This window comes from Aplidium turbinatum, chromosome 2 (assembly GCF_918807975.1).
Source record: "Aplidium turbinatum chromosome 2, kaAplTurb1.1, whole genome shotgun sequence".
In the NCBI taxonomy this organism is placed as follows: Eukaryota; Metazoa; Chordata; class Ascidiacea; order Aplousobranchia; family Polyclinidae; genus Aplidium; species Aplidium turbinatum.
Genome location: NC_137473.1, coordinates 40,798,518 through 40,913,849, shown reverse-complemented (window position 1 = coordinate 40,913,849; position 115,332 = coordinate 40,798,518). Strand labels below are relative to the sequence as shown.

At 38.4% G+C, this 115,332-nt stretch overlaps 4 protein-coding genes and 1 non-coding gene across 10 annotated transcripts in view; 4 read left to right on the top strand and 1 right to left on the bottom strand.

The window, feature by feature from the left end:
* The first annotated feature begins 1,276 nt into the window (after positions 1–1,276).
* On the top strand, positions 1,277–13,020 carry LOC145764741 (thiamine transporter 1-like). Of its 3 annotated transcripts, XM_082576398.1 has the most exons (9): positions 1,277–1,392; positions 4,080–4,224; positions 4,580–4,725; positions 6,433–6,552; positions 7,161–7,467; positions 9,516–9,720; positions 10,286–10,478; positions 11,074–11,229; positions 12,144–13,020. In XM_082576398.1, exons 2-9 carry the CDS (start codon positions 4,087–4,089, stop codon positions 12,262–12,264), a joined length of 1,386 nt encoding a protein of 461 aa, XP_082432524.1. In that variant the 5' UTR covers positions 1,277–1,392; positions 4,080–4,086; the 3' UTR covers positions 12,265–13,020. The 3 variants fall into 3 exon arrangements, 2 of the variants coding, with proteins under 2 accessions (XP_082432524.1, XP_082432525.1); XR_014288518.1 differs by lacking the exon at positions 12,144–13,020 and having other exon boundaries at positions 10,286–10,742; positions 11,074–11,210; XM_082576399.1 differs by lacking the exon at positions 1,277–1,392 and having other exon boundaries at positions 3,704–4,224.
* A 6,551-nt stretch (positions 13,021–19,571) lies between these two features.
* LOC145788112 (uncharacterized) lies at positions 19,572–59,632 on the bottom strand. Its single transcript, XM_082599859.1, has 25 exons — positions 59,579–59,632; positions 59,133–59,308; positions 55,130–55,154; positions 53,290–53,370; positions 49,193–49,312; positions 47,094–47,213; positions 46,617–46,736; positions 46,279–46,392; positions 46,079–46,192; positions 45,460–45,827; positions 45,207–45,327; positions 44,620–44,723; positions 43,389–43,518; positions 42,998–43,169; positions 42,436–42,545; positions 27,491–27,626; positions 26,989–27,082; positions 26,641–26,757; positions 25,998–26,191; positions 25,725–25,923; positions 25,084–25,239; positions 23,969–24,134; positions 23,659–23,774; positions 20,111–20,321; positions 19,572–19,924 (listed from the first exon to the last, which is right to left on the bottom strand). Exons 1-25 carry the CDS (start codon positions 59,622–59,624, stop codon positions 19,806–19,808), a joined length of 3,429 nt encoding a protein of 1,142 aa, XP_082455985.1. The 5' UTR covers positions 59,625–59,632; the 3' UTR covers positions 19,572–19,805.
* Positions 40,638–40,710, top strand: Trnav-uac (transfer RNA valine (anticodon UAC)). The gene has a single exon. It is a non-coding gene; the product is annotated as a tRNA-Val (tRNA).
* A 3,785-nt stretch (positions 59,633–63,417) lies between the features above and the next one.
* On the top strand, positions 63,418–79,867 carry LOC145788128 (endothelin-converting enzyme-like 1). Of its 4 annotated transcripts, XM_082599863.1 has the most exons (16): positions 63,418–63,787; positions 63,866–64,699; positions 65,290–65,459; positions 65,870–66,106; positions 66,898–67,077; positions 67,152–67,226; positions 68,442–68,572; positions 69,017–69,239; positions 71,246–71,344; positions 72,212–72,289; positions 72,491–72,594; positions 72,670–72,780; positions 75,666–75,733; positions 75,900–76,000; positions 76,311–76,537; positions 79,551–79,867. In XM_082599863.1, the coding sequence occupies exons 1-16, from the start codon at positions 63,502–63,504 to the stop codon at positions 79,648–79,650; spliced, it is 3,024 nt and encodes a 1,007-aa protein (XP_082455989.1). In that variant the 5' UTR covers positions 63,418–63,501; the 3' UTR covers positions 79,651–79,867. The 4 variants fall into 4 exon arrangements, with proteins under 4 accessions (XP_082455989.1, XP_082455988.1, XP_082455987.1 ...); XM_082599862.1 differs by having other exon boundaries at positions 63,418–64,699; positions 66,898–67,074; XM_082599861.1 differs by having other exon boundaries at positions 63,418–64,699.
* A 28,919-nt stretch (positions 79,868–108,786) lies between these two features.
* The window catches only part of LOC145788173 (uncharacterized), a 14,047-nt gene continuing 7,501 nt past the window's right edge, over positions 108,787–115,332 (top strand). The window contains exons 1-8 of the mRNA XM_082599867.1: positions 108,787–109,113; positions 109,392–109,491; positions 110,325–110,495; positions 110,929–111,038; positions 111,507–111,649; positions 112,010–112,087; positions 112,641–112,719; positions 112,969–113,042. Of these exons, the coding sequence (XP_082455993.1) occupies positions 108,848–109,113; positions 109,392–109,491; positions 110,325–110,495; positions 110,929–111,038; positions 111,507–111,649; positions 112,010–112,087; positions 112,641–112,719; positions 112,969–113,042 (1,021 nt within the window). The 5' untranslated portion in view covers positions 108,787–108,847. The remainder of the gene's footprint in view (positions 109,114–109,391; positions 109,492–110,324; positions 110,496–110,928; positions 111,039–111,506; positions 111,650–112,009; positions 112,088–112,640; positions 112,720–112,968; positions 113,043–115,332) is intronic.

Sequence of the window (115,332 nt, the reverse complement as noted above, 5' to 3'; positions counted from 1 at the left end):
GTGGTACCGAAATAGAGCAAAATCTCGAAAGCGGATTAAGCTGTTTCATGCCACATAACACCTCACCAGTGTCTGATCTAAGTGCTGGGTTTGCCCGAGACACGCAAAGGCAGAGTGCCTTGCATTGTTCTGAACGTCGGAGGTCACTAGTGCAGGGGAGGGTCGCTAGTCCTCATACCCATTGTACGATGTTGCCGTACATGTGATTTTTTTTGTTTTGCGCAAGTTAGGTTTGTGGTACCGAAATAGAGCAAAATTGCGAAAGGGGCAACACTAAAAGGCGGAAATGCAGAAACGCGGAAATGAGCCGAAATAACTTTGGAATTAAACCAGTCATAGTATTTAATGATCTCACAATTGCTTCTAAATAATATCTTTCAATGATATTTCAACATAAGAAAATGTTCGGTATTGAGTTGTGGCTAAAAATCACATTTCCGCCTTTTTCCTATTTCAATAAATTCCATTAAATTTCGAAATTTACTCCAATAATTGTGGAATTAAAACAGTCAAAGTATTTAATGACCTCACAATTGCTTCTAAACAATATCTTTCAATGATATTTCAATATACAAGTAGGTTCGGTGGTGAGTTGTTGTTAAAAATCGCATTTCGCCTTTTTCCATGTTGCAACATTTCATTCTTTCATGATGAAGTTGTCGCTATGTTAATCAATATGGACGCCAAGATCATATTTCCTCGTTTTCTACATCGGCATTAAATCGCTACTTCTGCGGACAATCCGCCATTTCACGCCCGGCTTATTTCCGCCTTTTAGTGTTGTCCTCGCGAAAGCGGATTAAGCTGTTTCGTGCCCCAACAATATAATGTATATTATATTATGCGTTTCATAAATTATGTTTGTCTTGAAAAATTACTGATTGTGGTTATTGAGTTTTTTGCATTTACATGTTGCAGTAGTATATGCAAGATGAGCAGCGTTGAGTCATGCCCCCCAATTTTGCTTCATTTGTATAACTTGTGTCTGCTAAGTTAAAAAGGATCATGTTTATCCCGAAGTTGTATTTTGTATCAGTATGATAATTTAGGGTACGGAAATTAGATAAAATCTCAAGGAAAAATTTCAACTTGGTTTAAAATTAAATCTACCCTGAAAAAAACTCCACCCTGGTAAAGATCCCTTTCACTAAATAGTTTCAACTTTTTACTGGGAGGAATATTTACCAGAGAGATTTTATTTAGGATGATATGTATTGTGGTGTTTTTTTTTAAAGAAATATTTGCCTGCATTCATATTTTTGTCATATTTACCATAGATTGATTGTTGCTAATGAGATATTTTCCTACAACTTAAATAATATTAGTCCAATAATTTTATGATCCCAATTTGAAAACTATTTTGAATTTATCTGCTGACGCACCAATTCAAAGGTATGAGTTTTTTGTTTAATACCACAAACACATATTGTTGATGAATGCATTTCTAAAGAAACTAGGCTAGCCTACTTATGCAGTTTTTTTCATATGTGTGGGGTAGGGTGATTCATAAATTGAAATTTTTTTTAATTCAATGGGGCACCCTCTTGTATCGTGTCAATACCTGAAAAAATGATCCTGTCAAATTTTTAGAGCAATCGAAAGCACTTTTAAGGTTGCTACCGACTTTGAAAGCTGCACATAATACACAAATGGGTCATTCCATATCAACTCAACGTCAACGGGGTGTGCAAGCTCGACCCTCTTAGATTTTCTTGAAATTCACACTAAAGTTTCATATTGATGTATAATGAACACAAAAAAAAATTTTAGCTCATTATCTCAAGACGTTTAGAAATTACAGCCCTTCATAGTCACCAAGGTCCCTCAAAATGGGCTCGCATGTACATTTTCCTCCATGTTTGGGTCTTCATAACTTTTAATCTAAAGCATTTTCAAAGCTGAAATTTGGTATTCTGAGTAAGAAGCAGTCCTAGTTTTCATATCTACCACCAAAATTGCTAATTTTAAATTAGTTTTAGATATAGAACCTTTCAAAAATTGAAATTTTTGAATTTGAAAAATATTTATCAATTTTTGATGTCCGCTATCTCCCAAACCAATAGTCACAAAACTCCATTTCGCGTATCATTAATCTATACTAGTTGGTAATTAACCCCCATGAGACTGACACTAAACAAATGTGAAATTATTGAAGTTTGGAGGGTGTAAAGATGGTTCGGGAGATAGCGGACATCAAAAATTGATAAAAAAATTTCAAATGTAAAAAATTTCAATTTTTGAAAGGTTCTATATCTAAAACTAATTTGAAATTAGCAATTTTGGTGGTAGATATGAAAACTAGGACTGCTTCTTACTCAGAATACCAAATTTTAGCTTTGTAAATGCTTTAGATTAAAAGTTATGAAGACCCAAACATGGAGGAAAATGTACATGCGAACCCATTTTGAAGGACCTTGGTGACTTTGAAGGGCTTTAAGGTCTAAACGTCTTGAGATAATGAGCTGAAATTTTTTTTGTGTTCATTATACATCAATATGAAACTTTAGTGTGACTTTCAAGAAAATCTAAGAGGGTCGAGCTTGCACACCCTGTTGACGTTGAGTTGATATGGAATGACCCATTTGTGTATTATATGCAGCTTTCAAAGTCGGTAGCAACCTTAAAAATGCTTTCGATTGCCCTAAAAATTTGACAGGATTATTTTTTCAGGTATTGACACGATACAAGAGGGTGCCCCATTGAATTAAAAAAATTTCAATTTATGAATCACCCTAGGTGGGGGTACCTTGACTTTGATAACTTTTTTGAAAAGTTGGGTCACTTCAAAAAAGGTCAGGAACCACTGGTTTGTGTCTTGGTTATGAATCAATAAGAAGTCACTTCAGGTTAGTTTAATGCATTTTTATAGGTTTTTGATTAATTTCAAGAGAAATACATAAGTCTACTTATGCCAGATAAAATGACATTAGTAGACTGAGTGACCAATATGTGGCAACACTGACACTTAACACACCTTAGCTTAAACAGTTAGTTTCACATCATATGCTTCTAAAGGTCCCTCAGACCCTCACAGAACTGCTCAATCGACAACTCAACAATTTCATGCAGAAATAGCATGCCGAAATACCGCGACTTGTATGTTGTCAAAAATATATATAACAATTAACAGAAGGTAATGTAACCCTTCAGCACCATTCTTCACATTTCGGTTTAAATCCAAGCATGCTTTTAACATCTAACACAGTGGTTTTCAACCGTTTTGGTGGAATGGAACCCAATGAAACATTCCAAAAGCTCGAGGAACCCCTGTTCAACAATTTAATTGCCTTATGCAAAAAACATCATTTGATTAATAAAATTAAATTAAAATACTCACGTTCAGATTTATTTATTTACAATAAAAATACAAACTGTAAAAAATTATATTTATTTTCTCATAAAAAATTCAATGAGAAACTTGAGCCTGGTGTTTCTTGCACAAGTGTTTAATATTGGTTCGTGTGCTTGACAGACACACACGAAGTTCGTCTTCCACAGACAGCAATTGTGTTCGCCTCTTGTGCTTAATGATTATATTTAAACAACATGCATATAATAATAAAATAGACTCTCCGATTTGAATGTAAACTTGCAAAACCCCTAGACTTACTGGCGGAACCTTTGGGTTCCGCGGAACCCTGGTTGAAAACCACTGATCTAGCATATTTGACCAAGGGATATTATTCAATGATTTAACTAGCAATAAGAGCTAAACCCGAGTTCATTGGTAATGGGGAACCAAAATCAAATTTGTCCAGTGATTCTATTTGAATAAGCTGAAGATGCTATTACTATAGCGAAATCGATTCTTACTTAATAAATAACACTAAGAGGTTAGATTGTTATGCAAATGCCAGCATTTGATGAATGCAAAATAGCAGTGTGAGTAGTGACGTTGTTATGTTTCATTCACTGGAATTGACAAATTGTAGTTGAATTTGATTAAATGACATCTAGTCAAACAAAGTTGATTTGCTATTTGCAATTAAATTTGAATTTCAAATCATTTTTGCTCAGTTGTTGTAGCAATTGTATTGTCAATTGAGCGGATTGGTTCAATATTGACTGTCTTTTTCAAGTGTTAACATGGACCAGACTTATGGATCAGATTCAGATATACCCAACATGGATCGGACTTGGGTTCGACCTACAGTGTTGCTGTGCACATATGGATTATTTCTCTACATCAAACCTTCTGAGCCTTTCCTCACCCCATATCTTATGGTGGGTTAGGCTAACATATAGCAAGACATATGTACAATTGTACATACTTATCTTTTGTGATTACAATGCAGGCTGATTAATTATTATATTTTTGCTATTGAACATTTAAAGTGTCAATATTTGAGTGAATCTTTAAGCGCAGCAATGTGTTTTGAATTCTGTTTTAATACCATTTTGTCTCCTGCACTTGAAGCCATAGCCTAACCTGTGTAAACATATCAGAAAAAATCAATTGATTTTAAACTGATTAAAAATTTCTTACAAAGTATATTGTCTTTTTTCACGAAGTGTTTTGCTTGTGTCAACATATGTGTATGCTGTTATCATGCAACTAAGCTATAATTACTTATTGTAGGGGCCAGTGCACAATCTCACTGAGGAACAAGTGGTGAGCGAGATTTATCCGGTGTGGACATATACTTACCTTGCATTACTTCTTCCGATATTTCTACTCACAGACTTTCTCAAATATAAACCAATCATTTTGCTGCAAGGTCTTGGGTGAGTTTTACTACAGTATGCAGAAAACAAACTTTTTATTTTCAGTAAATCTAACCTGTAATGATTTTAATGTCTGATCCTCAAAGTATGGCGCTCATTACTACAGCCACTAAAGCGTAACCCTTAAAAGTTTAAGTAAACTTGTAGCTATTTAAAATATAATACAGTAAATGTGCGGCCCATTGCTTGAAGAATGGTTGGATTGGAATTTCTAAAGTTAATTTAACATCTCTGAGATCGAGTTTTAATTAAGTTTTTAGCCCATACGAGCTGAAGAAGCACATTTGACCTCAACTGTTGTAAGCATGCACCGGAGGCAACACTTTGGCTGGAAGCAGGATGTTCCGGCTAGATTGCAGCTCCAGCCGGAACTTCCGGCCGTTGGTCATATCTACTTCTTATAATCATTGTTCTAAACGAATGATTGCATACCACTGTCACCAAGCCTCTTAAAGGTGCCGCATGACAATGTTTACTGTTTAGAGTCCTTTAAAAGAAACCTTTCAAGAGTAAATTTTTGGGTAGATTTCAAATTTGGCAATGTTTTCTATCCCCCGATGTAGAATTGTTTTAAAGATATTGAAGATTTTGATTGACTTCCTTAATCCCATTTTTGATCTTACATTCCCTGCAGCGCCCCATGTTGCATATATATGTGCAACAAAGATTTTTGTGAAGTACATGACTTTGGGAAAGTAGAATGAAGATTGGTGAAGGAAGTAAAACAAAAACCACAACCACACACACAGCTTGCAAACACCTCCGGGCCGGAGCCAATCGGTAGTCGGGGTATCACCTCGGTAGCCGGAGGTCATTCCATCACTAAATTATTGTAGGTTTGATCATTCAAGTTCAGGGTTGTCGGTATTTTACCCGACCCAAAAAACCCGGGTGTTTTTTTTTCAAAAAACCCACTTAAAAAACCAAAAAAAAAAACATAAAAAACCCAGAGCATCATATTTGTCCAATTTTTATCAGAAAATTGAAAAAATGAACCAAAGTACTACAAGGTACTTAAAACAAACTTCAAATTAGGACTGAAAACACAGTGGATATTTCTGTATATACACAAAATCAAGTAATGCCACTTTGTACTACATTAAACTCATTTATGCAAGAAGGCCTCATAGTTAAACAGCCCAAGTGCATTATTTTATTGAGTTATGTCAGCATGTACTCATTGTACTGTGAGTGAGAGGCACTTCATTGGTAAAAAGTAGTATTTGAGGTGAAATAAGCATGAATCTACCTTTTTTGCATCTTTTTTAAATAAAACCCCAAAAAAAATGGGTTTTTAAAAAAAATCCCATGCGGGTTGGGCTTTTAAAAAAACCCGGGTTTTTCTCAACCCTGTTCAAGTTCCCAGTTTCTTGGCCTCTTGTTCAAGAAACATAATCTCGGAATGTAGATCTCAATCAGCTTTTAAATCTATTTAAAAATGGTCACAATTTTGATATCGAGATTTTCCTGTATTCTCTGACTGGTTTCAGCAGCACGGTGTCCATAGCGAACTCGGAGACACTAAACATTAAGAAAATGATTGTTAAACTGCAGTAAAGAAAGGTCAGTAAATTTTGAAATATGAAATGTATGCAGGGAAGATCCAATAAAAAGTATTAACACATGACGACTTGTACCTAAGTTTAAGAAATGATAACCTTCACCATCATCAAAATTCGATATGTTTGCTTGTTTGTTTTCTTTTAGTCACATCGGTTGCTGGTTGTTGCTATTGCTCGGAAGGGGAGTTCCCCTGATGCAATTGATGCAAGTGTTTTACGCATTTGCCACAGCGGGTGAGGTCGGATATTATTCGTATATCTACAGGTGAGGCTATTCTAGTAAACAGGCATGCTTTACCATATTCGGACAACCAATACGTCAAAACGTTAGCTCTTATCAAAAGAGCCAACAACAGTTAAATTGCGACATAATGCGCAGGCGTTTGATAATATTGATTTTATTTCTTTCCTCGGATTCAATAGTCTGCGAAATGTTTGGTTGAGCAAAATATGTTTTGCAAAGTTTCTTTTCTGTGCAAATATTTGCAATACTTTGTCAATTTAAATAAAAGTTCTTCTTTGTAAAACCAGTTGTGGTGTCAAAGTAGGCTACTTTTAGTGTAGTTTTTAACCCACTTTTGTTGGTTTGATTTTGCACTTTATGGTCCGCTGTTCTTGTTTAAGCTTCACTTTTCTGTGATAACGTTTTTATACGTTTTTTTATTTTAGTTCTTATATAAACTTTCACGACAGAATAACTTCTTCTATTTGCTACTATGCGGTGTCACTGCGTTTCAACTATTGCTGATATGCATCCCATCTAACAAAAGTTGCCTTTTTCACTTTCTTTCAACTTCCGTTGACATTGAAACGTGAGCTTGGGTGTTGCTGTTGCGTAGAAGAGTTTGTTCTTACTCGCTTCTGTCGTTACAGTGTTGTGGACAAATCGCACTATCAGCGTGTGACGTCATACGTCCGAGCCACGACGCAAGTCGGCTACTTCCTGGGTTCGATTCTTAGTCAACTTCTTGTATCGTTGGCCCACCTATCGTACTACTACCTCAACGTCATATCCCTTGTGAACGTGTCCATCGCGTTCGTTATTTCCTGGTTTCTGCCCATGCCCAAGACGACCTTGTTCTTCTTCACCCATCAGTCAGAAGACGAGACCGGTAAAGAGGATTGTCCCGAGGATTCACAGCCCCTTAAAGGGACTCCATTTTATTCAGCACCATCAGTGGTAAGTAGGCTCCTGATTTGCTTAGGCCACGCCAGTGCTACTCAAACTTTTTAACACAGCCTACCTGCAAAGGTCTTATTGTCATTCGGCGTACTGGTCACATATATCAAAGGAAAAAAAAAACTAACAAAACCTATCCTGGTTTTCAAATCTATATTGAGCAAATTCAAAAACAGTTTTTGACTAATATTTCGCCAACGGTGTGCGATTTTTGAGTTTTTGCAATCTTTATCGTTACATAGGATGCGGGTAAAGATTTTATAAGAGAATGTTTGTCTATACTCTATACTTTTGTTTTTGGGCAGGTTTTGATTTGCTTTGATTTCTTTCAAAAATTCTATTGACTTAGTTATATTTTCTTTATGTTTTGAATATATTGCGGTTTCAGCACACCAGCGTCATCTGTTGCTATGAAGCTAAATTTTAAATGTGATGCATCGTATTGTGCAAACAAATTTGTTTGAGTAGCAGTTTGAGTAGCACTGGCTTTAGCCATATCCCAGACGGGAAGTCATTTGTTTTTTACATTGATTCAACATCTGTAGACATTGAATCAATGAAAAAGCAAGTGATTTGCCGTTTGGGGTTGTGTCAATCAATCTACATTTGACTCATTCTCCACCGAGAAGAAAATAATGTATCACAATAAGTGGCGATTGACACCATGTGATCAGAATAGGCGCAGGCTGACAAGCTCCTCGTGGCTGAAACGGCTGTTCGGTTCTGTTCATACAGAAATGTGATTGTTTATTAGTTGCTCCCACTGCCACAACCCAGCCACAAAATCCCTTTAATGTTGGACTCAATTGATTTAACGTTTTCTGGTGTTGAATCGATGTAATAAGTACGAGCTTGCTTAGCGGGGGGGGGGGGAGGGGGATGTTGTTGCACACACTTTGCTGTCTTCAATGTATTGACGCTTGCTTGTTTTATTTTTCTTGATATGTTGCGTTGTGCGCTAAATTACTGCATTTACATATTGTACGTTTTTACTCAAAAAGCTTTAACAATCTCGTCGCACAACGTACCTACAAAAGTAAAACAAGTATTGAAACCATTCAATTCCTTGTGTATATTTTCCGCCTTCACATACTGGAGGCCAAGGAGTACAGTCGAATAGATAGAATTTTATTTTAGAACAGAAGGCCTAATAACTGAAATGCCACAGAACGCTGTATGAGGTAGGCCTATACTTTACTGGCCTAAACTCTGCGATTTCAGTTCTACCGTGTGTAAACTGCTTTCTTGCAAGATCTAGAACTATAGCAATTACGTTATGCTATAGGATTACAACGTTTTGAATAGAGATGTCACATTTTTCTTTTCAAGTAATTGGTGTGCCGTGAGGCATCACCAAATGTGAATCGTATTATAAAGCTTGGTCAGTAAGCTTGCAAATTTTTATATTTTAACAGCTGTTCCCGTTTACATCTCGTTTTCTGATTGTGTTGTTGAGGGGAACAATAAATTACGCCAGAATAAAAATGGTGGAAAACATAAAATGTTTTTGCCTTTTCTCAGCATGAGTGACGTAACGAAACGTTGAGAATCCTAAAATCAACGTTAAAAAAACCTCACTTTGGTTAGTTGCTTTGACTCAACATAACGTGGTCACATGATGCGATGGCCCAGCTGCAACAGCTTCGAAAAGTAGTTACTTTCTATAAACATTAAATGTAGTTCAGTATTTTTTATTAAAAATGGATGGAGAATCAGCAGAGCCTTATGTATGGCATATGCATTTCACTCTGATACTTGATGGAGAATCGCTGGCCTGCTGCTTCGTAGTCAGGAGATTCCCTATCCTTAATGGAACTCAATAAACATTAAATATAAGAAGGTTTCTTTTGTTGACGTTTCGTTCGCTAAGTTAACACGCTTTCTCTTATAAATGTTTATTTTCTGTTCATTGTGCTTGCACTACTAGAAAGACTGTAATCTTGTCTCAGACAAAAATATCCAATGTAGCAAAATCGATTATTTTTAGAAGTTTACAAGTTAAAAAGGACCGATTTTGCTAGCTGTGATAATGTGTCATTTTTCAACAGCGCAACTCTCTTCTACTATTGTGGCGTGACTTGAAACAATGCTACTTGAACGCGACATTGTTGCGTTGGTCCATTTGGTGGGCCCTGTCTACTTGCGGTTGGCTGTTGGTCGTTAACTACGTGCAGAACCTCTGGGAATCAATTCGACCCAGCAAAGATTATGACGTGTACAACGGTGCTGTGGAATCAGTTGCTACCGTATTAGGTGAGAAATTTTTCTTGATTGGTCATAACTTTGAGCATTTTTGTTGGTAATACAATATAATGTCTGTTTTTAAACGCCAAGTGTGCAAGATGTACCTTTGTATTTATCCGTATCATTTTTTTACCTCGGTATATCTACGTCTAACTAGCATATTGTCGATCTGTGGCGTCGCAGTGACTGGCATGATTTGTGGTGAGTTGTGTTATCAAAGGAGGGCCGGAAATTAACGCTACTGTATTTGAGATAAGATTTCGCGTATCACTAGCTCGTGGAAACCTTTCCTACATTTATTGTTCGTGAAAAATACTGGAGTTAAATCGATTTGTAATTGCAACAAATTACTGTTGAAGCGTCCTAAAAGTAACAAATCTGGTTTATATGGTATAGATAGGACCACCTAAATAATTTTCAGTATCACCCATTGTCATATTGTTCCCTATCAGTATCATCCCAACTGAAACACAATGAAGTGTGAAAATGAATGAATTCATCTGCTAATACTCATAGAAAGTGTTTTGGTACCATTGACTCGAGTGTCAAAAGAAAATGCATTTTTGCTTTGTAGGAGCTTTAGGTGCGTATGGCGTTAGCTACCTCACCGTTGATTGGTCGAAATGGGGAGAGGTATCCCTCGGCGTATTTTCATTGGCCAAGTGCGGATTATTGATGGCGATGTATTGGACCACAAATATTTGGATATGCTATGCAGCCTACGTCATATTTATATGTCTCTACAACATTGTTATTACAATTACACAGTAAGTAATGCTACTCCATGAGAAATGGTTTATCAAAGGTGTGCGACATGTGTTCCGAGGGCCTCACTGGATATGCCCGATGACTTTGTGTTGGATGCAATAGAACAGCATGGGAACATAAATTGTGATTTGCTTCGTGTTCAATGTTGGTCGCAGTTTCAAGGAATGATCGTCTTTCCAAACAAAAATTTTCATCCTTTTATTTAATGCACAAGCTGTACTTTTGAAGAAACAGTTGATTTGATTCCGGAAAGGCCCGATTCGGTGAGTCCGATCCCTTAATGGGGGATTTTTTCAATTTTTTTTTTAAATTATCGGGTACCGTAGCCTAATTATCATTGCCGTTTTAGGGTTAGGGGTTAGAGGTTGGGAGCTCACCGAATAGTAGCAGACCCATTTGATTCACCGGCTTGTGTTTTTTGATTTACTGGTAAACTTATTAAAACTACAAAATGTGAATTTTCATTTTTACTAGCCTACCTAGTACCTACATTTATTATTTTGAACCTTACTTTAGGACTTGAAGTCTTCATTCTGTTTGTGTACCGCGCTTGCTTAATTTTTTTAAAGATAACTTTTGACATACAATTTTTAGATTCCAAATCGCTGTTGGCTTGACCACCCGTCGCTTTGCCTTGGTCTTTGGTGTCAACACCTTCGTTGCAGTCGCCCTCAACACGACGCTCACAGTGATTCTTATCGACCAGGCTGGTCTCGCGCTTGATGTCGTCACACAGTTCATTGTGTACAGGTGCGTTACTTTTGCACTCCACCAGAGCCAATCACCGGAGTGCAGATATTGCATGTTACTAAGTGTTTGTGATGTAGAGCGTAATCTAAGGGCTTCTACTGTGGGTTCATGGATCCCTAATGATGCACTGTGGTCTCTCGAGGTGGTCCATAGGCTTTTGTAATTAAGTCATACTTTGGCCACCACTTGGCGATGGCTTTTGCCGTTTGTGTTAGCTTATTTCTCTTTGTGTGGATTTTCGTTTCTTGTTGAACATTTGGTGCAAGTAGAAGATTCTTATATTGTTTAACATGTGACATTTTTATAGTTTAAAAAAACGCTTTTCTAACTTCGAGGAGGTTGTCATTAATTAATAAGGGTTTTAAAAGTCTGCAAGTAGATATACAATAAAGTGGCGTGGTAGTGGCGGATAATGCGTGCGATGGGGAGACTGCTCTTCCTGTACAAACTCCCATAGGCTTAATATTTGGTGTTTTTCACCATGTTTGCCTAAAAAGACGCTACATTTTTTTCTGGTGGGGAACGTTGCTTTTTACTCATATTTAAAGTTCATTAAATTCATTCAAAAATTACTTTCTAGCCTACAAAAATGATTTTTTGGCCTAAATAATGTAAAGAGTTACAATAATAAGCTGTTAATTACTACAATAATAACTTAATTGTATTGATTCAGCATCTGCAGGCCAACCTAGCTAGCAAAATCGCTGTTTTTACGCTAGACTTTAAATTTCGTGAAAAGCAAAAGCCTTATCGGTACGTCGTTTGTGTTGTGATATTTTACATTTACGGACAGAGGTGACCCCCTATGTTGCATGTGATGATGAAACTTGTAATATATCAACTAGAAACATTTTTTTGCAAGATGATTTCTGACATGACTAGCGCCTAACATGAAAACCTTCTCATTGTTGCAGTGGCTACTTCGGAATCGTGTCTCTTGTCTTCCTCTCCCACGCCGTTTACTCATGTTACACCAGATGTTGTCAGGCTGACGAGCAAGAAGAGGTCACTTCAACTGTAAAAACTTTAATTTAGCAAAATCCTCAAGCTTGAAACCGAGAGATTTTATCAATGAAGGGAAACTATTCTGGTTTGATATCATGATGATCATTGGACTTTTTTTATTGTGTTTTAAAGTTGTTTTTTGTTTGTGTCAAAAGTTTTCTGAAATGCCAAGCTACTTAACATCAGATTTTTAAGTAATACCTCAATATTTTGCTGGTACTTTAATCTTCACCTTTGCAATTTTCTGTAAAGAGTTCCTAATGCAACTTTTACAAACATATCTTGCTGTGAATTATACTTCATTAGCCTCCAAACTAAACTTGGGTGTCACTTTTACTCATTCAAATTACCTTGCATGCGTACTATACATTATACAATGTTTGAACATCTCATTTACTCAAACCGAGTAGTCCTTGTTTGATCTTTAAAACATCTAACCAGGTTGTCAAGCAACGCGCTTATATCACATCTCCCTAATCAGAAGCCACTTGTGGGTGGAATAATTTATCACAAGCAGCAATATTTCAAAGGCGGAGCCTTAGCGCAGATCTTTGCTACGTACTAATACTGATCCATTCTCAAGGTTTCCGAGAATGCCATACTTGTAGGTGTGCGTTTGACCTTCACATATCCTCGTTGGGTTTCAGTTACAACTTATTGTCTACTTATATAATGTTTCATAGTTTCTTGCATGTAATGTTGTTTCTTACCTATGCATCGTGTCGCGTTATTGCAAACTTCATTCGGTAATGAACTATGGAGTAATAAAGTGAATTGGAATTGTGATGGTGCCAACATCCATAGAGCCACTGGAGTGTGACAGGTCAAGTTTTCTGGTTTTATAAAATTATCTTCATGTTTCAATAGAAATCTGTCTGCAAAGTACGCTCGTCTGCTGGGTCTGCTACTATTCGGTGAGTCCGATTCGGTGAGTCCGATTCGGTGAGTCTGATTCGGTGAGTTCCTAACTTCTAACCCCTAACCTTAACCCCTAACCCTTAACCCTAAAACGGTAATGATAATTAGGCTACGGTACCCAATAATCTAAAAAAAAAATTGAAAAAATCCCCCGTTAAGGGATCGGACTCACCGAATCGGACTAACCGAATCGGACTCACCGAATCGGACTCACCGAAACGGGCCATTCCGCGTCTGCTACATCAATCAGAGAGACTTGTTGATAAGAAGTGTAATCTCAGCAAGCGAATCACCCTTTTCACATTAATTCAACGTTTGAAAAAATACTTTCAATCTTGCTGTTGTTATGCACAAAACGTTTGGGTCTTCAATTAGGTACATAAAAAACTACTTTGAAATTTAAAGTCACGTGTGAAATTCAACAGATTTTCAACACTTGTTTTGAATTATCTTTTGGTTATCTCAATTTCGATTATTTTCAAAAGAATTCTACTTTTTGTGCCACCTCCAGCCTTGTTGATTTCAATTTTTTTGGCACAGTCTTTTTTCTCTTAATGCATCACGTTTTCGGAGGGTGGCAGATATAATGGATTTTAGTGAGCCACCCTATCTTTATACAAATTTTTCAGATCGGAGAAGAATGTCAAATCTTTTCTTTGAAAATGCTTAGCCCAAAGATCAAACTTATATAAATATATAAATTGTAATTTTGGCTTCTCTCTTGCGCCAGCTTGACTGGGAGTGTAGTTGTTCTCTAATACGTTAAATTGCCTACCCCATTTTTTGCATACAGTATTAATTGAAAGTAACTGTATCTGTGGATCACGTTACTTATAGGGCAATTTTGAGTCACTTTTATGCGATGGTGGCTTGCCGTCTCCAAATCCCCTCTCTAATATTTGTCTCTTCACTTTTGTATTGTATGACCTAATTACCTTCATAATTTGCATAAAAATTGTCATTATTACTGCTCGCAAACCAATTTGTTTCTTGGCAACCACATAACATTTTTTGTCATTTTTTAAAGTAAACCGCTGTAAATCTTACTGTACTATGCTGTTGATGAAGTTGTACTGAAGACGGTTCGATACCCGAAATTGCGATCTACAGCACAAGAATTTCAAAATGGATTTTGTCATACATTTTTTTTGAACATTATGTATAAATACTTTTATTTTTTTAGCACATGTAATCAGATAAGATTTATTTCCTTGCAGACACAAATTTAGTTGATTAACAAGTTTAAATATTCACTCAAGGAGAACCTTTTTAATTTAACATTATCAGCAAGTAATGATTCTTGAATATTGCAAGCTTTTTCAATTGATTTTTTTTAATGTGAACCATTATAAATCTTTTTTGCATTTAGAAATATCATGACAGTATTCCCACAATTCAACAAATTTATTCAGGCAATCACCTTTGTCAACCATTAAACTTCGGTATGTAGGAATAACGTAACATAACTTTCATTCAAACTTTCACGCAGTGTTTAGCCTAGAAGAGTCTGTCATTAAGGGCATTTGCTTTTTGTAGTTTGTAGCTGAAATTGCGAATCGCAAAGATTCTTCCATGTCTCCGTTCAATTTTTTCTAGGCAAGGTGTTGCCTGTGAATAACGCAATGTATGTGTTTGACATGAGGTGCGATTGCTTTTAGTTTTGTGACAAATCCAACGTGTTTGCCCACCATCAGTAGCAACCTGAATTAAATTCTCCAAAGGTATTTCTTTCTTTTGAAAGTAATATGCTACTACATTGAATAACACTTCGCCACTTGCAAACGTTACCAAGCTTTGAAAAATAAGCATCTAGGCTAGCCGTAGAAGTCTAGATAGAAGAAAATTTGTGATTTGCTGCTACAACCACACAGCTTCTAGAATTACTCAAAGATAATGTACAATTAGCAATAGTTAGGTCTACTTCTGAAATAGTAACGTAACCTTAACTATTGTCTACTCACTCTACTGTAGCGGTTCTTCATTCTCACAATGTCTTTCTTAAATAGCCTTATCATCAGTCGTCATCTCCGCCTGCAGCAGATTGCGCATCAACATGGGTTATTTGCTTCCAAGAGTGGCGATTTTGAGTGTCGCCAAGTTGAGTCCGGTCCATGATTGAACGTTGTCTTGCCATCGTTTTGATTGTCTGCCACGTTTTCTATTTCCTTCTATTTTTTCTTCTGTGCAAACTTTGCTGATTCCGAATTATGATCTTTTAGTGTGGCCGAATAGTTTTAAAACTTTTGATTTTATTATTAGAGTGAAATGGAGAAAAGGGATAAAAACAATTCCTGCGCGGAAACAATCGGCCACCCCCACTAGTGGGGAACAAACCGACGATGGATTATGATGATATTGCTGCAATTGGTTGTAGTTTTGTCATAGTTAAAAGATCTTCTGTTTTCGTGTGGTCAAGTAGCCTTTTGTTGGTCATGCTTTTCATGATGTGATTTTAGAAGGTAGTGAGTTTTTTCATTGTTGATGATTTAAATAGCCTAACTTAGGCTAAATATTTTCTCATGTCTATCAGAACTGGCAAAATCTGGCATGTTACAACGACACATGATTCATTAACAGTGACATCACAACGAACATTGCAGGCCTTATTACGCTACGATTAACTTGGAATTGGATAAAGATCTCTGCATAGGTGGGCAAAGTTACTTTCAAAAGTAACTGAGTTACAGTTACTTGGCCAAAATAGTAACTGAGTTACCGTTACAGTTACCGATTTTAAAAAGTAACTAGTTATCGTTACTAGTTACAGTTACTAGTTACTTTCAGTCAGCCTACTCACAAACCTGAACATAAAATTCTGCACCTGGCCAGCTCTGCATGCACGTCCAGTTTAACCGCAATGTTTGATATATAGTGGTAGAGCCATCCATGCTAACACAAAACCAACAAGGTTTTATTTAAAAAAAATACTCAGTGGCTTATATGTTTATTTCCTTTGAGAAATACGAGCATTTCAAAGTGCTCGTCACTCAGGCCTGCCCTTTTGGGCTTTAAAATGTCCTTGCCCAATCGTCGTCGTCGTGTGAGCCTCTGGGGCCGACAGTCTATTCTTTTACCGCCCCAGATTCACGATGTTCCCGGACTACACTGGAAGGCTACTAGAGAGCAGTCAGTCTTTGGTTTCATCATTCATGACACGCAGACCTTCCACTCCGTTAGGTGGCTTGAAGATGTTACAGTCATTGATGATGTCCGCCCCAATAGTTCAATTGGTTGGCGCGTCACTTCTGGAACGAAGCAGCTTCAAGATCAAGCGGCACTGGTTCGACTCTCAGGGCATGCACTTGAGCAACGCACGTTAAGGACTGCTCTCCATTTAGCGGCATCTAATAGATGGAATAATTTCCCGGCAACGAGACTTCAACAATCGGAAACTTCACTCTGTCAATCTCGGTGACCGGGCTTGCGCCAGTGATTTAAAGCCTTTAGTCTACAAGTATGCGAAACTGCCAGGATTAAGTTCTGCAAGAAGCTTTCCCAGTCCGAGGATAAAGATTAAATCAATCAATGATGTGGTCTGCGGTCTGATCCTCGGCACCACATTCACAGGAGGAGGAAGAGGCCATTTCCCATTGATGCATGGTTGAGCGGAAAAGCCCGACGCCCGCATGGAGACGGTTGAGGCGCATCCATGCCTGTCTTGGTAGTGTCAGGCCGATGGAGCGTGTGTCGGCGTCGGGAATGAACGAATAAAGTCTGGTGATGAACAAGTGCTGCAATGAAAACAATATTTCTACTGCATCACTTGACGGAATGGGAGTGTTATGTTTTTAAAACAGTTTTTTTCATCGGTCCAATTGTGAATCTGGATCCGCTTAACTTGTCCTCAGGGTCCGCTTCCAAATACTCCTGTAACAGATTCAACCCCCATTGCTTTCTTTTCTTGGTTTTTGCGTAAAGTGGTGCAAAAAGTCCTCCATGGCTCTACCTACCACCATCCACTTCAGTGTCGCTGCTACTTCCCTCTTCAGGAGAGCAGTTTGCTTTTTCAATTGCTTGAAGCATGTTCTGTTTTATTTTGGTCTTCAATTCAGCAGTGTCGCTTAATGATCAGGCATTAAACACAGATAAGTCTAAATTGTGGGTGGAATGCAGTCGCAAGCTGAAAGTCGCTGTCCTCAAACCAATGACCAAATCTGGTTTGTATTGCTTCCACAAGAACGTCCAACAACGGCAAGCAAACAGCAATGCTGTTGCTGGTTTTAATGTCAGACAATCATTTTAGAGGCATTGCAAGCGTTACACTAAATGCAATAAATTTCAACTTCTTGAAGGTAAATAACTAACTGACTATAAGCATCAACAAATTGCTTTTAATCGCTGCGTGTTTCTTGATGCTTATAGTCAGTTAGTTAGTTACCTTCAACAAGTTGAAATTTACTGCATTTTTATAAATGTTTTCAGGTTCCTGATGAGGGCTTAAGTTAAATCGAAAACGTTTGACTGTTAAACTTATTTGTAAATATGTAAAATATATTATTATGATGCCCAACCATGTTGTATTGTTGCGTCTTGCCTGTCTTTGGTACATATTGATTAATCGCCAAAAACAATTAATTTAGCCAAATCAGTTATCAAAAATCGCCAAAAAAGAGCCAAATCATAAATATGAAGCTAAACGTCTTAAAATATCGCCAGATTTCTGGACTTTGGCGATAAATTCGCCAATATGGCAACTCTTCTCCACCAGACCACAAAACAAAAGTAGAACCGCGCATGCGCAGTGCTGCGCCGATACATCTGCAAGAAAAATGCATTATTGCACAAAACGCAGCAAACACGCACTAAGCAAGACACAAACACGTGCAGAGAAATAAACGGCAATTAAAAACTGAAATTTCAATACAAAAGTAACTTGTAACTGTAACTGTTGAAAAACTGCTAAAATAGGAACTAGTTACCGCGTTTCGTTACTTTTGGAAAATAGTAACGAAGTTACCGTTACAGTTACTCAAAAAGTAACTAGTTACAGTAACTAGTTACTTTTGTAACTAGTTACTTTTGTAACTAGTTACTGCCCACCTCTGGATCTCTGTAACCTCAACCTGTTCCCAACTTCATAACCTGAAACTCTCAAATATGTGCAAGAATCAGAGTGCGATGGCAGCAGAGAGTAGGTACCGTACTAGCATTTAAATAGAAAAGAGAAGGCCCGAACAAATCTACTTTGGCAGCAAGTTTTTAAAAGTAATTTTGTTTAAGACAAGTTGTGACGGCTTTAGAAAATAAGTTGTCAATGGCAGCAACAGCATTTATTTTTTAGAATGCCCGTGGCTCACAAAAAAAAGCCTGTGGCGCACGTTGGGAACCACTGCAATAGGCAAGGCGAGAGCAGCTATGCACAAAGTATCCACCCCAGCTGGAACCTGCCAAGCGCTTAAGCAGCGCGTGATGAGAGTTTCTTGCGCAGTGGATTTTCCGCGCCGGAACCCAGCTTGCTACTTTGGGAGGAGTGGGCCGATGATTGCATTGACGCGGGCATAGATCAGCCTTTCGAGAATTTTGAAAGGAGCATAGAGGAGAGATATTGGACCATAGTTCCGTGGGTCCTCTGGTGGCTTGTGATGCTTAGTGATCGTAACTACTAAAGCTCCTCCAGATTTTTGGGATTGTGAAGTGGTACAAGCATGTAGAAAGGAATCTACCTAGCCAGGACTTGAGGGCAGGGCCAGCAAGGAGCACAAGCTCAGCGCAGATCTTATCCGGCTCTGGAGACTTGTGTGGTTTCACTAGGCAAAGGGCAGTGGTGAACTCCTCTGAAGTGAAATTTTCGAATATTGTTTCTTCTGGTGTTGTTTTCACTCGCCACAGGGCACTGAGGGCAGACACTTCCTTTGCGACAAGGCGCGATGCCTTGCGGCCCTTTGTCTTGTAGACTCCGTTCTGCACTAGCCGGTAAGCGATGGCATTTGCAGAAACGGGGTACTGGCGAGGGGAGTTTGCCGAGCGCCCAGTGAGATGGTTGATGATTCTCTATGCTTTACGGCTTGAGTGTGAGAAGTCGATGGTTTAGGTGGCTTCGTTCCATCGCTCAAACTTCTTTGCATCTAGCCGCTATGCCTTGTCTACGCTGTACCTTTCAGGTGGTGGTAAGTTTCCTGTAGATTCGTTGGTCAATTCGTCCTTCCTCGATCGTCTTTTCAAATTGAAGAACCCCAATAAACAACGATTCGATTACTGACTTCAACACCATTCGTCACAGCACATGACTTGGGAACTGTGTTCCGAAAGCTAGTGCAATTCGCTATTACCACAGCGAACTCGCAGCATCAGGCTAAAACAGGTCGTTAATATCTACATTGTGAAGTCGACACGATTGATTTGACGAATACACCTAGTGACCTCAGTCACAAAAGCTTAGACCAACTGGTTGCACACCAAACAAAGCGTAGGTGGTTTACGGAGTTTTTTTTTATTTGGTGTCTTTGTGATAAAAAACAATATCAACCAATTGAGCTTAGTCCGATTAATATAAGCCTTTTTTTTTTCCGCGGAAAATATTTTATAAGCCTGTTAACTATACTTTCCGAGCTGTCCAAGTGCTTATACATGATTTTGCTTCTTATCTATGCGTTATTGCTAACCATTGTGGCAAATTTTTTATACGACAATGAACTACGACGCAATAAGATTAATTATCTTGGCATTGTCATGACGTTGACACCCAGGAAATTATTGGAGCGTGACAGGTCGATTTTCCTGCCATTGACGTAGATTCTTTTCATGTTTCCACGAAAACCTGGTCCTGATCCGTCTGCAAACACATTACGTCATTGTTACATCGTTTTGAACAGGGATACCAAAACTAATTAGGTATCCCTGGTTTTGAATAAAGTTTTGATAAAAAATGTAATCCCAGCCAACAAAATCATCCTTCTTCACATCGATTCAACATCCTGCTGCAGGCGTTTTTCTGGCTGGGATCGAATCACCAACTCACCAGGAACTCCTCCGACATACAACGAGAGGTTTGGGAGGAAAGAAATTTTTTGTGTCATTTCTCTGGCTGCAATCCCATTTACTCTCATTTTGAGGTGTCCCCTTGTCACTCTCAAATTGATGCTTATCCATAAACCCCCGCACAGTGACGTTGACGTGTAAGTGGATGATGCCATCACTTGCCCCGACGAGTTACGTATTTCTGCTTTCAGCTGAAAAACAAGCAGGCTACGGTAACTAATCTAATCTATCTACCAATTTAAACAAAGTGTTGGTGCGAATCTTTGGACCAAGAAAGCTTTGTTCTAAGCTCAGCGCTAGAGGAAGACATTTGGACAGGCAATATTCCAACTGTCTTTAAAATAAGTGCAGTGGGCTACAATTAGTTTCACAATCGTCCAGAGTAGTGTCCGAGCAAATTTAGGTGATTGAAACTCATCTCAACAGGAGTGAGGGATTTCTTTTTGTTTTGGCTGTTTCTTAAGCAATTAGGGCTCTACTAGGACTAACGTTGATAGCGTCTTCAAGCGCGGTGGTTTTCAAAAAGTCTTATAGAAGCGGGTTTGCCTCCCAGATACCGAGAGCTAAGTGTGTTCAGCGGTTGCAAACAACGTCGGGAAGTCGCCTATGTTACTAACATAAATCCACTCCTCTGCTGAGTGCCAAGCATGAATGAAATTTATTAACCTGCCATTTTTAAATTTGTCTTTGTCTCTACAGACCATGGAATACTGTGTCCTGCGTTTGATACCATTCAAAATTAATTACATATTCACTACTTGTAGGCTATAGTTGAAACTTTATATGAAATTATGTACATATATATATCTACAAAATGGTGAAATTGGCAATTAACTGGCGTTGCAGGTCGGACAAATGGCACAATACTAAGGTCAAGTAAGATAGCTTTTCTTGTGACTGACTGGGCAATGAACTTCTGACTACAAAAAAAAATCTTCCAAAGCTGTGTAGGGTGGGCAAACCTTTGGCCATTTGTGTATTTTAAAACTTGTAAAATAATTTTGAAATGTAAAGTTGCGTCTGAAAATGAAAAGGTCTCAAACGTTTGTTTGAATTGTCTTTTGATTGTGAGTCCCATCCATAGCCCATGCCCAATCTGTCACAAATGCCTTCGTTTGTCAAACATTGTAGTATGGATCATATGCGTAGCCAGGGGGGGGCGAACGGGGCCATGGCCCCCCCAAATTTTCAAAGTTTGGATTCCGAAGTTGAACCCTTTGTTGAAAATATAATATAATTTGTATAAATTTAAATTGTTTTCCAAGACATCTGGCTATTATTAACACCCCCCAGGACTTGTTTTAGACACACAGAAAGACACCAATAAATTTTGCAAATCGTAAATCGCGCAAAGTTTATGCGATTTACGCTTCTTTTAACTAATCTGTGGAAGCAATTTCAAAATCGCTTACTCTGTTGGGTTTTTGTGTAGCTGAGTTTTTTGTGTACTCTAATTTTAGCCGCAGTTTTTGCCCGTTTGTGTGTAGATAAAAGCTACCTGTAATAAGTTAATAGCTGTTTATCTGCTAATAAGTTTCATACAAATATTACCCTGAAAGTGTTTCCAGAAAGCGTTATAATCCATTATTTAAGTGTAATTTTGCAAAAATTTTCCGGGGGAGCATGCCCCCGGACCCCCTAGAATACGCGTGCCTTCGGCACGCTCTAACCCCCACCAGCTTTAGTGCTTCCCTTGCTTAACCCACCAGGATGCGCCACTGCACATCAGGTGGCGATGTCTTAAATCAAACATTTTGTCGTTCTCTTTAATTCATCAAATATTTGGCCCCCCCCAAAATTTTTTTCTGGCTACGCCACTGACTATGGATGTAAAGCTGTGTTCCTAGCTTATTGTATGCCTCTTTATAAGTCACACCAGTGAACCAATGTCTCTGCTAAATGGAAAAAGAAGTTTAAAGTTGCCTACAATAAGGCATTAAAACATGTGTTTAATTTACATAAATATGAAAGTGTGAGCGCTCAACAAGTTCGTTGTGATGTACTAACTATTAATGCTTTATTGAGAAAAGATTTGTATAGTTTTCTATAACGCTGGCACTGCTCAGACTCCAAAAATAATCTAATTTGTGCCCTGATAAATACTGAGGTCTATCTAATATCAAGATTTTATGATGTTGTTTGTAAATTGTTGAACAAGGAAAATTGAGATGCTTGTAGTCTTTTCCCTGTATTACTTTTTCTCACGTTTTTTTTTCATGTAATTTCGTATGACATGTGTGCATATCTGAAGCAAATAAAGAAATTCTTTCTAGCTCTTAGACGAAAAAAGACCTTGGAAAGACTGATGACTTAGTTTATCGAGATATCAACGTTGAACAGTCAAATAAATGGTCGAATAGCTCTACTTGTGAGAAGATAGATGGAAATTCCTGAACTGACAAATGGTTCTCCACTTCCAACACATAAAGAAATCAAACTCTGAACAGCAAACGTTTTCGTCGATTTCAAAATAAATATACAGTCCCTACTACTTGCAACAGCTACTTTACAATTGGCAATAACTTCCACTTTTACAATCTATTCAATATCGGCTAGAACTCTACAATTTTCTTCAATATACTTTTCATTACAACTTTTAATCTCTATAATACACAAATCTAGACACAACTCTAATGATAATAGTAATCAAATCATGCGGCTATTTATAACAGGTTTGTTTGACCAGAAGCTTCGAGAGACTAGGATAATATTACATCACAAGAACTCATTCTTCTGGTCAACGAGTCAGAGAAGTTTCCAGGTTGTCACGTACACAATTTTCTACAAGTAGATTTCACAATAAAAGATTGCGTAACTAAAGGTTATTATAGGTTAGCAGTGGCGTAGCCAGGGGGGGGGGGGTTTGGGGGTTACAACCCCCCCTTTGGCACGTGTCTGACGTCACGATATTGAGAATGATGCTTTCAGTCTACAACAGATTTGCCTAATTTTAAATTAATCTGCATTAAAAGAGCGAGTTTTGCCAATACCAAACATTCAAACATCTCAGCCAGGAATTTGAAACAAGAAAACATAGAGACTTAGCTTTATTTCCGAAAAATGCCGAAGAAAACATGATTTTATCCTTTTGCTATGCCACAAGACAGTACCATTTTTCAGGAATATTCATACCCACATTTTTGTTGAAAATGCTCTCAGAATGCACCAAATTCAATGTAATTTTTCAAAATTTTCTGGGAGAGGCCTCCCAGACCCCCCGCCGTTGGCTGTCGTCTTAGGCGAAAACCCCCCCCTTTCAAAATTCCTGGCTACGCTACTGTAGGTTAGTATTCGACAAAACACCACAAAAGAATTATAAAATAAAATAGTTTACCAATTCAAGAACAAAAAGGTAGCCTGCCGAAGCACTACGCATATTGACTGTGATACCATCACAGTTTATTCGTTGGACCTGGTTCTCTGTTCTAGTTTTCATTTAAAACAGGTAAGCTGAACATAACATCCAGCTTCCAGGGAGATATTTCAGGAAACGCTTCCTTAGTCTTACACACTGATTCAAAACCTTACCTGAGTTGATGAAATCGTCAGCGAAAATGTATTGTTGCCCATAGCAGCGATTATTCCATCAGCATTTCCTGTTCGAATCTTCATTGCAACCTTGAAATCGCGTTTGGGTCGATAATCTGAACAAGACGTCATAGGCTACCAGTTAAACTCACTTAAATGATGTCCATTCGAGAATACAAACTCAAGCTACGAAGTCGAAAAAAGCTTTTATCAATGGTTTATATTGAAAGCATGCTTTTTTAAACTGGTTGTTTTAGAATCAAAAACATTAGCCTTGCAAGTTTTAAAGCTCTTTATGTCATTTACTTACCGACTTCAACAAATCCCCTTCCGCTGAAGTAATATCCGGATCTATCAACGTCAGCGAAACAATGACGACGAGAACTGAAAGCTTTACGTTTCGACGACGTCCAAACTGCTTTTCCACCTTTGACATGGAAGTTGCTAAGGCAACCACGAAATTGTGGGATAATTGGCTGCGTAAAAGATACAGGTTTAGATGCTGTCATAATTCACTGATGACCACACAAGTAAATCACTTGAAGAAGATTTCCAGAAAAAATGAAACTCGCACTTCAGTCAAGGTCGCGCTACACCCTGCAGCAGACCTAACGTAGGCAGCTATATAGTCTATAAGTTATGAGAAAGGCAGCACTGACTTTCGTGATGATCTAGGTCCTAAGACCTGGCTTTAAAAGCACTCCCAAGATTGTTTTGTCAAACCTGCTGGGCGTGTAGGTTATTCTGACAGAAAGTGTATCATAGCGTATTATGTTTTTTTTTCAACAAACCAGCTGATTTAATGTACTTTTGGGTGTAATTTGTCATATTTGGTTTTGAAGACAAGCTTACCTTTTTTCTGAGTACAGTTTCGACTAAACGCCGGAAAGTAGCCTGCCCAGTAGAGTAGCCAGGAATTTTGAAAGGGGAGGTTTTGACGACCCAGTGGCTGGGGGTCCTCCCCCAGAAAATTTTGAAAAATTATTTTGAATTTGGTGCATTCTGAGAGCATTTTCAACAAAAATTTGGGTATGAATATTACTGTAAAATGGTGCTGTCCGGTGGCATAGCAAAAGGATAAGATCATGTTTTCTTCGGCATTTTTCAGAAATAAAGCTTTATAGTCTCTATGTTTTGTTGTTGCTAATTCCTGGCTGAGATGTTTGGTATTGGCAAAACTCGCTGTTTTAATGCAGTTTTGTTTAAAATTAGGCAATTTTTTTAGACTGAAAGCATCATTCTCAATATCGTGACGTCACACGCGTGCCAAAGGGGGGTTGTAACTTTCTCGTGTTTCCTGGTAGGCCTACAATAAACTCATGCTTTCAACCCATGTGCCGTTCTCGTATTTTCGCTTATAAGCTTTGCTGCTTTGGGTTATTAATGGGAATACAAGGTAAGGCCTATAGTCTGCTCTACACCCACCTTTTTCATAGTAATGTTGAAGTTTGCGGGAAGTCCTCCAAAATAAATCATTGATCCTGATTGGAATACCAAATTCGATCTAGCGATGCTTGAGCGACTGATTATGATGCCATCCATTACAAGCTTAAGCGACTTTTTTGCTTTGCGAAACTTAACCTAAAGAAAACAATGTGTGGTGAAAATAATAAGTTTTTGATTCAGGAGCGGACCCAGCAAGTAGCCTTAGATGGAAAGGGGCAATTAAAAAACACCAATCGCCCCAATCCCCCTGGATCCGCCACTAGTTTGCTTGTTATTTTGAATACAGTAGGCCTATTGCACTTTTTTGCAATTTCATCTGGACTCGGTACGATGTTTTGAAGTCTTTGCTTGCAATTACTGACAGTAGGTAGCCTAGCTACTTGCGACTATCCCTTACTCAACGAAAAGTCTGATTACATTAATGATTTGTATGCTATTCAACTTTAGCCTACGCTTTCTTCCTATGTTTGTCTCGTGTTTGCTTCAGAATAATAGGCTATACACCTTAAAACAGATGGATAAAATCATATTAGTGTCTTAGTCGTGTAATTGTCCGATGATGAATGGTCTTGCTATTTCCTTATTCGCAACCAATGTGCAAGGTGCATAAACCAACTTACCACATGCCACTGTCCGTCAGAAACCATAATCGGGTTACGTGGAGCCATTGAAGTGAAACCGGAACCACTTATGTTGAGTCCTGATTGGATTTTTCCACCCCTGATCGCTACATAAATGCTCTTTCCCGTTGTGGCATCGTTCAGGGCGAATATCACACCTTCAGAATCGAAAGTTCGAAACTTGACAGATACATAAATTCTGCGTGAAAATAACAAGGTTGAATTACAGAGTAAAAAACTTTACATGACACAGCTGGAAAATAAGCCTCTTACTTGTTTTGCAGCTCAGTGACTACTCTCTGCGTGACAAAATCGATAGGTTTCATTCCCATTTGCAGACGACCTTTCACTGGGTCTTGAATGTTTCCAAAGCAGTTGCTGGCTTCTTGACACGTCACACCATCATTGCTCAGATGAAACCCTGGTGCGCATGCGCATTGGAAGGAACCAATCGTGTTCATACACTCCTGTCAAAAGAAATTAAAAAATAGTGGAGCTAAAGGGGTGGAAGTGGATCTTGTTTCATTTGTGTGATGTTGCTGTCGGCCGATCAGTCTGGAAATGTCGTGAAAATCAATAACTTGGCAGGAATTAGTGATGCTAATCTGATAAACCCAACCTTATCGCTGAAACACGTGTCTATCGCTGTGAATTCTTGCTACACTTGACTCCTGAAAAACAGATCCGATACGTTCAGCTAGCAAACAACTTAGTTATGCCGGTATATTCTGGGAGTCAAATAGAGTTGGAAATTGGCTTTAGTCTCGGTCTATTCTTGTGACTTATATTCTGCGATTGTGCAACTAAATGAGCAAAGAAAACTTCAACAAGGAACTGTCAAAATTCGTTCCGATAAATTATGGTACAAATATAATATTTAAGGAAATGTTGCTCGATGAATTGTGACATCACAAACTTGCTCTCCCTGTTGACATGGTGGAGTCCCTCCTGAGACACACTCATCTATGTCATCACAGGATATGCCGTCACGGCTGAGTTGATATCCAATCGAACAAGAACAAGTAAACGATCCCTGTATAAAGGTGACAAAGTTTGGCTCATAAAAATTATAGAATATCATAACTTCATAAACTTTATATCTTTTCATCTTTTTATACTTGTTTGAATATTCGAGCTTCATTGATAGACTTATCGGATAAAATTATTCTGCTTGCCGTACTTAAGCAACTTTTGCTTGCCATACTTGATTTCAAACTCATTACTTTTAAAAACTGTAGGCTTGTTGCAAATTCAAGCTACTCACAGGCACATTATGGCACATTTGTCTGCACGGTGCATCATCACACTCGTTTATGTCGTCACAACCGCGTCCATTGTTGCTCAACACAAAACCGACTCTAAATTGCAATTAAGTTTATGCATTCTGTTCATTCCGATTTTAGAAATTTGGATTGCAACGGGAGTGAAATTAAATTAATAAAAAAAAATTACAAAAACTTGAAAAGAATCTGGCAACAGTTATAAAGTTCGGTCGGTCGAGTCGGAGTTGTAAATTTTTCACCTGACTCCAAAGCCCTGAAAATACTCAAAAAACAAGATAGAATTTTTCTAAAGGGCAAGCCCCAGCCCGTCTTCCAGCCTATTTGCTTTGTTGGACCTTAAGTTTTACATTCCTTATTTCTTTTAAAACTATTTTTAAAAAGATTTCTAGGTCCGCCGGTCTACTACATGCAAGCAATTTGTATCAGAGAGACGCTAACTCCGCTTTAGGCCAACCTATGTCCTCGGTTTTCATCATATCGTACCTGCAATTACAAACGAAAGATCCCACTGTGTTGTCACAATCATGGTCGCATGTCTTTTTATCTTCACATTCATTCAAGTCAACACATTCGTATCCCTTCGTTTTGTAGCCATCGTCGCACCGACACACATGTGAACCTAAAATCAAGATTACTTAAAAATACTGTATCAGAGATCTTTTCGCAGCAGTTAGTTTTCGATTTTTGTAGCCTATCATTGATGTGGAAACTGTATTCACAATATTTAATAGCTTAGTTATAATTGCTAAAAAAATTGCTTTTGTTGAGTGATGTCATGTTAACAAACACACCGAATCTACATCACGACATTGTAGCCTTATAGGCCTAATCATTAGGCTATAGCAAACGCCAAGCATTGCAGTTGAGCAGAGCTAACTAAGCATGTGCATTGTTAAGAAGGAGCTATCTTCCTGCTGTCAGCACTACCTGACTATTCACTATAGAACAGCGAGCATTGTATTTCGTTAACCATATCGGTGTAGCCTCCAGACTAGCCATCATGACTTTTCCAAAAACATGTGTTTCTCGGCAGTCGAGTGTACTTACATAGTGTGGAGGCTACACCGGTGTGTATTGGCGACAGTTAGTTTAGCTGTTTTCTTTTCACAAAGGTAAGGATTAATTGACTGACAAAATCAGCGGTTGAGAACTACGTGGTATGAATTAGTGGTGCGATACTGATAAGCTCAGATTCATGGGCGAAACACGTGTTTATCACTGTCAATTCTTGCTAGTTGCTACACTCGACCGCCGAGAAACATAAGCATTTGCATATTACACATTTTAGTAGGCTACACACTTAATATGTATTGCTAATGTTACGAACACTGTTTATAAAAGTGAGATAGCATATCTCCAACCCAAGGGCGCGGGAAGTAGGGGTGCTCAAGGGGCTGCAGCTCCCCCTAGAGAAAATTCAGCCCCCCTGGAATTTTTAATAATTGCTTCAGCCCCCCCTAGAAAATTCTGACAATTTAAGGTAGGCCTACATAACATAATTTCAGAAATTTTTTCGAACACTAATTGCTACGATGAATCGAGTTCCTGTTACGTGTCGCGCTCATCATTTGCAATAAAGAATCGTCAATCACAGGGAGCTATACCTCTCAGTGGCGGTGCTAGCCACCTTCCCTACTAACACGGCGGTACATCGTTTATTGGACATCATTCTGCAATATTTACATTTCATGCGTAGGCTACTTCTGAACATTACAATAATACATGATATTGCTTTGTCAAGTCTGACCGACATGACAGAAGATATCGTAGCAGCGTTTCTTAACCTTTTCTGACTTTAGCACCCCTCTGAACAGGCCTGACCAGTCTAGCACCCCCTAACTATTATTGACATAAGACTACTACAGTACCGACCAAAAGTTTAGTACAGGCCGAAATTTTAACATGCCTTCAGATCGCTGGAGATATATTTTGTAATGAAGTCTCTTGTTGTTTAACAAACTGAGCAGTTGTTTTAACGAAGTTGATTCAGGATTTGGTATTTGGCTTTCATTCACCAACAGAAATTCAATTATAACCATATGTAAGCGACTCAACTCTCTTAAAACAACAGCATAGTTTGTTAGGCGACAAAAATATACAAAATATACCACCAGTGATCAAATAGCATGTCAAAATTTCGACGCCGCCATTAAACTTTGGCCTGCACTATTGAAAGGAAAGCGAAGTACAAATTGATCATTTTGTTTATTCTTCAAAACTACTGTCGTCATTGGTGATAAAAGAAATAGGAAAACCCGAGAATAGTAAAAGAACATGGACAAACTTAAGCATATTTAAGTTACCTAGCTGGGTATCTAGTTACACATGTATCAATGTGATTTCTGTTGTTGCTTATGTGTGACCAATTTATCTATTCGAGGCTTCGTGTTTGTCAAAGCCACTCTCATATCGTGGAGCAACCCATGTTGAAGGCGGCTCCGGCCAATTGTTTTGATTTGGAGCATGGTGGAGAACGCCTTTTCACACAAGTAGTTAGTCGGAAATGGGACGATCAATTCCATTGCTGCTCGTGCCAATGCAGGATGTGTCGTCAACTGGTCACACCAGAAATCAGCAAGCGGAAGGACGAAAGTTTGTCCCACAACTCTGATTCACCTGCATGTCAATCATAGCTCCTCCTTTAGTCTATTAGCCTATGATCACTCATGTCTGCCAAGAAGGTTGCTGTATCCACTCTGGATACTTTGCCATGGTGGTTTCTAGAAGCGAGAGGTGAGCAACAACATTACAACAAAACACCCACCAGATAAGTTCGCACAATCTACTCAGGATCAATTTGAGTATTTGACTGGGAGATGACTACAATGACAGCAAATCATGTAGGCTACTTCGAAACAGCAATCATTGATATGACAACTGCTGATACTGGCAGAATAACAAAAAAATGCAGAAAATTAAAATGGCATTTTTTGATATTAGCCTATACTGCATGCATTTAGCACCCCCTATAGTCTATTCCAGCACCCCCAAGGGGTGCCAGCACCCCCGGTTAAGAAACGCTGCGTAGTGCAATGAAATGAAACGCTCGTGCAAACATATTCGGCTTGGTAAAACAAGCACGCACGACGCGGCTTTATTTTGCGATTACCTGCAGCAGTGAAGTTTTTCAGCCAGCAGAAGCCGTCGCAAGACAGCTCCAAAGATCTTTGCTTCTTCAGCTTTGGAATCAATCACCACTCTCCGCGAACGGATCAAAAATCTCAGAAAAGATGAATCCGTTTACAAGCTTATGGAAGCAGCGAACGTCCCAGCGTCTGCTAATAACCTAAAGACGCCAAAGGATCTCCGAGTGAGCAAAACTCCAGCAAGATTTCGAATCACAGAGGAATCGGATGCTTTGTCGTCTGCGGAGAAGGAGCGTAGAAACGGCAATACATCGAAGCCCTTGATTTGGTTCAAGCTGAGCTTGATCGAAGATTTGACCAGGCGGATCTGCTTACAGCAGCCAACAGAGAGAAGGTCCTTTTGATCTATGCAAACGGTGAGGAAAGATCTGATACTGAGATCAGCTTACCCAATGCCATCAGAAAAGATAGCCTAAAAACGGAACTTAGCCTACTTTGCTCAGCGATGTTGTAAGTGGAAAAACCGCAAACTCCGTTCAAAAGGTTGCTGAGATACTATTGCAACTAAACCCTCAAACACTAAATCTTTTCAAAGAAACGCGAAAATTCGTGGAGCTCTGCTTTTGCCTCTCGGTTTCGGTTGCATCATCACAACGTTCTTTTTCTGCTCTAAGACGCCTGAAAACGTGGTTGAGAAGCTCAATGACACAAAAACGACTTACGGTAGGCCTACTCATCTTGCGTTGATGCTTGTCCACCAAAACATTTTGGACACTGTTGATGTCAAAGAACTTATGACACAGTTTATAGAGAAAACACCTGAGCGAAAATCAATCTTCGGAAGCGCGTGAGAGCTCATTTCTACAAACTGTCGTTTTCATATAACTTTCTAATTTGTTCGTTTTCATTTTAATTTCCTGAACAGCTGCTTTGCTGTTTGCCGTTCTCCATTTGTTACAATTTGCAATGTGTGTGTTTTAGCGTCGTTTTTTTTTTGCACAGGAGGAGACCGAATGCCCAGTTGTAAATGTCCCCCCATGTAAGGGGGGTCTGGGGGGCTTCGCCCCCCAGAAGATGACAACACTACGACAGTTTTAGCCCCCCCTAGAGAAAAATAGTTCCCGCGCCACTGCTCAAACCTAATATTAACGTCAAGAACGTCATATCTAAACAGACTGCAACAGATTAGGCCTAACAGACAACAACATCGAAGTTTTTAAAATGCATTATTCAAAACTCCATGGCATTTTAAAGAACACTAAAATCTTTGCGATGTCTCGAAAAGTTCTGACTGATTGAATATTTATCCTTGGACTGAGGAAAGCTTCTTTGAGAGCTCAGGCTTTGAACCACTGACACAGGCCGGTTATCGAGGTTGGAAGAGTGAAGTTTCTGCTTGTTGTTGAAGTGTTGTCTGTAAATTATTCCATCCACTCTTGAACATTTATGTTCTTTCCTCTCGTCGTGGGTTTGAAGCAATGAAGCTCCAAGTTGCTCTGTTCTGTTGTGAGATTTTTCTATTGCAGTTTTGTAATCAAGTCCTGACCAGGCTTTAATAATATTAGTCCAAATTCTTGGTCATCTGCCCCTATTTCGATCCATCCACTAGGTGCCACTAAATAGAGGGCAGTCCTTGGAATATGTTTCTCAAGCGCATACCCCGAAACCGAGAGTCGAATCAGCGCTGCTTGATCTTTCAGTTTTTTCGATCATTCATTCAAGGGCTTTACCAACGGTGCCATGGAGGCGAACGTAGGCTATGACAACGTTACAATAAAATAAATAAAGTACCCAATCAAGGGCGTAGTCAGGGGGTAATTATCCTCCCTGAAATATTTTGAATAAACATTTCACCTTACGTTACATCATCATTTGACAGAATTTTACAATGGCTTTGACCTGAATGTTCTCAGAATTCGCAATAGTAATTTTTCAAACTATTCTGGGGGAGGCCCCCCAGACTATCTTCTGGGTGCTTCGCTTTCGCCAACTCGTTGCCAGGCTCACTGACATGTGCAATCATAACCGTACGAGCCAGGGGGCAGCTCACCCCCTGTTGTCAAAAAACGTCGCATATTTGGGCAAAAACGTATAAATATTTTGGGAAAGCTATGTTACATGATAAGCTATTAACTGCTTCCTGATCTTTTTATGAATCTGTCCAAATCAGCCAGTGCTGTAATTCGTAACAAAAGCACAGGGTATACTATCAGATTTTCCATAATGATAAATAATACACAACTTGCAAAATACTAATCTTTATTCTACCATAACAATAACATGAATTATCAAAATCAAACTTGGGCGACGAAATTAAGTTCATGTTACACCCGTGTACCAATTGGTCCTCAAAGGGTTAAGTACCTACCGTAGTTGGTTAGTAGTAATCAAGAATCAGTAAGGATAGCATGATAGCATAGGCAAGGCAATCTCTTTGGAAAACCAGAGGGTATACTATAGTTGCTCGAAAAAAGCAGAGAGTATACTGCGTATACCGCCGTATGCCCTCGAATACAGCACTGAAATCAGCATGTTAATTGGGGCACCAACAAAATATGAATTTGCCTAAACTTGATTAATCTTTCTATGAAACTGTTCAAATCAACATGTTCATTTGGGCACCAAAAATATGAAATTACCTGAATCTGATTAATCCTTCCATGAAACTGTTCAAATCAGCATGTTCATTAAGGCACTCATTATCTCAAGCTTAATAGCCTGCAGATAGCTATTTTGATAAGCATATTTGGGCAATTTCAATATCGCAAATTTGGGCAAATTTTTGTTCTGCCCCCCTCAAATAACTTAGTCCCGTAGGCTACGGCTATGTGTGCAATAACACACATTCCCCCCCAAAATTTTTTTGCTGGCTACCCCCTTGAACAGTGGCGCCGGAAGCGTGGGGGGCGGATTTCCCTCAATTTTTCTGTGGATAGGGGGGGGCAGAGAGGGCAATGGTGCCCTTTTAAGGTCATGCAAACAACTGCACATTTTGCAATTTACATTTCTGCTCTTCGCTTTTAGCCTACTTGTAATCTTTCATTATTGCCTCACAATAATATTCATTACACAAAAGTCTGTAGCCTATCACAAAAGGTTACATCATTACAACATAGTAATAGCATGCCCTTTCGTGCCATTGTTTTTTGTATAGGCCTACCATTTTATATTATAACTCGATAATGAGCTGATAGTTTATTATCGCTATATATCGATAGCATTATCGCTACATCTTATCTTAAAACTTAAAAAAAGGCCTTTCAGCAACAAAAGTGCCCTTTTTTCATAATCCTGCCCCCCAGTCAAAAACCGCTCCGTTGCCCCTGCCCTTGAACCTAACTAATTTCTGGTCCTGCATGCATCGCAGCTAGAGATGTAAAACAACCTTTTTTTTTATCGTTTTTTTTTGTTTTTTATTCCATTTTTTTGGTTTTTTACATATTTTGACATTAAATGTCACAATATGTAGCAATTAAGGTTATCTCATTGCAATAACACAACAGATCATTCATCTGAGGACTCTGATCTTGCATAACTACTTCGTAGCAGACAAATAGACTCTTACTACATCAGATTTTTGTTAGTTTCATTAAATTTATTCTTGTTCCCAAATAAAATAAGTTCTCATCTTTGATGTTTGTTTTGTATCTTTCTCCTGCATTGCGGGAATATGGGTAAAACTTTATACTTGTCAGGAAAAGTATTATGAAGCATTTATTCACTCTGTGAACACTGATCAGAGCTGAAAAACTCCACTTTAAAGGAAAAATTGCTTCATTTAGGGTTGGTACCGGTAGTTACTACCAAGTACCAACAGTCAACATGGGTGGTGGGTATTTGAAAGGAACATTAACCTAAACCTTTTCTGACAAATGCACTTACTTCTGAGTTCTGACAGCTAAAAATAGTGATAAGATCTCTTACATTATGTCACAAATGATCTACGAGAAGCATCAATGACAAAGTGTCTAAGACCTTACAACACACGAAAGAAATACTTCTGTTTCAACATTTATAAAGCATATACATCGTTGTTAAGCTATCAGTTAAAAAGCATGTTTAAACAAGCTATTGGCAATAGCTTGCATTAGTAAATTACCACAAACAAGGTAATGTGTGTTCTGAATACTGCCATCCAGTGGCGTAGCCAAAGGGGGTTGGGGGTTTCAACCCCCCCCTTGGCACGCGTGTGACGTCACGATATTGAGAATGATGCTTTTAGTCTCTTTATGTCTCTAAAACCAAGTTTGCCTAATTTTAAACGAAACTGCATTAAAAGAGCGAGTTTTGCCAATGCCGTACCAAACATTTAAATATCAGAAGAAAACATAGAGACTTAGCTTTATTTCTGAAAAATGCCGAAGAAAACATGATCTTATCCCTTTGCAATGCCACCGGAAAGCACTATTTTACAGGAATATTCATACCCACATTTTTGTTGAAAATGCTCTCAGAATGCACCAAATTCAAAGTAATTTTTCAAAATTTTCAGACCCCCCACCGCTGGGTGTGGTCTTAGGCGAACACGCCGACGGGCTTCGCACGCCGGCCGTCAAAACCTCTCCCTTTCAAAATGCTCGCTACGCCACTGCAGTGCCATCTTGTTTTTGCCAAATTTTCGTCAACCCATTAAGTGTGTACAAGAATAACAAGTACCGGTATACTAACACGTAACACCGTAGGCTACCTTCCATAAAGGGCACTTCCATAAAAGGAAAAAGAAATTAACTCATGTGCATTATGTCATGTATCAAATTGCATTAATTCAATGTTTTTCAGCTCTACTGCCACAACCAGTAGCGTAGCCAGGAATTTTAAAAGGGGGGGTTTTGACGACCCAGCGGCGGGGGGTCTGGGGGACCCCCCCAGAAAATTTTGAAAAATTACTTTGAATTTGGTGCATTCTGAGAGCATTTTCAACAAAAATGTGGGTATGTATATTCCTGTAAAATGGTGCTGTCCAGTGGCATAGCAAAAGGATTAAGATCATGTTTTCTTAGGCATTTTCGGAAATATTAAGCTAAGTTGCTATGTTTTCTTGTTGCTAATTCCTGGCTGAGATGTTTGAATGTTTGTTATTGGCAAAACTCGCTCTTTTAATGCAGTTTTGTTTAAAATTAAATTAGACAATTTTTTTAGACTGAAAGCATCCTTCTCAAGCGCAAAGAGACTGAAAGCATCATTCTCAATATCGTGACGTCACACGCAGGGGCGCGGAAGCGGGGGGGCAGGGGGGCGGATGCCCCCCTGCCCTCAATTTTTCTGAAGATGGAGGGGCAGGGAGGCAATGGTGCCCTTTTAAAGTCATGTAAGTTACTGCACGTTTTGCAATATAACAATTTCTACTATTCGCTTTTAGCCTAGTTATAATCTTTCATTTTTGCCTCAAAATAATATTTACGGCACAAAACTTTGCAACACAGTAGGCTACAGGCCTTAAAACTCGTTTTTTTTCCGGCAGCCATCGTGGCCTACAGGGAGCTCCTTCTCGGCGGCCAAATCTGCGTGCTTGGAGGCCAAAATACAAAATAAAATTAACGATAGCACAAGAAAATAGAATTAAACTTGCAACAATGCTAAAATGATCACTTAAGTTATAGCGTTGTTGAAGTCTGGGCCTGGGCGAAGTCCTACAATAGAATCGTTGCACCACGCAATAACTGCTTTATCGGGATTGTAATCTAGTAGGCTACTGCGGGGCCATCTAACGATACTCGCACGAGTGTCTCCAATGTGGCTGATTTTAAAGAAGTTCGCCACTCACCTAGAATTCTGTTTAGCAACGAAAAACAACGTTCGACCAGCGGCGAAGCCAGAAAAAATTTTTGGGGGGGGGCAAATATTTGATGAAATGATGAGAACGACAAAGTGTTTGATTAGGCCATCGCCACCTGATGTGCAGTGGCGTATCCTGGTGGGTTGAGCAAGGGAAGCAATAAAACTGGTAGGGGTTAGAGCGTGCCGAAGGCACGCGTATTGTAGGGGGGTCCGGGGGCATGCGCCCCAGGAAAATTTTTGCAAATTTACACTTAAATAATGGATTATAGCGCTTTCTGGAAACACTTTTAGGGTGATATTTGTATGAAATTTATTAGCAGATAAACAGCTATTAACTTATTAAAGGTAGCTCGTACACACGAACGGGCAAAAAGTGCGGCTAAAATTAGAGAACACCCAAAACTCAGCTACACAAAAACTCAATAACTACACAAAAACCCAACAGAGTAAGCCATTCTGAAATTGCTCCACAAATTAGTTAAAAGAAACGTAAATCTTTTGCGTGATTTACGATTTGCAAAATTTATTGGTGTCTTTCTGTGTGTCTAAAACAAATCCTTGCGGGTGTTAATAGCCAGATGTCTTGGAAAACGTTATAAATTTCTACAAATTTTATTATATTTTAAACAAAGGGCTCAACTTCGGAATCCAAACTTTGAAAATTTGGGGGGGGCCATGGCCCCTTTCGCCCCCCCCCCTGGCTACGCCTATGCGTTCGACATGTGTTGACGATGACGGCAAGGTAATAAAATAAGTATTTCAATGCTGTGAAGGACATTACTAAAAGGATCATAATTTTTGCAAAATATGATCAAAAAATGTTTTCCCCTGGGATGTCAACTAACCTAGTTCTCCTTTTTAACAACGATTCAATGTCCGACAACATCGAATCGACATAAAAACGACAATATTGCCAGCCGATGTAAATTAGCACTTCGGATTAAGACTTTGTGAAAATAAACGTCGGGAATTACAAACAAGACTTACAGCGCTGGTGATCGCAGATGGATATATTCCATCAATACCGTAACAAATATTTCCGCACAATACAACGGTGGTGATTACGACGCGCCGACCTAATTTTGCATCACTCTTTGATACTACATATTTTCGACAGTTAATCCACGATCATTCTATTGCGAAATTAAACAATTGGCTAGAAGAGACCGGCGGCCAAACTTGGCCGATTGAGTAGGTAGCACCGGCGGTCATTCAAGCACTACTTAGCGGCCATGGCCGCAGGCTGCTTTAAGGCTTGACAGTAGGTTACATTATTATAACATGGCATGATGCTCTTCTTTGTATACCGGACACTTGTAGGCTATCATTACTCAATACATAGTGAGCTGATAGATTAGCATTGTCGCTATATCTTATCTTAAAACTTGAAAAAAATTGGCCTTTTAGTAAACAAAAGTGCCCTTTTTTCGTAATCTTGCCCCCCCAGTCAAAAGTCGTTCCGGCGCCCCTGGTCACACGCGTGCCAAAGGGGGGGTTGTATTACAGGCCCGTAACTAGCTTGGAGCACCAGGGGGGGCAAAAAGTATTCTAGAGGGGGCCCAACTTTTAGCTTCCGTATCATGTACGAAAACGACGTTTGTACACAATGTGGGTATATTTACGCAAAAATATTATTCGTAGGCTATTACTGCGTTTAAATTAGCACAGATTATCATAGAAACAGCAGCGTGAACTGGCATTATAGAGTCAATTACATGCTTTCATAGCTTAGGCTAAACAGTTAACTAATGACAACAGCATAGAAATTGAGAAGCAAAATCATTTTTAAAACATCCGACCATCAACTAGTGATAAAATGGTTAAAATTGGCATAGAAACCGCAATGAAATTTATGATTTTGTAGTTGATTCTTTTGTTGGCTAATCCATTGCCTTTGATGGACTTCGAGTTTGTTATAGTTTATTTACATTTTCTTCTAATGCGCTACATAAATCACACAAAATATACTATAGCCTACATAGAAAATAGGCGTTTGACTAAGTTATGATCAAATAGGGCTGCAGCTGCTGCACCTGTCACTCATCGTTTTGTAAATGATTGTACAATGTGTACATCGCACCTCATTTTCTCTACTGTAGTGCAGAATCAACAATCGTCTCTTCAAGATCAATCCTTTAATGATAATAGTGAGAATGTATTTCACCTCATCAGTGAAATGTAGCCTATCCTCTTCACAGATAGGTTAGGTCCTACCTTAACAGAAGGCGTGTATGGACTTCACTGAATCTATTAACAAAAACGTCCAGGTCTATTTTCTCAGTCATTTCCTTTTCAAACACTAACAGAACCAAGTTCGCCTGGAACATAGACCTGCGTGTAGGTTTGTCTATTCGAGATAAGACCAAGAAGCTTGTTTCACAAACCGCACTACTGGACCCTAGTGATGCCACCGTATAGCGGCAAGCTTATATGCATTCGAGAATGCCACTCGTTGATTGTAGGCCTACAGTTCTTTCAGTAGCCTACGATGGAATCCTGGTGTTCTGCAACTTCCACATGGTCAATTGGTCATGTAGGAACTGTTTTGAGACTTGCAATTCCGCTTCTGATGGAATAGGCCTACCTATCTTCAGTTGCATATATAGTGGAATGAGCGATTCATGGTCCAAGCAGTTTTCATTTTCTTCTAGAAAGGGCACGAACAGATGTGTAAAACCATAAATTGTAAGCAAACCATGAATCTGAGCTTCATCTCCAAACCTATTTTGTCTATCATAGCATAGCCTACATAAGTAACTTTGTCAAATCCCTTTCCTCCTCCATTCCTGCAGCAACTAGTAACTCTTCCATCACTAAGAAATCATTAAGGCGAGTAGGCTATTTAAATTACGCTTACATCTTAGCAGTGCTTCACCAGTTTCATGATCAACTTTTTAGTTATCTAATCATGCAATTTGTTGCATTCCTGCAGAAGCGCATCATATCCATCATCACTATTCGTAGTAACTGCATCAGGTTGATTGAAGCAGTGCCGGTTTTAGGGTATTTCGGGCCCTGTGCGGAATATGCTTTGCGGGCCCCAATGACAATGATCCAATTCAGTAGCGTAGCTTGGTATTTTGAAAGAGGAAGGGGGTGGTTTGACGGTCGGCGGGCGAAGTCTGACGGCGTGATCTCTGAAGGCGACACCCAGCAGCGGGGGGTCTGGGAGGCGTCCCTTAGAAAATTTTGAAAAATTACATTGAATTTGGGGCATTCTGAGAGCATGTTCAACAAAAATTTGGGTATAAATATTACTGTAAAATGGTGGTGTCCGGTGGCATAGCAAAAGGATAAGATCATGCTTCTTTTGGCATTTTTCGGAAATAAACCTATGTCTCTATGTTGAGTCTGGATGCAACCTATTTCGTCCCCTGAAAAGTTCGTAGGCTAACCCGATTTCGTACCCTGAAGTCGTGTAATAAAAAAAAATTTTGACCTATTTCGTCCCCTGAAAAGATCGAGAAATTTTGAAATGTTTGCGGCAACTCCGATCAGCGACTTCGGCTCTGTTGTTTTTTTTCTCGATCTTTTCAGGGTACGAAATAGGTTGCATCCGTTGAGTCTCTATGTTTTCTTGTTGCTAATTCCTTATTTGTTGAACTCACTTGTTAAAGTTTTCCATTGGGAATGACAAAATTACTGTAGTTTCTGAGTAAATTGCGGGCCCCCTAATTTGCGGGCCCTGTGCGATCGCACGGTTTGCACACCCCAAAGACCGGCACTGATTGAAGTGTCTATCAACTTTAACCATTCATTTATGTCTGTTTCGCGCATCTGGGCAGGTATCGGCTGACTTCAAAATTCCGAGTATTTTTTTCATCAACAAAGCGCAGAACTCGTTTTTAGGCATTTCTTTGACAATCTGTGGTGTGATATCTTGGAATCTTTTTCATGGTGTAATTAAACAAGTTTATGAGCAGGCCTCGGTCTTCATGCACAATTTTATCATAAGTACCGTACCTCGAAAACTCAGTTCATTTTCTGCCAGAAACTGCACTATTTTTCTATCTACTGCACTGTATAGTAGGTATGTAAGCCTACTCTGGATCTGACAAGCAATAAATCTCGAGTCTGTCTGTTTAACACAACATTCCACCACACCATTATTCTCTTTAATCACACTATGTTCACAATGAAACAACCCATCTGGTATAAAACTAAAAATTCAGCAAAAAGAGGTAGCCTAATTAATATCATTCTTCCCAGGGGGGCTAACATTTTTGCAGGGGGGGCTTCGCCCCCCCTGCGCCCCCTTAGTTACGGGCCTGGGTTGTAACCCCCAAAATCCCCCTTGGCTACGCCACTGGCCAGAACACATGCCTGAGAATGAAGAAGAAAGCGCAACAACGTAGTCGTAGGGCTATGCAGAAAACATATGCTGCTACCAAAGCACAAACACTTAGGAATTTCAGCACACCAATAAAACCATTTTTACTAGTTTAATGTTTTTCAAGAGCACTATAATGAAACTAAGCTGCAAATTGTAAAAAATGTGCAATTTTTCCAGAAAAACATGAAAAAAGCAAAAAAAACGCGTGTTTTTTTGGCCCAAGTTTTTTTTAAAAAAAAACACGTTTTTAAAAAAAAAACGGTTTGTTTTTTTTGCATTTACAACTCTAATCGCAGCATTGAAAAAAATTGTACAGCGCTGGCCTGCAGTTGCTGCTACGCCAACACAATATCCTTCCAGTGTACACATTGCAACAAACGAGAGCTCAAAGTAGCGATCTACTACTTTAAATTTCATGAAGCTTATGTCAGCTAGTTCCGTAGTGTAGTGGTTATCACGTCTGCTTTACACGCAGAAGGTCATGGGTTCGAACCCCATCGGAACTACATCTTTTTATTCGTCAATACTATTTTGGTTTTTGATTTATGTAATTGCAAGATACTTTCTAAATCGTTTATTGAAAAAATGATTCAAAATTTCTTTCAATTATTTGCACATATAAAAAATAGTTGTATCCAGCACGACATTACGCCTCGGTACTATCATTTACTGAAAGTGCGTTCTTGTGGCTGTCATTTCAACAAAGGAACATTCACCAGAAACGACCACAGCTCACCACAAAATATAGAATAAATATTTTATACAAATTATTTTGATTGGCATGATGTGAACTTGAAGTAATAATAATGTTTGTTTTATATAGCGCTGTATCCATCGCAGAATGGGTTGCTCCTCAGCGCTTTACAAAGCAGACAGTGTCATATTATTATTAGCCTACAATTATTATTATTACATTATTATATCTGAAGTGCAAGTGAATTCCTTACATACTCAGACAGCAAAATCCGTCATTTTTACATTGATTCAACTTCTGCAGACTTAGGCCTACAGCTGATTTTGATTTATAATCTTTTCAGAAAATTAGTTCTTTTTTATATTGATTTAACGTTTACAGACGTTAAATCAAAGTAAAAAGGGCTTATTTACCAGCTGGGAAACTGCTTGCTGGAGAGTGGAGAGGCATGTTTCTGCAAAAATAAAACTGAACAAAATTACGCTAGTTTTTTGTTCAGTAACGTTGTTTCTAAAAATTTCTTGTCATTGTCAGCTCGTAGTTAGAACTCGTTTATTTTTCCATCCTATCCTTTCAAAGAAAAGTCAACAAATGTTCAGCAAAACAAACGTTTTGAAAACTATATTGTCTTCATCTTCAGCGCAAAATGCTTCAGTCTCAGTTTCTGTGCAGATTTAATAGTTTTGTTTGCTCAATTACTCAGGTTTGATTTAATTCTTTTTTGCTGTAGCCTGTAACAAAGCTTGGTGCCTTGACCAGTAGTCGAATGGCAACAAGTCAGCAAACGTGAGACATAAAATACGACATCCAGATCCAATAAACTCAGTTTATAATGAAACTCTCCCATAATTATCAAAACTGGTCAAAGGCAAACGAAATCAAGGAAGACAAGCAGAAACATTCATGCAAGGGGTTCGATCTCTTACAAAGCACAACCCCGAAGAACTGCGGCAATTGGCTGAAAATCGCCAATTATTATGGAGACTTTTCATTGACGCTATTTTGTACCCAACTGGTGTGAAAATTATTATTATCATTATTATCTAGCGCAACGTTTACAACAACATATTTTGCTCTATACATAGATTTTGCTCTAAACGGAAAAACACAAAGGTTTTTTTACTGAGAAGCTTCAACAGAAACAAAATTTAAACAAAACCAAGAAAAACTTTTGCATTGAAACAAAATAAAATTTCCTGCAGACAAATTTTAAGGTAGATTTCTACAATGTAGCCCGCAGTATAAAACTTTAGCACTATAGTTATAAAGCAACTGCAATTTCAACTTTGCTGATCGTTTATGTGCAAAGAATCACAATTTGGAAACACCATGCGTTAACTAATATGGCTTGGATGTCATCTCTTCAACTTAATGCATTGATTGCTATTTTTATTTTTTATATTCGCTAGCTGCCCGGTAGCTTAAAAACCATAAACAGTTAAACACACTTATTTGTTTGTAACAAACTAACTAAAAAAATACAAAAAACGAAGCAGAGCGAGCTCAGTGAAAACAATGGCTTACTTTCAGGACTTACCAATGGTATTTACACACTGACTGGTGCAGTTTCCATTGTCCACTTGGCATTCGTCGACGTCATCAAGACAATTTTTTCCAGTAAAGCCCAAATTGCAAGAGCAGGAGGCGCTTGAAAAATGATGAAGAAGTGATATTGGCACTCGGCGAACTGACATTTCAAACAATACGACACACGCAAATATAACTTTTCTATGTTTAACAAAGCCTGAACGGATATGTTAACCCCGCACAACCTGGACTAATAAGCATGTAAGAAGTTGAGAAATAAGCGACTAGACTGGTAGAAGAGAAAAAAGGAAAAATGTTTGTAAAGAGCGTGCCACTCACTGAAAAACTGGGCTCTTTACGTTAGACCGGGTGTCAGATCAGTTATCAGTTTTAAATTAGGTCAAAGTATCGATGTATGACCAGCAGACTGTAGACCTCCAGTATCAATCGTGGATAAAGTTTAATGTCAGACTTCCTTATTTCTTTCTTGTAGATTAGATTAAATTTTTGATTTATAACATTGAATTTTATTCATTTTATCTTTGCGGAAAGACATCATGGAAACTACTTACGTTTCACCTGAACTGACGCAACTTCCGTTGTTGCATTCTTTATTCTCACAAAGATCTCCCTCAAACTGACACGTCACGCCACTGTAACCATAGTAACAAAGACAAGAGAAGCTTTGGAATCCTTCGATGCACCTCCCATTCAGGCATGGATTGCTTGCGCATTCCCGAATATCTAAGGAGTGCAAAGACTAAAGAGAGTTTCCATCTTTCCAAATACTGTAGGCTAATAGAAAGTTGTCCACTCATTTTCCAAAACAGCAAAGATTGTAACGGAGGTGGAGGCTTAAATTGTAATCCCAAAATCCAAAGATTTCAATTATTTTTTATAACTCCGACCCAGGGATTGTTTAAAATAAATTCCTTTCCATAAATTCGCATTGAGATTTCTCACCAAAACATTTTCTTCCGACGAGTTCAAATCCAGCTGTGCACTCGCATTGGTAGGATCCCGGATTGTTGACACACAATTGATTGCAACGCCCATTGTCTGTCGCGCATTCGTCTATGTCTACACACGAATCCTGGATATATAAAACAGTGCAAATATTCTATGGTTCAAATTACATTAGTAGTTTGTTACCTTTTATTCACGTTTTACTGTTAATTAATTGTAACCACCCTAACAAGGGTAACAGTCATTTGGTAGACAGACATTTGGTCGAGTCATTTGGTTGACAGACATTTGGTCGACAGGACGTTTGGTCGACAGGCCATTTGGTCGACAGAACGATTCATTTTAGGGTTACGGTTAGTTAACTAACCTTAACCCTACACCTAACCTAACCCTAACCTAACCTTAACCTAACCTTAACCTAACCTTAACCTAACCTAACCCTAACCTAACCTAACCTAACCCTAACCTAACCCTAACCCTAACCTAACCTAACCCTAACCTAACCCTAACCTAACCTAACCCTAACCTAACCCTAACTCTAACCCTAACCCTAACTCTAACCCTAACCCTAAAATGAATCGTTCTGTCGACCAAATGTCCTGTCGACCAAATGTCTTGTCGATCAAATGTCATTCGATCAAACGTCCTGTCGACCAAATGTCTGTCAACCAAATGACTGTCGACCAAATGTCTGTCGACCAAACGAACAGACACCCTAACAAGTAGGGTTTAAATAAAGACTGAAATGGTAAAGAAAAAAAAGTTTTAAGAAAACCTCATAAAGTAAATGCTAAGACGAGTTGGTGAACAAAATAATGATAAACAAAAAATAAATAAATAATTAACAAAAAGTAAACGACAAAACTCGATTATTCCGTATGTTTGGTTTGGTTTTGAATCTTCATCCCCGGATTGACAAAGCCTTGATAGGTTATTCCTGGTAGTTTCGCATACTTGTAGAAGCTTTTGACGCGGAATTATTCCATCCACTGGCTGCCACTGAATGGAGACCAGTCCTAAAATGCGTTGCTCAATAGCACACCCTGACAACCAAAGCAGCGTTGCGTGATCTAGAGTCGAGCGCGTAACCATTGAGCTAACGGGATGAAATGTCTTTAGTGACCCATGGGAGAGCAGGAATAACGCACAGGCGCATACTGGTATAAAAGAATTAAAAAGCAACGAAATTTACTACTGTATTTACTTTTAACGGAAAACTGTTTCTAACCTGTTGTCTCTCGTAACCATGGTAACATTCGCAGGAGTAATTTCCAGGGGAGTTGAAGCACTTTTGGTCACATGGTGACGTTGCAGTTGCACACTCGTTGATATCTGCCAACAGCATGGTTCTTTTTAAACTGGCAGAAGGTCGATGGCGGTATCACATTCGATTAGCCTGCTACTCGGCAGGCGCGAATTATCATTCAAGTCAATTCTTGGATACCTCGTAATATAGTATCAAAAATGAAACAACTGCAATCGGCAGAGTGGTCTATTGGGAGAGGGCTATTTGAGTGGCACTTGTAAGGTTGTCTTATTTTTTGTGGCCATCGTACACGTCCGTGTCGTAGCAAAACACTTAATGACAATGACATGATTAAAAAAAAGAGTAACATAGGGTTTCTTTTTTCAAGTCCATTTAATTTATATCTTGATTAACAGACATATCTCTGGATACTACCAATTTTTCAAAAACCTTACGTCCTTCTTTTTATCGTTTTTTAGATTTTTTTTACATATTTGGCTTTTTACTTAGTAGCCTAGGCCTACTACAGCATAGTATTCAAGTACAAATCATGTGTTACATCGAATTACCTCTGCAAGTTTTTTTGTCGTAATTCAATGAAAAACCGCTTGGACACGAACACTCATACGATCCAGGGTTGTTGATACACTCATATTGACACCCGTGTTCTTCTGCGCATTCATCTTTGTCCTGTGATAGGCCAAAACAACATGTCATTACAGGGATTCTCATACTAATGTGCAATTTGGGTAATTTTGTTGTTCATACATTCTGTCATAATACTGATTAACTTGTAATACTGTAGTGTATAATGAGTCTCACTTGACAAGTTTTTCCTTCGTCGTTCGTCACAAAGCCTGGATGACAGACGCAATAATACGTTCCTTCCTCATTGAGGCATTTTCCTTCGCATCCTCCATTGTCTTCTTCACACTCATCGATATCGCTGCAGTAGCGACTGAACAATTTATCTAGCCCGAACCCATCTGGGCATTTGCAATGAAAACTTCCAACAGTGTTCACACATGAATGACTGCAACCGTGCGACGTCACAAAGCACTCGTTGATGTCATTGCATGACGTAGGTTCGGAGAGATCCAACAGAAAACCGGAACGACAAGAACACTTGTAACTTCCTTCTGTGTTTATGCAGTTATGTTGGCATGGCGACGATTCGCACTCATCCATATCTGGAGATAATTACAGCAATATAAAAAAAAGAAACAAAAACAACTTAATGATCTTGAATGAACAAGCAAATTCAACGGTTAATATGAAAAAGAATCTGGCAAAGAGAAAGTTTTTCATTGCTTGAAGCTGTGATGTTTTTCGTTTGATTCTCTTTAGAATCTTGTCGTCAGAATGAAATCAACTAAATCTGGCGAGGTATTCAGTGGTAGAAGGGGCCACAATGAAGAAGAAGAAAACTATTTGAAATTACCTTCTGCACAAAGTTCTCCCGCGTAGCCAATGTAACAAGCACATGTGTACACGTCATCAACGGTGACGCACTTCCCATTAGTTGAGCAGCCGTGAAGACGACAATCATCCACAGCTATAATAACGTAACAAACATGGCAAAAACACCATAACACATATTCCATTCAACAACACAGACAATCACTGATCCTAACTTCTCACCTATTTCGCACAAGGTCCCACTGTACAAATCGTCACAGCGGCACTCAAATTTGTTGATACCATTAACACAGCTGCCATGACGACCACAGGGATTGCTCGCGCATTCGTTTTGATCTGGTAAAAAATCACTTCAGCTCATCAATTGACAAAATAGAATTGTGTTGGTTTGACCCACGACAGGGCAGCGTTTAACCCCTCAACTGTCAGTTTTGATGCCACATCTCAGGTTTATTCTACTCTAGCAGTTACGTTATTAAACACATTATAATAATTGTAGAATTGATCAAAGTATTCTCTTAGAAGTGCTCCAGGTTAACAAGACATAAAACCTCTCACACCATCATGGCAAAGTGTTCCAACGTATCCAGGCTTGCATTCACAGCGGTAAGAGCTATCAGTATTTACACAGCGGTTGGTACCAGTTCGATCACAGGAAGATATCACGCAATTGTCAGTCACTGCGAAAAAAAAAACATAAGGAGATAAAAGACATTCTGACTAATCCACAAAAAACAAAATACACGCCATATTTACAGTATGTTCGTACGGTGTATTACAAGCCACAGAGGTTTCTAGTTTGGTCTATTTCTGGAAAATGGCAGGGAAAACTGAAAGATTTAGTTCATGTTTCCAAGAGAACATTGCATTCGTGAAAGCGACTCCGAAATGTCCTTTCCTGCAATTGTGCACATGTAATGCAGGCTAATTATGCCAAAAATAAGCCCTATATGGAAATGTGAAAAAGAATAAATAAATTAAAGTATTTTAAATAGCCTTCGATTACGCACTATAACGTGACATTTTTAAAATCTCACCATTGTTGCAGAGAGTCCCAGCGTATCCCGATTTGCATTCACAACGATAAGAGCTGGCCATATTTACACAGCGGCTAGTACCAGTTTTATCACAAGAAGAAGTCAAGCACCTGTCAGTTACTGTAAGAATATTTTAAAAAAAATACGTACACTGTGGCACTCTAATAAGGTACTTTACCACTTCCAGTGCTCAACCACTTCACATTAAAAAAAAAACGAACTTTACAAGTTATAGGCCACAGCAGATGTACGCATACAATTTCAGTTCCTAGAAAAAGAAAATGCGTTCATGGCGCAGACTATAGGACTGACTTCGTCGTCGCCGTCGTATGAGCCTCTGGGGCCGACCAGTGGCGTAACCAGATCAATTTTACAGGGGGAGACAAGAAAAGGGCAAGGCTTTTTCCAGGAAGGGCAACATTTTCAGTGACTCATAAACGAAGACGATATGAATTGAATGCATGGATTCAAGAAGGACCCAATTCCACATGTGTTTTTGAGATAAAAATAAATGCGTTTTAATTATTTTGGTCATTTACTTTTGTGGTGGAATTTCCATAGTGATTATATTATGCTTAGCCATACCGGTAAAAAGTATTATGCCTGAAAATTTTACGCAGAAATGATTCTGTGGAAAAACTATCGAAGGTTGAAGCTCAATTGCTGGAGTTGGACCTTTGTTAAAATCTATGGAAATATTGAGGGGGGTATTTTTCATGTTTAAGCTTGAAATTTTTGGCCGTTTTTTCAAGTATAATTTAGAAGACACTGAAAGGAATCGGAAAAGCACAAAAAGTGAAATTTGAAAAAAAATGAAGTTGGGCCCTTTTTGAATTCACGTATGCAATTGCAATTGAGGTTAACGTTAAATTTTAGATTACGATGAACGCTTAACTTTGAATTGAAAGCCTTTTTTTAACTGGTAATGCGCTGGATAGCTAGCACAAAATCCCGGAAGGAGCAAATGTGTACTCGCAAGAGGTGTCTGGGGGGGAGCTTTCCCCAGAAATTTTTGAAACAATGCCTTAAAATTGCGGGTTTTAAGGGTAATTTCAGCCTAAATCAATAGAAAACTCTGTCAAATAATGTTGCAACAGAGGGTGAAAATTTAATTTAAGTTACATAAAACCAAAACAGTAGTAAGAATAAATAGATTGGACTAGTCCTATAAATGGTTGGTCCAATGGTAGGACTCAGTATGTCAATAAATACCTTTCGTATAAAATACAACACAGTAGTCTACTTATCTAATGGGCATGTTAGATCTGAGGTGTGCGTCGTATGTAGAAACAAACATTCAACATTACATTAGGCTACTGGTAAGCAAAACGTTAAACTACAAAATTTCATATCACTGCCTCGGACCACTGATAGCAGCGAAAGGGCTACATGACTACATGCCGCATAAATTTGATCTAAGAAATACATCTTTTTTAACAAACTTTTCTACAGCTTTTCAATAGCTTACAAGTTTGTTGGTCGATTGCATAAACAAAAATATTTCAGGGGGCAATGCCAATATCCCTACGACTACGCCCCGGCCCTGGTTGTACGGATTGCACTTGCAGATTGTAGTTTGTTTATAACTGAAGGAAAAACGACACAAATGACAGTTTCTAAAGAACGAACATGCTAGCTCAAGATAACAGATCATCAACTATTCAATTGTGACGTATAGGCTACCGCACAGTTTTCAGCTGGATCAAGGAAAACCGATGTGTTTAAGCGAATCTGAGTAAATTAGGTGACCTACAGTGATGTACTGCACTATAAGATACGCAATGTCAATTAAAAACTGCTTTTCTTGAATAACGTTTTATTAGCTGCATTTTTACAGGAGGGAAAAAGAGGTAGTAAGAAATTTTACAGGGGAAATTGCCTTCCCCTCTTTAGTTACACTACTGAGGCCGAGAGCCTATTCTTTTACCACTTCACATTCACGACGTTCCCGGACTAAGCTGGAAGGCCACTAGAGAGCAGCCAGTCTTTTGTTTTATCATCGAAGACACGCAGACACAGATAAAGGCACATCAAGGTAAAAAAGCTGAATTAATAACAAAACTACGTTTTTATCAAACTTGGTATCCTGTAGTAAGCACCTTTGTCGCAGACGTCTCCATTATAGCCAGGTTTGCAGACGCAGTTAAATCCGTCGATCAAGTCCTCGCATCTTTTGCTGTTGCTTTCGACGCAAGGATTCGAAGAGCACTGGTTGTCGTCTGTTTGCAATGTCATAAATGAATTAAATATTTGAATTCACGCGATAACTGTTTCTTTTGTAGAACGTTAGCAAATCTACGCTTTCCTGTCTCCTTTAAAAATTTACAAAAGACAAAATAAAAAAATAACAACGAAATAAGGTTTCAATTTTTTTTTCTTTGTTGAAACCGGCATACGCTGCAAACCTCTAGTCTAGGTGACATAAAACAAAGAAATATTAAACTAAAAGTTATCGAGCAAAATTCGACAGGTCAGATAATTTCTGGATTTCGGATAACTTCTATTTTAAAACAAACTATAGTTGTGAGAAATTGGTTCCTCATCACTTTACCATGCTAGAAAAAATGTGTTTTTTACATTGATTAAACGTTTGCAGACTATGAATTAACGTAACATGGACATGTTTTTATGTCTGAGTTTATACTTATTCCAAAAGTATCGGGTATGCAGGCTGCGGCCGAGTGGTAAAAGGGTCTAGACCAGTGGTTCCCAACCTTTTTGTTGTCACGGACCCCTTTAGACAAATTATTAATTATGCGAACCCCTACCGAAGTTTTGCCTGAAACTCAATTAACACATTGTACTATTGACTATTGTATTGTAATTATATGCTACTCAACTACTGTACTGTGTCATATTGCATTGCCGCTATGACTCCTGCGGCAAATATCAGGTTAAACAGTTGCTCAAATAAGAAAATGAATGAATTGTTCAAGCAATGTCAGCAGTATTTGAATATTAAGGTGACCCAAAGCGCCATGTCGAAACTTTTTCAACGTAAGCAAATTTAATGAGAGGGCTGTTGGTTGAGTTTTTGACAGTGCAACACGCATTTCATCTTCAACGTCCAGGTGATTTCGATGTTTAGTTTTTATTGTAGCAAGAGCTGAGAATCCTGCCTCGCAAAGGTAAATGGTAAGAAAAATGGTAGCTATGAATGGTAACAAAACAATAATCGCTTGCTTTGCCAAGAATGGGTAGGTTTCCAAGTGTGCGCAAAATTTTTCTCTCATATAGAGATCAAAAGACTACATTCTCTTTGAGTTTCATCCGTCAAGATAAGATCTTCTGACATTGGAAAGTTAGCGTAATTACCTGCTTCCAATCTGCGTTTTTAAACCGGAAACTTGGCTAAAATCGCTTTCAGTTTTTCAGCTGCATCAACTATTGTCACATCTGGTCTTTGAATGCCACGATTAACATTGTTAATATGACAGAAAATATCGGCTAAGTAGGCCATGCCGTATAGAAAACTTTTACTCTCAAACAATTATTGATAAGCTTACCTCATTTTTTAGCTGTTGCAGTCGTTTTAAAACTTCTCCTCTAGATAACCAACGTACCTCAGAATGAGACAATAGTAGCCTACTTCGTAATCTGACCCTACTTCTTGACAGAGCGCTTTAAAAGTACGGTGGTTTACAGCTCTGCTTTTGATGAAATAAACGACTTTCACGCAATTCGTCAGAATTTCTTTGAGACTTGCTGGTAAAAAATTTTGCTGCTAAGGCGTAGGCTACCTGTGCAAGAAGCAATGGGTAACAACCACGCGAAGAGCTTCGTTTTTTACTAAAGCAGCAAATCCGGATTTGTTCCCAAGCATAGCTAGTGCTCCATCCGTGCATATAAAACAAAGTTTTTTTTCCAAAATTCATCAAGTTGATCACGGACCCCCAAATGCTTTCTCACGGACCGCCAAGGGGTCCGCGAACCCCAGGTTGGGAACCACTGGTCTAGACTCTAGACCCAAGCGATGTTTGAACGATATTCCGTTTGACATTCAGAGCCCGTGCTAACGTAGCACATTAATACTCCACGCAGACGGCGAATGCGAACATTGCGACGGTGAGCACGACGCTTAGTCAAACAATAAGTCATCTCATAGCGCAGAGAACATGGCGTAAGCAAGATTGAGTCTGACGCTAAACACCAGACCTCTCCACTAAACATTTATTAAGCTGGGCATAGGCTACACTTTTCAGACAAAGAGATGTTAACACCTATGAGTACACTTCTCGATTCCACTATGTAATGATCTCACTTTTCTCAAACCTACTGTAATTTGTTCTTCCCATTGTCATTCACCCTTGAAAGAAAAAGAAAATGACTAAGAAACGACACATTTTGCAAAATGCACATATTCATTTGGGGTGATGTTTGGGGTCACTCACTATGGTCTTTTAAAAGACGAGCGAACCTAAATGCAGCAAGAACTTCAAATTAGTTATTTTCTTGACATAGTTACCACTGGCGTACGAAGGATATAATTAAAGGTTTGTGCTTGGAATGGTTACGTCACGTATTCCTGTTGTAGCCATTGCAACCTACTTATCAAAAGCAACTGAGCGCAACAAAACATGTCGCTTGATTGAACAAGAGAGTTTGTAAACAAGAAGACAATTAGAAAAAAACTTCAGGCAAATTTATTTAAAAATTTGAAATAGAATTTGATCGAATATATATTCAAAATATAAACGTTTTAGTGGTGAACGTTGCCTTAAATTTGTTCCCATCGATTAGTCTTAGACAAAGTGAAATCAATTTACGGACTTGATTAGTCTCAAAGTAGATGCATAATTCAAGATAATTAATCATACTGAGGCAGAAGTTGCTTTTGGTTTATTCTGTAAGACAATCATCAGTCACGCTGAAAGTAACCTCATGAAAAAATTGTGAATTGTGAATAAAATTCGGTGTTGAAAATGAAACCATGACATCATTGGTTGCTCGTAGTCATATTATAAATTCCAGTTCACCATGCTCTCTGAACAGCTCCTCTACCAAAGCCAATAGGTCTACGGTTTCACTCCTTATAGTAGTCGATAGCATTTAGCAGAATGGTTGCTCAACGCATTCATAATTGACAACCCCACCAACACAATTAACAGCGAGCACGATGCGACATCCGTCAACTCTTGTAACTGGGAGGGGGGGAATCAAAAAGGTCTTCAAGAAAGAGTTAACATTTTTATCGTCAGTTAGATGTTAGCAAATCTCATATTTTTGCAGAAAAAGAGACAAAAATAGGAAGCAAAGCTAAAGAAATACATTACGGTACTTTGCATAATGCTACTTTCTAAGTTTGAAAAGTTATGTGAACGCTAAGCCTGCATACTGTACATACACAACAACAATAACTTCTGCAAGCTGCGCTTTCTAGGCAAAAGAGCTTTGGAAAAGCAGGCTAACTAACAAAGCAAATAAAAAATAAAAACTGTTTCATCACAGAATAAGCGAATATGTCATCACGGACGCATAAAAGAATGTGGTTGGGATCAATGAGATTTGAAAGCTCCATTATTGGCAGCCCAAATTAAATATTGTGCCTTTATTTACAACATTCGCTAACCATTTTAACTCTTTCTTTGTCTTCATTTAAAAAAACCTGCAAGCATTCACCTTTACAATAGCTTTCATGCATACGCATTTCGTGTGATTAGCCCACTTTCAAACAATTGTTACCCACTACCGTTTACCAAAAACACAAATGCTCGCAAAATTTTGTCTTTCAAATCGCATGTCAATCTTCTCGCGGCATCGTTTTGAAAAGCCAATTTAATAAGCTGTCCTTTTCGACGGCATAAAATGGCTTGGCGAAAAGGAGACAAATTGTTTTATCACCTTTTCTTGGGTAGCATTAGAGGTTAGCCTAAGGCAAATTATTTACCAAAATCAATTTATCAACTTGGCTTATCTGACAATACCACAAAGCAATACTTATTCTCACTCGAATTAGTGCAACCAAACTTAGCTCAAAATAAGTTCCCATTTATGGCACCATTTTCACTCAAGCTGAAAGCAAATAACTAATAAATATCAATATGATAAAGCACGCCAGACCTTTTATGACAAAATTAGTGCTTCATCGGCTTAATGAACAATTGAAGGCTTTTATTTTGGCGTTTTTGTGTTTACTGATTACTTTAAAGTCTAAAACAAACTATTCACTTAAAATCAATGATTTAGCTTGAGTGACCTTGCAAACATCTTCGCAAAACTGGCCTTTTCGAGGTTGAGTCCAATCGTTGGCCGGAAGTAAATTTTCCACGCTTGCAGTCTGAAAAAAATTGATTTAAGTTCCTTTCTAGAATTTCCACCTCACATTTGCACTATATTGTCTGATAATTGCGCCATTTTTAGTCAAGGTAAACTAAAACATTTTGCATGGTGACTTGGTGTCATTTATATTGCATTTTGACATATTTTGATTAATTTTAACCTATCGATATTGGCCGATCATTTCGCTTTGGAAAAAGAAACAGATTTTGGTCAAAACTCTAAAACATTAGAAAAAATATATATTATGACGTATTCGCATTACCCTGTCAGGAGTTAGATAAAAATCTCAATTTAATAATATTACAACTATTATGCATTTGTGTATCGACACTAAGTATCTAAAATTATTTTACACACACGCATAAAGCGATTTTATTTCAACTTAGTTTACACGTTTCATTAGTACATTCGTAAACATTTGGAATGGAATAATTTCCAAAACATTTTATTGGATAGAATATCCATAGTAATGACAGCAACTTAAAAAAATCGTATTTAAAAAGGAAATCAGCTCTTTTGTAAGTAAATATTTATCAGACGCAATTTGACGGATTGACCTATAGCCTACAACTTTTTAAAAAGAGTCTGCAGCAACGTTACGCAACCCACACAACGTTAGTTGGCCTATACGAGCTGTTTGAAGATGCAACAACACTTTGGAAATTTTTGCTCAGGGATTCGGAGAAGTAGCCTACCGAAAGTCCAACTACCTGTCAAGAAAAGAGTGCGTTTAACAAATGTGTTGCCAGATAGTTTTCAAACTTTTTCAGCGAAATTGATATATGATGCAATAGCAGTAACCCAAAATTTGCCGTGAAATACTATTCTAAAATTAATACAAAACAATGCTGTTATTATCTCATTAAAGTTTAAACTATCAAATGCTTGAAAATTGAACTAAAAATCTGCAAAAATTACAGGCTTCAGCACTTGAACCATAAGTCCACATTTTCTAGAAATGTAGGTTACATTGAATTTTCAAATGCTTATTGAAATATTACCTAAACCTGTAATTTCTGCTTACTCCATCCCTCTCCGATACCGAGGTCACCCGCATGCCATCAAGACCATTTTCATATCATCTTCATTACATTTTTCATCATTCATGATTATTACTTTATCATGATCAAATAGTAATTAATGTAAATTTCTGAACCCATCAGTTATCGCTTCATCAACTGGCACACCTCCAGTTGCTTTAGGTATGTGGAGCCAACTGGTTCTTCCAACTAATTCATCTATTTTAAACTGTTAGGTTTGGTGGCCGTGGTTAATTTACTTCCATCTACGTAACCTTTAAATCTGCATCGCATTCACGTTTTAAACTTCTGTGGTTTTGCCACCTTTTCCTTTTGTTCCCGTTCACTATTTGTAACTTTATCATTGCTGTTGTTTTCCGACAAACAAAAAATAAATTGAATTGAATAGTTTAAGTTCTGTAAGTAAATTTACAAATCTTATTGCAAGAAAATGACATAGGCTACTGTATTTACATATTGTTTTAAGCCAATTTTATGAAACTTCAAATTTTTGGCTAGTGGCAATTTTTTGACAAATTTTTGGCTTTGGCTTTTTCAGTAGGCAAGCTTTGAGCAACCACGACCATGAAATATCGTTGTTATTGAAAATTTGAAAAACATCTCGCAGCACTTTTCTATGAAGAACTTTTTGACTGACAATGACAAGTGGTTGGAATTCCAGTAGGCTACTTTTACAAATTGGTATTTTGACTTTAGCGGATCTAAAGAATAACTTACCTGAATATTTTTGCCACAACTCCGTCTAAAACCGAAACTTGAGTTAGTACAATACAAGAAACAAGATAAATTTGTGCTGGTGTTTTAGCTTTAAAAGAGTAGGCAATGTGAGTATGTGTAGGCCTAGGCCTACCATATTTTCATCACCCAAAAAGAGGACATGTTTAGTAAGCAAGTAAAATGCCAGTGGATTTTTACGTTTAAACAATTTTTACATCTTCTTAGATGATTATATAGGCCTATGTAGCAGAAGTGACAAATAAAAAACGTAACATGTTTATTTGTCAAATTCAGTCAATGAACATTTTGCTGTTCATTTTGATTTTCTCCACAAAAAACATGCGTTTTACATTTGCATTTTGAGCCATAGCTTATTGCAGATGAAGAATTGCTCGATTTATAACAATTCATTAAAAAAAATCCATAGGCTACTTCTGCAATATTTGAACTATTCTGTCCATTTTCTAATGTGCCATCATTTAAACAAGGCTAATGCAAGCTACTGTAGCTATCATGTTTAAGACGCCTTTGCACTAGCTTTGGTAGCCTATAGATCGAGCAGTTTAACATCATCAATGCCGACATTTTTCTCTGACAGATACTTCCACACACCGCTGAAAAGCGTTATCCTATTCTTTGGTGTAAGACAGCATAAGCAATAAGCATCCAATCAAAGGATGTGAACTCGGAAAATGAAATTAGTGGTCTATTCATCCAAATAGGCAACACAAGAGTCGAACAATAGAAATACATCTGACATGGTCATCAAGTAACACTGCCTTCGTTTGCCACAGAAACAAATGTAGGCTATCCACCACAGGCGCGAATCTAAGAGTTTTTTTCGGGAGGGGGGGCCAGAAAATTTGAAAATCAATTAAAAAGAAAGAAAAAGCTAAACAGGTATGAACAATGATACATTGATACTACGACTGTACGACATATACGATATGCTAGAAAATAGACATTAAAACAACCATTTTCATCAATTGTGATGCCGAGGGACTAATATCAGCTGTTTAGAAGCATATCAAACCATTTGATGCAGAAACATACAATTTTTCACAAAATTTCGGGGGGGGGGGGCGGACCCCCTGGGCCCCCCCCCATAAATCCGCGCCTGATCCACCATATGCCATAATGCCATATACACAGTAAGCAATGTATTGCCAACCTCAACCTCAAAGTCAATAAACACTTTTCTTAAACAAGGATAGCCTACTTCTGCCACAGCTTACAGAAAACATAGGCTACTTTTCCTTTTTGGTATCGTTGCTTAGCCTTATTTAGCTTTAGCCAAGATCACATAAAAAAAACCTTGTTGAAAATGATAGCAATGCAAAAAAGAGGACATTTGAGCATTTTCAAGCGTCCTCGGAGGACAATTCATTTTTTATGAAAAAAGAGGACAAATCCTCCTAAAAGAGGACATATGGTAGCACTAGCTATGTGTAGCCTAATTGTTGCGTTGATAATAATTGATTGACCAAAACGGTCGTTGTTTGACATAAAGATTCCGGTCTTTTTTGACAGTTGAATTGAAGAAAACTTGTGTACCTACATGTTGTGTGCAGCAGTTCCAATATTAGCAGTTGTTGCCAGTTTGTCTACCAATTTCAAAATTCTTATTAAAGTAAAAAGTTTAGGAAACTTGTCACTTTTTATGTGTTGTAAAAATTTAAATTGCCCTTGTTATACTTGCAAGTGTTGATTGTAGACCTATTTTTACAATCGACGAAATAAAAGTTTTATTTTTTCACTTTCTTTTCTGGGTTTGGTTGCTGTGCATTTTTAAGATAGTGTTTTCCACATAGTGTTTTATCGATGCATACTTTAAACCAGGGCTTCCCAAACTGGGGGTCGCGACCCCCCAAGGGGTCGCGTAACGAACTTCAGGGGTCGCAGAAAGTATACCAATTTGCACAAGGTACTGCATATTAACACTTCTGTGCGAGATGCTGTGATAGTTATTGACTTTATTAAGAGTCGTGCACTCAATAGGCTGCCCGTATTTTTGAAAATTTATGAGGTGAAATTGAATCGGAGTTAAAAACTCCTTTACCGCTTCGTGAAGTGAGGTGGCTTTCAAAAGTCAAAGCTTTAAATGGTTAGCCAATTAACGTTGAAAACCGAAATCGTGACTTTTCCAACAGAATAAAATTTAGTCTTGGTCCACCATTTTCGCAATAGGCTAACATCTAGCTCAGTGGTTCTCAAACTGGGGTCCGCTGTCCTTTTGTGGTCCGCGAGGCAATTTTCTGGGACCGCGAAGCACCTTTCAAAAAAATTAACACGATCCCAAAGAAAAAAAATTGTGGAAAGTAAAACTTTTCAGGCAACTTATTTTCTAAACTAAACATAAAAGATATATTAGCTGGAGGAAAAGTTGGAGAAGAAAAGCCGCAGTGCGTGCTATGCTGTAAAGTTTTCTAGATTCTACCTTTTGAAATTATGTCAAACGTCAGATTTGCTTAAAAAACTAAACGAATTTAATTTGTCCCTCCTAGGAGAAAACATCAATAGGCTATTTTGTGTTGGAATCTAAAATTGAACATCTGGAAACCAAAATTTCAAAATCATTTATCTGAAATGTTCTCACTTCGCCTACCGTTCCAACCTAAGCAACATTGAAACTCTTTTGAGACCAGCTTTAACTAACATTGAGCCACGGGTGGACTTGCTTTGTAGCATAAGGCAGTCACACCCATCAGTGCCGGTCTTAGGGTTTTTCGGGCCCTGTGCGGAATATGCTTTTGCGGGCCCCAATGACAATAATCCAATTCAGTGGCGTAGCTAGGTACTTTGAAAGGGGAGGGGCGGTGGTGGTGGCGTGATCGCCAAAGACGACAACCAGCGGCGGGGGGTCTGGGGGGCCTCCCCCAGAAAATTTTGAAAAATTACTTTGAATTTGGGACATTCTGAGAGCATGTTCAACAAAAATTTAGGTATGAATATTACTGTGAAATGGTGCTGTCCGGTGGCATAGCAAAAGGATAAGATCATGCTTTCTTTGGCATTTTTCGGAAATAAAGCTATGTCTCTACAGTATGTTGAGTCTGGATGAAACCTATTTCGTCCCCTGAAATCGTGTAACAAAATTAAATTTCGACTCATTTCGTCCCCTAAAAAGATCGAGAAATTTTGAAATGTTTGCGGCAACTCTGATCAGCGATTTCGGCTATGTCGTTTTTTTTTCTCGATCTTTTCAGGGTACGAAATAATCGGGCGACGAAATAGGTTGAATTCGTTGAGTCTCTATGTTTTCTTGTTGCGAATTCCTTTGCTGAATTCACTTGTTGAATTTTTCCTTTGAAAATGACAAAATTACTACATTTTCTGAGTAAATTGCGGGCCCCCTAATTTGCGGGCCCTGTGCGATCGCACGGTTTGCACATCCCAAAGACCGGCACTGCACCCATCATACTGAATAAATGTGTCTGCTTTTTTTTCCGGTAGGCTACCCAGTACCCTTAGGCTTTGTTGTGATAGTCAGAAATAAATAAAAACAAAGTGAATTGAGTGCCGGTAAAATGTTTTTGGTTTGATCTAAGGTTTTTAATAAATATCACAAATGTATATTTTGCACTATTCATCGTTTTAATCGTAAGGGGTCGCGAAAATTTTTTGGAGACCAACAGGGGTCGCGAGCAAAAAAGTTTGGGAAGCCCTGCTTTAAACCTTTCGGTTTTGTCATCTTTTTCTTTTGTTGGTGCCAAATTCGTACGTTTACTTTATCCTTCTCTACATGTTCGCGCCAGCAATGAAAAATAAATTGAATTGAATTTATTGTTTCAATGTAATTTCGATGGCGTGCAACGATTAACTGTTTCACTTTTAAAGTAGGTTGGACTTTACAAAAACTTTCAAGAAAACTAGTTGATGCCATCGTAACAAGCTCACTCAAGAAACAATAGGTTGAGCACGAGGCACACCCTCCCTGACATTGCCAGGAAAAAAGTGAACCGACTTCGTATAATTACATTTCACATCGAAGACAGTGACTCACCGCTTTTTCTCGATTGTCTGAGATCTCGAACGCTTCTTCTGCACTACAAACTTCTTCGATACATTCCCGCTCTAAATTTCCCGGGCTTAACTCCTCGAAAATGTTGCCTCCACGGTTGCTTCTGGCAACACGACGAAGAAACGATGACGCCTTCTCTTTGCTGAGGAAGTCATCATCTAAGTGAGTTTGATAATAGCTTAGCACTTCGCAAGTTAATGTTAACTCCGAAACTTTTTAAAGCCTAACAAAATCTCTTTCTGTTACTTTCTACAAGAAGAAACTGGTACTACAGAGGTTACACCGCAGCTTTCCAGAAAACCTGGTTTTGGTAAAACTTCATGTTAAGTAAGTTGACTGGAATGACTTCAACATAATAAACTCAAGATACTCTACTCACTAAAAAGCTCTTGCACATAATTTAGTTTTCGAACCGGTTCTTTTCTTACCTGAACAAACAAGTGCAAAAATAACAAAAGCTACAAGAACCCTCATCCTTCCAAAAAAAGTTGATTGTTTCCCCCAACCAAACCAATTCGATTGTCGCTGCGTGCTTTCTCAACCGTGCAATTGCCCCGGAAGCTTCAAAGATTCAAACCAACCAAATCATATGACGTCACAGTCACGGTGACGCAACAATTAAAATCAACCTCGTCGTGATTAAAGAGACAGACCGAACCAATCGCATTTCACGGAACAGATGGACATTTCAGTCGCGGCTGCGTATTGGAGTAGGCCTGAAAAGTAAAGGATGGCCAAAAATAACAGATTAGATGTTTTGATGTAATAATGATACGGTGACATGACATCGTAATTTTGATCTCTTCTCTCACGGCAATCAAACAGAGAAACCTCGTGGCTGAAAAACGTTGTTGCTACGTCAGAATCGCCGATGAACAATCAGTTGTTGAATTCGATTTAATTTTTTAGAATGTTGCCGTGCTCGCTCAAATTTATGCTTTATTCTTTAAGTTAGTGCTCGCAAACTAAATAACGATGGGTGATGACGTCATAATAAGTGGAAACAGTGAGAAGGGAAGATCGATTTATCCATCGCTTGGCTTTCCTCGCCTGGTTGATGATAAGAAATCGCATCGAGAAATGGAGAGGATCAATCAATAGCGGAGGGGGCGATCGCTCTGTGACGCAACAGAGACAAGTTTATTCAAGAGTTTCGATCTGGAAACTTTTTGCAGAGATGAATTTTAATTAAATCTATGAGTCTCTTGGGAGTTGGTATCGAGCGAGAAATGAGCCACTTTATGAAGAGTTGGTTCATTCAGTGTCATCAATGCGCTAATTACTGCGAAGCTCCAATGCTTTATGAACTAACAAAAACTGAGTGCAGGCGATTTTTGTTCTTAAAAAGTGGGAGCCTGTAGCCTGATGAACCTGTAACCTGATCGTTGACTAGAGAGGAAAAAATAAGATAACATAATATTTTTTATTGAAACAGATAGAAAACATCAATATATCTGATGTGGTTTTATAAAAGATGCAAATTTTTAATAGTGATTAGGCCTACTCAACAAACAGATTAAGTCAGGAGAAAGATCAACTTCAAAGGTACGCTATGGCACGAAGCTTGAGTTGAGTTTACAAATATGAGAAAAAGTCGCATATAGAAATGTGCTGAAAATAATTTCAAAGTGGATTCATTTGTTTGAAAATAACTCAACAATTTTCTTTTTTTGTTTTTACAAAATGGAAAAATAAATTCTTGAGTAAAGATTTGCAAGAAAACTACGATATATTTTATTTGTGGATACTACTGTGTCTGTATCTATGTTTTTTTCTGTGTAATCTGTGGGCTACTGAACTTTACTTCCTCCAATCCATTTCAGAAAAACACTTCAATTTTTAATGAAAGTATTCGACGGAAGGAACTTGGCAAAAATTGAAATTGTTGTATCGAAAGTTTTTTGATAGTAGTCTAAACTTGATTTTGCAACTACAGTAGTCCAAGAAATCATGTTGTGCCTCAGAATTCGACAAACAATTGGCGGCACTCAAAGTAAAAAAATTATTTAACCAAATAAAGTTTTTTTCCCTTGTCAAACTTTAATTTACAAATCTCATGAAAAGATTCATGCTTTGGGCAAGTGTTTTAAACTCATACATTCCACATACTGTACATAAAATAGTCTCTTTGTAAGGAGGATTTACAACTGGGATATTTTTTCGTTCTTAGAAAACAAGACTCTAGGTTCAAACGTTCTGTAAATTAAATGCGAAAACCTCTTTTGGTCCAAATCGTTACCACGAAACTTTGACAAACAAGTTACAAACTAACGGATCGTAACTTTTATGATTGATGAATTTCGATGAAAGAATTTTTATCGTTATCTTGGTGAAAGGATAACTTATTGTTCGATTTAAGGGTCACTTTGGTAAGCATAAATTTGCTGTTGTTCGTCGAAAGTTGAATTTAGTGAAGCGAGATGTTTTTCTAAGTAAAATTTGTGGAAAAGAGAGAGCTCTGGTAAACAGCTATTGTTTGGCAACAGTCCGTGTCATCATAAGCTTATTCGCAAAGAAAGAAAGAAGAAAACAGAAAGTGCTGTACTTATGCAAAGTGGACTAACCATAATTTTGCAAAAAGTAATCCAATTTTTAACGCAACGCAGAAGCTAGAATGCCACAGGATGCAGCGTTCATTTTAAAAACTAAACTTTGGCAGATAGTCACAAAGAAAGATAGCGATTTGCAGCTAAAATGTGGCGCATATTATGAAGTAGGTAACTAAATATGGCTTCTGGGTAGGAGTCGGAAAATGTAGATTGTTTCCTTTTCCAAGAGTTTACAGTGAGAAACGAGGATCATCAACGTTTGTAGAAATTTCTGAATGAGAAAGAGGTTGCGTTTTATATTGTTGCATTAACATAGATTACGGAGGTTAAATTGTAATGACTGTTTTTACTTTACTGCAGAAACAAGAGTAGCCTAAGGTTTTCAAAAGAAAAACAGCTACAACTCCAGTGAATACTCATATCATTATTGTCGATAAAGCGTTGTCTACACATTTACCACAGCTAAAATTATAAAACTATATTTACAAGTCAATTGTTAATTCTCTTACACACTTCTTGTTATAGGATTACTTCAAGGATAAACATTATTTTTGTAGAAATGTATTCAGAAAAACAATTCAGATAAGTCAATAATGAGCAAACAAAGTTTCAAACTTGGTTTTCAACTCGCGAATTGTCACCCCACCTACTAAATAGTAGTGCTCTGCGACCTTAATGGTCGTATTGCTTTTTTATGCAAAACAGGTGGGATTTATTACACACATAGATGTAAGCAAGGAGGTCAAATCCCCCATTGAACTTGATATTTGAAATTGGTTATTGTTTTATCGCTTTTCATAGCTTTCTTACAAGCATTATCGTACATTTTTCTTCATAAGCTGAAATTGTTAATGGTTTTCGCAATAAAACTTGTCAGCTAAAATATAGGTTACTTCTCAGTATTTAAACCTAAACAAAAAATGTTTGAACTTTAAGCTTAAATTTCATCCATATTTTGATGTTAAAAAGTCGTTTTTGTATTTTGCTTAAAATAACCCTGAGCAATAATAGTTTGTTTAATAGTTCATATGTGCTGACCACCCTCTTTGGCCAAGCATCTTTGCGGAGCTTTCTGTGTTCTGAAATTTTATGCATATATTTGTGTCGAGCGCATAACGAAACGAAATCGCTAAGATTTCGAAATTAAGGAATAACAAAGAAGTTTGCCTCGAAATGTAAGAAAATGACAATTCTAAAAACTTAGACTTTATCGTACCTACTGTAAGTCAGGTCGGACTGATCAAAATGAAAGCAATTAGTCCAACAAATGGTAGCCTAGTCTAGTAGTCTTTAGATAACTACCGGAGAAAAACTAATGATTAATTGGAGTCTTACAGTGATCGCCGCAAGGTTATTGGTCATATCGATTTTTTTTATTGCAGTAGGGTTTCATGAATGTGCTGTCTACAGACATGTAGGATTGCAGGCTAGCTTACTCTGCTCCCTAAACAACTATTCAAACACGTGCAATTGTCATTGGCCATCTTTTCCTTTTTAGAAGTGCAAGTATGTCGCTTATTTAAGCTAATTGGGAAACTTTGTTTCATCCCTGTGATATTATCAAAAAAAACTTATGTCGTCAAAGGTACAAAAAAATCTGCACTATTTTAGAATAGCAGAAATGTTTTGAGATTTACTGCATACACAAGTGCCTCAACTGGTATCTGCATAGAATCTAATCAATGTATTTATTTGTTTACTAAAATCTAATAGCAAAATTACTCTGACTTGTTTCAAAATAATAAAGTGTCTGGCTGCGCAAGAATCAATGATACTTTTTTAAAGATTTCTAGCCATGTCAAATGTGTCCAGCGCTTCGAGCGCTTGATAATAGCGACGTCATGAATTACAGTCAGCATCAGAATGATCTCAAAACTCCACTAATGACGTCATTTAATTCAAGAAAACGCTGCGCCGATCCACAATCCTCAGATCTAGTTTTGCAGAAAGACGAGCGGATGACACAACACCCACAATCCAACAAATCGCTACAGCGAAATCCCCAGACAAAGGACAAAGAGACGGCGGAGGACGGGATGCGATACAACCGAAAGTCGAGCGTCATCCGCATTGACGCGCGCGATCAGGCAACAAATAGTTTGATGAAGCGAGAAGCTGTTGCAGCAAATAAGCGAAAACAATCGTCATCAAACGTATTGACGCTAAATGACGCAAGGTATACGTCACCTAATAACCAAAACGCACTTTCTCTCAACGACGTGAAATATGCATCTCAAAACGCGATGATGTCCAACCAACCAGCGGACGTGCGTTATACGTCATTGAGAAGACCGTCACGTGAGTTGTGTAAAACGCCAGCGTCAAGCTTCCAGTCACGACCAGTTAAGAATCAATCGGAGACGCCGCCTTCATATTACACATCTTTTAACCAAGCAAAAATCCACACTGATCTGAGAGAAATGACGAAAGTAACAAATCTCAGGGGCACCGATACCCCTAATATGTCTCAGGAAATTCCACAGGGGGATACACTTCCATACACTCACCGACCTCGACCAGCAGAACCACGAAGAAACGAACAAGCCGACGCCAAAGCGCGATCTCGCGTCAGTTTTGCTCCACACAATGAAAAACAGTCAAGCGAGAAGAGCGTGCAACCAATTAAGAAGCAAAGCTCCGTCATAAAACCTACTGAAAAGAAAAAGAAAAAAGATAAATGTTTTGGAGCTTGTCGACAGAAAGTGCTTTGTTTTGTCATAATACTTCTTATCTTGCTTTTGCTTATTACCATCTGCTTGCTGGTTTATTTTATAATGACTGCCCCAGTCGCAGTCCCTGATACAATACCCAAAAACCTGCAACCTTCTTCGCCCCCTTTGCCCACGACAAAACCCATTAAAGCGGCTACAACTCGCTTGAAAACACCAAGAATCACGCGCGTCCCAGAGTCTTCAAGCCGATGGTTAAAAGAACGAGATAACGCTGCAATCTCAAACCGAATCTTGTCAAAGCTTGACATTAGCGTGAATCCCTGTCAAGGTATGTTCAATCCATAGTAAAGATCGCCATGGTTCAATCATAAACAGATTACATGGAGAATAAGCATTGTGATATTTCGTGTTTCGGTCCTGTCGTTTGCATACTAATTGACAATTTTGCTCTTTTATTATGTCAGTTTTGTGCTTTACTTCTTATGTAAAAAAAAACGTATTGTTACAAATTCTTTTTAAACCTGCCAGTTCTTCCAATCCTTAAACGCTACAGAATTGATCTATCCGCTGCAAAGCATTGACGACGTGCTTGATCCTGACGTCTGCCCCAGTGTTTCACTGTCTAATTACTTGCATTTTCCAAAAAAGTTTCACCCAAGAATTAACCTCAGTAGGCAGTCCTATCCCTGGCTCTGAGCTTTATATCACTGACTTTCTTTAGGGTGACGTGTCATTTGCAACTCATGTGGTAGTTGTCGCTACTGAGGTGTATGAATTCTGTACGAAATAGGTTTCATAATGCCTACAAATAGTTAAGCAATGTACAAAAAATGGTAATTGATATAAAACTTATGGTGTAATGGATGGTGACAGTGGAATTACATCTTTTTTACGAAGCTCAACCATCACCTTATTTAGATTTTTACACCTTTGCATGTGGTGGTTGGCTCAAAGCGAATCATATACCGCCTGGATCTGAAGAATACGGGGTCGTGTCTAAAATTGCTCAAAATAACGATCGGATTCTTTACGAGCTTCTCGTACGTGAAGAGGCTACGTTTCACAATATTTCGGAAGCAGAAATGAAGGTGACGTCATATTGTCTGCCAGTACAAAAAAATACAGAAGTTACATATCTTTGTGGTAATTCTTGGTGAGCCAGCGTGTTGTATATTCCCTATTGATGTAAAAGTGATGCACGTATTTATTGCTGGTCACCAAGATCGTTAGAATGTTGTGACAACTCTGTGTTACTTACTTTCAATTTAAAACTTCTCGTTGTAACGTAGCATGACAGATAAAAACAAATGACTGTAATGTGAAACTATAAGTATGTGGCATTCGATTAGAGCAGTTTTTCAGATTTTCAACATGCATGCAATTGCAAGCAGGTCGTTTGCTGGATCCCAGAAAGGAAAGTGAAGTTCATACCCTTCTTATTCTAATTAGGCTACATATCATCTTTCGTATCGACGATCAATGATCTTTTTGTGATTAGGCAAAAAACTTTTTTGCGTCTTGTTTGGATTTGGGAACAATCGAAATGCTGGGACCTCAGCCCTTGTATGACCTTTTATCCTCTCTTGGAGGATGGGATGCTCTGGGTACCTGGCGCGCAGAGAATTGGAATTTAAATGATGTGATCTACGAATGTCAAGGAAGTCTCAGTCTCAGCGTCTTCTTCGCAGTCAGCGTGAGCCTCGATCCTGACAACATCACCAATTATATGCTCATTGTGAGTTAAAACACCCACTGTGACGTAATAGTACTGTAAAGTAACTTTGCATGACTTTTATGTTTGTCCCATTATTTCGACTTTCGGCTTTGACTGATTGTTGTAAATGACCACTCAGCTCTGAACAGAGTGCAATGAATTGGATGAACGTAGCTGCTGAAGAAAAGATGACCAAGATTGGAACCATCTTATGTAACTAGCAGTGCGGTTGAGAGAGTCTTTTCGGCCTCGTACCAACGAGATACTTGGGCTCCAAATTAAGACATTTATAAGAAAATCGCACTGTATCCAAAGAATATGCTAGGGTTTCTTCATGCTTCCGGCCCCCTAAAATTATCTCGGGCCTGAGTCCAAAAGTACCCTCTGGACCCCCCTGTCAACGCTGCAGGTCATTAGTGCCAATGTTTGGTTTTATGCATCGGACCAACTTTTACTCCTTTGGGTAACTTGAAAAATATTATCTTCTGACGTTGTAATTATGGTTTTACGTAGCTCAGTGACGTAGCTAAAAAGAGAATTTTAATAGAGAAAAAGCAACTGTTGGGGGGGAAACATTTTAATATTTGAAATAAAGAGTTTATTTAAAAATTTAGCTGCTAAAGGCAGCCAAACATTTATAAAACGTCATTCAACATGTAATACAATGTCATTAAAACGTTCTAACAGCATTAAAAACATGTTTTTTGAGAAGATGAAATTTAGAGGGGCGATTGCTCCCCCAAGCCCCCCCCCCCCGTGGCTACGTTCCTGCTGTAACGCATATAACCGTGTGTCATATGATCATGTTTTAGATCGACCAGAAGGGTACATTGACCTTAGAAGATGAAGGATTCTACTTGGGATCGAGAGCCCACGAGTTTGAGGCAAAGTTCAAGCGCGCCATCAGTTCAATCTTGAACCTTCTCACCTTGAGAGATTCTAGTCATGTCGTCGACGAAGTTTACGATTTTGAAAAAAAGCTAGCCCAGGTAGTGACGTATGGTTACCAAGTATGACGGTGTGAGATGTCACCACGACGTCACTCTTAACAAAATTATTTTTTTAGATTTATGTGCCAATCGAGCAAAGACAAACTTTGCAAAAGATTTCGATCAAAAAGCTATCGCAGCTTTGCCCTCAGGTATGGTATTGTCCAACCGATTTCATTTATTATTTATGGATTTGCTTTGCTAGTTTCATTGTGACATCACGAGAAAGTAGACTCAGTAAAGTTTCCTCAAAAAAAACCAACAATAAAAAAGCAGAGACAAACATAAAGCTTGAAAACAAAATGTGAATCGTATTCCAAAATTTGGTTGAGTTTTTTTGATAATACTTGAAGTAATAATCGATACAAGGTTTCGTTTAATTAAGCGTTTCGATTTAGTTGCAATTGAAGTTACTCAGGTAACCAAAGTCCGATCGATCTTCCAAATTGAATTCACTTTCCATATATTCACATGATTCATTGCAAAATAAAATTTACTTTCCACTGTGGCCACTTTGTGCCAAGTAATTGTTAGTCACGAGGTAATTTATAGTGCAAGATGAGTGGCAGCACAAAATAACAACATAGAAAAACAAGGAGAAAAACAAAGTAATTTATTCCTAAGAAAACGTTTGCTTGATGTGAGGCAATAGGTAACAAAGCTTGGTAATGATATTACAATCACAAACACTGGTCAAAATAATTTATATTTAAATATTTTTACACTGAAAACACATAAAACCAAGAAACGTTGAGAACTTTCGCATTACAATTAACAGTACATTAGTTCATGTTCATCGCATAACAAGCACACATGTGCATCAACTGTTTTCGGCCTCACTGGTTTATTTAAGATTATGAAACAATGAAATTATTTCAATGTGCTACTGGCCACTTGTTCACCACCACTATGTGCAATGTGCATCCTCAGAGCAATTCAGTGTAACAAATAAAGTCTCTAAGCTCTAACTAAGGTATGTATTGGAATTGATGAGGGAGGAAAAGTTCACATCATAGAAATACTGAACAAACAATAATGGGTAAACCTGAAGATTACGCAAAAACGAAAACAATTGAAATAAAACGCGTGAAAGTCAAAAATGCAGAAGTTAAATATAAACGATGCTTTCATACCGTTTTTCATCATTCCCAGCACTGTTTGGGCGATTCTACAATGTTGCTTAGACCTACATGTGTCTATACTAAAGAAATAAAAAAACATAGCTTTTGACTAAACCAGGGGTATAGAGCAAATCCCCACAAAAATATTCCACAAGTGCAGTAATAGCCTAGGCTGCCACCATGCAATACATATTAAGAATGTTACTGTAAAGACGTTACTGGATGAAGTATTTTGTTGATCTACAGATCGATTGGTACAGGATTCTGCATAGGATATTCAGAAACGCGAAGATCACCATGGACACTGAGGTGGTGATCTGGGGACCCACCAGTTACTTCAGCAATCTCTCAAAGTTGATCAATAATTCTACTCAAAGGTGAACGAAAGCCAGGAAGAAATAATTATTCTCGATAATTGATAATTTGATATGCATTGGAAGGACGGATGCGAAAGACTTTATACAATTTTGTTTTTAGACTGCCACGTTAGAGAAGAAATTGAGTTACTTTCGGAAAATTCCCTATTTTAACTTGTTTTAAGTAACATAGAGCGTTGTGTATTAGTTGGCAAAGGCTGACTTTATTCTGTTGATCTAATATTGAGCTATGAGTATGATAGATTTTTTTAATAATTATACGATAGAAAGTTTAAAAAGACTAAGATCGATTTTGTGAATCGATCTGTAGGCCTATGCCAGCAAAAGGTTATCGTAAAAAGGTTTCCAATTTCCAATAATTTTCTTCTGTGCTCTAAATCTAAGAGTTTATTTTCCGTAATAAAATGAGCAAATGTTTACCATGACAAAATTTTCTTATTGCAGAACCCTTCACAACTACGTTATGTGGCGCGTAGTGTTCTCGCGCGCTCATCGGCTTTCCTTTGCTTTTCGTCGTGCCGCGTCATCGCTCATCTACGACATATTCGGCATCGAAGCGGCGAGGGCTCGATGGCGCGATTGTCTCGATTACGTAAAAAAGCAATTCTCTGTTGCTTTGGGGATGATGTACGCCAAAGAAAATTTCTCTCTGTCCAGTAAACGAAAGGTAATTCTATTATGACAAGACGGTCAAGCTCCTGTGCTGCCATTGTCAAAGTAGTTCAATATAGATTTTGAACTTCAATTTTAAACTTTGGTTACAACTTGTGGGGAAAAAGTTTTTTTGAATAAATTTTCTAAATTTAAAGATGCCTAACATTTTAAGTTTTTACTAATTTTATTGACAAGAGGTCAGGGAATGTTTTGAAAGTTTCCTTGCTAATGTCACTAAAATTTTTCATATTTGAATTACATTTTGACGAGAAATTAGAAAAATAAAAGGAATAGCGACTAACAATCTAGGCTATAAAAATTACATTTTTAAATAGAGAAACTTTAAATACTTTATACGTTTTTTTTTTCATAGCAGAAATAAGCCATCGTAGTGTGAGTTTATGACTAAGTCATAAAGTCATAAAACACTGATTATAAAAGACTCAAGTTATTGTGGTAACCGTAGATAGGTACCTCACGAACATCACATCGATTCTGATGCGCCGAAAGGTTTAATCTCCAGCAGTGTTATCGAATGAATCATAATTAATTATGAATAGTTGATTGGTGGTACAGCGCTTGAAGATTGCGAGTATAGAAGGTTGTTCATGGTAGCTCGAAGCTGCAGATTTTCATCTGACTATTTTTAGGAGCAATTGTCAGATAAAATAAGCCTAAAAGTGGTGAGGTATTTTATAGTACAAGAAAAACGAAATGCAAATTTAGCTGATCAGAATAATTTAAAATTAACGAAGAAGTTTTAAGGCATAAAAGAATTATTTTTGGCCGCATAAAATTGAAACTGAGATGTTTTATGAAGATGCTGTTATAAAGGTTCGGTTCATTTCCTTTTCGTATGTGAATTTTAATGCAAGATGGAGTGAATTCAGCCGAATCAAGCAAAGATTGCAGGATTCCTCATTGTCGAAAATGGCAAAGGTGTCATCGACATAGGCATCATGAAAGCAGACTGTTTATTGATAAACCGATTCCGAATCCTCACATATAGGCTACTATAGGATCTTTCCCTTCCTAGATGTTCTTGTCGAAGCTCCTCCCACTGGTTTTCTCACTTTTGTTTACCGAAAACCCACCTTCACTGCCCAATACGTACGTTGGAACTCCTTTGCCGCCAATAAACGTAAGATTAACCTTATTTCCACTTTGACACTCAGAGCACTTACCATCTGTTCAAAATGCAAACTAAATTCTGTTATCACTTTAAGTGCCACTGTGAGAGTCGGTACGTAGGCCGCACGTCTCAACGCTTGGAGGAACGAATTAAACAACATGTCTCGAAAATAATTAGAGAAGAAAATAATACAAGAAATCAACCAAATCGAGCAGCAAAACTGTAAATGACAAAAGCATATCCAGTGACTCTCGCACTCTGCGATAGGGTAACACCTGCTGGATAACGAAAAATGTGCTTTGAACTTTAGTTTAAAAATGTTTTCAATTATTGCTAAGGCCGTTTCTAGTTCCACTTTGCACTGGAAGCAATCTTTATAAAAACTCTCAATCCAATGTTATGTCGCCAAAAAGAATTCTTTTATGCCTTAAAACTTCTTCGTTAATTTTTAATTATTCTGATCAGCCAAATTTACACTTTGTTTTTCTTGTAAGTTACTATAAATATCTCACCACTTTTAGGCTTGTTTTATTCTGACGATAGCTCCTGAAGAGAGTCAAACGAAAACCTGTAGCTTCGAGCTACCATGAGCAACCTTCTACTTTGAATTAATTATCTACATTTGCAGAACGAAAAAAGACAGCGTCCATCACAATAAAAATTTAGTGAAAAGCTTTGTTTTCTCAGATTTTTTTTAAACTTTTACCTTTGATGAAGTCACGTTTCATGATTTAGGTCTGGTGTACGCTTGCAATGTTGTTTAATAATATTTTCATATCTACTCCTTGTTTTCGCATTTACGAGTACAAGGCGTTGTGAGCAAAAGATGTCGCCAATCTTTTGAAACTTGACAGAATAAAAGTCATTGTTAGCATACAACTTGATAGATTGAAGATATGGCTTTGAAAATCAAGAAGACATTCCGCTCTACCTTGGAAGATCATGATTGGCTGGGTCAATTGGAAAAGTATTTGATAAACGTACAGGTTTGTGGCATTCCGTTCATACATTTTTGGTATACTGAATCTAACAACATTAGTTGTTTGCCCCGTTTGCTCAGTGGTAAAATGTCTGACTCAAGATCAAGCTGCGCTGGTTCAGCTCTCGCGATGTGCACTTGACAACGCATTTTAGGACTGCTCTCCATTTAGCGGCACCTAGTGGATGGAATAATTCTCCGCCACCGACTTTTCGACAATCAAAAACGTCACTCTGCTAATTTCGATAACCGGCGTTGTGTCAAACGCCTCTACAAGGGTTATAGGCAAATTGTTCGTAAGCAATTGTTCGTAAAACGATTGTTCGTAAACTGTTTTTCGTAAAATGAAATCCGTAAAACAATTCTTCGTAAAGCATTTCTTCGTATAGGCTACATCAAATTTTAACTGCATGCACGAAAAAATGCTTTAGGAAAAATTGTTTTACGAAGAATTAATTTTACGAACAATTGTTTTACGAAGAATTGCTTACGAACAATTTGTCGGACACCCTCTACAAGTAGGCGAAAATGCCGGAATAATCATCAAAGGCTCTGTCAGTCTGAGGATAAAGATTCAAAACCAACCAATTAAAATCTTATATACACACGTGACGTAAGCTTATGCCCTTGATCACTAATGACCACTGTCACTTTTAAAAAATTCAAATTAAGGAAATCACAACCATCTTTTTCATATTATGCTTTGTTTTGTAAATGTGGCTGCCTACAAACCGAATTTTTTGGCACCATGCGATGTTACTGTTGTTTGGAACAGAAAATTAAATACAAACAATTGTTTGACATCGTATCTGATAAAGTGACAAGCAGCTTAGCTAAAAGTTAACTTTAAGTTTATAAATTAGTTTTGTTTCAGTTGTCAAACACTAAGAGCAAAGTTGGATTCAAGCAAGAATATTTCGATGACCCAGATTCTTTGAATACGCTTTACCAGGTATTACTCCATTACAAAAGAATAGGAGTGTTTGTAACCAAAACTTTTTCGATATGCAGCACCGTATTCTTCAATAATACAGTGCCATAAGAATGAAAGAAAAAAGAATGCCATTGTGTATTTCAAAATATGCTCATTTGTAAGAAAAACTGGCAATACAGGTTTTTGCTTTAAGTTTGATAAAGCCTTTTGTCGTTTTAGTTTCCTGTCGATTCAAGAAGCTTCTTCAAGAATTTTTTAGAAAGTGTGAAGTTCAAGGTGTCTATAGTGGCGTCTAAGTTGGGCACCAAAGTCAACAACTCCAAGTGAGCAGTTGCTTTTTGACGTCATAAAAGAAGGGCACTGGTCAATGATCATGCTAATTGTCGATCTTCAATCAGGTGGCAGCTACGATTCGATGAAGCTAACGGATATTACATTCGTGAAAACAACGAAATCATCTTTCCCGCTGGACTTTTGCAGCCCCCAATATTCGACCCAAAAGCTCCGGAGTAAGATTTTCAACTGGTTGTTTGACGCAAAATTTAGAAAGTTGTTATAAGCGTACCCGTACCCTACTCAGTGTTGACCAAGGGTGGATTTAAACAAAAAGGCTTTAAATTATTCCCCATTTGAGGCCCTAACTTTCACCCTGACATCCATGGGTAGCCTACGAGCAGTGTTTTTTTTAAGGTGTTTTGGGGGACCGAAACGGTCCTCCAAATTTCTCCAGCGGTTTCCCAAAATTTGGACTTGCAACTACAGTAGAAAAGTAATGGTTGTTTCTCGCTATGTCTCGCTAAAAGGAAATCCTTTACCATATACTCCAAACCCAACTTACCTTGGAGTAAAACTTGACCGACAGTTGACCTACAGACCCCACATCGAGTCACTCCGTGCCAAAGTTACCTCGAGAAATAACCTCTTGAGAAGCCTTGCAGGAACAGGATGGGGAGCCTGAGCATCAACCTTGCGTACAAGTGCACTAGCCTTGGACTACAGCTCAGCCGAATATGCCACAGCTGTGTGGAACCGTAGCAGACACACAAAAAAGATAGATGTATGCATTAACGACACCTTGCGCATCATCACCGGCTGTCTCCGCCCCGCACCTACTGCTTATCTGCCAACTTTGGCTGGCATTGCTCCTGCTCATGTCCGTAGGGAAGAAGCCTCTCACAAACTGGCTTTGCATGCAAGACTCGATCCTCAACACCTTCTCCACAGTCACTCCCAAAGATATGGACCAGTCAGACCCCAACGCCTGTCATCAAGGCGCCCATTCCATCGATATGCTACACAGCTTGTGGATGTGGAAGAACTTCAGCTGCATGGAGACATGGGCCCAGGAATGGAACGAGCTGCCACATATCCCTCCCCAGTTTTCAGTTATACCAGCACTCTCCATCCCTCCTGGAGCAGACCTCTCAAGAAAGGCATGGGTCACATTGAACAGGATCAGATGTGACGTTGGCTGCACTGGAGCTAATCTATTTAGGTGGGGGTTGCATAATACGCCGATATGTGTCTGCGGAGCGGTAGAACAAACAATGCAACACATACTCCACGAATGCCCCATCTTACGGCCCCCAAGTGGAATCATTGGTATTCGAAAACTGGACCCAACTACCGTATCATGGCTGCACGATGAGGCATTGCCAATCTAAGCTACTACAAGTCAAACGAGAGAAGAAGAAGCTATGTCTTAAGCAAATATGGCTATTTTTTGGTATTTAAATGAAACACTTGCGGTTTCTTAATACTACTTAGCGGTCACCCAAACCAAACCTTAAAAAAAAACCTGCCTACGAGTATTTCAAACAACCACTTATACCATTGTGAATTAATTATTAGTGATAGAGAAATATGTAGCCTATACAAGTGCTGAAATTAACCATTTAAAGATAACAAAAGTTTCTAATTTAAATTGTAAACATTTTGTAAAATATTAGCCTACTGCAGCTAAAATAGGTAATGTTAGTCCAACAAAACAATTGTGCGTTAGTTATGTTCTTTCCAAGAAATATTGAACTTTCAAGTTTTTTATTGCCTGCATGAGAAATGCTAATAACAAGATAATTATAGCCTAACTATAGTCCACATGTAGACAACAATAGTGATCACATAAAGCATAGATCTTATATTTTCTTACCTAATAATCAGGTTTAGAACACACAAGAAATGAACAATTGATTTTCATTAATAATATTTAAATTGATTACAGTTTTTTTCTAGCCTTACTCTTAACAAAATCTCATTACAATTTATTTGCCTCAGTTTGTCACTGTTATTGGACTTGTAGAATGTAGACGCTTTAAACCACTGACTGAGGGCCGGTTACCGAGATCGACAGAGTGAAGTTTCCGATTGTTAAAGTGTTGTTGTCGGGGAATTATTCTATCCTTTAGATGCCGCTGAATGGGAACAGTCCTGATATGCGTTGCTCAAGCGCACACCCCGAGAGCTGAACCAGCGATGCTTGATGTTGAGTCTGGCACGTAACCACTGAGCTAACCTGTCGATACATTGTGAACTTCATAAAGCATTTCCGACAATGGCCCCCACCCAACCGGAGTGCTTTTGCCAAGAAAGGCCTGGGTGCGGCCACGGCCTACTATTAGGTCATGGTGCGGCTCTATTGCCTGCGCACTGGCTTTGAACTATTTCGCTCCAACATGCACAAATGGGAGATGGCACCATCCGCGATTGTGGAAAGAAGAAACATTCCACATAGATCACACCAAGCAACGAAGAAGTGGTTCCTAATTTATTTTTAAGTCGTGAAAAGGACCTCTTTCCTGAGCAGCTGCTAACCACAAAGCTACGAAATAGCTAAATGATTGATTCTACATTTAAAAAGGCCATCTGAATTGTTTTGCTTGTACGTATATAATTTGATAAAGATACGTAGCTTATGAAACAAAACGTGATCTTACGTCGGCATATAGTTTCGTCTGATGTAGGCTATACAGTAGCCTATACAACGTGCAAATTTGTCCACAACTAGTAGAGAACTGAAGGTGTGCAAAAAATAAAAGCTCGTTAAAAATTAGCAGACAATTTTCTAATAAATAAAGTTGATCTGATCCAAAATAAAGGGCCCAAATGGAGATACAAAACTCATGTTCAGCAAACGTTTCAAAAACTACCCTATACTGTCTTCTTCTCCTTCACTGCTTTAAATGTAAGCAATCTTTAGTGCCGCTTGGTTTTAAATTAGATTGCGGCTGACGTTGCTAGCACTAATCAACAAGTTATTATGATTGGAAAAACATAATATTTTTTGATCAGATTAACCAGACGATTCAACTATTCTGTTCCTAGAATGGAATTGTTTTTTAAAATTGCTGCTATTTTGTCACATTACTATCGTTAAACAGCAGCCAATGATTTGCAGGGCCATGAATTACGGAGCAATCGGCTCGACCATTGGGCACGAGCTCATTCATGCTTTTGACAACTTTGGTGAGCTTCATTTTAACACCCGACAGTTACAGTGCATGGTGCCTTTATCTGGACCTCTGCTATGTTTTGCATATGCTGTATTTTGCTGTGACAGTTAGAAATAGAAAGTAACTAAAACTAAACTGGCATGAACTGCATCACGTGATTGATAATGATTCTCCTTCAGGAAACAGTGACAAGCTTCGAGCGTCCGATAGAGTCTACAACAATTACACCAAGAGATTGCAATGTGTGGTTGACAAATATCACAATTTCGACAAGCTATGGGTGAGTTATGCAAAATTTAATTGATGTGACCACAAAGTATAAATCAAAGAGCTAGGTTTGGATTCAGCTTTGTTACTTGACTCCCAATAGCTCAGCTCGAGGTCTATGCCGCAAGGAGGGAAGCGCATCAGAAACAGCACACTAACTATATTCAATGCCGCTCCCACGTTTCTCAATCAAACAATAAGTAAAGAGCTGGGAAAGACTCTCTAGTGTTATTTGTTACTTTTGTCTCATGAAAACGGCAGTAGGCCTATATTCTTTTTCCCCTGTCACTTACGGTCTGGTTAATTTGTCTTTTCTTTTACAGATGGCTGGCCGACGAACTCTGTTTGAGAACATTGCGGACATGGCTGGAGTCAAGTTGGCCTACAAAGCTTATCAAGATCACGCTCGCATCGAGCGCCGTACGATCCCGGAGTTTACAAACAAGCAGTTGTTTTTCGTCAGCTACGCTCAGACCTGGTGCACAAAGCGTTCTGTAAAATCGGTGCAGCATCAGATGAGGACTGGTACGCACGCCTTGGAAAAATACAGGTAATATATATCGTAGAGAGAATATTTCCAAGCCTTTTAGACCACAAATTGGCATCGTTGAACTAATCGCTTTACCAGCAGGTACAGTGTGTAAATAAAAATTTTGGCACACTACCACTACCAGGCATCAACTAAATTTCTAGGTGATGGTGAATGCGGTATGTGTTCTAGTATCTTGAAACTTTTAGTACCGGTACAGTAAATCTGCCTTTTTAAAACCTCTATAAAAAGGATAAAAATTTTGTTAGATCTCTAGGCAATTTCATCGTATTGATTTGTTTTCGAATTACACCAGCTAACAAAATTACGATCATATTTATCACTTAAAAATTACGTTACACAAATGTGGCTAACACGCAGGTTTACTCATCGCTTTCGCTTGAGTTCGTATTTTAAAATAACACATTGTTCATGCTGAGCTCTGCCTCATTGGCTTTAATGCAGTATTTACATGAAAGAACTATTAAACTACGACTACAAAAATTGAATATCATGGTAGCAACGTTTCTGCCATCGTTAGGAAAAAAATAGTACTGATAGCTACAATAATCAGTATACCAGTACGTCAATGAACGGAAAAAATGTAGCAAAACCTTGAAAGGTTAAGACGAGTCTGAATAGTTGTTCATGTAGTCAAGTGCATGTATATGTCTACACAGGCCCGCAACCAGCAAATATTTTCGGGGGGGGCATTTAATTTTTATCAAAGAACAAACATTAAAATGATGCATTGTGACATTTTTATGTTAATGTCCACGCCCATTGATAAGGGACAAGAGTGTGTGACACCAGTGGCATAGCCAGAAAAAAAATTTGGGGGCGGCCAAATATTTGATGAATTGAAGAGAACAACAAAGTGTTTGATTTAAAACATTGCCACCTGATGTGCAGTGACGTATCCTGGTGGGGCAAGGGAAGCAATAAAGCTGGTGAGGGGTTAGAGCGTGCCGAAGGCATGCGTATTCTATGGGGGTCCGGGGGCATGCTCCCCCGGAAAATTTTTGCAAAATTACACTCAAATAATGGATTATAGCGCTTTCTGGAAACACTTTCAGGGTAATATTTGTATCAAATTTATTAGCACATAAACAGCTATTAATTTATTAAAGGTAGCTGTTAAACACGAACGGGCAAAAACTGCGGCTAAAATTAGAGAACACAAAAAACTCAGCTACACAAAAACCCAACAGAGTACGGTAGCCTAAGCGATTCTGAAATTGCTTCAACAGATTAGTTAAAAGAAGCGTAAATCGCGTAAATTTTGCGCGATTTACGATTTACAAAATTTATTAGTGTCTTTCTGTGTGCCTAAAACAAGTCCTGGGGGGTGTTAATAGCCAGATGTCTTGAAAAACGATATAAATTTCTACAAATTATATTATATATTTCAACAAAGGGTTCAACTTCGGAACTCAAACTTTGAAAATTTTGGGGGGGCATGGCCCCTTTCGCCCCCTCCTGGCTACGCCTATGTGTGACACTACCATGTTACGGTTCATTGGTCATAACTTATGTCAATCACGTTTTTGTTTAGTACAGCATTAAAGGAAACTAGCCTTTGTAACCTTTTCTCATTTAGCTATGACTACCCGAGGAAGAAAATTACGATAATAGGCTACAGTAATGTGTTCAGTCGATTACAAATAAAATACAACATCTGTAGGCTACGAACTGCATTGGCACGACTGGAGTCATAAATTAATCAATAACATATATTTACATCAACATAAACAAACAGATACCGTACATATGAATAAACTCAACACGGTAATTACAAATTACAATCCTGAAACATTTTGTTGGCTCAACAAGCTTTTATGTTTGTAGGCCCAAAGAAGTTGACTTTGCAAATGCAAAATGACATTTTAATTTAGAGCATAATGTCTAACTTTCTACTTGATTTGGCAATTTTGTTTAACACCAATTCCGCGCCTGGAATTTGAGTAACAGATAATGAGGATGCCAGCCTATAGTTTATCGAACAAAATCGTTAGCATGGCTTCCAACCAGCGTAGCCTACTTTCGGTTTCGATAGTATGGCTTTACGTGTACGACGTACTATTCATAGTACATTTCATACTGCATAGAACGCTTAAAATTTTTTCAAAAAATTTCGGGGGGGGCAAATGCCCCCAATGCCCCCCCCTGGTTGCGGGCCTGTGTCTACAGATAGCATAGGTTCAAAACTCAAAAACCAAAGAGCAAAAACTACAACAAAAAAGCAATATGCAGCATTATATAATAGTTTTTCTTGTAAAGTTAAACCAAGGATTTTCCACCAAGAGAAAATTCGAACCCCTGGAGTAAATTTTATCTACCAAAGTGGTTAAATATACTGCATCATAAAAAGCTCAATATCTGGTCCGAAAACAATAGGTCGGGCTAAATTTATGTTCAAATCTTCGGCAAGGGCAAGGTATAAAGGAAGGCAAACACTCCTTGATTTAAACAAAGTTACTTTGATAATGATATCGAAACGAAACGTATGAAACTAACACAATGAGTTTCTGTTGAACAAAACTTGCTCACATTATTATTTTTGCCTTGCAAAGTTTAAGATTATGAGCAATATTCCATTAACGTTAAGCGTTTTGAAATAGCGGCGTTATGAATTAATGCATTATAGCCTACCGCACACTATATTACCCAGTACACTGTGATCGTATACTGATAGCATAGTAGACTCCACAAACAAGATTAAGTTTGATGACATGATGTAAAAACACGTAACAGCAATAGGTTTGTAAGTATGGTAATGATACGAGACGTTACAAGTACAACTTAATCTAAATGTTATCAACCCATTACTGCTTGCTAAAAGTTTCCCAGCAACTACTGTAGGCTGCGTTTAATTTACTATTAAAGTACTGAAAAAATACTATCACCTCAAATTGTAGCCTCTTCACTACAATGATGCTTCGTTTCGGATTAGGTTAAGATATAAAATTACTTTGGATTTGCAATGGCCTACTCTACATGTATTTATTTTGAAAGGCTGTTGTTTTATGTTCAGGGTTATAGGCAGCCTTTCACAATTTGATGAATTTTCTCGAGCATTCAGCTGCAGCAAACACTCGGTGATGAATCCAGACAATAAATGCAGTGTGTGGTAAAAGAAAAATTTCACGTTATTATGATGTTGATGTTCACCTTGTGTATCAATCTACCAATGGTGTAATCCAGACTCATGCATTTTAGGCTTGGCCGAAACAAAAACGCTTTGAAAGTATTTCATTATTTTAAAATAGTTGATTATGTTTCGACATAAAATTTTTGTCTTTTTATTTAAAAAAAAAAAGAGTTTTGTTAAAGTGACTTTCAAAAGCAGAATCAGCCAACTAGAAAGACTGTTTAGTAGGCTATTCAGCAAAAAATATTTTGAAGTTTGAAAGTGTTCTGTTGACACAAAATTTGTTGCGTTGCCTTCATTTCATTTGGAATTAAATTATTTGTGAGGAACATTATTTCGAACATTCCAAGACACATTTATTACATTGAATTTTCTGTGCGTTTTCTTTCTGTTTGTTTGTTTTACGTGTTTTAGTCGTTTGTATAATAGCTTAGCCCCATAGTCACTCCCACTTGGTGTTAGCCTACTCAAATGTTATGCAACCCATAAACGGCGAACAACAAGTCCATTTCGCACATGTAGAAATGTTTATCAAATGCCTTCTCTACCTTGCTGTAGCCGTAAGAGATGGATGCAGTCACATCTTCGCTATAAAAAAAAGCATTTCAAACTTAGGCAAAAGTATCCAGGTAGGCCTATTTGGGTAAATTGTAAATTGCTGCGTTTTTAAAAGCATACTTTCAAAAAACAATTGGAGTAATTTTGTTCGCACCTCCTAAAATGTTTTTTTCTCCCACGGCTATGTTTATCATTAACCAAAGGTCAGACGACGTGTGAGACTTGACCTAATATGATGGTGCGAAATGGTACGCACAACTGAAGATAAAAGTAGTTGTGCTAAAAGATGGATGTAAAGATTAATTTTCCATTTCCTTGCTTCCATCACTCAAAAGCAACCGCCTTGATGACCGTTGTAGTCTTCTGCTGTTTCCTGTGTGTTTTCACCGTGCACGGACATTTTGCCGAAAGGACATTTTGCCGAAAGACATTTTGCCGAAAGACATTTTGCCGAAAGGACATTTTGCCGAAAGACATTTTGCCGATGAACAAATTGCCGAAAGGACTAAGGTTGTGAACGATAAACTAAAACACGTTGTGGAGAATATTGATACATATCATATACATATACATATATACACTATAACACAATGTCCTTTCGGCAAAATGTCTTTCGGCAAAATGTCCTTTCGGCAAAATGTCCGGGTACCGTTTTCACAATGTAGGCTACATTGTTCCTTGGCATTGCAGGTTTGCTTGTAGGCTGTGTTATCGTAACCAATGGCGTAGACATAGGCTACTTTTCGGCGCCCAGGGACAATGACACTCTTTGCACCTCTTGGTGACAGTACGTGGGCTTTTTAACGATCTTTTACAGAAAATTTTGAATTTTAAAATAGTCCAGTTGGCACCCTCTGATGCGGCGCAAGGGATGGGTGTTCCACTTTGGTCGTCCCCCTCTAGTTATGCCACTAACCATATCAAACCAAAAAAAGCATTGTAGCCTATTCCTTCATTTTATATCATTCAATTTAACATTTTTTAATTACAGTGGGTTATTTTGAAATATCAGCTGAGTTGTAATAGCAAGTTGCAAATGTCTGCAGGAGTTGTCAATAGGCTATAAAAGTATCTTTTGGGTAAAATTTTTTAAATGATGTATATACCGTACAGTAAGTGAGTACATGTTGCAAATTTTTGTTCTGAACAACAATTTCTACGATTTTGTGTATGTATGTTTGTAATGTACAAATAAACTGCTTCAATTGACAACTGCGTTAGAAGTTTTCTGCTACAACCCGGCACCAAGAAACCTTAACTAAACATTGTAAACAATGACAACCGAAATCGTCCAACACAGTGATTTTCAACTGGTGTTCCGCGGAGCACTGGTGTTCCGTGAAAGATGATCAGGTGTTCCGCAAGAAATTTATTACTTTCACTAGTGTTCTATGGAACACCGGTCGAAAATCACAAGAGCTTCGCGTTTGTCTTCTGCAATTTAGTTTTATTTTAGTTTTTGAATCCTTATCCTCGGACTGACAAAGCCTTGATAAGTTATTCCTGGTTGTTGCCACATACTTGTAGAAGTTGTAGTGGCCCTTGACGGAGGGCCGGTTACCGAGACTGACAGAGTGAAATTTCCGATTGTTAAAAGTTTTGCTGCCGGGGAATTATTCCATTAGGTGCCGCTGAATGGAGAATGCGTTGCTCAAGCGCACACCCCGAGAGTCGAACCAGTGCCGTGTGATCTTGAGCAGAGCGCGTAGCCACTGACCTAACGGGGCGACTTTCTGCCCGAATATCAACTTTTTGAACATCCAAACAGGCCCAGATATCGCACTGACAAAAACTAAAAGTAAATGAATTGTTATTGTGTTGTTTTATTGCATCCTTATAAAATTTCGTTTAGTGTTTCGCAAGATTATTTTAATGCATAAAGTGTTCCGTGACTCGAAAAAGGTTGAAAACACTGAGTCCAACCAACATGGCTTAGGTAGATCGATACATACTGAAAAATTGAGCTATTTTCAGTAAGACTTTAGTTGCTGCAAGAACCGTTAGACCATTGATAAACGTGCAATTAAAAGTATGACCCACTTTGTTAGAAATTAGGGCAGGGTATCTATTTTTTTTTTCAGGCGGGCCAAATTTGATAATGGGGAAGTGCCCGCAGGCCAGCAGCCTCCAACAATCTTGTTTAGCATAAAGAAGGATGCAAATATAGCAATATTGTATAATTTAATGTCATTTTCATACAACAAAGCAGTATGCAGGTTTAAGTATTTCATTGTAACTTATACATACCACGGGATATCATAAGTTAGGCTGTATAAGTTATCTGCTTTTCTATCAGAAATTAACACATCCCAAAACTTTGTAAAACACAGCTTTGTTAGTGTCAAGGATGAAACTGACGTCTTGATTTCTATACCCAGGTCAAGTTTGGTTCGAGGTTAATGGTAGACAAGCGTAACAAGGTTATCTCGTAAATGGATGTCTCTCAGTTTTGATCTCAAGCGGTTCTTGTTCAAGTTCATAACCTAGTCCTAGAACGTCTGCTCACACAAATATGCTAAACCGAACAAGCTCAACATTTTTTTTACTAACTTTTGCATTTCTGGAAATTCGTTTTTATCCAGCTGCTGATAAAAACGCACGAGAGAAAGATGTTACTGTCGGCTACGCAGAGAAGCTCAATTAACAGCGGTCGCTGAAATTACTTGCAAGAAAATGGATGAATATTCGACTATATCACTTAGGCTACGTTTACATGACGTTTCATTGCGCCCGAAATGAAAGATTTCCATTTCGGTTTGTTTGGTGGAAGCGTAATCTGTTTACACGCGGCGACCGAAGTGAGATTTATGGCGGTCTGGATTTCACATCGGTAGTTTTGACAGAAATGAAACCGATATCAAGTGACTGCGGCTATGTAAACACGCCGCAATGAGATCCTAGCAATGAAATTAGCCCTAGTAGTTTGATTATAGTCAGTTAACTGGTAATGTGATAATCTGTAGTGTAACACGTAAAAAGAACTTGAATATAACATAAATAAAATAGTTTTGTTTTTGAAGTTATAATAATAGAATTTTTCCACTGGTTTAGAATGTTGGTTGCGCTTTGGAACCAGCCATCTGCATGATATAGCCTACATTTTCAACTAGGACTAGTCTAGAATGTTGGCTGTTTTTTAGACTGAGCACAAAGACTTATTGTCAATGTCATCTGTGATCATTTGAGACATGCATTGGACTGGTGCACTAGTAAAGAGCAAATAATAATTAGTCAATAAATTAAGCTACCGTAGTCCATTCTTGAAGAACACAAGTAAATTATTGGCTCTGAACTTGTGATGTCAGTCTATTGACCCAAAAGAATTTTGAAAATACTTGTGATATTTCAGTACCGGTAGTGGTTAATGTACCCTTTCCCTCAGCTTTCCCTTTGGAATTGCACGTTTTATTGTAGAATCTATGTTGTTGTTTTTTTGGTAGAAGAACCAGCTGTATTTTCAGCGTACCCAGTAGCCTAGCTACAGGCGCAAAAATCACTCATGCGTGGAGGCTGTATTTCTTTCGCCCGAAACCAAAAGCCACCGCAATGAGATGGCATGTGAACAAAACTTTTTTCACGCCGCTTTGAGATTTCATTTCGGTCATTTTCATTTCGCCTATCATGTAAACGTAGCCTTAGTAGCAGTGGCGGCTCGTGACTTTTGGTGATGGGGGTGCTGCAAATGTTGATGCTAAAATGCGACATCGTAACGTGACAGGAACGGTCGAGCGCCGAAGGCGCGAGCTTCCTAGGGGGGTCTGAGGGCATGCCCCCCCCAGAAAAATTTTCACTTTTATATGCTCTAAAATGCCATTCCTGGTGTTTTCAGGACAAAAAAATAAAAATTTTGAGCAGTTGAAAATGTGGACTTTTAGAACTTTGAAATAAAAAATTGTTTTTACTTAAAGGTTGGTAGGCTACAAAATAGGAAATCTGAAGTTAATAGATGGGAACATTTTGCTCATAATATGAATATCAATCATTTTATTTTTTGTCATTAACGCGTCCGGGACGAAAATATACTTATAATCGATATAGACCTACCAGAACGTTAATGAATGGGAAAAGGTGGCAAAACCTTGAAAGATTTAAAACGTGGCTGAATAGAAAATCATGTAGTAGCCTAGGCTATATATCTGTATTTAGCACGGCCACCAAACCCAAAAAACAAACAGCAAAACATAAAACAAAAACAAAGAGAAGCACACATATAGTAATGAATGACAGCCTAATCAAAAGTGTTGTGGATTGAATTTGCCAGTTCCAATATTGATGTAGATGAGCACTGAGCAACATTTTGATCATAATAATAATAGAATGAGAAAGAAAACCGGACATAAAAGAAACCCATCCTCAAGCAAAAGCTTGTTTCGATGTGGCCCAGGAGAGCAGATGTTGAGCTCTTTCTATGGTTAGACTGCACATCACACAGTAGCCTACGACGATTGAGGTTTGAGATTCAGTTTAAGTATTGTTTCTTGTCCTGGTGGGTGATGGAATAGATGAACTGGTAGATAAGATGATGATGTCCTGATGGTGTTGATGAAGCTCTCATCTCCTTTGGTGTAGTGTTGGTTATGGAGTGTTGCGTTTGCTGTTAATATCTACAAACATAAAAGTACAGCACAAGCAGTAGACATTATTGTTAGGGAGGCCTAATCTTTTGTAAATTATTTCGGATTTCAACTGAAATCTTCACAAGACTGCAAAATAGCCTTTCTACGTTGTCTTTCTATTGCGTAACCGTTTTGCCTAAATGTTGTTTTAGTTTGTAAACAAAAAGTGACTTTGTATCAGTCTTTCTAATTGAAGAAGGAAATTCGTTCCATGTTTTCGCACCTTTGAATTCTATTGAATGCTGAGTAAGCGTTTTGAGAAGTATGGAATGTTTAGAGAATCATTATCATGGTTTCTTGTACACAGGCTGTGAACCTCTTTGACATATTTAAAACGGTTGGAGAAGCAATCTGGTAGTAAATTGTTGTGAAATTTAAACACGAAAACACCAATTTCCAGTTTCAACAATTGCTCAATTGATATCGGGATCTTGCTACAACTATCATTGTTGGGACAGAAAATACAATGAATTTAAAGCAGACTTTTTCTCCTAATTTACAAGTACGGTAACAAAGAAGTGTCCAACAGGAGAGTGACAATATAGCCTATACATTGGTTGAAATTATTTGCTGTAACATATATATACAGTACATATAAGCACTGTTTTGTAAATATTTACCAGTTTTAACAAATTAGATAGGCTATTATAGGCCTAACCCAAAACATTAAAAGATTAATTAATCAGTACTTAACTTTAGGATGTCTTCTGAAGATTTGATTATGCGTGTCTGTGAATTAATAAATACAAAAATATTGCCATTGATTGTCCAGACATTTCTTTTCCCAAATTGGTGTTTTGCATCATTGACGAGTCGAATTCTCCAGTGAGTGAGTGCCTCAGTCAAGGCCATAGATCAGTGGTTCCCAACCGGGGTGCCGCGGCACCCTGGGGTGCCAATTGCAATGCTCAAGGGTGCCGCGAGATATTGCAATACTGTGGCCCAATCTTTATTTTAACCCGTTAAGTGCGGAATTTATTTATTTATTTTAACTCTAATCCGCGGTAAGCCTTTGTTTTCTCGCCCAGGAAAAACAGCGTAAAAAAGATTTTGATTTGTTGCTGTTCTTTCCAAAAAAACGTCCGCCCCTATGGCTCAGTGGTTACGCGCCCGGTTCAAGATCACGCGGCGCTGGTTCGACTCTCGGGGTGTGCGCTTGAGCAACGCATTTTTAGAACTGCTCTAGATTCAGCGGCACTTAGTGAGTGGAATAATTCCCCGGCAACAAACACTTCAACAATCGGAAAACTTCACTCTGCCAACCTCGGTAACCGGCCTTGCGAGAGCCTCCACAAGTATGCGAAACTACCAGGAATAACCTATCAAGGCTTTGTCAGTCCGAGGATAAAGATTCAAAACCAACGCATCATTATTGCCAGGTTTCCTGATTTTATTTTGCGTTTCACGGCGCACAAAGTCAAATTGCAGTGATGGATTTTATCGAATTGTGTGAACCAGCACGATTATAAAATTGCACGATTGTTTGCAAAACATTATAAAATTGGAAACTTATGTTGGATAAAAATTTGACGAGTTCTGGATAAAAATTCAAAATGAATATCCTTGCGTTAGAAAGAAAGCTATTGTACTTTTGCTGCAGTTTCCACATCATACCTATGTGAGAGTGGATTTTCCGTATTAACGAACATTAAAACTAAAAAACGAGAATGACTGCTTAGTGCTTATAGTCGAGGAAGAAATGCGGGTGGCTTTATTGAATGTGCCCCCAGATGTTAACGCTTTGAAGGTTGGGGGGGGGGTGCTGCCAATTCAACTTTTTTGCATCAACAGTTGTATCTCTAAAACCACTGAGGCTGCGATTACGAGATTTTTTGACTTTTCCTAACTTTTATTCACCTTAATTGAGCTGAAATTTTGAGCGAATAAAGGTTATAAATTGAGAGATATAAGGCATTTCTCAGCACATCCTCTGAAATATTTCATATTCTATTGTTCAAAATTTTCCCACCAGCTGGATGAAAGTAATTAATTTGGCCCATGTCTCGTTAATTAAATGATTCAAATTGAGATTATGTAAAAAAAAATTAATCACAACATTGCAATGCATGTTCTTCATTACTCTACCAAAAAATACTAAATAATCCAAACGTCATAAGTCACCTCAACATTTCAACGTATATCAGCAGTTTTAAAATTCACATAGCTTTAATTTTCGGATATGCTCAGCGTGAATAATTTTACAAAGTGAATCCCAATTTTTGAAACCGTGCCTTAAAAAAATAACAGAGATATCACTCCTAAACCATAAGAAGAATCGACAGCCCCCCCCCAAACTGAGCAAGACTCCAGGAGCCCAACCTTCTAAGGGCTAAGGGATTTTGTGCAAGAAATCAAGCTCAAATTTCACACTGACTTTTGAATAAATACATTTATTTACGCGCGCTATACTGTACAACTCATTCTGTGTTATTTCATATAGTTATTTGAAATACAGAAACCTCATAAAATTGATCCAGTTTTGCCAGGGTGCCGCAAACTATTTATCTCTTTGATAGGGTGCCGCAAGGTTAAAAAGGTTGGGAACCACTGCCATAGATGATCCAGCAAAGTTTTTCTTTCGCTGAAATACAAGATTTCTTGTGGTTTTCTGACAAATTTTATTACGATGGGTTGTTTTATTATTATAAATAACAAATAAACAAAAGACACAAAGTTCCTACAGTGCATAGTGCACATGCACTATGCAGGCTATAACTCGGGTGGATACAAAGATAAACAGTGGGATAAACTACAAAACATAAGTTACTTACAAATAAACTGCTCCATGCCAACTGGAACGTCAAGCTTATTTATAAACAAAATCCATTCTTCTTGTTTTCTTTTGAGCAAAAAGATTAATGACTTTGTCATTAATATCTGGGTGACGGTTGAAGAATTTTTTCTCCATTGAAATGACAGCAAGAGCATTTAGCCTTTCTTGATTCATGGTACTCCTCAGCAAAGTTTTGATTCTTTTCAACGTTGAAAAGCAGCGTTCAGGCTCTGCTGTGGTCATAGGAATGGTTCAAAGGAGGATTTTTAACAGTTTGGAAATTTCACTGAGAGCATCATTTAAATTACTTTTCTGAATAAATGTCAACAGTTCAAATAACGTGGAATATTCATGCATATCTGATCTGCTGTAAAATACTGCAAGTTCAGTTTCAAACTTTTCTTTTTCTAAGATGGGATATGCTTCAACAGTTACTGCCACTTCATCTATGGGCAATTTTTTCTTAAAGCTATTGAAGCTTCTTTTGTTGAACCATTTTGCAGCAACTAATTGTTTGGTGAAGGGATATCTAGCCATTATGTCAACACATATGCAGTCACACACCTAGCCTTCGCTTCAGCCATAAGTGTTTTTGAAGAATTCTCACAGTACTTTGAGTTTCTTACAACAGAAATTGCACTTTTGAAATTGCTTATAATATTTATGTACCGTATATACTTTGAACACATCAATATCTCGAGATTGCATTTGGTTGAAAATCACTTCAACATGAGGCATTATTTGATGAAAAAGCTGCAACCAAAAGAAGAATTTTTCGTTGTTAAGGTAATGCAAAATACCTGTTGCTTCTGAAATGGTATCATGATCAGTACCGGTAGTTGATGTAGACTGTATTTCATCAAGGCAGAATTTTAAGGGTTTCAAATGTTCATGAACTTTATTAACTGTACGTATAAGGGAAGTTCACGTTGACAGCATCATGTTGCAGCCTCCCATGTCATAACCCAGTGGTTCTCAACCGGGGTGCCACAGCACCCAAAGGTGCAATTTACGTTTCGCAAGGGTGCCACAAGTTATTAGAGTAGTGTTATGAAATATGCGCCCAGACATTGAAAGGATTTGCCTTAAAACTCAGCGCAAGTTTCACACTGACTTTGTTTGAAATGAACTTCATTAAATTGTACATGATATGATACGGACGGAGCTGTAGTTAGTTTTGTTTTTGGAAAAACTCTTTTCAGAATTATTTTTATTTAATGCAGAAACTTCTTAGTTTGACTGTGGGTGCTGCCAAATTATTTGGTTGTTTGCAGGGTGCCGTAAGCCAAAAAAAGATTGAGAGCCACTGTCATAACCTATCCTTCTACCAGTCTACAGCTTGCTGCACAAGTAGACCAGAAGTAGACTAGCTCTTATCAATCATCAACACACAGCCTGAAAATAACAATGCGATGTGGAATTAATGTAAATATGGCAGGCCCTGCTCAGCAAAATGCTGATAAAAAAAGCTAGCCAATTAAGAAGTTAACGTACGTTGTTCTTACATTTACACCCCTAGATATTTGGCTTTAACTTATTATCGCAAGTAAACAATGAACCTAGCTTAAATTTAATTAAGTAAGAACAATAAAGATAACCTAGTCTAAGCTTTATCTTTTTGTGCAGAAAGCAAAGCACATTAGTCTAACCATGTATCGCAGCCACCTAATATTGTGCTTGAAAACGATGAGGCATACTTCTAAACAGTGGCGTACGCAGGATTTTCTCAAGGGGGGGGGGGGGGCCATTGAGAGTAGCGTAACCAGGAATTTTGAAAGGGGGAGTTTTACGACCGGCGGGCGAAGCCGGACGGCGTTTTCACCTAAAACGACACCTAGCGGCGGGGGGTCTGGGGGCCTCCCCCAGAAAATTTTGAAAAATTACTTCGAATTTGGTGCATTCTGAGAGCATTTTCAACAAAAATGTGGGTATGAATATTCCTGTAAAATGGTGCTGTCTGGTGGCATAGCAAAAGGATAAGATCATGTTTTCTTCGGCATTTTTCGGAAATAAAGCTAGACGTTTTCATGATATCCCAGTATGGTTTTAGTTTAGACTTTATCCATTTCTTTCTCACTATAATAGGCTTACAGAACACTATGCTACATTGGCATACCTGGGGTGGGGTAGGTGGATTGGGCTATGTATTTCGTATTGGCTTAGTCTATATTGTTAATTGCTTTGACAGAGCAATGCAAAACATATTAAATGGCTTAATCTACGTCGTTAACTACTAAAACATTTTAAAGGGGGGGGGGGCCATGGCCCCCCCCCCCCTGCGTACGCTAGTGCTTCTAAACTAAACAGTAGCTAGCGACTGCCAACGGCTAGCCTGACCACGTGACCAGGCCAGCAGCTGCAAAATTTGCAGTTCGGAATCGTGAAATAGACCTTTCCCGCAGCCAAACAATGAAGCGTGACGATGAAAACAAGCCACTTCAATAACTGAAATCGTTGCAGTGAAGCACAGTTTTTGAACGTTTTGATCGAACCATTGCTCATTTTAATCGTACATTTTGTACTAAAAGTACTTTTTTGACTGAGTATTACATTTAAGTTATTTATTTTCAGAAAAAAATTGAATTTACTACAGGGCCTTAGCCCATGGGCCTAACTACCGCCGTCACAGCACTATAGCCTACTGCACGAGACCACTAAAAGAAAGGACCTCGCATTGATAAATTTTATTTCAAAAATATTTGAGTAAACAACTAAAGTAGGTAGCCTAAACGTGTTATCATCTCATTTAGAATCTAAACTTATGTTTTTTTCGTTCAGCATTTCCGTTTATTAATTGACGCTTTTGTCCTAGCTTACCCTATGCTTTTGGTCACTCCAGGTTTCTAGCCACTTAATGTTTGTGTTTGGTTCGGCTTCTTTTATTCTTATGGAACTAATATATTGACACAGAATGAAACAGCATAGGCCTATGTATTTTTGGCAATTATTCCTTTCTGTCGAAATAGGAATAATCACATCACAAGTTTGCAACACACACGCATTCATTTAAAATTGGACTACAGCGCAAGTGGAATTCCCAATACCATACTTTTTGGTTAGGCTAATACAATTTTATTAAATTATTAGCCTTGTTGTCTTAAATTTGAGTAAACTTTTTAAGATTATAAAACTCTAATTAAGTACAAACAATTTATAGTAATGTAGCAACTGCATGGTTGAGTGGTGAAAACGTTTGCGCGACGTTTGCAAAGGACGTCGGTTCAACACCGCTCCAGAGTTTGCGCTTGTGTCTCGGCAAAGACACTCAGGGCCTATGAGAGGAGGGTACGGCGTACCCTTGAGGGCCCAGGCATGTGATTGTTGGGGAGCCCGGAATTGTGATTTTATAGTTTACGCGGAAAAATGTTTGGTTAAAACCATCCTAAACGACTAAATTCAAGCATAAAAGTTGTTATTCTTTAGTCCTGGGGGGCCGTAATGTAGCAAGAGGGCCCGGAAAGGTAACTAAGTGCATTGTGCGCAAATTAGGGGCCCAAAGTGGTGATTTAATGCTTTACGTTAAAAATGTACTGTTAAAAGCACCCTAAATTAAATCATAAAAGTTGGTTATTCTCCTGTCCGGAGAGGGGGGGGGGGGCATAGCGTAGCAAAAGCAAGGTTGAGATTGCCTAACCCGCCAGACTTTTTTTTAAAAGCCCGGGTGTGTTTTTGGGCTTTTTTGTGTTTTTTAAAAACTATTGAAAAAGGTAGTTTCACGCTTATTTTACTTCAAAATGAATTTAAAAGTTGTAGCAGGAGCCAGAGTCAATATTTTCGGAGCTGGAGCGGAGCCAAAGTAAAAAAAAGTGGCTTCATTCACCTCTGCTAAGCAGGTGGTGAATGCAAAAGTTAATAAAGAAAGGTTACTGGTCAGATGATTAATTTAATTATGTTTTGACCTGATGTTGTGTTTGAGCCTTGGTAGAGAGCTTGACTTGTTGTACAATACAAGATACATATGACACTCAGTAACGTTAACGGATTTAACATTTTTTATTAAACACAAAAAAAAACAATAAAAAATTACTAAATCCAACGTTTTCGACACCACATAGTGTTCTCATTTGGAATAATTATAGGCTACATCTAAGATAAATAACTAAGTTTGAAAATTTTACATTAAAGCTGTACAAGCGACACCTTTCAACAGCACCATCAACAACTGACACATGAATTCAATGCAGGATACACAAATTGGCGAGTGATAAATCACATGATATGCACAACACAAACTACTAATTAAAAACGCAAAGCAAGATGGTAAGTTTGTGTAACCTAAAGCTGATCAAAAATTATTTAAGATCAACAACAGGTGAAGAGCGTTTAGTCAATCTGGCAAGGCTCAGCATAGAATCAAAGTTAGCCAGACAAGTTACCTTTGATAAAGTTATTAAAGTTTTTGCAGAAAAAAGGGTAAGAAAAATCTGTTTTGCTGAATAAATGAAGTCAGCGATGTACAAAATACTGCTTTTGGTATATAGTTGACATGCAAGCATTGGCTAAGAGTTAAAGAAGACCCTGACAAAGTTTATTTTGGCCAAGTTATAAAAGTTTTTGAAAGAAAAGTCCGGACAAGCTGTTATGCTAACTAGTAACTAAATACCGATCATGAAGTTATTGTAGTACAAGTATTACAGTATATTGTCTTTCTTTTGATTGTGGGCTAACTTGCAATCATACCATGCTACAGCTACTAATTTGATGCTCTTGAGCCTGTTGAAGCGTGAACTTTTGGAAGTACTAGAGCTTTTTTGCTTTTGGACGATCATTGTCATTCTCAATCTGAGCAAAATTTTGTTCATGCTCAAGTTAAATGACGGACTGATTGTTTAATAACTATAAATAGTGAATTTTTTATGTAGCCTACAGCAGAATTTGGATATAATGGATTATTCATGGGCAGCATTTTTTGTCCTTTCCTATATCAGAAATCTGACATCTGTTACATCTAAATGCCCTGGAGAAAAAAAACTGACCAGAGTGTTGGTCCATTACATCAGAGTTCTACAGTAATAGCACATTATATTGTTATGTAGTTGTTAAACTGTACAAATTATCCTCTTTGTACAATAGTAGCCTACTGGCTGTATGTGGGTCCACGTCTTTTAGGTGCAGACAATTAGGCGCTGGTCAAATAGGCGCGCACACTGTGGTGTCAGGATATTTAGGTGCAGAGCATTGTGGCGCCCGGTCATTTATGTTCTGCAACGTCAAACTCTGGTAAGAAGATGCTATGTTGTAATGGAGTGAAACTATGGAATCAAATACCAAAAGAAATACAGGAAAAGTCTTATAATGTTTTTAAATTTAAATATAAATGTTTATTAAAGAATTTGTACAATGATCACTCCTGAAACATATCATCTGCTTATTTCTCTCCACACATTTTTTTATGTTGCCCTGTGTTACTCCACTGTTATGTATTATGTAAAGTGCTGGTATTGTGCTATATGTGTTAATATTCTTAATTTTGGGTCTTTTGTTTAAATGTTTGGGTGGCAGCTGACTTTGGTAACCTTTTGGTCTTTCGCTGCCATCCGTGTTGTGTGAATTATTTGTGCTTATTGTGTTTTTGTATATTTTTGTTCTTTTCTTTTTCGCCAACAAAACAAAAATAAACTGAAATGTCATTATTCAGATGCATAGGAATAGAATTTAATTCAGAATAGGCCAATCCCATTCTCTGTTCTTATAAACTTGTATTTTATGATGCTCAGTCTTATTTTATCTGGCAGCAGGGCAGGGTAGGCCTATATCATATGAGGTAAGTGACATAGGCTACTTATCTTTCATATTCAATATTATTGTGCATGGCCTATTAAAATTAAGCAATAGTTTTATTGCAGCCTGATACTATTATATCGCACAGATGTCTAATTTTGCAGTAAAATGTTGTATGGTGTGCAATACGCCTAAGCAAACATCACGCGCTTTGCCCAAGACGAAGGGGCCCGGAGTGAGAGGGGGCCCGGAATGACTCTTCGTACCCTTGATGAAAACTTCTCTCAAAGGCCCTGAAGACACTTAATGTCATGCTAAAATAAGGATAGCAGCTGACTCGACAACTAGGCCATATATCTCTTCGTTGCTTCTTATTGTGTTGCATTTGTGATCGCAGTGAAGGCTACGTACTCTATATGTTGTTGCAATGGGAGTAAAAAAACATGATTAGGCTAGCCCATTACTGGACTTCATGTCAACTTTACTGGGTGGTTGATATGAAACTGGGTAGGCTAAACAAACAAATAATTGAAATCTTCTGTGGTCGGAAAAAAGATTAAAACGTAGCTTCGATTTTATATCTAAAGTAATCATCAAACTTCTGCGGAAATCCAGCTTTTATTGGATGAGTTTGGGCAAATGCTAAGTGTTTGCCCTTAAGTCTTCATCAACTTGGCTTGTTTTTCATATAAAAGTAACTTGAATAAAATTTAGCAGTCAGATCCTTGTTTTTTAACGTTGATTCCATATTTTTACGAAGATTCTACTAACTACGCAACAAGTAATCAAGCATTCACAAGCAATTTTGTGCTTGCCAATGAAGCAGCCAATGTGATTGTTTTCAACGTCACGCTTCATTGCACAGAGCTGCGGGAAAGGTCTATTTACAGCAACCTCGGCTAAAATATGACGTCACAATTCCTGTTTGTTCTTCTTTTATAAGATCGCAACTGCAGAGCTTGCAGTTTAGAGCTTCCAAATATAAAACTTGAAAAATCATAAAACTTTTTAAAATCCAGAAATTATGAAGCTTCTAGTCGGTAGGATCTATAGAAAAAATGAGAAAAAAACGTGAAATTAATAAAAATAAATAAAATGCTGAAAAGTGTAGGGGGTGCTGCAGTTCTGCAGTTTCTATAGACGAGCCGCCACTGCTTAGTAGACTACAATACTCTCAGGCAATAATAGTTGATTTTGCGATTACGACGCGACAATGGTTTTAGGTTTTTTCACCTGCTGGATTTGTCGTGATAAAATACTGTCTTTATCAATTTAAAAAAAAAATGCTAATTTGTATGACTTCTGTGTGTCTGCGGGCTATAAATAACACATGTGCAACAACAGACGCCGGCCATACAAAATCATATCGCGGGCCGGACTTTGGACACCCCTGGATTAAGGTCTAAAAGCGTATAAATTAATAAGAAACTTATTTGATCTAACTATAGAATGCAAACTTGCGGAACCAAACTCTGAATCCACTTTAGTCCAAAAATTTTGTGAAAATAATTCCAAATCTACTCACTTTTTTAAAAACCGGCAAACTCTGGCCCCACTTCACTCCATGCTCAACTTTAGCTTGCTGCCTGGTTAAGGCTCAAACGCAAAGGTGCACAAGAACATAATTAAATTTCAGTATTTTCAACGGATTGGATATTTTTTTATGGAGGCAGAATCCGACGATGGCATGCGGAACCTAAATTTGCATGAATTTTAAAGTTTGAAGCACAAAAACGTAATTTAAGCTTGGATGAGGTTAGCCTACTACAATGTTAGAATTCAATTTGCAAACATCTTTTAATAAAAAATAGGCTATAAAAATGCCAATTAGGCTATTATCCTGCAGTAAAATAGGCTAGTTAGGCTAGGCCTAATAATAAGTTTTAAAAAGTAAGATTAAATCGGATCAAGGTCTGAGATAGACTAGGTTATCTAAAAATTATCGGGTCCTGATCGTATCTAAAAAAGCAAAGGTTGGATATTGAATCCATAAATATTCCGTATTAAAGGCCTATCCTGCAGTCTATGTCTTTGCTCAGCATATCACCTAACATCTGAGAGTGAGATGTGGTAAACAAAAAAGAATTCGGTGTGTCAAAGGCTAAGCGTTGCTGGCAGAGGTGTATGGTAGCCCACGCTTGTACGGATTCAGGTGGTCTGGACTTCTGCTCCACTCCGACTCCGAATCTGTGACTACGTGGCTGAGTGGTGAAAACGTCTGCCCGGCGTTTGAAAGGACGTGGCTTCGACACTGCTCCAGAGCACGTTGCTGTGTCTCGACAAAAACACTTAATGACCTGTCAAAATAAGGGGAACAGCTGACTGGAAAAAAAAATATGTCACTTCGCTGCTTTCTGTTGTATCGCATCTGTAATCGCAGAGTAGGCTTATTGTAGCCTATATGTTGTCGCAAACCGCAATGGGTGCAAAATAAAACCTAATTTTTATTATTAGCCTATAGGCCTACTCTCAACTCCATCCTTGCTAAATAGTCTAGCTTAGCCTATATATTGGGGATATTTGCTCCAAATCCCATTCCGACTCTGAGCGAAAATCACAAACTAGGTTTTCTTTGCTATAAGTTATTGGGAAGACTGGGGTTAGTTGGAAAGTTTTTTTTAAATTGGAATTTAAAACAAGTGGTGCATAACCTGACAACTTGAAGCGGCTTAAATTATCATCTATGGTGTCCTCTATCATAAAACTAAAAATAAGTATTTAGTCAATTTAACTTTTAATACAAATTTAAAATAAACAAACATACAATTGATTTTTCAACTAACCCCATGCTTGGAGTTAGTTGAAAAACGTCAGTTTACTGCACGCTAATTAACTGGATACTCTTTTTTCAACCAGCAAACAATTATATGGGGTTGTAAGCAAATATGTTTACTTGCTTTAAAATCAAATTGCAATAAAAACTACACCTAATCACCGTAAGAACGTTTTTTAATAAACTCATTCTTAAAACTTGTGATACCGTATATATTGCACTTTCCAAGCTATTTAAATTAAAATTTTACCAGTAGGCCTATATCTGCTTAAAACAAGTACATTGGAGCTTATACTGCGTACTATCATACCACGACGATATACTCATATCATACTACATCGTCATACTGGTATCAAAAAATTTTCCAAGTAACCCCACCCACTATTTTCCAACTAGCCCCGTTAGCATATGACAAACTATTTTCCTAAAATATTCAAGCATGGTGCATTTGACTAAAATTTGCTTATTTCTTGGTGTTGTAGACTTGTAGAACACCTACAGCTGACACACACCAAAAAACTTTTGTTTTTCTTTAACGACATTGACGCAAAAGATGTTTCTTAAAACGCCAAAAATTTTACTTTGAAAGCAAGAAAATACAAAATTGTCTGCCAAACAGGCATAACTTGACGCAACAAATCGAAACTAACATGGATTACCGGTATGTGTTTTTATAAACTATCACATGGTGGCAGTAAGTATTTAAAAAAGTCATCGAGATTTAAAAAAATGATAACTTTTTAACTAACCCCACTCTCCCCTACCTTACGTAGCCTATCTCCTGTTAAGAAAAGAAAAACCCAGTGGCGCGGGAACTATTTTTCTGTATTGGGGGCTGAAGCTGCCGTAGTGTGGTCAGCTTCTGGGGGGCGACGCCCCCCAGACCCCCTTATTTGAGAGAACTTTATTTTGACAACTGGTATATTAGTGGGCATCCGGTCACCTCCTGCGTAAAAAAACGACGCCAAAACACACACATTGTTAATTGTCCGTAACCAATGAAGGACGGCAAAAAACAAAAAAGCTGTTCAGGAAATTAAAATGAAAACGAACAAATTAGAAAGTGATATAAAACCGACAGTTTGTGGAAATGAGCTCTCATACGCTTCCGAAGATTGATTTTCGCTCACAGTGTCTAAAATGCTTTGGTGGGCATGCATCAACGCAATATGAGCAGCCTACCGTGAGTCTTTTTTGTGTCACTGAGCTTCTCAACCAGGTTTTCAGGCGTTTTAGAGCAGAAAAAGAACGTTGTGATGATGCAGCTGAAACCAAGAAGCAAAGGCAGAGCTCCACGAATTTTTGCGTTTCTTTTAAAAGATCTAGTGTTTGAGCATGGACTTCTAAATAGTAGCATCTGGACTGGAAACGCAGTGACCAACAAAAGGCCAAACTGGCCAAGCCAGCCAAGTAACTAACCCTGTTGGCCCACTGTTGGCCAACTGTTGTACCAACTGTTTGGCCCTTTGTTGGTCACTGCGTTTCCAGTCCAGATGCTAATATTTAGAAGTCCATGGTTTGAGGGTTCAGTTGCGATACTACCTCAACAACCTTTTGAACGGAGTTTGCGGTTTTTCCACTTAGGCTACAACAACGCTGAGCAAAGGAAGTTCCGTTTTTAGGCGATCTTTTCTGATGGCATTGGATAAGCTAATTTCAGTATCAGATCTATACTCACCGTTTGCACAGCTCAAAAGGGCCTTCTTTCTGTTGGCTGTTGTAAGTAGATCCGCCTGGTCGAACCTTCGATCAAGCTAAACTTGAACCAAATCAAGGGCTTCGATACGTATTGCCGTTTCCACGCTCCTTCTCCCGCAGACGATAAAGCAGACGACAAAGAATCCGATTCCTCCGTGTTTCGAAATTTTGCTGGAGTTTTGCTCACTCGGGGATCCTTTGGTGTCGTTAGGTTATTGACAGACGCAAAGACATTCGCTGCTTCCATAAGCTTTGGAAACGGATTCATCTTTTCTGAGATTTTTGATCCGTTCGCGGAGAATGGTGATTGATTCCAAAGCTGAAGAAGCAAAGATCTTCTTGTTTTGGAGCTGTCTTGAGACGGCTTCTGCGGGCGGAAAAACTTCATCGCTGCAGACGCAAAATAAAGCCTCATCGTGCGTGCTTGTTTAACCAAGCCGGATATGTCTGGACGTGCGTCTCCTCTCATTGCACTATCTTCTGTCATGTCAGTCAGACATTACAAAGCAATATCATGTATTTTTGTACTGTAATGTTCAGAAGTACGCATGAAATGTAAATATGGCAGAATGATGTTCAGTAAACGATGGAACGCCGTGTTATTAGGGAGGGTTGGCTAGTACCGCTACTGCAAGGTATAGCTCCCTAAGATTGACGATTCTTTATTGCAAATGCTGAGCGCGACCAGACGTAGCAGGAACTCGATTCATCGTAGCAATTATTGTTCAAAAAAATGTCTGAAAATATGTTATGTAGGCCTACCTTAAATTGTCAGAATTTAGTAGGGGGGCTGAAGCAACTATAAAAACTTCCAGGGGGGCTGAATTTGCTCTAGGAGGGGCTGCAGCCCCTTGTGAGCACTCCTAATTTCCGCGCCCCTGAAAAAAACTCACCGTGTTTTTAAAGAAAAAAATGTCCGCTTGGAAAATAAAGCCACAGAATTAGCCTACACAAAAGTAACAATTGCGTCAAGTGCAAATAACAGCAATGCATACGAATGTAGTGTAGGCTACAGCCAGTGGCGTAGCTAGGGGGGGGGGGCGGGGGGGGGCGGACCGCCCCGGGCGGCACGTCTGGGGGGCGGCACTTTCAGACAGGACGTTATTTTTTTGTTGATAATGCAAAAGTACACGGAAAATAAAAGCAAACAGAATGGCAACGTTCAAAACAGTGGCGTAGCCAAGGGGGAGGAGGGGTTTGGGGGTTACAACCCCCCTTTGGCACGCATGTGACGTCACGATATTGAGAATGATCCTTTCAGTCTCTATGTCTCTAAAACAAAGTTTGCCTAATTTTAAACGAAACTCCATTAAAAGAGCGAGTTTTGCCAATACCAAACATTCAAATATCTCAGCCAGGAATTAGCAACAAGAAAACATAGAGACTTAGCTTTATTAAGTTACCGAAAAATTCCCGAGAAAACATGATCTTATCCTTTTGCTATGCCACCGGACAGCACCATTTTACAGGAATATTTATACTAGGGGATTTATACCCACATTTTTGTTGAAAATGCTGTCAGAATGCACCAAATCCAAAGTAATTTTTCAAAATTTTCTGGGGGAGGCCCCCCAGACCCCCCGCCGCTGGGTGTCGTCTTTGGCGAGGACGCCGACGGGCTTCGCCCGCCGGGCCTGAAAACTCCCCCCTTTCAAAATTACTGGCTACGCTACTGGTTCAAAACATACAAAAAATCCACTTTCAGTCAATTAAAAAAATTTCATTTTCACATGCTTTTTCTTGAAGGGGCGGCAAAATCTGAATCCGCCCCGGGCGGCACATTTCCTAGCTACGCCACTGGCTACAGCATAAAACACGCAAAGCATGCACACACACGAGACAGCCCACCAAGTGACCAGGAGGCCTAAAAAACGCTAGGTTATCAAGCTAAGCCTTCTTTTGGCATTCTTTAGGCCTTTTAGAGTAACAGCAGCCAGGAGCGAGTTTTTTTTTTCAATGCGCCAAGTCAACCGATGGCAAAGCGATGATTTAATTTAGCTAGAATTTGCGTTTTTCCTTTATTCTTCCTAAACGCAACCTTGATGACGTCATGAACAGCGTAGCTTCTGATTGGTTCGTGGTTTATTAGAAATCTGCTTGTTAAAGTGCCTACCCTGAAACCCAGGGTTACCAGATTGGCCTTTTTAAGGCAAAATTCATCGATTTTGGTTTTTTTAAAAGTCTGTTGGTCTTAGAAATTATACATTTGGCTTTTTTTAAATTTACTTTTCAAAATGCATAATGATCAATATTTCTTATATATCGTAACCTTACCAGATGAAACGAAAACCATATTCACCATTGTCCATTGTTAAATACATACATGTTGACTGGGTAGCCATTTTAACAAGTCGAAATTCTGCCACTGAAATTGACTACAATGCAACCGCCAACCAATCAGAACGTGTTATAAGAGGCTACCGTCCAATTGTGACCCTTCTAGCACTCATCCAGAGAGTTAATGCTTGTTTTGAACTTTATTTGGTAATTACAGAAGAAAAAGAGCAATAGCAGTGGTGAGAATCGAACACGCGTCAATTAAATGACTACTTTCTAGCCCTAACCCTATCCCCTAAGCCAATCAGCTGACAAAAATCCTCACTTAATTTGCTTTCTATGATCTTCTTTTCGCCATTTTTTACGTCACTTAAACCGTAGCTTATGATTGGTTGGTGGTTTCATTCTAGTCAATTTCAGTGGCAGAATTTCGACTTGTTAAAGTTGGTCACAGCGGTAAACCATAATTTCTTCGTGGGAAAATTGTAACTTAAAGTTCCCGGATCCTTTCGTCTGCATATAATGACCGAAGAAACACACACTTGAACTTCTTTTCAAAAAGTGTATTTCTGTAAAAATTAGCCCACGGCTACCGAAAACGAGGGGGTGCAACGCGTACACCACTGAAAACTGTCACTACAGAACAGATTACTTGGATAAAAGACGGAACCTTTGTCCAGCTAGCAAGCACTAAGCCAACAGTTAAATGTGCGGCCAACTTTCAAACAATCATTTTACGAATGACCAGAATAGATATCAATATCTCAAATTCACGTAGAAAGTAACTGTGACGCAATAAATGAAAGACAATTATGAAGTCATTCCAACAGGTGTTTAAAGCTGATGTAATATTTCCTGTTTAAACAGGCCCAAACAAGTCCAAACAGGTTTGACACAAGTCTATGAACGATGGTGCAATTTTGGCACATTTTCTAGCAACTTCCATGACGTAATATTCAGTAGACTTGAACGGTTTTATATGACGTTTGATTTGTACAGAGATTGGCCGTAACATAGCGGCCCCTAGTTATGACAGTCTAACATGGCATAACTAAAAAAGAATTGAAGGACAATCGTGAGCCAATGAATAAAAACACATGATACACAAATTGTTTGAATCACTCACGTTTAAGTTAATACGTAAATACAAAGGGCATGCAAAGAATGAACAACAATACGGAATAAACACGATGATACATGAAATTGGTACCATAGGTATTAGGTACACGCAAAAAATGACGCTATATACCATGGTTGCGATAATAACCGACTGTTCTGGGCTCAGACAAGGGTCGGCCACCGCAGACAAAACCAGGCTCAAACCCTAACACTTAGGTGTTCTTTACGGGGGCGAGGCACGAAATATCCCTCAACACGTAGTCTACTTTCACTTTCCCCGTACTCTCATCATAGTTGCAGACGGCAACTTTGGCTCTACGAACCACAGGCTTCCCTTTCCTAATTTGTGGAACTACCTCATGCACCCTCCCAAGTTGATACTTCCCACGTTTACCAATGTCTTGGAGAGAACCTACCACTACAAGTTGACCAGGCTCCAAATTCTCAGCCATTTTTAGCCATTTTTTCCGGCCCTGAAGACCTGGCAAGTAAAAATCGATCCATTTACTCCAAAACTGCTGAGAAAGTGACAAATTGAACCGATAATCCCTTCTTAATTGGTCACGATCATGTGGTTGCCCAACAGCACAGTATGGGTCTAAGTATGGGGTCAAAAGTGAGGCAGGAGTGATGACAGTAAAATCCCTAGGGTCGTCACTCAAAGGTACCAAAGGGCGTTCGTTCACGATCCGAACGGCACTGCCTGTGTACGTAAGCAGTTCAATGAAATTGGGCTTACGTAATGAAGAGTCCAAAATGTGAAAGAAGTATTTGGTCATATCGGCCACGAAACCAAATCTTTCAAGCCGAAATCTAGCCAAGACATCTGCCAGAGGGTTTAGCAAGTCAGACAAGTCAAGACAAGAAGACATTAAATCATTAACACAAGTTCCTCGAAATTCAGACCCGCCATCGCAAACAATGCGCTTTTTTAATTGTGACGTCACAAAGTATGGTAAATACCATTCAAATCCCTTGACATTTCCTGCTTCACCAGCACGCTCAATATAGCCATTAGATTTAAGATCTTTCATGGTGTCAGTAAGGAAATCACGAAGTTCAGGTTGTTTTAAAGCCTTCTTTCTTAAAGCAGCAGCTCTATCTGACGCCAACACAAAATTGTTAGGTAGATCAATATCTTCCTTCAACGGAACAGGTATCTCAAATCGACCATCTTTCAACTCAATATTCGGTTCGACAAGTTCTCTAGCCAAAATATCATTGCGAGACAATTCACAGGTTTCATTTTGCAAAGTCAAATCCTGAATGACTTTATTCAGGTCTGCTATTTCCATATCACGAGACTCAATTTTACGCTGAAAGCCAGAGATGACATCCGACTCTGAAGACGTCTGCACTCTGCACACTTTAGCAACGCTTTCAACTAAGGGTGACTTACCACCACAAGCCAACCAACCGAGAGGAGTGAGTAAAGCATGCGGTTCACTGCGATTTTCACCAACACGTTCTTCTTTTGCCCACATCAAATAAGCGTTGTCGTTTCCAATCAGTACATCTACAGTACTACAATCATTCAAATGAAACATATTCACGTCATGAAAATGACGGAAACTACTTAAATCCTGCTTATGTGGTAAAGTCTTAACATCGTCAGCCCAAGCTGGGTTAACCACCGAAGTTATATCACAAAACAGTTCATTCGTCTCTAACGACTGAATGTTGAGTTTAACAAGTTCAGCACAAGTAGGTTTCTGACCAGCCAGAGTATCCATTTTAAACGACGCTTTATCATACGGTTTAAGACCAAGTTTGCACACCAAGTCACTCGAAACAAAGGTCAACTGCGAACCAGGATCATGCTGACAATACACCAACTTCGATTTGCCAGTCATTGGATTCAAAACACGAGCAGCAGTAACGCGGTTAAAGGCTGCTTTAACATTTCCAATCTTAACATTACGCACAGGAACTCTGGCACCAGCATCATCTTTACCGACCGAATCCAGAGAATCACGTGACGTCACATAAAAATCATGCAGAAGAAAATAGTGTTTCCTATCGTTGTTAGGCCCACACTGACGACAGTTGTTTGCATGATTACAGTCCTTAACTATATGCTGGCGCAAACAGTTCAAGCATTTTCCAGCTTTCACAATGACATCTCTCCGACCTTTAGGTGTCAAGCGCAAAAATTCTTTACAATTAGACAAAAAATGATATTCAACTTGACCACGTGATGAACAACAAAAACATGCCGGTATGTCACTACGTCTGGCCATACCGCCGCGCGGTGCGCCAACAGCAGTCGAGTACTGCGAACTCCCTGAAATCACATTATCATGGGGTTTTACCGACGTCTGCCTAACCGGACATGAAGGCAATTTTCCTTTGCCAAACTTTTTAAAATGCTGCGACTCACCAGAATCGCCCATTAGCATAATGCTAAAATCAGTCGACTTGCGCGTTTCCTCTCGTACTACAAATTCAAACAAACTCTGAAAGGTAGGTTCCTCAGTGCTACCATACTGATCACCTAAAAAGTCAAGATAACGCTGCTTAGCGTCAAACGGGAGTCGCTTAGCCAAATCCAAAACAAAACGTCCTTCTAATTTATCACGCTGACCATAAGCTTTCGCGTAAAGCAAACACTGCGACAATTCATCTTTAAACTCTTTCAAATCACTGGAAGAGATAGAAGTCAATTTGCTACCATAGCGATACTTTCTAATTTCTGGTTCTGCGAAAAGACCTCCACGAACTCCAAAACGTTGGGACAAGCGAGCTAACGACATTTCTATCCTGTCTTCCTCTGACAAGCCAGGAGTGTCAGAAACCAAATTAGCAATCGTTTGTGCAGCTGTTCTAACACAAGCTGCTTGCAACAAAGTCAAACGAGTTCCCTTAAAGGGCGAAGCTGCCATCAAGGCCATAACACGATTTTTAAAGAAGACAAATGGCATATTATTACCATCGTAACCAATCAAGGCCGCCTTATCGAAGAACGTCCTACTATTTTGGTATTCAAAAAAGCAATCCTGCTGTTGAGAACTCGATTTAGCGGGAGAAGACAAGCTATATCCCTTAAGGGGCTGAGTGGGCTCAGTTACATGCACAGCCCGATCACGATCCTCACACACGTTAAAATCAGGAGACGCGATACGCCTCTCACAACCACCCAAATTACGTGTAGCTGGGCGATCCACAACTAGCGGCGCTGAAAACTGTGAAGGGGGCAAAGCATTACTGCTAATGGCGGCCCCGTGACCTGTACGCTCTGGGGGAGGAGTTCGGTTGTAATTTGCAGACCTTGGCTCTACAGCCTTCGGAAGACCCTTAGCCGTGGCCCCGAGACCTCCTGAAACAGCTGGAAAACATGTGGATTGTACAGGTCCACTTACGGATTGAACAGGCGTGTGGAAAAGGTTAGGTAAATTAAACTGTGATTGATGTTCACTTCTGGAATGCCTAGAAGAGCCCTTCCTAGAGCTACGCCGGGAGCCCAGCTCAGAACGATATTCAGCTAAAACTACCTCTTTACGTTGTTCGGCCCTCAACTGAGCGTCTTTGAGTGCGAACTTAGCAGCTCTCGCTTCGGCCTCAGCTCTCGCGATGGCCTCAGCTCGTATGGCCTCAGCTCTCGCGGCGGCCTCAGCAGCTCTTGCTTCGGCCTCAGCTCTCGCGGCGGCCTCAGCAGCTCTCGCTTCGGCCTCAGCTTGGATCTGGAGCTCCTCTCGTCTTAACTGTAGGTTAATTTGTGCAACTATCCGTGACGAGCTCTCAGACATCCTAGTGCTTACATTTGAGGCGCTATCCTCAGGATGTATGTCAACATCCAACCTATCTGACAACTCACTTTCTTTTTGTTCGAAGTTATTTTTTAACGAGTTAAATTCGGGATCTACCCTATCACGAAGTTCTGCCAAGATTGCAGAGTTAACAATTTTACTCAAAAGAGCATGGAAATGCCGTAATTCCTCTTCTAAAGTAGATAAGTTAGATCGAAAAATTAACAGTTCCTGCTTATCACTCAAAGAACCTAGGGCCACAGAAAGTTTCCCAATTTGAGTCAAAATATCCCGTCTAAGATGCCGGGCCTCTCGAACTGACTTAGCCTCATCGTTAATGGGTCCCTCCCCAGAATGGCCTGCCCGACCGCAAAGAACATCATCAGGCTTAAACTCAGTCGAGTCGACGGCGGTCGAGTCCCTGTCACCACCGAGTGTAGACATATCAAATGTTAGGGCTAAATTTAACAATTAAAAAATTAAGTTACACAAACACACAAATTACAGTAGTTATAAAAAACTTAACTGCAAAGACCGTAAAAATACAAAAAAGAATTTAAATGCACGATACCGTAGCTGTACGAGTATGTGAAGTCCAAACGTCCACAAAACTTGCTTGGATTCTTCCACTTGAATCTTCAAGCACAGATGGATTGCCTTTAATCTTCTTTCTTGCCAATAAATGTCAAAGTTATTTTTCTTCTGTACCAAACTGAGAAGAAATGTCTTTACTTTTCTTTACTTCTTTAGACTACCAACCAATAAGATCTTCTTTTATTATTTCTTTGCTTCTAAGTGCTTCTTGGCCTACCAACTAACTAACTTCGTCTTTTATTTTTTATGGTCACAGCGGTAAACCATAATTTCTTCGTGGGAAAATTGTAACTTAAAGTTCCCGGATCCTTTCGTCTGCATATAATGACCGAAGAAACACACACTTGAACTTCTTTTCAAAAAGTGTATTTCTGTAAAAATTAGCCCACGGCTACCGAAAACGAGGGGGTGCAACGCGTACACCACTGAAAACTGTCACTACAGAACAGATTACTTGGATAAAAGACGGAACCTTTGTCCAGCTAGCAAGCACTAAGCCAACAGTTAAATGTGCGGCCAACTTTCAAACAATCATTTTACGAATGACCAGAATAGATATCAATATCTCAAATTCACGTAGAAAGTAACTGTGACGCAATAAATGAAAGACAATTATGAAGTCATTCCAACAGGTGTTTAAAGCTGATGTAATATTTCCTGTTTAAACAGGCCCAAACAAGTCCAAACAGGTTTGACACAAGTCTATGAACGATGGTGCAATTTTGGCACATTTTCTAGCAACTTCCATGACGTAATATTCAGTAGACTTGAACGGTTTTATATGACGTTTGATTTGTACAGAGATTGGCCGTAACAAAAGTGTCTACCTGTTGACTGAGCTCACCCTCGAAGCCAGCCAGTGGTGCCAGATTTCATCACTGTAGCGGATTAAAACTCATCCGCTACAGTTGATTTGGTTTTGAATTTTTATCCTCGGACTGACAAAGCCTTGATTGGTTATTCCTGGTAGTTTCGCATACTTGTAAAAGCTTTTGATGCAGGGCCGGTTACCGGGATTGGCAGAGTGAAGCATTCCGATTGTTGAAGTGTTGTTGCCGGGGAATTATTTCATCCATTACATGCCGCTGAATGGAGAGCAGTCCTGAAATGCGTTACTCAAGCGCACACACCGAGAGTCAAACTTGCGCCGAGCTCGCTAACCATTGAGCTAAGGGGGCAGACAATTTCTTTTATACTTGCTATATTTCCAGCTACTTTCAGAATTATTTTTGCTACAATTTATTAAAATCCGCTACAAGTCATAGAATATTCATAAATATTAATATTATAGACATAGAAACAGGTAAATATCCATTTGGCCTTTTTTATCCAATATTTTCCTTGTTTTGGCTTCAAGACATTTTTATAATCTGGCAACCCTACTGAAACCAGAGTCCAGAGATTCTATTTTGTGCTGAATGCTAAAACTTGTCAGAGTCAGAAACTGGTGATTGCTAATTGCTTGGTGGTCATTTGGTCAGGCATTATCAATAGGCATGATGAGGAAATAGAAAATAAAGTTGTGGAAGCCCTGTGTGAAGGTTGAAACGGATTTGATCAGCTAAGTCGAGGTAATACCACCTGGCTATCTTTTTCCTCGTGTGTCACACGGCCGTAGCCCAGAGCATCACGCAAGCTCTTGCTCTATCATTGAACTCGGCCAAATCCTGTGCAGAGCACCTTGCTTTTAGGTCAGGGCATTCAAGTAGATATTGCATCGTTTGCTCCTGTCTCGCATTTGCGACTTGTGCTCCCCATGGAATACCCCCAATGTCTCATCAAAGTTTTACACCTGCCAATGCCAGTTCTTTAATTGCTGATCTAACTACGGTACCTTACCCATAGCAAATTGTCTATGAACCTTCTTTTCTAGCATGAATCGTTCCAAATAATTGCAATTTGGCCCCTCGCGGGCACATTCGGGCCGGTTGCCGGGCCAAAAAATGTCAACCATCCAAAACCAATTCTTTGCCTATTTGCCAGGCATTGACGAGTGCAACCTAGTTCGTATCTTGAACCATTCGTACAGTCAGTTTAATAGCACAAAGCCGAAGTCGCTGATCGGAGTTTCCCCATACAATTTGAAACAAACTCGAGGGTGTGGGTTAGCGGAAACTACGGAAAAATGTTTGCGGAAACTGCGATCAGCGAGAGTTAGTGCATAGATTACTCTATGGTTAGAGTTAGGGTGAGCGAAAACTGCGGAAAAATGTTTGCGAAAACTGCGGAAATAGGTTTGCGGAAACTGCAATCAGCGAGGGTTAGGGTTAGAGCATAGATTACTTTATGGTTAGAATTAGGGTTTAAGGGTTAACGGAACGGAAACTGCGGAAAAAGATATGCGGAAACTGCGATCAGCGAGGGTTAAGGTTAGAGCATAGATTACTCTATGGTTAGAGTTAGTGAAAACTGCGGAAAAATGTTTGCAGAAACTGCGATCAGCGGACTTCAGTTTTGAGCTAATTTTTCTCTCGATCTTTTCAGGAAGAAAATTTAAAATGATTGCGGAAACTGCGATCAGGGATTTCGGCTTTTTTTTATTTTTTTTCTCGATCATTTCAAGGTACGAACTGACGGTCCAAACTGTTCATGGTACGAACTAGGTTGCATCGGGCATTGACAAAGGAGATTTTTTGAATTTCTAAAAAAAATATTTTCACTTCACCCTAGACTGATTTACTCGTTAAAAGCTTGTGGGTAATGATATCAAAAATATCTTTATTGGTGAATATCTTGAAAACTAAAGCCAATTCGAAACAACAAAGTGCATTTTCAGAATCAGGGGCCTTGATATACTCTGAAATGGCTCTCAACTTTTCTGCCAAGATTTTGTTGTTGCTTGTTGAATTAATTGTTTGAATTGCAACAGCTGTCACCATCACAATAGAAGCAAAATAATGCAGTTATAATCTTCCTGATGTATACTGCACCACTCATTAAAACTTCCATTTTTGAAGTTTCAGACAATTTTGCTTAGAATCAAAATAGCATTGTAATTCACTGGCGGATCAGTAGCACAATGTATTATATTGTGTTTGGTATTGTGCATTTGCAGTTTGCTTCATATTAAAATATTTTACCAGAGTAGTAGCCTGACTTCAGGTAATCTTAACTTTTGTGTCCAGACCTTTGCTAAAAGTAATTGAGTACTGGTAACTGTGATAGTGTGATACACAATGAAAACAGTAACATCATTTAATGAAAATATATATATGATAATGTGTTTTTTATTACACAGGGTGGTTAAGTTTTGTGGATATTTGTTTGCATTTATAAATGTCAAAAGTGAAACATTGCTAATTAATATGAATGGAAGAAATATACCTAGACCAACTACTAATGGTATTCCAGCAAGCAAACGTCCCAGAGTTGGGGATTCACCTCGGCTACAAAATCATATAGTCAACAAAGCAACAGCAGATGATCCGTTTGGTGACTGCTTTACTGGAGATGAACTTCTTGAACTAGAACTTGTGGCTTCGCAAGCTGAAGGCAAAGCATCACATGTTCCCGATGTTAAAAATCAGCTTGAATCATCCAATCATTACTTTAAAGCTCCATTACCTACCAAGTAAATTATATATTTCTTATATATAGGTAGTTTGGGTAGTAGGCCTAGTGCTATTACTTAGAGTACCGGCAGTTGAATATATGAACGAACAATCTTGGTTATATTTATCAATCCTAATGTACAGTGTATAGCAAGATATTTCTGCAATACTGTAGTGCATTATGTGCAGTGTGCATACTAGTGCAGCGTTATTCAAAATAAATTGTACTGTGGATAATCTTTTTGGTTTGCTAGTGCAAAACTTGTCTCTTAAGTAATTGTCTATTTTTGTCATTCAGAATTGCAAACTCACATAAAACATCATCAACACTCAATTGCAAAGAAGATGATGATTCAGTTACAAGTTTGCAAAAGCAATGTTCTGAATATGAAAAAGAGGTTACTGGGTTTTTATTTCTTTAATAGCAGTGTTTTATTAATATTGTTAATTTTCGTTATTATGATAAAAACATTTTAAACTCATTTATTATGCAAATACAATACATGCCAACAGTCATTGATACATGTTAATACAATCATTGATTCTCATGTATAATATAAACCATATTTTTGAATTTAAGTTATTTTGTTGATAAAATTTGATACGCTTAAATCAGATGAAGGCATAGCTATAGTTAGTTATTTCTTTGCCTCTCTGCAGATTCAGATTCACTGGTAACAAATCTCTCCTTTCAGTAAATACCGGTACGGATTTATCAACCCCAACCCATGTTTTAATGCCTTCTATGCAGTAACCAGTAACCACCTTTACTAAACATAGTTCTTAGATATTTAAAGTACAAGAGACAAGTTTCATTTTATGATAATCTGTTGTGAGATAATGCTTTTCAAATAAGTTTCATTTTATGATAATCTGTTGTGAGATAATGCTTTTCAAATACGCTTTACTTTCATCTTTATATATTTGCATGTTTCACATATTTATTCACCGGTTTATTTAGCAGGTTTATTGTTTTTGTCATCTTTGCTCAGAACCATCAATCATTGCCTGATTAGTGATTATCTGCAAATAGCATTTATATAATTATATTTCTTTTTCCGATTTCGGTTTTTAATTTATTGTCATCTTTGTTTAGAATATAATACAATATTCAGTCAATCAATTACGATTTATTGAACTACTATCAGAACTTAGAATCACCAAACATGCACAAAGTAATGCATCCTTTTGAAAGGATGATGTGGAAATATTTAGCTACTGTATTTTCCAGGTTATTAAGCTTCGTGAAGAGATTGGCATCAAAAGTGGTGAAGTGCGGTTGCTCCGTGATAAGAAAAATGACCTTGACAAGGTGTTGCAAGATGAACGACAAGCAAGACACCTGGTTGAACAGGCAATAAAAGATGAAAAAATAAAAAGTGAAATGGCTTTAGAAAAGAAAGTGAGCTGTTTATACTATTTCCATCTACAGTTCTGAATCTCATGCAGCTGTCAATTAAAAAAAAAGGTTTTAACAAATGTAGAGTAAATTGTATACATCCCTAGATTAAAAATTTCTGATTGGATGCTTAGTTTTGGCAATTCGGCATACTTGTAGGATGTAGATTTCAGCTTTGTATCGACCTGATTGCTGTGGTTACCAGTGTACAGTTTTTTCATGCTGTTGTTATTTGTAACAATGCGGTCTACAATATTTGGGCAACTAAACGTGTTTAGAGAGTCTGTCTTTGAAGCTTGTCAACTTTACAGATGTTAATTCATCAGATCGTGAAGTTTCTTTGTCTGTGTTTTAGTCAAATCATTAACTTTTTTTTTTGTATTTAGCAATACAAAAGTTGAGTATTCCAATTTTGTATTATTTTCGTATGTTCCAGCATGAGCAATGTAAAGACCAGTTGGAGTTCAAACAAGTTGAACTCCAAGAAGCCCAAAATCTTATCAGAAACTTAGAGCTGAGAAACAAAAGTTTATCTGAAGAATCAAAGTAAATATTGAAATTTTTACATATATCTTTCAAAACTATCGGACTGTAGCTCCCTTTCATGTTGGCACCACTTCATAATTAGCAACCGTTTCTTGCACCTCCTTCTACAATCTTTGTAAAGTAATGATCACCCCCTATCTAGAATGTAGGTTAAAACCTCAGTGACCACGTCACAGATTCTTAACGCCATTTTGCAACAAACCGTAATGACTCAGCATCCATGCACCGTCCCCTTTAAGAGCACGTCTCGCACCCTGTAGTAATGCTAACACTGCTGGTTAAGAAATCTTGCTAGAAAAATGAGATAACTTTGCAGTGTATTTTTGCTATTGTTTGGATTGCAAAGATACATCAAAAAACAAAACATGAATGTTGAACGCTTATTTTTGCATGTTACGAACATTTTATGTCCTTTAAATTTAGAATCATGGAATAATTGTTTTTCTTGTATGTTTGGTCATCTTGCAGTGCCATCAGAACCAGGGTAGATGTTCATTCCTCCAGTCAACAAGGTTGGGCTGAGGGTTCCTCACAGAAGAAAGTGAAATTTGTGAAACCCGAAAGCCCAAGAATCGTTGCCAAGTTAAAGTCACATTCTTCTGCAAAACAAGGTACAGAATTCCTACCGATGTGTCTTGGGAAAATATACTTTGATCAAGGTATCCGCACAAACATGACATTGTCCAGCTTTCACTGTTTTGAATGGTACAACACAAGCTTTGGGATTATAAATCCGAAAATGTTAGAAATCTACCATTCAATTGTTTATGAACGTCACGTTTTGCCATTCATCTCAAAGGCATGAGCATTGAGCAGTCTTCATATATCGCATATTCGACATTCGTGTTGCTGTTAAAATAATCTTTGTTGCGGTCCGATATTAGCACCTCTCGTGCCTTATCAGTCACTTTTACATCAGATTAGTGTGCCACCTTTCGCTCAAAGATTCACGTTTGTATTTTTTGCTGCAGAAGCAACGATTCCGCCCAAACCTTCCTGTGCTGTGTTAAACAAGAGGAAGCGCACGGCATTGCTCTCTTCAAGACAGGGTTTGTTTGTTTCAAGCCTGCTTTTTCAACTTCAGCAAACAATTTGAAAACAAAACTGTTTTCATCTTTAGTGCTATTAAATTGTTTTAATAACATGAAAACAGTTTATTTTAGTTTTCGAATTGTTTGCTGAACATGAGTATTGAGTTTAGCATCTACACTTTGGGCTCTTTATTTTTGATTGTATAGAAACTTTATTAATCAAGTTACACTTTTAGTTTTGTTGAAACTGTCGTTCGGTTATTCAATATCTTGTATACTCTGTCATTGATTAAGTTATACAAGTAAGCCTCTACCAAGCAGTATAAGTCTGATTTGTTAGCTGAGGAAACCTTGGACATGACGCGACTTGGTAGTGTTCAGCATCTTGCTCCACTTCATTAGCCTACGTTACATCGTAGAAGAGAGATTGCATTTTTAGTCACACAGTCTTTTTGCCATCTGTAAGTTGGACAAGCAATTAGTATTTTCTTAAACCGTGTGAAATTAGTAGTATTGTCTGGAAAAACGTTAAAGTTTAAATCATCTTCATCCACAATAACTTTCATTGCAGATTGTCGTTTTGGGTTATGGTCGCAAAAGGACGCGCTGTTGATGCACCAGCTGTGTGGCTACTTCCGGGCAAACGACAGGTCGGTTTTGCAGATGATCATTTTAAAGAACAGTCATTTTTTTCCTTGTTCGCTTAATGCGGTGGTTCGATTTCTTGCATCGCCATCCCATCATCTTCTCTGGTAGAGATCAACTAGCTTTACTAACCGACGTACGTGACGTGTGCATGTTGATGTGATGTTAATAATTTGGTTTTTCTGACTTTCTCGTTTTCATTCGTGACATTCAAGTTTGCTTAAAGTTTTTGTAAGGCTTGTTTTTCTCTGCAGAACGGCCCACCAACATGCCGACGGGGCGGACGCGCTGTCTCGACTACTCTGTTTGACTGACAGTAAAGACACAGGTAAAGGGGTTTTGTTGTAAATGTAGATTGCCGCAAATATATATATATATTAGGGTGGGCCGTTTTTGACTTTTTTTCGAAATTCAAAAACGGCTAGTCATAAAAAGTGGCACATGCATGAAAAAATTACCTGTGCAAAATTTCATCAGTTTGGGGAAGCATCTTCTGCCCCCGCAGGGAGGTCAAACTTTCAATTTTTTGAAAAAAAAGGGGAAATTTCACTTTCCGTTTTAACATACTTTTTTATAATTTTTCTACTGGCTAGTTATAAATTGTAAGTGGGATGTACCCAGAACTTTCCTATGTAAAGGCAGGTTCGAAGCTTAAGGTTTACTGCCCCCGCATCGACGACCAAAATGATGAATTTTCACCAATTTGAAATGCTATTTTGTCATTGCTCAATAAACAAACTTGTCGCAAAAGGGCGTGATGGTGTTAACGCTGTACGCTCATTTATGTTCTGTCCATTAACTTTGCAGGATGATACGAATGAGGTACGAACATCAGTACATATTTATGATAAAGAGTTACAAAAAAAAAGAATAGCCTAACCTTTTGAAGTCAAATTCTCGAGGTGGGCCTAAATTTCAGCAAAATTTGAACCAAATGAAAGAATCTGCAAATCAAAAATATTTGAAATTGGGTGTTGTAGCCTAAGTGTTCCAATTTTCTGCAATGTACTTGACCGCAGGAAAATCGTGTCCCTGTTACAGAACAACAGTTCCTTCCTGATCAAAGAACAACTCGCATAATGGTGATTGATAAACATGATAAATCGGCCACAAAATCTAATTTTAAACGTTTTCCGAAGAGACTCGCAAGATTAGAACAATTCCGTTCTTTACGTGAAGACCCAGGAGCAGACACAAGTAGCGCTTTGGTTAAAACACCTTTAACTTCTTATTCAAGCTCAGAAACTTTGTCATCCAATGAAGAACGCTGCGAAGATTTTAATCATCAACCCAGTTTTGCCTCGGAAAACCCTAGAAAAAGCAAGGTTACTTTCAGTTTAGTAGTATTTGCTAAATCATGCGATCGTAGGCTAGTGGTATTTCAGATAGGCCTGCAGCACTTATTGCTTCATCATTTCTAGAAGATGCGGGAGTTGTCAATCAGTCTTAGATACAAGCAAAGTGAGAAGAGCGAGAAAAAAAATGAGGTTTACAACTCAAACGGAAAGTAGGCCTATCATGTGCATAAATTTGCAAAGCATATATTTTGATGGCCGAAAAGATTAAACCATCAAACAAGATGAAATTGGTGGGCAGCTTCGAAAACGTTTCGCAGGTGAAGAGCACATTACTTTACTTGAGGAGCCAAGTTCTCATTTTATTGGTCATTCTACTGCAGCCAACGGATCTAGTGTGTCAATAGCTGCCGGGATTCTTGAATATCTTGGATCCAATAAAATTAGCTACGATAATGTAATGGCAATTGGATGCGATGGAACCGCAATAAACACAGGTCAAAAAGGCGTCGTGATAAAGCTCCTGGAAGATCATTTCCAAAAGCCACTTCAATGGTTAATATGCCTACTCCATAGTAATGAATTGCCTCTTAGGCATCTTATAAAAGATATAGCAATACTAGCAGACTTGATAGCTTCACTGGGCCCATTATAAAGCAGCTAGTCACTGTCACACAACTAGATGTTGTAAACTATAAAGCAGTTCCGGCACCAGAGATTGAAATTGATAAAAATGACCTCTGCACTGACCAAAAATATCTTCTACACATGCACAGAACAGTGAAAACTGGAGATATATCAATTCATTTCGCATATAGGAGTCCAGGTATGATGAACCACTCAAGATGGTTGAACACAGCCAATAGAATTCTACGTTTATATGTTGCATCTAACGCGTCAGCTGTATTGGTGGAACGTGTGGAATATATTATGAATGTTTATATTCCAGTATGGTTTGCCATTATAAAGGAAAGAAATTTCACTAATGGCCAAAAACATTTCTTTAAAATTCTACACTCTGCTCAGAAGCTATCGAATAAAGCTCGCAATATCCTCAACAAAGTAATATAGAGGAATGCGTTTTAAGCCCAGCCTTAAAACATTTTGATTGCATTCATATGTTATACCAAAGAGTATGTAAGGGAACTAAGAAGAATTTTCAATTCAAGAATATTATCATCTCACAGCACTCGTCAGCAAAAATTCACCCTGTCAATATTGCAGTTCAGTTTCGAACGTTACTTTGAGATAATAGACTGGCAAAATATTCCAGTTACGGAACCCCAGCGATGCGTGGTGTTGACAACAATGTGATAAAAGAGC

What these genes read in the sequence shown, in the direction of transcription:
- LOC145764741 (XM_082576398.1), top strand. Translation starts at nt 4,087, where the DNA reads ATGGACCAGACTTATGGATCAGATTCAGATATACCCAACATGGATCGG. An exon ending in TATTATTCGTATATCTACAG is followed by an intron (nt 6,553 to 7,160) that starts GTGAGGCTATTC and finishes CTGTCGTTACAG; the next exon opens with TGTTGTGGACAAATCGCACT. An exon ending in ATTGTTATTACAATTACACA is followed by an intron (nt 10,479 to 11,073) that starts GTAAGTAATGCT and finishes TACAATTTTTAG; the next exon opens with ATTCCAAATCGCTGTTGGCT.
- LOC145788112 (XM_082599859.1), bottom strand. Translation starts at nt 59,624, where the DNA reads ATGAGGGTTCTTGTAGCTTTTGTTATTTTTGCACTTGTTTGTTCAG. An exon ending in TGGGACCTTGTGCGAAATAG is followed by an intron (nt 46,193 to 46,278) that starts GTGAGAAGTTAG and finishes ACGTTATTATAG; the next exon opens with CTGTGGATGATTGTCGTCTT. An exon ending in GGGAGAACTTTGTGCAGAAG is followed by an intron (nt 45,828 to 46,078) that starts GTAATTTCAAAT and finishes AATTATCTCCAG; the next exon opens with ATATGGATGAGTGCGAATCG.
- LOC145788128 (XM_082599861.1), top strand. Translation starts at nt 63,502, where the DNA reads ATGTGTCCAGCGCTTCGAGCGCTTGATAATAGCGACGTCATGAATTAC. An exon ending in TAGCGTGAATCCCTGTCAAG is followed by an intron (nt 64,700 to 65,289) that starts GTATGTTCAATC and finishes CACCTTATTTAG; the next exon opens with ATTTTTACACCTTTGCATGT. An exon ending in TTTCGGAAGCAGAAATGAAG is followed by an intron (nt 65,460 to 65,869) that starts GTGACGTCATAT and finishes TTTTGTGATTAG; the next exon opens with GCAAAAAACTTTTTTGCGTC.